This window comes from Lonchura striata, chromosome 9 (assembly GCF_050655825.1).
Source record: "Lonchura striata isolate lonStrDom1 chromosome 9, ASM5065582v1, whole genome shotgun sequence".
Classification (NCBI taxonomy): Eukaryota; Metazoa; Chordata; class Aves; order Passeriformes; family Estrildidae; genus Lonchura; species Lonchura striata.
The window spans coordinates 30,093,420-30,233,330 of NC_140711.1; the positions used below are offsets into that span (position 1 = coordinate 30,093,420).

Here is a 139,911-nt window from a genome sequence, read left to right on the forward strand (position 1 = left end):
AACACCGAGATAGCTTCTCACAAACACTGGGATGGTTCCTCAGGAACACCGGATGGCTCCTCAGGAACACCAGATGGCTCCTCAGGAACACCAGGATAGCTTCTCACAAACACTGGGATGGCTCCTCAGGAACATCGGGTTGGCTCCACACCAACATCAGGGATAGCTCCACAGGAACACCAGAATGTCGGGATGGCTCCACACAAACATTGGGATGGCTCCTCCCAAACCTGAGCAGGGCCAGGAAACTGCTCCTCCCCAAGTTGTGCCTCTGGTGCCCAGCAGCAGGAAAGGGCAAGGAAGCTCAGCTGCAGGTGGGACTCTCCTCCTCCTCCTTCCCACCAAACCAGTCTGGAATTCCATGGCATGAGACTGCCCCCAGTGTCCATGGGATGTGGAGATGCTGCTCATGTTGGAGGCTAGTGGGGCATGGAACTCCAAAGAAGCCTTGGAGCACACACTGAAGTTCATCCCAGTCCTGGATCTCTTTCCCAGCCTGGATTTGTTTTCCCAACCTGGATGTCTTTTCCCAACCTGGATCTCTTTTCCCAACTTGGATCTGTTTTTCCAACCTGGATCTGTTTTCCCAACCTGGATTTGTTTTCCCAACCTGGATCTCTTTTCCCAACTTGGATCTGTTTTCCCAACCCGGATCTCTTTTCCCAACCTGGATCTCTTTTCCCAACCTGGATCTCTTTTCCCAACTTGGATCTGTTTTCCCAACCCAGATCTCTTTTCCCAACCCGGATCTCTTTTCCCAACCCGGATCTGTTTTCCCAACCCTATCTAACACACCTTAACCTGAGCAGGGTTCAAGTGGCAGCTGAAACAGAAGGCTTTGAACTGGGCCTTAAACCCCATCTCATTCCACCACCTGCCAGGAGCAGGGACACTTCCACAGCCTGGGGTGCTCCTGCCAATCTGACCCAGGGGTTGGGGTGCACAGGACCCCTAAAATCAACCCCGAGCTAAAATAACAAACACTTTTCCCTTGGAGTCCCACTCCAAAGCCGAAGCAGAACCAGGACATCATTCCCAAGGTTTCTCCGCTCCTCAGTTTCCCCATTCCCTCTCCCTCAGCCTGGTGCTGTGGGAAGCTCTGGGAATTCAGCACAGAGCAGGTTCTGGATGTTTGGCTGACAGAGTCCCCCAGCATCCAGCAGGGCTTTGGGATAAGGGGCATCCCAGGAAAACCTGAAAGGCAAACAAAGAAGAGCAGCACGGGGAGCCCTGAGATGGAAACTGGTCACATTCAATCTGGGCAAGCAAAGAGCTCCACTGGGTATGAATAATTCACAAACAGCCTCAGACAAATGATCTCAGGTCCTGAAGGAAATGGGAAAACCTCTGGAGGCTGCAGCTCTTTTTATTCCTGCCTGCTTCCTGCTGAATGCTGTTTTCTCTGGGGTTATTTTTTAGTCTTTAAAAAAAAAAATATATATATGGATATCTAAGCAGTTAACCTGCATGTTCAGAGAACACAGCAGACCCCAGAGAAATCCTTTCATTTTATTTTCATCTCTGGCTGCTGAATTATTCATTAACAGGGATCATGCAATGGGGGGAAAATTAAAAATTGGCAAATTAGTTTTCATTTGTTGATGTTAATTATTTAGTGTTCTTCCCTTTTATTAGTGGAAACACAGAGGGGGATTAGTCTTGTTCTGGCACTCTGAATTTGCTCCCCAGACAACTCCCAAATTAGCATTGCTGTGGCTACTTCTGTGGAAAATCCGTGAGAATGTGACTCCAGGGCTGAGATGCTGGGCAGAGCTGGATTTCAGAATTCCAGAGAAACTTCTGGATATTTTTCCACAGCACTTTGTAAAAAAAACAGGCAGGTGAGGCTTTATTTCCAGATATCACCCCAGCCACGGCATTAATGGAGATCCCATTAATTAATCCCCCTGAGCTCAGCCACAAGCACCCAACATTCCCATCAAGCTCATTCTAAGAAAGAAATATCCTGATATTTAATGGGCAGTGGGAATGGAATTGTCTCTGGAGCAATTTGGTTTGGATTTTGCAGCCTCGCTGCCCTGAAGAGCAAGAGGCAGGAGAAGTTAATCACAAATGCTGGAGGCAGACAAAAACTGAGCTTTGCCTCCCAAATCTCCAGCTCTCCCAAATCCTGCTCCTCAGCTCACAGCAGCTGCCAGGAGAACTCGTTCAACACCTCATCCCATTTTGCTTCCTTCTCATTTCTGTGGCTGCTCCATCCTGAAAAGCTGGAAAAGCTTTGATTCCTCCCAGCTTTTCTACCCAGGCAGCCACACCACTCCCAGGCTCAACTCTGATTTTTCTGAAATACTCTCCAAATGAAAGCTGCCACTCTTTTATATAAATAGATACAAAATAATAATAAAATAATGATTAAAACCCCACTTGGCTTTGTGGGAGTCCCCATTACAACCAAGCAACACCTATTTCAAGTTTTTTAACAAGTTCCTGAGAGATAAAACTGCTCCTGGTGCTGCTCAGCTGAGAGCCTGAGAGCAAATAATCCCAGCTGAGCCTTTCCAGGGAAGTTCAATTCTTCAATCACAGAGCCAAAATCCCAGTTTTCTGCAGCAGCTGATCCTGCTCCACTGCTGGAAAATGTGAAGGTGACCCCAGGACCTGCAGCATCCTCAGTTAATTCAGGTGGGGTCAGCTTATAATGAACTGAATTAAGGAATATTGGCTTGATTGTGTTGTTCAGTCTGCCCTCCCTGGCTGAGGTTTGTGGTGCCTCCCTGCAGAGGGAAGGGGCCTTTTCCCAGTCCCACTTTCCTGCACGCACACATCCCTAGGAGGATTTCAGAGGCAGATCCACCAGGACAGGAAATTAAAGGTTTCAGCTCCCAGACATCACAAGATCAGATCAAAACCAAATCGAATCCCAGCATTCACAAACAAAACCTGGGATAATGAAAGGAGGCCCTGGCCGCGGGGAGGGGTGGAATTACATCAGCTTTGTTTCCCTTGCAGGACCTTCCTCCAAACTAAACCAAAATGCTGCATAATTGTTCAGGGTAAAAGAAGCCCAAAAGTGACAAAACCCCCCGTCCCTCACTGCCTGCTCTCCCTGCAGCCTCTGCCAGGAAGGAGCCTCTGCTTTGGGTTTCCAAGACAAAAACTGAATTCAAAAGTCAGAAAGGAAAAGGACAAGAGTCTTCCTTTGAAATGTCTCCATCCAAGGGACAGAAAGGACACAAACTCAATCCACCAGAGCTTTGAACTTCTCTGCCATCCCAAAGCAAGGCAGAGCCCTTGGGCTCGCCCACGGCAGCATCTCACTGATTCAATCTCTTCTTTTCCAGCTGCTCTTGGAACACTTTTCATTCTCAAAGTTCACAGGGACACCAAAGACCTTTCAGAGCCAAGCCCGAGAGTGAAACATCCCATTTTTACCAGGTTTAATGCTACAGGAATGTCAGGAACACCACGGAAACAGCACACAACCACTGCCGAGCTGCACCGGGGTCACAGGAGTGAACTTCATCAACTGAAAAGCAGCAGAAAAGGTCAAACAGGCACCCGGAGTCCATCCCTGTGTGTTCTGTGTGTGTGGAGGGGTGAGGGGGAAGCTGGGAGGAATGTTCTGGAAATGTTGGAGCTGCTGCTTTAATGCTCTGCTTGGACCTCTGGCAGCTGCAGCATTCACAGGAGGGATCTGTCACGATCTGGCTTTAAAAAATACCAATGTTGGTGCTGAGTGTTCTCCTGCTGCCTTTGTCAGGGATTGCTGGAGCTGGTAAAGGTCAGATTGCAGGAAAGGCTTCCAGGGAGAGCAGCTCTGGCTGTAGGAAGGAAAGGGCAGCTGGGTGATGCTTTGTGAGCTGGGTGAGCCAGGCAAAGCTCAGCGCTGGAAATGCTGCAGGGATGCTTTGGCTGCTGGGGTGTTTGGGGTATTCCTGGCATGGGAAGGAATCCCACCCCTTCCATCCCTGTGCCAGGCTCTCCGGTGGGACACGGAGCTGGGATGGGGGAATTTGAGGCACAGGGCACACCATGCCATGTAAAGCATTAAAACCACCATGAAATATCAGCCCTAAATTTAGGGATTAAGCCCAGGAGTATCAATTGGGTCTCTGATTCAGTGACCACTTCCTTGCTGGAAAATACATTTTTATAGGCAGAAAACACCAAAGCACCAGGACTGCAGAGCTGTACCATCCCAATCTGAGGAACTCCCGAGAGCCAAACCCTCCTCCTGGAGAATCTCAGGATGGTTTGGGTTGGAGGGACCTTAAAGCCCATCCAATTCCACCTGGGACACCTCCCACTGTCCCAGGCTGCTCCAAGCCCTGTCTAGCCTGGCCTTGGCACTGCCAGGGATCCAGGAGCAGCCCCAGCTGCTCTGGAAATCCCATCCCAGCCCTCCCCACCCTCCCAGGCAGGAATTCCTTCCCAATCTCCCATCAACCAGCACAGCTCCATGGAAAGAGGAAAAGCACTCCCAGCTTAGTTATGAGGATGATGAGCAAAAATAAACCAGCACTGAAGCGTTCCTTCCTCCATCACACAAATAATTAGGAATGCACAGGGCTGTGCGATGCTTTTTAAATAGGATCTCGTGCTGCTTGTGGGAATACAATTCCACAGCAATAGTTTATCCTGGGAAGGCAGCTCAGTGGGGTTATAGCATGCCAAGTTGAAATGGGAACCATTTGTTTTGTGTCTGCATTGCAGCAGGAGCCGGCAGGGTTTTTATGGAGCATCCCTGACAGCCTCCAACTGTTATTTTTCCAAATGAACGCCGTGCCTATGGAGTTAATGGGAGCGCAGGCAGCGAGGGGTCTCTCCACAGCCTGGATCCTTTGCAGGAGCAGAGAATAAAATCTGACAAAGCTTTCTGTAATTACTGCTCTGCTTCTCGGGCTGTCACCACAGGCACCCCGTGCTGCTCTCTGACAAAGGACACGGCGCCACTGCTGCTCCCCAAACTGAGGGCACAGAAAGGGGACACCCGGAGGGAGCTTGGGAAACCCAGAGGTTTTAGATTCGTGAGGAGGTGGGGAGCCCACCTCTGCCTTTCCAGGGAGTTCCACAAGTCCTTGACCCCACCAACATTAATTTCTGGAGTGGGCTCTGAGAGTTTTACCTGAGGACATCCTGGGGGACAAGGAAAGGCAATTCCTGCTCACAAAGAGGTGGATTGCCCCAAAAATTCACCCCAGAGGTGATGTAACTCCAAGGTGCACATTCCTCCTGCCACAGGAGCTCTGGCTTTGGGACAGAAGGAGTCACACAAGTCTGTCTGATGGAAAAGAAAGAATCCTGGAATATCCTCAGCTGGAAGGGACCTGGAGGATCATCCAGCCCAGCCCTGGCCCTGCACAGACACCCCAAAAATCAATCCCACCCTGGGCATCCCTGGCAGTGCTGTCCCAGCACTCCTGGAGCTCTGGCAGCTTTGGGAGTGTGCCCATTCCCTGGGCAGTGCCCAGCACCCTCTGGGGGAAGAACCCTTCCCTGATTTCCAACTCTAGAGAAGTAGCAAATCCTGCATCCTTCACCTCTCCAATTCCTATTTATTACATAAATATTCCATGTTGGATGTCTCCAGGACTTTATCCTGTGTCCCAGAATTTCCAGGCCACGTCTCCTCTCTCAACCTCACCCTTTCCCTGCTGACCCCTGCCCACCTCCAGCTCTGGATGTGCCACCCTTCCCTTGGGCCCTTCCCTCCTAACCTGCATTTGATCCCTCCTGGATAACAAGGAATTCTTCCAGCTCCAAAGCACCTTTAAACAAGTATTTTGCCCCTACTATATTAATCTGGTTGCCACAGAACAGCAGCTTTGCCACTGGACTGGAGCAGGGGAATCCATTTCCCAGGAGCAGCTTGTTTTTATTCCATCAGCTCTCCCTTCCCAATGATGCCTTGTCCCTCGCCTTGCCCCGACAGATTTTTGCATGCAGAACTTTTTCCAGATGGCAGATTCGGTGCAGACAGAAATTTGCATAATTTAAATCTGCTTCCTGGCATAAATTACAGCACAACACAGCACAGACTTTAATTCCCAGCTCCTCACAGCCAGGGCTGGGCAGTGCCCAGGAATTGCAGGTGACTCTGGAAAACCCATGGCACGGGGGAAGAGCTGAAATCAGAAAGATTTCCTCATGGAAGTGCTAATTCCCAGGGGAATGTGCTCCAAAGTGCAGCATTCCAGGGAACTCCAGGAGCTGCTCTGGGGTGAGAAGGTCAAGGAGAGCTCCTGGTGAGAAAACTGGATTTTCCTACAAGGACAAACACAACTTTGGGGGTGCTCCAGGAAGGCTGAGCCAAATCCATGGTCAGTGAATCTCTTTGCTCACTTTGCAGTCCCCAGCAGCCGGGCTGAGGTGGAGTCACCTCTCTGGGATTCACTGATCCCAAACGTGTGGCCCCAACAGGGGCCTCCTGCCCAAAATGAACGATCCACCTTCCAGAGGCCCCAGCTCACACCAAACACAACTTTCTGTCCCAAAATACACCCGGGAACAACGGAGGCATGGAAGCACTCGGGACAGAAACGTGCTGGCAAACACAGAATGCAAACGGATCCCTCTTGCAGAGAGCCCCACGAGAGAAGCCTGAAACCCAAAATAATCCCACTACAACACACACACTGCCCAGAGCCTTGCTCCATCGCTTTGGTGCCACGTTCCCAGCCTTGGCACCTGCACTGCACTGGGGCTGCCCAGGAGTGAACACCCCTCTGTCCATTTGGCACGGGCACAATGGGCCCAAACCCTACAGTCTGCAGCCATCTGGGATGCTGAAAACAGCAAGAAACTCAAAAAGGGCTTTTGATCTGCCAGCACCCCGAGCAAGCCAATGTCTTCAAACATTCGTGTGTTTATGTCTCAATTAATGCAGTTTCATTTCTGCCCCAAGTGTTTGCAGCCTTCTCTCCCTTTTAGAGGAGCATTAATTCTGCCACCCCCCAAGTCCTGAGTCTGGGCTCCCTGAGCCCCATTTCCACTGTTCAGAAATGTCCCATGCTAAATTCCTTCATTCCTTAATTAATTCCTTCATTCCATTATTTGTGGGGTTGTTTCAGGCTCCACAAGGCTGAGGCCACTTCATCCCCAGGCAGGGAGCACCTCCATCCCCTCATGAAGTCACCATGAAATTCCACTCAATCAAGGCCATGTTTTCAATTAAAATTGGCCTTGGAATATTCACAGGCTGCTCCTGGTGCAATTCCTTGCCCCCAGCTCGGTGTGGATGTGTTTTCTCCGTCCTGATGGTGAATTCCTATCAACTTTCTGTCAGGGAAAAATCCCAGAGGCTCCTCAGTGGGGATCACACCCACCACCCTCAGGCCTCTGCTGCACTTTTAATTACAGCACTCAGGATCCTTCCTTCAAATCTTAAACCCGAGGGGAGAGGAGCTTGCATTTGCACAGCATCCATGAAATTCCCTGCTCCAGTGACACCCATGTGCTGCTGTTTCTCTCCCAAGGCAGAGATTCCCTCTCTTTCCTTTTTCCATGGAAGATGAGTCTGCCCAAAGTCACAATCACTTTAAAATCAGCTGGTTTGTGCCCACACTGAATTGTAAGGATCATTTTCCATCAGCAGCTGTGCTTGTAAATGGAAAATTCAGGTTAGTTTTGCCTGGGATACACTGCAGTTTGAACACTGGTTTAATGTAATTATACCCAATTTGGGTCTTTATTTCTAGGTGTAGTCAGATCCCATTTCCAGCAGAACTTTGGGATGAGGGGTTTGACACAAATCAGCTGCTGAAGTCTGGCCTAAAACAATCCTGAGAGGGGCTTACACAGACACCTCCCCCACTTAGGCTGAGCCTAAACCCCACCAGCATTCCCAGATTCCTTTGGCTTCTCTCCCTGTGCAAGGGGACATTTTCCATCAGGATTCCAAATCAATGCCCACACAACCACGTCACTGTCCATGGAAAATTCCCTTCAGGCACTGCTGGCCCCATGGGATCCCTCAGGGAGAGAAGGAAAGGATGGGATAAAAACTTGGGATGTTTTGTGAGAGGGAAAACAAGACAGGAGACGAGCTAAAATCCCCCTGAATTTCAGGCACCTGGAGAATGTACCACTCCACACTTCTCATCTGTTATCAGCACCTAAAAACCACTTTAAATACCTGATCATTGAAGGAATTGAAAGGATTAACAGGAAATTAATTAATGAATGACCCTCTCTGTGTCTTTCTGAAAGCAGCTGCTCCACATTGTTTTTAAAAGGCACCAAGTTGAACATTCTCCAACTGCTTTTTAATAAATGTAAATAATATTCCAAAGCAGGGACGAAATGCCAGCAGTTGAGGGGTGGCTGAGCCATCCACGGCATGTAAATGAATTCCCTGCCTGGATATCAGGATGTGGATGTGCAGCCTTCAGGAATTAAATGAGCCCAACTTGCACAGCTTGTAAAGAGCTTCCCAGAGCTCCCAAAAATCCCTTTTATTATTTATGTGGGACGAGCAGAGGAGCAGCAAGGGGGGAGAGTTGCAGGTGACACCAGGAGTCAGTGAAACCTGACAGAAAATGCTGCATTTTGGTGAAATCGAGGGCAAATAAATTAATCATGAACAAGGGAAATGCAACAAAAACACTGGAGGATGTAATTGGATTTACACACAAAAAGGAATGGCAGCATTCCTGCAACTGGGAGAGCAGATCCAGCTTCCTTCAGCGGGAATCATGGAATTATTAAAGCTGGGAAAGGCCTCAAGGCTATTCCTAAATCCAACAGAACTGCCTGGAAATCATCTCCCATTCCCAAGGGATGGGAGCTCCTCTCTCCCTTGCTCCCAACAGCTCAGCCTGGATCATCCAGGGATCATCACTCACTGGCCCAGCTCAGGGTCAGAGGGGTTCCCAAATTCCCACTTTTCCCCAGTTTTCCTGTTTCCACTCTGGGACCAGCTCTGCTTCCACTCCCTTGGCATCCCTTTAGATGAGGGATTGTCCCAGTTCAATCTCCAGGTGTCCCAGAGAAAAGGGAGAGCTGAGAATTCCTTTTCCTCATGGAGATTTTCCCAGCTCCTGTTTTTCCCTCAAAGCCCCTCTTCACACCCTTCAAAGGCTCCTACCTTGCTAAATGGGAATTTCCCCATTGTCCTGCTTAAAACCTGGGATGAGCAGAGCTGCCCAAACTCCAGCTGAACCCTGGATTAAGATCCTTGTTTCGGGAGACATTTCCATGTTTCCTCAGGGTGATTTTACTCTCTGTATTTACACCCTGTATTTACACCCTGTAGTTACTCATCCAACCTGTTGTAGAGGATGAGCAGAGCTGCCCAAACTCCAGCTGAACCCTGGATTAAGATCCTTGTTTCGAGAGACATTTCCATGTTTCCTCAGGGTGATTTTACTCTCTGTATTTACACCCTGTATTTACACCCTGTAGTTACTCATCCAACCTGTTGCAGAGGAGTGAGTTGGAAGTGAGGTCCCAGCCCCTGTTCTCAGGGGACAGCACAGAAATCTGGGACAACACCTGGAGGATTCTCCTGCCCACCTGATCCCGGGATGCTGCAATCAGGATTCCCAGCTGTAGAAAATACAGAATATTGGCTTTGCTGTGCTTTCCCAGCTGCAATCAGGGCACAGGAAACAGGAAAATTTCCCCTTCAGAGAGCTCATCCCAGTCAGTCTGTCTTTTATTCCTGCGTTTTCTTTGGCATCCAGGGAAATTGCTGGAAGTACAAACATTCCCTGGCATTTGATCTCTTCCCTGTATTTCAGGTCTGGAGGAGCTTTTGCACACAAAGCCAGGCTTTGGCCCCGGGGCACACAAAGCGTCTCCCTGGTTTTATTTGGACTCCAGGAATCCCCAAATTGCCACAGCAGGAGCCTGCAGGAGCCTCATGACAGAAAATCTGAGTTTTAAGAGATTTAAAGCAGGGAAAGGACTCCAATTGTGTCTGTGCCTTGGAATACTCAGGGAAAGAAGGGAACAAAAATATTAGACAGAATTCCAGAGGTTAGACAGTGCTGCGCTGGGAACATGAAGTAAATCCCAGCACCTACAGCTCAGGGAAATTCTTATGGATTTATTTTATTCATAGACCCCTCTAGAACTTCTCCGGCCTTTTGGGAAGCTGAAAAACTTGAACCAGCAAAGGGAATCCGAATAAATTCAGCTCCAGGTAAGTGAGATATCCCTAATGCAGCCTTTTCATCCCTGTGCAATTTAACAAATGAGTTTCCAGTGTCTGGCAAGTTGTCTGGGAAAACAGAGGAGCTGGGATTAATTCCATCTCGGGAGAAATGAGAATTCAATATTTGCTGATTTCCAGCCACCCACTCTGGAGCTGGGAGCTGTGGAGGATCCATCAATCCCAACGTGTTCAACCTCCTCCTCCCATGAGGAATGGGATGTGCAGGATGGATCCTCACCTGAGGGTCAGCTCCCTGCCCTTGGAATTCCTGAGGAACCAGCCCCAGCTCCCTGCCTTGCCTGCCAGTGTCTCTCCCTGCTTTATTTCCACCCTCTGGTGTTTGTATCACTCCCATCCATCACATCCCGATGGATAGCCTTGGAATGAGGCTTGGAAAAGCCTCGTGGGATGTCTGTGCCCTGGGAATGAGGTTTGGGGAAGCCTTGTGGGAATGAGGTTTGGGAAAGCCTTGTGGGAATGAGGTTTGGGAAAGCCTTGTGGGAATGAGGTTTGGGAAAGCCTCGTGGGATGTCTGTGCCCTGGGAATGAGGTTTGGGAAAGCCTCGTGGGATGTCTGTGCCCAGTGCAGACGGGATGGAGTTTGGGATGGAAGGAACCACCCTGTGGAAGCTGCTCCTGCTGGAATCTCTGCTCCAACGTGCTGGGAAGATCCTGGATGCCCAGCCCAGCCAGCCCTGCTACAGCTACTCCGACAAAACGCCACGATCAATCCGGCACCGGGGATTATCCCAGAGCCCGGACTGGCCCCGCAGCATTCCCGGGATGACTTCGGCGGGAGCTTTCCCGTGTTGACAGCCAGCGGAGCTCTGGGCTCCAGGAGCCCCGCGTGGATCCGCTCGGAGCCGAAATCCCTGCGGAATGCCGAGCGCTGCTCCCCACGGGAAGCACAGCCACGGTTTGCCCCCCATTAATTGCACAGCCAAAAGAAAAAAAAGGCTGCGAAATGCAGGGAAATCCTGCCACAGCAGCCCTGGGAATCCCTGGGAATCCTCAGGCGTCTTTTCCAAGCGCTGTTTGGACTTGTTATCAGCCGGAGATGATTCCCTCCTTCCCGAGCACGGGACCCAGCCTTAAATCCCCGTAATAAACTTACAGCACGTCAGGTCGCTCCAGCCGCTTTCTCCCGAGGCAAAAGTGCCGCCAGATCCCAGATTCCCTACGGAAATATTCCTGCGCATCCCTGGCGATGCCACATCCGCGTCCCGCCGGGCAGCCCTCACCCCCCATCCCTTCCCCGAACATTCCCGGGGGAGCTGCTCCATCCCGGGGCTCCCGCAGCGCGGGGAGCCGGGGCCGCTTTTTTGGGAATTCAGTCCCTTACCAGCCGCATGCTGAAGTTTGCCGGGAAAAGGAGGCAGGAGCGCGGCTCCTCCGCCCGTGGAGCAGCGGGAGACGGGAGCGGCGCGCCGAGCTGAGCTCGCTCTGCAGGCACCAGGAAAACCTCCGAGAGAGGAGGGGAAAAATGGGAAGAGCCGGAGCGGGAGCGGGCAGCGAGAGGAGAAACCTCTGGCGCGGCTGGACCCGCAGCCGTGGGAATGGGAAATGCGGATTTACCGGCGGCGCCGGAGCCGCGCGGCTCCCGACGGGAACGGCGGGGCGGGAGTGCGCCGCGCAAGGAATGACATCCATATAGGGTCTGCTTCTGTGGCTTAAAATGCATTTTATTTCATGTTTTCTATTTATTTTCTATTCTCTATAATATATAGTATATAATATAGTATATATAATACGTTAGATAAAATAAATACGATAGAATATATAGTATATAATATACATAATATATAATATATATAATATAATATATATAATATATAATATATAATATATAATATATAATATATAATATATATAATATAATATATATAATATAATATATATAATATATAATATAATATAATATATATAATATATTATATATTATATATTATACATTATACATTATATATTATATATTATATATAACATAATATATAACATAATATATACTATATTGTATATATAGTATATATATTACACTATAATATATATACTATATATAGTATACATAGTATATTCTATATATAATATATTCTATATTATAAGTATATAGTATATTATATATTATAAGTATATAACATATATACTTATATAGTATATAGTATATATAGTATATTATATATTATAAGTTATATATAATATATTATATATATCATACTTTATATTTCATAGATTCTATTTTATAGCTTTAATTTTATAGATTCTACGTTTTATATTTTGTATGAATAAACCCAGCTGCCAGCACAAACTCCAAACAGCCCGTTCCAGCAGCTCCTCGATGGGAATTTTATCATCCACAATTCCAACCCCAAACCCGCATCCAGGGGTTAATGATCACTGGGGTTAATGATGCTCTTCGGGCACAAATTCCTCAAGGGGTCTTTCCCTAACGTTCCCAAAATCCATTTTTCCAGAGGCAATTCCAAGGATTTCAAGCACGTGGTGCATTGTGCTCGGAGCCCAAAGTCGAGCAAGGCTGAGCTGGCTCCCTCTGCTCCATCCTCCTCCCGGGAGCTCCTTCGTGTGGGAACCTTGTGGAGATCTCCAGCGACCTCTCAGTGCTGCCTCTGCCTGGGATTCCCACTCCTGCATCTCCCCCAGCCTCCCCCAGATCTCAAGGAACAGATTCCCAGATATTAAAGAATGAAATTATTCAATTGCCTCGGTCAAATATTGGACTAAGCTGGAGTTGTCTCATCCTGCCCACACTCGGTCGCTTCCAGATGGATTTATCCAAGAGAAAATGAAATCCTGGATGTGGCTCCTTGCAGGGTGTCTGTAGGAACCTCAAAGTCCTTGTAAAATGAAGCCTAAAAAGCAGTTTTCCAGGAGCCACGAGGATGGGAAAACATCATTCCTGCTTTCAGAAGGGGAAGAAAGGAAAATCCTGGGAACTGCAGACCAGGGAGCCTCACCTGTGTGTGGAGGTGGGATTTACCTGGGAGACTGGGAAGGAATTCCTGGCTGGCAGGGTGGGCAGCCCTGGCACAGGTGCCCAGAGCAGCCGGGGATGCCCCTGGATCCCTGGCAGTGCCCAGGGCCAGGCTGGACAGGGCTGGAGCACCTGGGATGGTGGAAGTTCCTGATAGCAGGGCTGGAATGGGATGGGATTGAAGGTTCCTCCCAACCCAAACCATTCCATGGCTCTGGAATGGGATTGAAGGTTCCTCCCAACCCAAACCATTCCATGGCTCTGGAATGGGATTGAAGGTTCCTCCCAACCCAAACCATCCCATGGCTCTGGAATGGGATTGAAGGTTCCTCCCAACCCAAACCATTCCATGGCTCTGGAATGGGATGGGATTGAAGGTTCCTCCCAACCCAAACCATTCCATGGCTCTGGAATGGGATTGAAGGTTCCTCCCAACCCAAACCATCCCATGGCTCTGGAATGGGATTGAAGGTTGCTCCCAACCCCAACCATCCATGGCTCTGGAATGGGATGGGATTGAAGGTTCCTCCCAACCCCAACCATCCACGGCTCTGTGATAAGATGGGGATCCCATCTCCAATTTTTCCATGGGATTGGGGGTCAGGGGATCCATACCAACCCCACCTTTCCTGACAGGACACGATGGGCCCTGGCAGCAGAGACCCCATCCCAATTTCCCCGGCACTTCCAGGCCTTGGATTCCTGGTCTGGATGAAAATGGAGAATTCCCCATTTCATGCACCAGATACAAGCACTTGTGCATGGCAATAAAATTCTTATTGATTATTATTTTAATAACTTAAAAGCACCGATTTGCTTTCAAATTGTGCCATTTCAAGAATTCTAAATGATTAAATGGTTTTAAAACAAAACCACATGGAAACACTTGGAAAACACAGGATTTATCCCTGGAAACACCTAGAGATGGCTTTGGATGCATCCTGAGAACTCCATTTTGGTGCTGGGAAATTCCCCCTGTAGTCCTACCTGGTTAATGAATAAAACCCAATATCCCAAAAAGAACTTTTTCTGCTCTAAATTCCCTGGAATTCACGGGAAATGCCCCTGGTTTGCTCCATGTGGGAGCTGGACCTGAGGGATGTGCAGGGAAAGATTTCCAATGCAAAGTAAGGAATAACTGAGTCGAGCAGGATCTGCAGCCTTTGGGGCCCTTAATGAGTTGTTGGAGAAAATTAATTTAAATGAGTAATATACATGGAGACTACAAGGAAATCTGGGAATTTGATTAATCCCAGCATAAGAAAAAGGGATTGGATATAATTGTAAGTAAATATTTCTTAATTATTCTTCTAATCCCATGGCTAATTTAGAGGCATTTCCCTGGATACTGCTCCTGGTTCAGGCTGGGAAATATTTGTTGGTCCAGCCATAAATTCCACATTTTTTGTAATAATGATGGATTTTCAATGCTTCTGTTTAAAACCCCAAAAGTTTAAACCCCCCTCCCAATCCTGAGCAGAGCTGTGGGATGCAAAGCCCATCTTTTCAAGGAAAAGCAGCAGGAATTATGCAGATTTCCATTAATTCCTCCTTAAATCGGATGCTGTCATCCCCCCCACCCCCTTAATTATCCCTAATTAATTGCCCTGCCCAACACCTCATGTGTCTGTTCCTCCCCTCCCCAGATTTATTGTGGATTTTGCTCCATTTAAATCTTCCCAGTGGTTTTTTTTTGCCATTCCAGACGCTTCCCAGAGCCAGAACCAGCAGCTCCTGCAGTGACTTACGGATTTTAGGTCCTCGAATCGCTCCCAAATGTTTCTTTGGAGTGTCCTTGTGCTGTGCAAGATGAGTGGAACTCCTGGAAAATCCATTTTTCTTTCCAGGGGGAGCTGCCCTTGCTCCCTTAAATCGAGCCACCGAGCTTCAATCCAATCCAGGCGTCGCATCCGGCAGCCTGAAGGAGGAAGGAATGGGAAGATCCCAAATCCCAGCCTGCTTCCCATGGACGTGGCTCGAGTTGTTTGGAATTCCCTTCCCAGCCTTCCCCCCAGAGCAGAGGCATTACAGGAGCTCAGACTCCAGAGATTCCAGAGGCAATGTGAGGGATTATCTGGAGGCCAATGCTCATGGTTCACTCATAAAATATTCAGGATTTTTGGTACAAAACAGGAGTTAAATAACAAATGAATTCCTGTATCACAGGATATTTGGGTGGTTTCTGCAATACTTCACATCTTAATTGAAATGAGGTGCTGCATTTTTGGTACAAAACAAAAGGTAAATAACAAATGAATTCCTGTCTCAAAGGATATTTGGGTGGCTTCTCCAATATTTTACATCTGAATTGAAATGAGGTGCTGCTCTCCTTTTTTTGGTGCTGCATTTTTGGTACAAAAGTTAAATAACAAATGAATTTCTGTATCACAGGATATTTGAGTGGCTTCTTCAATATTTTACATCTTAATTTAAATGAGGTGCTGCATTTTTGGTACAAAACAAAAGGTAAGTAACAATGAATTCCTGTCTCAAAGGATATTTGGGTGGCTTCTCCAATATTTTACAACTTAATTTAAATGAGGTGCTGCTCTCCTTTTTTTGGTGCTGCATTTTTGGTACAAAAGTTAAATAACAAATGAATTTCTGTATCACAGGATATTTGGGTGGCTTCTTCAATATTTTACAACTTAATTTAAATGAGGTGCTGCATTGTTGGTACAAAACAAAAGTTAAATAACAAATTAATTCCTGTTTCAAAGGATATTTGGGTGGTTTCTGCAATACTTCACATCCTAATTTAAATGAGGTGCTGCTCTCCTTTTGGTGCTGCATTTTTGGTACCAAAGCACTGTTAAATAACAAATTAATTCCTGTATCAAAGGGCATTTGTGTGGTGTATGTAATATTTTACATCTTAATTTAAATGAGGTGCAGCATTTTTGGTACAAAACAAAAGGTAAATAACGAATGAATTCCTGTCTCAAAGGATATTTGGGTGGCTTCTCCAATATTTTACATCTTAATTTAAATGAGGTGCTGCATTTTTGGTACAAAACAAAAGTTAAATAACAAATTAATTCCTGTCTCACAGGATATTTGAGTGACTTCAATATTTTACATCTTAATTTAAAATAGGTGCTGTTTTCCTTTGGTGCTGCATTTTTGGTACAAAAGCACTGTCAAATAACAAATGAATTCCTGTATCAAAGGGCATTTGGGTGATGTCTGCAATACTTTACATCTTCATTTAAATGAGGTGCTGCTCCCCTTTTTTGGGTGCTGCATTTTTGGTACAAAACAAGAGGTAAATAACAAATTAATTCCTGTATCAAAGGGCATTTGGGTGATGTCTGCAATACTTTACATCTTCATTTAAATGAGGTGCTGCTCCCCTTTTTTGGGTGCTGCATTTTTGGTACAAAACAAGAGGTAAATAACAATGAATTCCTGTCTCACAGGACATTTGGGTGGCTTCTCCAGTCCTTGCTCTCCTTTTTTTCGTGCTCATTTTGGTGCTGCCCCTTCCTCCATGCTCAGGGGAACCAGATCCCACCTGTGCAACCCCCCCAGGTGTGGACGGTTCCTTTTCCCCTTTTTTTTGGTGTTTTTTTGTTTTTTCTTTCTTGCTCCCGGGTTTTTGTTCCCTTGTGCTGCTCGGAGCCGGGATGGAGGCGCCCGGGGGCCTCAGCCCTGCTCGGGCCGGGCTGAGGATTCCTTGGGGGTTTTATCCGGGGCTGCGCTGGGCCTGGGGGGCCCCGGGATCTGGGGGGGCTCGGCGGGGCTCAGGGTGTCCCTGCTCCTCTGGGGACAGCGAGGGGCCAGCGAGGGGACAGCGAGGGGACAGGGATGGGACAGGGATGGGGACAGGGATGGGTTTGGGGACAGGGAGGGGACAGGGATGGGTCTGGGGACAGGGATGGGGACAGGGATGGGTTTGGGGACAGCGAGGGGACAGGGATGGGTCTGGGGACAGGGAGGGGACAGGGATGGGTCTGGGGACAGGGATGGGGACAGGGATGGGTTTGGGGACAGGGATGGGACAGGGATGGGTTTGGGGACAGGGATGGGACAGGGGTGGGTTTGGGGACAGCGAGGGGACAGGGATGGGTCTGGGGACAGCGAGGGGACAGCGAGGGGACAGGGATGGGTCTGGGGACAGGGAGGGGACAGGGATGGGTTTGGGGACAGCGAGGGGACAGGGATGGGTTTGTGGACAGGGAGGGGACAGCGAGGGGACAGGGATGGGGACAGGGAGGGGACAGGGATGGGTCTGGGGACAGGGAGGGGACAGGGAGGGGACAGGGATGGTTTTGGGGACAGCGAGGGGACAGGGATGGGTTTGGGGACAGGGAGGGGACAGGGATGGGTTTGGGGACAGCGAGGGGACAGCGAGGGGACAGCGAGGGGATGGGGTGGGTTTGGGGACAGGGAGGGGACAGGGATGGGTTTGGGGACAGGGAGGGGACAGGGATGGGTTTGGGGACAGGGATGGGTTTGGGGCCAGGCTGCTGCTGCTGTGGGGACAATTTGCTGCCACCTGTCCCTCACTGCTCCTCCTGCCACAGGTGAGTCTGTGCTCCAGAACTGGGGTTTTGTCACCCTGACCTCGCTGCCGGGGACCAAAATCCTTGTGCTTGGGGGAATCCCGGGACCCCAATCCCTGACCCCTCTCTCTGGAGGGTCCCTGCCCCTCTGCTCGGTGCTTTAGGACAAATCCAGACCCCAATCCCAGACCCCAATCCCTGCCCCTCTCCCGGCTGCCGCTGCCACCCCAGGACAGTGCATGGGGCAGGTGAGAGCCGAGGAAAACCCCAAAATGTCCCTCTCTCCTCCCGCTGCTCCCTCCTCCAGGTGTTTCCTGCTGCTTTGGGGTTTTTGTTCCCCTTTGACCAAACCCCACATCCAGCCGGACATCCCGCTGTCCCCACAGCTACAGCCAGGGGAATGGTGGGAAAGGCTTTTGGGATTGTTAATGGGATTGTTCTCCTCATTATATGCATTCTAGCAAAGAGCTGTCGTTCCTTTTACCTTTTTGGTTTTTTGGGGTTTTTTGCCCATTATTTTCCCCCCATTGTTTTCCCCCATTTTTTTATCCCCCATTTCCCCCCCTATTATTTTCTCCCCAATTGTTTTCCCTCATTGTTTTCCCCCATTGTTTTCCCTCATTGTTTTCCCTCATTGTTTTTTCCCAATTGTTTTTCTCCCATTGTTTCCCCACATTGTTTTCCCCCATTGTTTTCCCTCCGTGTTTTCCCCCATTTTTTCCCCATTGTTTTTCCCCCCATTGTTTTTTCCCCATTGTTTCCCCCCATTTTTCCCCCTATTATTTTCCCCCCATTATTTCCCCCATTGTTTTCCCCAATTATTTCCCCCATTGTTTTCCCCCATTTTTTCCCCATTGTTTTCCCCCATTTTTCCCCCATTGTTTTCCCCCATTTGTTTTCCTCCATTGTTTCCCCCATTGTTTTTTCCCCATTGTTTCCCCCCATTTTCCCCCTATTATTTTCCCCCATTTTTTTCCCCCATTATTTCCCCCATTGTTTTCCCCCATTTTTTTCCCCATTGTTTTCCCCCATTTTTCCCCATTGTTTTCCCCGTTTGTTTTCCCCCATTGTTTTTTCCCCATTGTTTCCCCCCATTTTCCCCCCTATTATTTTCTCCCCCATTGTTTTCTCCCCAATTTCCCCCCATTTTTTCCCCTATTTTTTTCCCCCATTGTTTCCCCCCATTATTTCCTCACATTATTTTTTCCCATTTCTTTCCCCAGTTATTTTTCCCCCATTATTTCCCCCCATTGTTTTTCCCCCATTCTTTCCTCCCATTTTTTTCCCCAATTATTTTTTCCCCATTATTTCCGCCCATTATTTTTTCCCACTTTTTCCCCCAATTACTTTTTCCCCTATTATTTTTCCCCATTATTTCCTCCCATTATTTTTTCCCGTTTTTTCCCCTATTATTTTTTCCCCAATTATTTTTCCCCATTATTTCTCCCACTATTTTCCCCCATTATTTCCCCAATTTCCCCCATTTTCCCCCCATTCTTTTCCCTGTTATTCTCCCATTTTTCCCCTCCAGGAGCTGCAAGGAGGATCCCCGCGTGCTGCTGCTGCCGGCCCAGGCGGGAACCCAAATCCGGGGGTGCAGGAGCCCTGGAACCCCAAATCCGGGGCTGCAGGAGCCCTGGAACCCCAAATCCGGGGCTGCAGGAGCCCTGGAACCCCAAATCCGGGGCTGCAGGAGCCCTGGAACCCCAAATCCGGGGCTGCAGGAGCCCCAGGATCCCGTTCCCATCCCAAGGGGGACCCCGGTTCCTGCCGGAGCCATCCCGGGCACCCCCCGGATTTCAAAGGTTTTTGGGCAGCCCCACCCCCATTCCTGCAGCAGCATTCCTGAGAGAATTAAAAAATGGAATTTAACACCCAGAGGCAGCTCGGAGCCCTGGGGCAGTGCTCAGGGACTCAAATGACCCAAAGTGACCCCAAAATCACCTTGAGGGACCTTCAAATGACCCCCGTGACCTCGAGTGACCTTGAAATGACCTTGAAATGACCTAAAGTAACCCCAGTCAGAAATGCGAAAATTCTCAAAACCCAAAAATGACCTCAAGTGACCCCAATGACCTCGAGTAACCCCAAAATGACCTTGAGTGACCTTCAAATGACCCCAGTGACCCCAAAATGACCTTGAAATGACCTTCAAATGACCTAAAGTAACCCCAGTCAGGGAATCAAAAATCTCAAACCCCAAATTTGACCTCAAGTAACCCCAAAATGACCTCAATGACCTTGAAATGACCCCAATGACCTCGAGTGACCTTGAAATGACCTTGAAATGACCTAAAGTAACCCCAGTCAGGGAATCAAAAGTCTCAAAACCCAAATTTGACCTCAAGTAACCCCAAAATGACCTCAATGACCTTGAAATGACCCCAGTGACCCCAAAATGACCTTGAAACGACCTTGAACTGACCTAAAGTAACCCCAGTTGGGAATTTAAAAAATCCCAAAAACAACATTGACCTCAAGTAACCCCAATGACCTCGAGTAACCCCAAAATGACCTTGAGTGACCTTCAAATGACCCCAGTGACCCCAAAATGACCTTGAAATGACCTTGAACTGACCTAAAGTAACCCCAGTCAGGAACTGAAAAATCTCAAAACCCAAAAATGACCTCAAGTAACCCCAAAATGACCTCAATGACCTTGAAATGACCCCAATGACCTCGAGTGACATTGAAATGACCTTGAAATGACCTAAAGTAACCCCAGTCAGGGAATCAAAAATCCCAAAACCCAAAATTGACCTCAAGTAACCCCAAAATGACCTCAATGACCTTGAAACGACCCCAGTGACCCCAAAATGACCTTGAAACGCCCTTGAACTGACCTAAAGTAACCCCAGTTGGGAATTTAAAAAATCCCCAAAACTAAAATCGACTTTAAGTAACCCCAAGGACCCCAAGTGACCTTGAAATGACCCTGAAAGGACCTTGAAATGACCTAACCCCAGCCAGGAACTGAGAAATCTCAAAATTCCCTTAGTAATGATAAATCCCTTAGTAATGATAAATCCAATTATAAATGAATAAAAAATGCCAAGAATTGTAGTCTGGAATTGTGAGGGATATAAATGAGGGAATTCTAGAATTGTATGGTTTTAATTATAGATATAAATATATATTTTAAAATATATCTATTAAAATATATATGTGTGTGTGTGTGTATAGATATATGAATATATGTGTGTATACACATATAATTTAAAAATATGTATTTAGATATTTAGATTATATAGATTGTTACATATAATACATATTATATAATATACAGTACATAATATAATTATATATTTCTATTATATATAATATATAATATATAATATATAATATATAATATATAATATATTATATATTATATATTATATATTATATATTATATATTATATATTATATATTATATATTTACTCTAATATAAATATTATATATATTTTTATATAAATATATAATTTTTTTTTTTTTCCTAGAATTGCTATGCAAGAACTCTCCAATCCTTCAGAATATTCCCATGGATTCCCTTGGATTCTCCTCCTCCGTGTTCTTCTCGTTCCTGCTGGATCAGAGCCTTTATTCCATGATTTTCCTGGAATATTTTTCACTGCTTTAAATCTTTCCCTGTCGGTGCCCACGCTATGAACTGGAATTGGACAGAAAATTGCCCAATCCAGCCCCAAAATCAGCCTGAACTCCTGAATTATTTCTCCCAGGCCCCCAGAAGCAGCACAGCACGCACATTGTGTGCTCCAAAAAGGAAATTTTATTTCAACCGTAAAAATTTATTTTGGTTTCTCCCTTAGAGAAGCTCTCAGGGAGCCAGACTGGAAAAAAATAATAAATTATATTAATTGTATTAATATCAGCATTTTCGTAGTATGACATTCCTTCATAAAACGTATACATCCAGACCATGTATTTAATTATTCATTTTATTAATGTGGATAATATTATTAATATTAAAACCTCCGAATGAATGGAGCATCTGCAAACAAAATGAGCATTTGATCCCGACAGAACCTCAAAGCTCAGCTGCTCCCTGGGACAAAATTTCCCTTTCTGCTTTTCCTTCTTCTTAAAAATCCAAAAGGCTCCAACGCTGCTGGAGCAGCTGCCGTTGATGTCACCGCCAAACTTCTGCTAAAAAAGTGAAATTTGGTTAAAATCTCCCCGTTCTCAACAGCAACGTTTGCCAAATCGGGGTTTGAAAGGAGCGGGAGAAGCTGATCTTCAAACCCACCTGCCATGGAAGTAAAATACAATTAAAAATCGTTTAATAAGAATTAAAAATGGTTTCAAAATAATGAATAATATTTTTTTTTTTCCAACTGTGTTGGAAAACACAGTTCAAGCCTTGTTCTTCTAAGTTAACCTGTTCCATTCCCATTTAAAAAAAGAGAAATAAGAATTAGTTCACACGACAAGCTGTTGTGACAAAAAAATGGAAAGTCTCTAAAAAGAGAAAAATGTGATAAACACATGCATTAGTCATTAGCAGCCAATAAGCTGAGTTTCACTAATTAACTAATTAAAGCCATACGCTCTACCCTCTAATACCACATAAAAATGAACCATAAATAAAAATTCTCCTGTTCTACACAAACCCCCCACGTGTGTCTGTCTGTTATGGCACCTAACCATAATTAAGTTAATTAATTAATTTATGGCTAATTAATTAATTAACGACTGAGATAATACAGGGGAGAGCACTGCCAAGGGCAGAACCCCAAATCCAGGGGCAGGACCCCAAATCCAGGGGCAGGAACCCAAATCCAGGGACAGGAACCCAAATCCAGGGCCAGGAACCCAAATCCAGGGGCAGGACCCCAAATCCGGGGGCAGGAACCCAAATCCAGAGGCAGGAACCCCAAATCCAGGGGCAGGAACCCAAATCCAGGGACAGGAACCCAAATCCAGAGGCAGGAACCCCAAATCCGGGGGCAGGAACCCAAATCCAGGGGCAGGAACCCCAAATCCAGGGACAGGAACCCAAATCCAGAGGCAGGAACCCCAAATCCAGGGACAGGAACCCAAATCCAGAGGCAGGAACCCCAAATCCGGGGGCAGGAACCCAAATCCAGAGGCAGGAACCCCAAATCCAGGGGCAGGAACCCAAATCCAGGGACAGGAAAACAACAGAGGGAGCAGCAGGGCTCACCCCAAACCTGGAAGGTGCTGCAGACCTGTCCCAAATCATCCATCCCATCCCAAATTCCTCATCCCTGTCCCAAATCCCCCATCCCATCCCCAAATCCCCCATCCCATCCCCAAATCATCCATCCCATCCCAAATCATCCATCCCATCCCCAAATCCCCCATCCCATCCCCAAATCCCCCATCCCTGTCCCAAATCCCCATCCCTGCCCCAAATCCCCCATCCCATCCCCAAATCCCCCATCCCTGTCCCAAATCCCCATCCCTGCCCCAAATCCCCCATCCCATCCCCAAATCCCCCATCCCATCCCAAATCCCCATCCCTGCCCCAAATCCCCCATCCCTGCCCCAAATCCCCCATCCCATCCCCAAATCCCCCATCCCTGTCCCAAATCCCCATCCCTGTCCCAAATCCCCATCCCATCCCCAAATCCCCCATCCCATCCCCAAATCCCCCATCCCATCCCCAAATCCCCCATCCCTGTCCCAAATCCCCATCCCATCCCCAAATCCCCCATCCCATCCCAAATCCCCCATCCCATCCCAAATCCCCCATCCCATCCCCAAATCCCCCATCCCTGTCCCAAATCCCCATCCCTGTCCCAAATCCCCCATCCCATCCCCAAATCCCCCATCCCATCCCCAAATCCCCCATCCCATCCCCAAATCTCCCATCCCATCCCCAAATCCCCATCCCTGTCCCAAATCCCCATCCCATCCCCAAATCCCCCATCCCATCCCCAAATCCCCCATCCCTGTCCCAAATCCCCATCCCTGTCCCAAATCCCCCATCCCTGTCCCAAATCCCCCATCCCATCCCCAAATCCCCATCCCTGCCCCAAATCCCCCATCCCTGTCCCAAATCCCCATCCCCAAATCCCCCATCCCATCCCATCCCCAAATCCCCATCCCATCCCCAAATCCCCCATCCCATCCCCAAATCCCCATCCCTGTCCCAAATCCCCATCCCTGTCCCAAATCCCCCATCCCATCCCAAATCCCCCATCCCTGTCCCAAATCCCCCATCCCATCCCCAAATCCCCATCCCATCCCCAAATCCCCCATCCCCAAATCCCCATCCCTGTCCCTCCTCCTCCTCCTCCGGCTGATTTTTGCAGCAGTTAATGAGCAGTAATTAATACCCAGGCAGGAGGAAGCAGAGCAGGGTTCCCACTGCTTGGAGATGTTTATTATTAATTCCTCGTTAAGCCTTGTTGGATTAATCCCTTTCCAATTAGCCCATGCTGCCAGGCACGATTCTTGTCATTTCTTGGGATCATCCCGGTGCTTTATTTCCCTGGGATGGGCGGCGGGGGCGGCTCTCCCAGCGCTCCCAGGAAGCTGCTCCCGCCTTCCCCAGAGGGAACAAGCTCCAGGCCACAGCAATTCCTGGTTTTTGCAGCAGAGAGCGATGACAGAATCATGGAATGTTTGGGATCTCATCCCATCCCCTGTGCAGGGACGCCTGGGGCACTCGCAGGGATTTGCTCTGGATGGAATTCCTGTGCCTGAACATCTCCCTGCCCCTGTTCCCCAGGTGGGAATGCTCCTCCTCAGACATTCCCACATGGAAACGCAGGGAAAAATCCTCCAGCTCTGCCCTGTGGCCAAGAGTTCCCCTCATTTCTTTAGGAAAACGCCACATTTCTGTCCAAAGCTGCATGATTGCATTTCATTGATGCCCTCGGGCTGGGCTGCAATGGAATTATTCTGCTCCGGGGCTGTGGGGAAAAGGGGAAATGAAGGAGGAGAAAAGTGGGCAGGAGGGGCTGGAGCAGGGGAAGGAAAGGAGAGGCTGAGGGAGCTCAGGTGGCACCTGGGACAGGGACAGGGATGGGACAGGGATGGGACAGGGATGGGACAGGGACAGGGACAGGGATGGGACAGGGACAGGGACAGGGATGGGACAGGGACAGGGATGGGACAGGGACAGGGATGGGACAGGGATGGGACAGGGACGGGACAGGGATGGGACAGGGATGGGACAGGGGACAGGGACAGGGATGGGACAGGGACAGGGACAGGGATGGGACAGGGACAGGGACAGGGACAGGGATGGGACAGGGACAGGGACAGGGATGGGACAGGGACAGGGATGGGACAGGGACAGGGATGGGACAGGGACAGGGACAGGGATGGGACACGGATGGGACAGGGACAGGGACAGGGATGGGACAGGGACAGGGACAGGGATGGGACACGGATGGGACAGGGACAGGGACAGGGATGGGACAGGGACAGGGATGGGACAGGGACAGGGACAGGGATGGGACACGGATGGGACAGGGATGGGACAGGGACAGGGATGGGACAGGGATGGGACAGGGATGGGACAGGGACAGGGATGGGACAGGGACAGGGACAGGGACAGGGATGGGACAGGGACAGGGATGGGACAGGGACAGGGACAGGGACAGGGATGGAACAGGGATGGGACAGGGATGGGACAGGGATGGGACAGGGACAGGGATGGGACAGGGACAGGGACAGGGATGGGACAGGGACAGGGATGGGACAGGGACAGGGACAGGGATGGGACAGGGATGGGACAGGGACAGGGTGGCCTTGGAGGGTTTCCCACCCTGAACCATTCCATGATCCCATCATCCAGAATTGGGGCTCTGGGCACCTCCTTCCCACCCCAATAAAGTGGGGAGTCCATCACCAGCCACTTTAAACAGCACTTTAAATACTTTAAATGAAAAACCAGCATTTTAAATACTATCACTTTAAATAACAGTACTTTAAATAACACCTCTTTAAATACTTTAAATTAAAGCCCAGCATTTTAAATACTATCACTTTAAATATCAGCACCTTAAATAACAACACTTCAAATAATATCACTTCAAATAACACCGCTTTAAATATTACCACTCCAAGAAATAGCAGGTTAAGTAATATCAGCTAAAAAACCACCACCTTTCCATAATATCCCTTTAAATAATATCACTTCAAAAAAAAATCACGCAAAAAAAAAAATTTTCCCTCAAAAAAATATAGCTCCCCTAAAAAAAAAAAATCACTCCCAAAAAATGCCACTCCAGGAAAAATCTCACTCCAGAAAAACACCAGCTGAAATAATATCACTTCAAATACTATCACTTAAGTACCACCACCTTAAATAATACCAGTTTAAATAATTAATGTTTTTAAACACCACTTCCAGGGCCATTTCCTCCCCTTGGAGGGCAGAGCAGGAGGAGGAGGAGGAGGCAGATCAGCCCCAAATCCCCCTCCCCAAAGGCTGAAGGGTTTCCCTGGGGTCTCCCGGGGGGAAACGCAGCCATGAGGAAAAAAACCCCAAAAAACCCAAAAAAAACCCCAACTTTTGAATGGAGGAAGAAGCAAGGGGCTCCTTGGAGTAAAACAAAAGGCAGGAGATGGAATTGAGTCTCCTGGAAATTCCAGCCTTTCTCTGGGAGTTCTCAGCTCTGGAGCAATCTAACAAAATGATCTCGGTGCTGCTCCCCCCCCGCCTCCATTATGTGAATATTGTGAATTTCGGGCCGTGCCCCACCAGCTGTGAGCAAATAACACCAGAATATTCCATTTTTTCTGCCATTTACAGAACTCCCCATTCCCTCTCCTTTCGTGAGCAGAGGGGGAAACGCTGGAGTCACCAGGGGCGGTCTCCCAGCAGGGAAAAATCAACTTTTCACCTCATCCACGGGGCTCCAGGAGCTCCTGCAAGCTCCGGTGGTGCTGCTGAGCTCCCCCACGAGCCCTGGGAACGGGAAGATTTCATTTCCATGGGTGGGGAGGTCACGCAGCAATCTTTTAGATAACTTGCAATAAACTGCCTTGAGACCCAACAACAAGAGGCTGCAGTTTTTCCTTGGATGCACGGGCTGGAGGAGAGACTTTTCCACCACACGAGACCCCAAACCAAACCTGGGTTCTCACATCCCATCTCATCTCCTGGGGGGCTGCACCTTCTTATTTGTAAATCAGCTTTTAATATACACCCGGTCTCGCCTGCGAGGGTGGGGGGAACCCCAATACAAACGTGTACACTCCAACAAATATCCAATATCTCATCTATCATATTAGAAATGGCACAAATTACATCTACTACACAGAACAAAGGGAGCCCATTAATACCTGATGATGCCAAGCCGCCCTAAATCCATCCCCGGTGCCAGGAGCTGGAATGGGATTTTCCCCTGGATGCCAGCCTGGCTCGGAGCTGGATCTGCAGCCACTGCAGCATCAGTTCCTGCCTGCAGGGCTCTGCTGGGAAAGGGCATTTCCCACTGCAGGGGATCGGGATCCAGGGGTTGTCCCAGGGCAAGGGCAGAACTTGGAGCCTGCTCCAGTTCCCTCCCCACCCGCTGCCAGAGCCAAGGGGAGCAGCATGGGGAATCTGCAGCTTTCACCAGGATTTGCTGAGTTTCTGCTGCACAGAAGGAAACCTAAACCCCCATTTTATTGTCCAGGAATTCACTAAATAGAGAGATGATCCGTAGGGGAGAAAACTCCTTGTGGCACCACCTACCACTTCTGTTTCCCCAAAAAGACAAACGAATCCTGGAATGCCCTGAGCTGGCAGGGACCCACAGGGAGCACCAAAGTCCATCCCAACATTCCCAACCTTTTCCTGAAAGCTTTGTCCAAACATTCCTGGAGCTCTGGAAGCCTTGGGACTGTGAGCATTTCCCTACCAGCAAAGGCTGGAATGACATTTTATCTCATGTTCTTACACCAACACCCACACGACTTCCAGGGAGTTCTGAGCAGGTGGAAGTTCAGTCTGGAATTGCTCATGAACCATGGAAGGACCCTTGAGGATTGGTTTAGAGGGGAACACGGAGCTGCTGAGTTGAGAGTTGGACTTGATGGCTTTAAAGATCTTTTCCAACTTTAATAACGCGGTAATTCCACAATTCTATCAAACTCTTCCAAGCCCTGGGATCCTGGGAGGTGCCAGGGATTGATCCCTGAGCCCAGGGCTTGGCCATCCCTGTCTGTGGCCAGGACAAGGCTCCCTCCATCCCTCCCTCCATGAATTCTATCCATGAATTCCATCCATCCCCCCCTCCATGAATTCCCTCCATTAATTCCATCTATCCATCCATGAAATCCATCTATCCATCCATGAATTCCCTCCATGAATTCCATCCATCCATCCCTCCATGAATTCCCTCCATGAATTCCATCCATCCCTCCATGAATTCCCTCCATGAATTCCATCCATCCATCCCTCCATCCCTCCATGAATTCCCTCCATGAATTCCATCCATCCCTCCATTAATTCCCTCCATTAATTCCATCCATCCATCCCTCCATGAATTCCATCCATCCTTCCCTCCATGAATTCCATCCCTCCCTCCATGAATTCCCTCCATGAATTCCATCCCTCCCTCCATGAATTCCCTCCATGAATCCCATCCATCCATCGTCCATCCCATCCACGGATCCGTGGTTAAGCCGTGCTCAGCCCCGGGGAGCTTTGCTTCCCAAAAACCCAGCTTTGCTCCCAGCCAGGGAATCAGATGGAGGCTCCTGAGTTCCTGTCCTTCAGCCCTGCGAGTGCCTCAGAGCTCCGGCCCCTGCAGCTCCTCACAGGGAACTGCTCCAGGGAATCCCTGGCGTGTCCATAAAAAACCTCGGGCAGGGATCACAGAGCAGTTCTGCAGCTGCTGCGCTGAATCCAAACTGTGTTTGCTACCTGAAAAACACGGATTAATCCCCCAGAAAAGCCAAGGTTTGCTCTGGATTTCATCGTCATGGGGGCCTGGAATGCAGGATGGGCAAGGAGGGACACCCCAAAAACCTCCTCTGGTCCAACAAATCCAAGCTGATTTGTTCCAACTGCTACACCATAAAATAACCTCCAAAATCCATCTCTAAAAATATCCAACAATATTAGAAATCCGTGTGAAACGTTCCTGGCAGTGCCGTGCTCCTGGCTGGAATGAATCCTGAATCCTTCTGGTTCACGGGGGCCAGCTGCTGGCTCTGTCAGGCAATACTGCAGTGATGGATACCCAAAGGATGTGCAGGGCAATCAGGCTCTGCCCCTGAGGGCACTAATTGGGTTAAGCTCATTAACAAACCCTTCAGAGCAGCAGCCTGGGCACAGGGAGAGCAGGAAATGCAGGAGGAAAGGAGAAGGGGGGAAATGATCCCGTGCAAAGGGAAAAATTCCAGGCTGTGGATTGTGCCCTTCATCTGACACCTTCAAACGATTAATGGGAATAGAAATGTCACAGAAACGGAGGGATGTGGCATGATGGAAGTGCCATCATCCTGGAATGGTTTGGAGGGACCTCAAAGCCCACCCAGTGCCAGCCCTGCCCTGGCAGGGACACCTCCCGCTGTCCCAGCCCTGCCCAGCCTGGCCTTGGCACTGCCAGGGATGGGAAATCCTGGGGGAAACCCATCCCAGCCCCTCCCCACCCTGCCAGGGAAGATTCCTGCCCAAAATCCATCTCACCCTGCCCTGGGCCACTCCCCTGGTCCTCTCCTCCCCTGGTCCTCTCCTCTCCCCCTCATTTGCAGCCATTACCAAAGGAGAGGGCTGGATTTGCTGCCCCTGCAGCAGAACAAAGCCCAGAATTCCAAATTCCAGCAGCACCAGCGAGAGATTTTTCCTGGAGCCAGCTCTGAATGAATATTGGCATTAGAGGCAATCCATTATCTATCATTGAATTCATGTCAGGGTCCATGGGCAGGGAAATCAATCCATGCAAATCAATCCATGCAAATGAGGAGCTCCTGGATTTCCATGGAGCCTGGAGTGCCACCTCTCCCCTCCAGTTTTCCCTCAGCTTTTCCTGTGTGTGTCCATCATTCCTGAGCTGGGATGTCCCCTCCAGTCTCACTACAAACTGCTTGCAGGGATTTGATTAATCTAAAATCCTGGGAAATTTGCTGTAGGGAGCTCTTCTAAGCAATGCATTTTCTGATGGATTGGGAAGCCAAGGTTTGCTCTGGATTTCATCGTCATGGGGGCCTGGAATGCAGGATGGGCAACGAGGGACACCCCAAAAACCTCCTCTGGTCCAACAAATCCAAGCTGATTTGTTCCTACTGCTACACCATAAAATAGCCTCCAAAATCCATCTCTAAAAATATCCAATATTAGAAATCCACGTAATGCTCACCTGCAGACGTTCTGGGAATAAAGCCGGATGTTCAACGAAGCCCTGGAGTCTGGAGTTGAAGGAAATTCCATCAGGGTTTAGGGGACACCTGATGCACCCTCAGGGTTTGCCCCAAGCCCTAAAAGAGCATTTCCCCCCAGCTGCTCCTTCCCTGAGCTTTATTTGGCACATTAGCTCAGATCTCCAGGATTATTTCAGATTCCCATTCCAGCTGCCAGCAGGGATGTGGGGTGTGCCAGCTCCACCAGGGCTCAGCTCCTGCCATTCCCAGCTGTGCCCACACACAGAGATTTGTAAACTCATCAACAGCCCCGTTAATTAAAGGCTAACCTCGATTGGAATCACTTGAGGAGCAGCCCCGTGTTCACAGAGCCACAGCTGCAAAATCAAAATCCCAGGACAAGCAGGGGAAACAGAGCAGGGATTTTTTTCCTTCTGTCCCACCTTTGGCCTGAAGAACAGAGGGGTTCCAGCCCCAAATCCCAAAGAAATGAGGAAGTTTTCTTCCAAAGGTCGGGTCCAGCTGGCTCAGACAAAGCTCATCCTCCAAGAGCTCCCCAAGCCCACTCAGGAACACGTGGAATAAGCACAGAACCCCAGGATCCCTCCCAGCCCACGGAGTCCCAGCTGTGCCTCATCCCCACCGGCCCAGCCCTGGGTGCCACCTCCAGGTGCCACCTCCAGGGATGGGGATCCACAGGATGGGCATCCAGACCTCCGTGGGCACTGCCAAGCCCTGAACTCCCTTTCCATGGAGAATTCCTCCTGGTGTCCATCTGCAGCTCCCCTGGTAAAAGCTGACAGGGAACACCGAGACCTCACCCACCTTGGGAATAAATTCAGTCCACGAGAAGTGAGGGATGGAGGTGCTTTTCCCAAAGATTGGACTCTGTTCCATGGAATCCCAGATCAGTTTGGGCTGGAAGGAGCCTAAAAACCACCCAGCCATGGGCAGGGACTCCTCCCAGCCCTCCAGGGAGCTCCAAGCACGGTCCAGCCTGGCCCTGGGCACTGCCAGGGGTGGGCACCCGTGCCAGGACCGAGCCGTGCCAACCAGGCACCAAACCAAACCACAGCCTGGAAGGTTTTTATCCCAATTCCCAACATTCTGGTGATTTATTAAAAAAAATATGAATATTGATCTAGTACCAGTTTCCAACTGTGACGGACAAAAACTCCCTAACAGTGTAAAGTTAGGAAGTGTGTGTTTATTGTGTGTGGGATCATTCCCAAATCCACACTGCAGCTTCCAGGTGATTGCAGAGCCCTTTTATCCATCCAAGTATTGAACACCCAAAATACAAATACAAATTCATCAGTTTGGTACATCCCATTCCCAAATCCATACTGCTCCTTCCAGGTGATGACAGAGCCCTTTTATCCATCCAAGTATTGAATACCCAAAATACAAATACAAATTCAGCATTTTGGTACATCCCATTCCTCACTTTGTGTATTTGTCCCTTGAAAAGGGTCGGTGTCCCTTCCATGGGAGGGGTCCCAAAATGAGGAAGTCAATGAAGTCTTCCTCCTTCTGACCTTTCCACCTTTCCAATGCCAATCTGACAAATGAACTCTTGGTAGAACTCCCATTCCTTGTCTTCAGTTGGTTTCAGAGCAGAGGAGCCCCACAATTGTCTGATGTTCCTAAAAGCAATTTGTCAATTTATATTCTTCATTATCAACCCAGCTAACTCAACATTGTGCTGACAAGCAATCAGTTATTAGTTAACTACAAACTCTTACCTCCATCAAGGCCTACTCATTTATTTTAATTAACTCTAGTAAGGCTCATCTCTAACTGAAATCTTAGCTCCTCTAAAATCTCTAAATTCCTTAAAATTTACGTTTCACCGAGGCAGCAGCGTGGTGGTGCTGACCTCCAGTGAGAGATCCCCGGGCACGGGAGGGTTCCTGGGGTCCCCCCCAGCCACTCAGGCAGATTCTGGGAAACTGCCCCCATAAATCCCCCATTTTGGGATGTTTTCCATAAATGTGTCCATCACTGCCCTTTCCCCACTCAGGCTCACAGGGGATTCTGTCCCCCAGAAGTCCCCCCAGGACTGGAGCAGGGAATTCAGCAAGTGAAACCAAAACAGGAACTGAGGCTTGGAAATGCCAGCCTGGAGGGAAGAGCAGAGGAGCTCCTCCCACCAAAACATGTCAGAGTTCAAGAAAAATTCAATTTAATTCTCTCTCTCCCCGAGGAAAAAAATCATCAACCCAGCAGTGGGGGGAAGCTTTGCCTTTGGATCCTCAAAGAGAAACTTCCCTCAAAGTCTCCAACCCTTCTCAGGGAAAAAAATGCCCCAACAACCCCCAAAGGCAACAACAGAAGCCTCAACAAGCAAAAACCACAGGTGCCAGTGTCTGGTGGAAGGTTTTATTTAAAAACACTCAAAATTCACAAGTCTAAAGGAAAGCACCCGGGCACGCCAAGCCCTCAGGGCTGGATCAGGAACCCAGCAAGGACCAGTAAAACCAGCACAGCTCATGGGGCAGGGAGAGCCCAGCTCCTGCTTTGCTTTCCCACATTGTCCTTCAGAATCCAGAACTTCCACCCAAAAAGTCCCTCAGGAAAAATGAGATTTTTCCAGGGATATCAAAGAAACCTCCACTGCGAAGTTTCTTTTAAAACCAACTTTTAGGACTGTGAGTTCTGCTTGAATTAAAAATATTAAATGAAGGATGTCCTACATCAAATGCAGCATTTTTGTTCTAAGACTCCTTTCTCTGCAGCCAAGCACAGGGCAGAGGCTCCTGAGCTTTTTGTGGCACACGGGGATTCCCTGGAGCCATCCCAGGAACATTCCCCGTTCCTGGGGCTCCACGAACCTCCTGCTCCTGCCCTGTAAGGCAAGATCAGCTCCCTTCATAAATTATGCAATTACCTCGAGGAGTAATTAACCCAAAGCAAACTGCACTCTGCAGGAGCTCTGGGAGCTCCCTGCTCAGCACAGAGCTTCCCACTGAAACCACGGGAAAATGAGGAGTTCCACCATGGAATTCAAGGCTTTTCCCTCTGGAAGCAAAAATCAGTTCTTGCTTTAACTCTTTTTATAGTTTTCAGTCATTAACTCTTAAAAATAAATCAGTTTTCACATTATTCAGGCTTGGAGAGGTCATTGCTGCTCCTGCCCTGGGATAAATTCCAAGGTGAACACTTTTTGTACTTCTGGAACTGGAGATTCCTCTGAAATATTCACCTGGCAGCTTTCTCACCTTTTCCTCTCAGAAAAACCAAAACACAGCAATAAAGGTGTCCAAGAGGAGAGGCTGGAAAAGCCCCACCTCCATGCAGGCTCACGCCAGCAATTTAAGGATTGAATTTTCCCATTTCACACCCAGAGATGAAATCCTGACTCAGCTACTCACGGAGTATTTGAGCCAGGATCTGGAGCAGGTACTCAGAGGTTCCAGCAGAGCCACAATTCCCCGTCAGGATCTCTGCACTGCCCAGGAAGGAGGAGTTTTAGGCAAGATCTGCAATCTAGGATCTAGGCTTGCAGCAAAGCACGGAGCATCTGCTGGTGCTGGGCTCTTGGCCCAGGAAATTCACAGTATTCCTGCTTTTCCACAGGGCCAAGCTGCTATTTCAACACACTTCTGTGGGCCAGGGTGGAGAAACAGGAGGAGTAATGAGCTGGGAGCTGCAAAAAAAATAAAATTAAGAATTCCTCAGCTTCTGAGGTAGGCCAGCCTTTGATTCCTTTCCTTCATTCAAATTTAATTACTGGGAGATTTCTTTCTGAGAAAAATCCCCGGAATTTCCATCAGAGGTGGAGCTGCTGGCTGTTAAAACCAATTCTTTAAATAAACCCCTGATTATTCTGGTTTTTAATTGTCTGTGAAGTTGTTGGTGATACCTGAGCTCCAAGCTTGGACAGGTATTTATTCCTTAAACTAAAGGCATCAGCTTTTGGCAGCAATTTTGCCAAATCATCTTCGTTCTGCCTTCTGAGCCTCTCCTGCTCTTCTGCTCTGCAAAAGAAAAGTGGCAGAAAGGTGTTTGCCCTGAGGGAAAAGCCTGCCCAGCAGGGAATGATTGGAATATTATTCAATCTTCTAATATTGTTATTTTAATAGCTAGGAAATGTTTTGGGGTATCAGGTGAATGACCCTGAGAGGTGCAGGGATCAATAATTCAGTGGAAAGAAAGAGAGAGGCTGATTTCTGCAGGTTCCTTTTATTTCATTCCAAGATTTCAGTAGAAAGAGAAACCTTCTGGTTTTTCCCAGATTACAACGTGCTCAGGGAGCTTCAGTAACAACTTCTGTATCTATTAAACAAACTTTCATCCTTAAAAGAAACATTACAATACAAAGAGAATCGAGAAGGCAATAAAAGACCGCTCAGCAGTCTCAGAGTTCAGAAATCTACCCCAAAAAAAAAAGTCCCTTGAGCATCTGTGGCTCTTTTTGCATTGTGCTGGAAGGACACAAGCCCAGAGGTGTAAATACATTTAAAAAGTGGTTTTTGCATTGAGACAGTGACAGAAGCAGCAGCAGGGAGCTGTTGGGAGCTCTGGGTGAGAACACAAAAATGATTTTGATCAGAAACTCCACCCTGTGAGCACAGGGGGTCTGAGCTCAGCTCCACTCCAGGTCTGTGGGGTGGCACAGCTCAGCCAGGCCCTCAGCCCAGCAGAAAAAATGGGAATTTTGGCATTGTTAGAGCAAAGCAGGAGCTGAGGCACTGCTGGAACCCCCAGGATCTTCCAGAGAGCTACAGAGCAACCTCAACTCTGCTGCTGGCAGCTGGGGAGGTGCTGGAGCTCGACCTGGGATGGGCTTTGCTACTCAACTTTCCTTTCTGAAAGAAACAGGGGACAACAATTACTGCAAACCCTGCCTGGGGCAGCCCAGACCCCACAGAATCCCTGGAATTGTTACACAGGGGTGACAAATATTGAAATGGCACATCCCAGATCCCACAGAATCCCTGGAATTGTTACACAGGGGTGACAAACATGGAAATGGCACATCCCAGACCCTACAGAATCCCTGGAATTGTTACACAGGGGTGACAAATATTGAAATGGCACATCCCAGATCCCACAGAGTCCCTGGAATTGTCACCCATGAGTGACAAACACTGGGCTGGGACATTTTAACTCCCATCAGTGCTGTGATTCAGGCTCAAAGCACATTTTCTACCACACTTCAATTGTGAGACCTCTGAAATAAAGGAAAGCAGAGAGGAAAAGTGCCAGGGAAGGACACCTGGATAACCTCAAATATTGACTCACAGGAGGCAGGATATGAAATCCTAAAACACACTGAAAGTAAGAAAATAATTTCTCCCATCTGATTTCTGTTGGATTTATCTGCTTGATCCCTTCAGGACAAACAGTTCCCAGGGGCACTGACATTTGCTGGCTCTGTACTTACTCAGAAGCAGCTGCTTTTTGCACTTTTGCCCTTTTCTTTGCAGACCAGTTGAGATCACCACCTGTAAGAGCAGCAAGGAGCACTCTGAGACCTTTAAAATTGGGGTTTTGTGGCTTTGGTATGAAAATTCCCCCCAGGAGTCCTCAGAGCACTGAGGAAGCAGAAGGATGATTTTACAGAAGTGGAAAGTGAGGTAAGGAGCAGCTGCAAAGCCTCACCTGTGAGGTGGTTCACAAAGTACAGCATGACCACAGCAATCAGTGACACTGCAAAAGGAAAGGGACATTTTGAGCTGACAATAAATGAACAGGTTGAACCCACAGCCAAGATCTTCATGGCAGCTGTAACTCAGGGCTCTCTGCTTTTGCAAATCTCCCTGTGCTCACAATTCAGAAAGGATTTTAAACTTGTAATTCACACTTTAAAAGCATTATTTGTCTATTTTCACTCCATTTTTTAAACACTGGAACTCTCCACACTTCAGGGAAACCCCAAGCACTTCACTGGCTGTGAGTTCATCCCAACACTGCCCCAGCTGACACCTCTAAAAGAGGACTGGTTTCTGTTTCCCAGGAAATATGAAGCCCAAGAGCCCCATGAAGCCTCCTGAGCCCATTCCCAGCGTGTTCCACACTCACAGCAAACACAGGCACTGAAGAAGACCTCCAGGAACAGGTATCCCCTGGTGTCCAGGATCATGCCAGCTGCTATGGCAATCACTGCCAGGCCCAGGTTCTGGATGGACTGCATGCTGGGGCAGAGCAGAACAGCAATGATTGCTTTTTCCAGGAAAATGGATTTTCATTTCTCAGGAAAAGCTCCTCAGTGGTGCTGAGCCAGAGAGAGGAGGAGTTTCTCCCATTTGCAGGGCCTGGGGAAGGTAGGGCTGGGCTCTGCAGAGGTTCCTGTGCCTGTCCCAAACCCCCTGCCCCAGGGCAGGCAGGAATTCCTGTGCCTGTCCCAAACCCCCAGCCCCAGGGCAGGCAGGAATTCCTGTGCCTGTCCCAAACCCCCTGCCCCAGGGCAGGCAGGAATTCCTGTGCCTGTCCCAAACCCCCTGCCCCAGGGCAGGCAGGAATTCCTGTGCCTGTCCCAAACCCCCAGCCCCAGGGCAGGCAGGAATTCCTGTGCCTGTCCCAAACCCCCTGCCCCAGGGCAGGCAGGAATTCCTGTGCCTGTCCCAAACCCCCTGCCCCAGGGCAGGCAGGAATTCCTGTGCCTGTCCCAAACCCCCTGCCCCAGGGCAGGCAGGAATTCCTGTGCCTGTCCCAAACCCCCTGCCCCAGGGCAGGCAGGAATTCCTGTGCCTGTCCCAAACCCCCTGCCCCAGGGAAGGCAGGAATTCCTGTGCCTGTCCCAAATCCAGGCTGTCCCAGAGCAGGCAGGAATTCCTGTGCCTGTCCCAAACCCCCAGCCCCAGGGCAGGCAGGAATTCCTGTGCCTGTCCCAGCCCCAGAGCAGGCAGGAATTCCTGTGCCTGTCCCAAACCCCCAGCCCCAGAGCAGGCAGGAATTCCTGTGCCTCCCCCAAATCCAGGCTGTCCCAGAGCAGGCAGGAATTCCTGTGCCTGTCCCAAATCCAGGCTGTCCCAGAGCAGGCAGGAATTCCTGTGCCTCCCCCAAATCCAGGCTGTCCCAGAGCAGGCAGGAATTCCTGTGCCTGTCCCAAATCCCCAGCCCCAGGGAAGGCAGGAATTCTGCTGCCAGCCTGCAGGAGCTGCAGCCAGGAGCAGGCTGGCTCTGCCCAGGTTCAGCTCCAGTGTCAGGGATCAGGGGGTGGCCTGGGGCCCCTAAAGCTCCCCCACATCCATGGCAGGGACACCTCCCACTGCCCCAGGGATCCAGGGGCAGCCCCAGCTGCTCTGGGAATTCCCTCCTCAGCCTCCCAGGGAACAATTCCTAATTCCCAAAGTCCCAACTAAATCTCTCCCCCTTTAGTCCCAACCATTCCCCCTTGTCCTGGCACTTCCTGCAGGCTCCCTCCACTGGAATTCCCAATTATCTCCCCCTGGCAGTGGGGCCATTCCCAGTGTCCTGCCCCCTCCAGGCCCTGTCCCCAGCCCCTCCCAGGTGACCCCAAAGCTTCTCCTCCCCTGCCCAGCTCCCATGGGATACTCACAAGCCATAGGCAGTTCCCAGCTGGTGCTCGGGGACAACAAAGGCCACCATGGGCCACAGGGCACAGGCCAGCAGGGAATAGGCCACCCCCAGCAGGCACTGGGGACACAGGACAGCACACAGGGTCACCCACACTCAGTACATCGAGAGACCCCCTGCCCTTCTCCACAAACACCCCGTGCAATGGAATTCCACACAAATACCCACGCTCGGGACTTCTCCCAGGAACAACCCCCAAAGAAAACTCTGTTCATTTAAATTCATTTCAGTCAAAGGGCCTGACTGAACAGCCAGAGCTGCACCTCACTGGAAAAATGCTCGAAAATCCAAGTTTTTCACCCCTGCCCCCACTGGTGAGCACCATAATCCTCAGCTCCAAGCAAACATTTCAGGAAATCTGCCCTCAGTGATGCAGATTTTTACTGAGGTTCAATCCAGCACATCACAGACAGTTTGAGTCATTGTAATAAACTTTAGAAATAAATTAAAAGAATAATTCTTAGGAGAAAAGTGAGTAGTTTGAATAATAGTAATGAACTTCAGGAATAAACTAAAAGAATAGATTTTTTAGGAGAAAAGCGAGCATCTGGCACAGGAATTTAGTAATGGAGTGAGGAACCTTTTCCACCTCACAACACACAGAATAATTCACTGCCAACCCCATTGCTTTCTTTTGTATTTATGAAACGAATATTTGCTATTTTATTTCTGTTTAGCTCTAAATCCCAGAAATAGAGCTTTGCTATTTTATTTATACTTATTTTTATTTGCTATTTTATTTCTACTTAGGTCTAAATCCCAGAAATAGATCTTTGCTATTTTATTTCTATTTATTTTTATTTGTATTTTATTTCTACTTAGATCTAAATCCCAGAAACAGATCTTTGCTATTTTATTTCTATTTAGGTCTAAATCTCAGATACAGATCTTTGCTATTTTATTTCTATTTATTTTTATGTGTATTTTATTTCTACTTAGGTCTAAATCCCAGAAATAGATATTTGCTATTTTATTTCTATTTAGGTCTAAATCTCAGATACAGATCTTTGCTATTTTATTTCTATTTATTTTTATTTGTATTTTATTTCTATTTAGGTCTAAATCCCAGAAATAGATATTTGCTATTTTATTTCTATTTAGGTCTAAATCTCAGATACAGATCTTTGCTATTTTATTTCTATTTATTTTTATTTGTATTTTATTTCTATTTAGGTCTAAATCCCAGAAATAGATATTTGCTATTTTATTTCTATTTAGGTCTAAATCTCAGATACAGATCTTTGCTATTTTATTTCTATTTATTTTTATTTGTATTTTATTTCTATTTAGGTCTAAATCCCAGATATAGATCTTTGCTATTTTACTTCTATTTATTTTTATTTGCTATTTTATTTCTATTTCTTTTTATTTGCTATTTTGTTTCTACTGAGCTCTAAGCCCCAGAAATAATCTTTGCTGCTGTATTTCTGCTGAGGACTGAATTACCATGGCTATCCAGGGGTTCCAGAAGGTGAAGGCCAGCATGATGTGCGAGGCCAGCGTGGTGACCACAGCACACAGCACCCAGATGATGTTCTTGCCAACTTTATCCACCAGCAGGCCAAACACTGGGGACATGGGGGCTGAGATGATGTACACGATGCTGCAGCAGAGGGAAATTCAACATTTAACACCCCCAGAGTTCTTTGTTAACTCTGAGGCTAGAGAAAAAAACACCCCCCCAAAAAAAATCCCAGTAATTTAGAATTTCCAAAAGGTTTGAGGACACGGAAGTGCTCGGCAGCCAAGGAAACAGTGACAGACTCAGGGCCCTGCAGGTGATTTCTTGTGGGGTTTTACTAAATTCATCCTCAAACCACCCAAATGGAGTTCCTTCAGTGTTGTTATTAAACTCCTTCTATCACTCAGAAAAGAATCACTAAATATTAAAACAAAACCCTTCAGAGCTTTTTCTTTCCAGTGTGAACATCTGTTTTTAATAAAAAACCACATCCACATTTCCCAGTTATCCCTTAAGTCGTGTGAAATTATTTCTCCACCTAAATGCAGCTCACAGGAGATCCCAAATCTCTTCCCACCTGCCCAGAGCTCAAAAATACACCCTAAAACCTGGCACTGTTCCTTGTTCAATCAACCACAATGTACCTGTTAATTGCACTGGCTTCTTGAGGGGAAAATTGGAATTTTTCAATAAAGAAAACCCTGAAGGAAGAAAAAGAACTTATTTAGGAAAATGCAGACTTGAAGGGTGTGAAATCAAAATGAAGTTAGACAAAGACATGAGAATCTCATTTACAAAAATATTAAATAGAGCTTTGACAGAAACATCCCAGATTCTCATTTAGAATTTATTTAGGAGCTTGCTACCAGAGTCCATAGATTTTAAATTAAGAATAATTTAAATTACACTTTGGGGAACACATAAAAAGTCCATAACCAAGATTTAACCCAAATAATGAGGTATTGGGCTGTAAATATGGAAGGAATCCTACAGGACCCCAAATTCCAACCCATGTTTTAAACTTGCATCAGGAAATCAAACGTCCCTCGTGCTCCTGAGCTCTGACAACTCAGAGCAGGAATTCCCTCAGAATGTGAAGCTTTTAAGCATTTTGGTGAAAAGCTTGGCCAAATTCCAGGAGAATGGCTGGAAAAGTGAGTGGCACTTACTTCCCAAGGCCAATGAAAGGGAAAACTGCAGCGTAGTAACAGACACAGATGACAAAGATGAGCCACAAGGACAGGGAGAAATCCTTCACATCTGTCAGCTTGATCACTTCTCCTGCACAGGGAGACACAGCCTGGCTTCAGTCAGGGTAAGAAACCTGGAGCCATCCCCACTGCAGAACATCCAGCTGATCCCAAATCCCTCCTAAAGCACAGCCCTGCTTGGAGAGTAAAGGTCCCCTCCACCCCAAACCAGTCTGGGATTCCACTGGATCTGAAATTTAGTTTATTTTCCATTGGCCTGAGCTGTCCCACGTGGAGAACTCAACCCACCACACACTGACAGGGAGGAGCTACATGGTTCTGCACCCCTGCTAAAGGAAATCAACTCCAAAAAAAGCACAGAACCAACAGCACAAACTGGTGCAAACCTTGGTTTTTATAAATAAAGCAGCTGGCAGTACATCTGCCTGTTGAGCTGGTGTTTAAAACTAAAACTCCATGTAAAAATGAGCTAAAAATGATGATTAGCAGTGTGACAAGGTTAAGCAGCAGGCACTGAGTTAGCTGAAATGCAAACCTGCCTGGTGCAGGGCAGCTGGAAGGGTCTGCCCCAGCACTCACCTGTTTTGCCCTGCTCTTTACAAAGCAGCTTCTCTGCTCTCCTGTCCAGGTAAGCCAGGATTAAAGCACAGCTCAGGGAGAAGAGGCAGGTGACCCCACCTGAGGAAGGCAACACCACATGGTCAGCTGACAACTCGAGCAGTAATTTGGTTTTCCAGCCCAGTTAGAGCAGTTTTTGCTGGACATCTCAGGCACGCCAAGTTTACCACCACAACTCAAGGGTTCAGGTGTAAAACAGAACCTGACACGTGGCACACAGCTGCCTTGGAGCACAGAATGTACACGGATTTATTTTATTTAGAACATCACCACCACTCCCCCTCAGCTCCTCATCTGCCCCTTGTAGGAACAGAAACAAACCTGGCCTTATTCCCAACACCAAAATCTCCATGCCCGTGGCTCTGAGGGAAGAGAACACACCCCAAAATTGTTCAAATTTCCCTTTTACAATCAGATAACCACAGGCAAGCTTTGACACTCCTCAGAAAACTTTTCAAGCCTGTCCTTTGCCCAGAGGATGTGAAATATTTCACCTCCACAAGACACAAACTTGAATTTGGCAGCCCCAAAAATGCCACAGCGTTTCAGAAGCTGCAGTAACCTGAGAGAAAATGAGAATGTGATACAAAAAGTGTTGGAATTTTTCTTCCTAAGCTCAAACAGAGTTGTGCTGCTTTTAAGTGGTGAATAAATGATCTTAATTAATAAATGCTTTTCAGTGATTAATAAATCATGAACACCAAGCCAGAACATCACTGACCTATGAGCAGAGCCAGGCCGAGGGTGCTGGGACCAGCGTAGCCCAGGAGGTCCTGAACTCTGGAGTAGATCCAGCCCATAATATTCATGTTCACCGTGCTCCCCTAGGCACAACAGAGCCACGTGAAGCACCCAGCATTTCCCAGCTCCAGGGATACACCAGGAGTGTTTATTATTAAAATGCCACCCAGGGAACAGCAGGGGAAAGGATCCAAGTGATTCCAGGCTGGGCTGGTAACAAATTCATCAACAACAAGGATGTGACACCACAAACTGAAATTTATCCAAGGCTGCAAGAGTTTTCACTTATGAGTCCTGTCCTGATTTTTAAGTGTTAAGTTTTCTTTTACAGTTCTTTTAAAAGTTTTAAAGTTCTCATAAAACTTCTTTAGCCTTCTGATAATGTTTCCATATTTGAAAGTCAGAGCTCCCACACAATTTCATGTATAAATAGAATAGTTTACACATTTCTCTGTGGGTGGAGAGAAATGATTGATTGATCTTTGGAGCAGTGTGGTTGGAGAGGTGGTAAGTCCATCCTCCAATCCACGGTCACCTTTGGAATTCTATCAATACCAGATGTTTGAACAAAACTGGGTCTTTTCTCTTTTGAACTTCCCAAGCTTCTGTGTGCTCATTTTATGTCCAACAGTGACACGTGGGAAGTGCATAAACCCACGTGCAGGAGCTCATAAAAAGAGCTGAATTTAACCAAACAGGATTCCCAGCTGACAGGCACCAGGAAAAAGCCCCTTTTCCCCTTTTTCTGCCCCAGGGTTGCCACCACGATGAACATCCCCCAGCCCCACCACAGCTCCAGCAGGGTTAAAAACCCCCGAAAGGAGCCCTAAAAGGAGGAGCACGGCCTCTCTCTCCGTGCCCTGGTGCAAACTCACAATCCTGGCCATGCTGAGCTGCAGTCCAAACACCAGGTTCAGCTCCTTGCCCTTGAACCAGCTCACTGCATAGGTGTTCTGGGCCACCGCCAAGGACTCGCCACCAATCCTGGAAAACAAACACAGCATCTCCAAAGCAGCAGGAAAAGCAAAAAGGGCCTTGGCAGGAGCACAGTTCCAGAGAAACCTGCAGATTTTAGTGCATATCCACATATACAGGGCAACAGAAATCAAAGATTCAACAATGGAAGTGCAGGGATTGAAGAGTAATTGGTGGCTCCAGAGGTTTTGATTCAGCAACGCCTCAAGTCCTGGTTTTGGTTTTCTAAGTTAGAAAAGAACTGGAGATCTTCTATTCCTCAGCTTCAGAGGTCTCAGAATGCAGCAGTTTTGGCTCCAAGTGGCAGCACTTTTCTAGGAGAGCTTTCTGGGGTTATTTTTGCAGTTGGCCTTACCTCAAAGAGCACAACTCTGCCCTTCCAGACTCACCCAAATACGAATCTGCCCACTTCCATCAGCCAGAACGTATTGAACAGCGCTCCCAGAGCAAAAACCACCTGCACAGCAGCAAAGGAGAATGGTAATTGTGCATTTCAGGCATGCAACAAGGCAGGACTGACTGAAAACAGCAACAAAAATGCTTTTCCCTTCCCCTTCCCCTTTCCAATCCCTGCTCTGTTTGGGTTTTGCTGCCTCTGCTGTTCAGCATCTCCAGCCTGGCCCACCCGGGACTGTGTCAGCCACAAGCAATTTCACATCAAACAGATAAAAACATGGATCTTTCCCACAGTCTTAGCCATTCCAAGGCATATAAAAAACGTGGATCATTCCCACAGTTTCAGCCATTTCAAGGCATATAAAAAACGTGGATCATTCCCAAAGTTTCAGCCATTCCAAGGCATATAAAAAACGTGGATCCTTCCCAGTTCCAGCCATTCCAAGGCTCCCTTGGCCAGGCTCTCCCAGTGCAGCTCTCACTGCCTCAGGTGAAACACAAACTCCAGACCTTCCCTCCCTCCCTGGACTCACCTGCCCCACACACACGAAGCTGCTGAATATGACAGTGCCCAACCTGCAAAGAGAATAAAATCACTTCGTGCACAGCCAGAATCCTTTTTTATTCCCCTGCAAAATGCTATTTGAGATCTGCACAGGGAAACAAGGGGAGAGGTGGGTGGGCAATTAAAAGGTCTGTGTAATGAACTGTGCAGCTCAAGGATTCCCATAGAGAACAGGTAGTACAAGGTGTTGTTTTTGAACCAAATTTATTTAAATTATTTACTTTATTTAAATATTTAAATAATAAATGTATATTATTTAGATCATATTATTTTATTTAAATTATATTTTTATATAATACAAATATATATTTATATACTTATGTTTATTATATAATAAATTTATTTATAATGCAATAAATATAAATAAAAAATATTATATAATATAAAAATTAATATAAATATTATATAAAAGTAAGAAATATACTGGTTAAATACTATTATTTATATTTATTATATTTATATAATGTAATTATAATTACATCTTATAATTCTAATTATAAATTATATTTATTTTAAAAATAATAATTTTTCTTGTTTAAATTTATCCTATTAAAATTATCCATTTAAATAATTTATATTATTTAAATTATATTAAATTACTTAAGTTATTTAATCACAAATTATTTAAATTATAAATTTTCAAACTATACTGTTTGAAAATCCTAGCCTGTGTAGGGGAGGAATCCTGAAGAGGTTTATTACAACCTTGAACATAAAGTCTCTATAATTTAAGTCTCAAGCTGAGCTGCAGCTGCAGCTCACGGCTGCGGGCACTCACCTGACCCCAAACACTCACCAGACCCTGAACCCCAAACACTCACCTGACCCTGAACCCCAAACACTCACCTGACCCCAACACGGAGCCCAAACACTCCCCAGACCCTGAACCCCAAACACTCATGGGACCCTGAACCCCAAACACTCACCAGACCCCGAACCCCAAACACTCCCCAGACCCTGAACCCCAAACACTCACGGGACCCTGAACCCCAAACACTCACGGGACCCTGAACCCCAAACACTCCCCAGACCCTGAACCCCAAACACTCACGGGACCCTGAACCCCAAACACTCACGGGACCCTGAACCCCAAACACTCCCCAGACCCCAACATGGAGCCCAAACACTCCCCAGACCCTGAACCCCAAACACTCACGGGACCCTGAACCCCAAACACTCACCTGACCCTGAACCCCAAACACTCACTGGACCCCAGCATGGACCCCAAACACTCACCGGATCCCAAACACTCTGTCGATGAGGAAGCCCCCGAAGAAGCAGAGCACCACGTTGGGCCAGGAGTACCAGGCATAGAGAGCCATGAACTGGGCCGTGTTCACCTTCATGTCCTGCACACACACACACACAGTGCTGAGAGCCTGAACTGGGCCGTGTTCACCTTCATGTCCTGCACACACACACACACACACACAGTGCTGAGAGCCTGAACTGGGCCGTGTTCACCTTCATGTCCTGCACACACACACACACAGTGCTGAGAGCCTGAACTGGGCCGTGTTCACCTTCGTGTCCTGCACACACACACACACACAGTGCTGAGAGCCTGAACTGGGCCGTGTTCACCTTCGTGTCCTGCACACACACACACACACAGTGCTGAGAGCCTGAACTGGGCCGTGTTCACCTTCATGTCCTGCACACACACACAGACAGTGCTGAGAGCCTGAACTGGGCCGTGTTCACCTTCATGTCCTGCACACACACACACACACACACACACACACACACACACACACAGACAGTGCTGAGAGCCTGCAGGGACACAGCAGCCAGGAGCACCAGAAAATGGCATTTTCTGTAAGGCACTGAATTCCTGATGGGCTGGGAGGGAAGGCATTCTTCTGCTCCAAGCTCAGGAACACCTTCCACTATCCCAGGGTGCTCCAAATGGGCGCTGCCAGGGAGCTGGGGCAGCCACAGCTGCTCTGGGCACTGCCAGGGATCCGGGGGCACCCCGTGCAGAGCCTGCCCACCCTCCCAAGGAACCATTCCTGCCCAAATCCCAAACGCCATCTCCCCTGTGCCGGCGGGCAGCCCTTCCCCGCTGTCCCGTCAGCCCATGCCCACACAGAATCTCACCGTCCGTGTTTTTCAAAGCGCCCTGACAGCGACTCACCCGCTGGACCTGCGTCTGCAGAGCGGCCGGGTTGTCATAGCAGAAGTAGCTGCCTGCAGGGAGAAGGAGACGCCTCAGGGCTGCGTCCCGGCCCTCACACCCCACACCCCCAAGGGGCCCGTCCCGCACCGAATCCCAGGAAGCACATGAGGGCCAGGACGAGCAGGCGGTGCGGGAGGCGGCGGGGGTCGCAGGCGGCGGGCAGGGCGCGGGGAGGGCCCGGGGAGCCGCCGCCGCCCTCGGCGCCATCGGCGCCCAGCAGCGCCCGCTGCTCCTCCGCCATGGCGCCGCCGCACGTGACCGCCGCACGTGACGCGACCGCCGCACGTGACGCGACCGCCGCACGTGACGTGACCGCCGCACGTGACCCGTTGCCATGGCAGCGGCGGGGCCGGGCCCGCCGGGGCCTCCATGGAAACGGGAGCGCCAAATAAACGTTAAAAACGCGGAAACTGGGAAAAACGCCATTTAAAAAGTTTAATAATAATAAAATGGTTATAAAAGTAGTAACATAATTTTAGTAATAAAGTTTAGAGTTAAGACAATTACAAGACAATAAAAAGTAAAGAATTACATACTTCCGGATTCTCTCGGACACTAAGTCAGGAAAAGCATGACTTGTGAACAAGGGAATAAGCTTAAATCAATAAACTTGTTGCATGTTCATAAATCCTTCATGGTTATGCATACATTCTATTCTAAACAAGAAACTCTGTCTGTTGTATGTCAACTGTTTCCTTTAATTCCCGTGGCCTCTTTGAGTCTGAGCAAGGCCTGAAGAAATGAGTTTATTCTGGTAAGAATCCATAAATCCCTCTTCTTTGGAAGATTCAGGTGTTCCTCGAAGCGAGTATCTCATCCTAAATAAAAACAACCCCTCACATCCATAGTCTCTATTTTAACATTATGTTGGAGCCTAAAACTACATTTAACACACTACTTAAAGAGAATTAACATAACTTTCTAGTATTACACATCTAACATTCATCGCAATATTTGTGAAAAGCCAATTATAAAATACACATTTTTCACAGAAACTGTGAAAAATAAGCTTCAGTTTCCTGGGAAAAGGTAAAAAAGTTTAAGGAAAAGTGTGAAAAATGCAGATTTTATATTGGCTTTTCACTAATATTACAATGAATATTATATGTGTAATGTTAGAAAGTTGTGCTGTATGAATTATCTTAAGTAATGTGTTAAATATAGCTTTAGGTTCTAACATAATGTTAAAATAGAGACTATGGATATGGGGAAAGTTTTTTTTTTTAGGGATGAGATACACTTTGAGGAACACCTGAATCTAACAAAGAAAAGGAATTTATGGCTTCTAATCAGAATAAACTCATTTCTTCAGGCCTTGCTCAGACTCAAAGAGGCCGTGGGGATTAAAGGAAGCAGTTGACATACAACAGACAGAGTTTCTTGTTTTAAATAAATGTATGCATAACCATGAAGGATATATGAATATGCAACAAGTTTATTGATTTAAGGTTATTCCTTTGTACACAAGTCATGCTTTTCATGCCTTAGTGTCCCAGAGCATCCAGATGTCCATAATTCTTTTTTTTTTATTGTCTTGTAATTGTCCTAACTCTAAACTTTATTACTCTAATTATATTATTATTTTCATAACCATTTTATTATTAATAAAGTTTTTAAATGTTAAAAACCAAGTGATTGGCGTTTTTGACAGTGGCAGATCCGTACAGGTGCCCTCAGCCTGTGGCCATTGGGTGTTATCCCATGCCAGCAGGCATTTTAACATGAGCACACTGATACCAGCTATTGCACTAACTTAATTAAACAGAAATTAAAACTGTATCTTTGTAGCAAACTTATTTTAACACCCCACACATAAAATCCATTGTAAAAAGCCAACATGGTAATTTGTATCTGTAATAGAAATGGAGGTGGAAATGGAAGGGGGGAATGGGAAGGGGGGAATGGGAAGGGGGGGAATGGGAAAGGGGGAATGGGAAAGGGGGAATGGGAAAGGGGGAAATGGAAGGTGAAAGTGGAAATGGAAAGTGGAAATGGAGTTTGAGGGCCAGGCTGCAAGCATCCAGGGAAATGCAAAGCTTGTGGAATTGCTCCCTTGTCCTATTTTGGGTGTTAAAGTCGTGGGATCACGGAATCACAGCACGGTGTGGGATGGAAGGGACACCAACGGATGGCAGGGACACCTCCCACTGGCCCAGGAGCTCCAGCCCCAGGGTCCAGCCCGGCCTTGGGCACCTCCAGGGATCCAGGGGCAGCCCCAGCTGCTCTGGGAATCCCATCCCAGCCCTCCCCACCCTCTCAGGGAACAATCCCTAACTCCCAGTATCCCATCCAGCCCAATCTCCCTGCTGGCAGTGGGACTTCGTTCCCCCTTCTCCTGGCACTCCCATTCCTCATGAACATTTCCTCTCCAGCTTCCAACACTGGAAGGTTTCTCTTCTCCAAAGTAATTTTTCTTGAGCTCCTTGCTCCAAAAGGTTCTTGCCATATTAGACAAACCCTTCAAACAGCTACTTTTTTACTGTAAAAAGCTCCAGTATGCCATCAAATGTCACCTTCTTGCACCAAAAATGACCTGAATCCTGTGTGCAGGAAATAATCAATTGCTTTCTGATTAAAAGATGCTCTTTTTGAATGAAATATGCCCTTAGTGAGGCACAACCACTTGTGATTTAGGCCAAAGGATTTATTTATTTACCTTTTCAAGGTGTAGAAAGCAAAGGGCTGAGTTTTACCCGAGGTGCTGAACAACACATTCACTTCCCAGCTACTGTGTCATGAATTTGATAAGGAACCATGGAGGAAAGTCAAAACAACCTCTCAAAACATGCAGGTATCATGTGAATCAGCTGCAAACTCCTCTTGGACACAAATCACTTCATTTCACTTGATATGTGTCTGTTCAGAGTCCTGCCAAAAGAGAAATGTGTTATTAAATGAATCATGTTCATCTGCTCTGAACTGGCTCCAATTCCTTGAAATCTGAGCATCTCAGTTTGCAACAGTGAAAAACAGGGTCTTAAATTACAAGGCTTCACTGGAAAAGTAGTTGTGCAACAAATTGGAGAGCTTCAGTGACAAACTTGAGGATTTCAGTGACACACTCCAGTGTTTTTGTAAAAAATGTGAGCGTTTCAGTGACAAGCTCAAGGGTTTTTGAAAAAAAAAAAAAAACAAACCTCAGGGACTTCAGTGAAAAACTCAAGGGTTTCTGTAAAAAATTCAAGAGTTTCAGTGACAAACTCAAGGATTTTGTAACAAACTCCATGGTTTCTGAGACAAACTCGAGGATTTCTGTGACAAACTTGAGGATTTCATTGCCACTTGAGGGAGCTCAAAGGTAATTGTCCTTGCAGAGCCACCTGGAATTTCCTAATTCCAGGGAGACAATTTCTATCCACAGGTCAAACGGATAACTTCGGGAAGCAAAGCTAAATGGAGCCCGGGGTTGTGTTTATCTTGTTCTGTGTAACATCAGGCTCTTTATCAGAGAGCAGGAAATTACAGCCACGCATCCAGAATATATAACAGGAGGAAAAGACGCTCTTCCATTTGCCAATTCCCAATATTTGCCTTTCCCCCAATCACCCCCACCTTCACCTTGCTGTGGCTGAGATGCTCCTGTGAGCTCAGCCCTGATTCCCACATGCACTGCAGTGTTTATGTCCCAGATAAACACAGTGGATTGCTCTGAAACTCAGCCTTTAGAATGTTGATTAGAGATGCAGTTGCTGCCTCCCCATAAATCAGAGCACTTAAAGTGCCATATGATCCCAAATGCTGTGGTTAGCAGCAGCAAATGGAGGAAATGCTGTGTACAGGACTTTATGGGGGCCATAAAACCCTTGTGCCTGTGGCCTCCCCTCCTTGCACAGATCAATCAGGTGCAGGGAGCACTCAGGACAGCAAACACTCCCAGGAAACAAGGAGGAGTTTCAGGGTTCAGCTGCTCAGTTATTGCTGTCTTTGGGGAGACTGCAACGAAGCAGGAGCCGTGTTGCACATGTTAAATTGACTCCACCATCATTACCCCATTATCCATTTTCTGAAGGAAAAATCTCATGCTTCCTCCCTCCAAGGATGAAGGATGTGTCCCACACAGGCATGCAAACAGTTTTTAATCCCTCCATGTGCTGAGGAATGGGTTATTACAAACCTCTGTGTCTCACTCAAACGTTATTGGGCATTTATGCACCATCCCAAGACAAGCCTGACTCCTTCAAGGTGCTGGGAAGAGGCTGAGGAAGCTTTTTCTGCCCCATAAATCTCTCTGAGAGCAAAGATCCCGGCCTGAGGAAGCTCCTGTGGCTGGGAGGGATCCTGTGCCACAGCAAACAGCTCCTGCCTGTGCAGAGTCTCACTGAGCAGGGTGGGTTTATGGCTCCTTGTGCTAAATATTGTTCTGATCCTGCCTAAAATTCACAGCTCTTCTGTGACAGCTGCTGCCAGGCCCCTTCTCCAACAGCCAGCTCAGGTAATGGAGTGAAAACACTCCCTGGAGAGTGCAGGAGCACCATTAATGGTCTGTAGCTTCTCAGAAAATCCTCCATCAGAGGATTTTCTGATGTTCCAGGCACAGGCTGGACAGGGTGTGGAGCAGCCTGGTCCTCTGGAAGGTGTGGGATGAGATGATTTTAAGGTCTCTTCCCACCCAAACCAGTCTGGGAATTCAGAGCCTTGGGCTGTGGGGACTAGAACTGAATTTCTGGGTAACACTTGAACTTGGCTCCATGCACAGCTTTCCCTTTGTGCCTGTTTTCCTCAGGATACACAAATTCCTGGTGGATCTTAACAGTGCTAAGTTCTAAAAATCCCCAGGTTATTTGCTGGAAATACTGAATAACAGCTGCCCGAGAGCCACTGAGCATTTCCTGGATAGTTCATCTTGGAAAAGATGCCTTCTCAAAACATTTACACTTCTTAAAACTCTCCTGTTTCTTCCAGCAGGATGGACATGAAGGATTTCAGGACACGAAGGATGCCACAGGAATTTCAGGAGGCAGCTCTGATCCTGAATCAAATGCTGGAGGGTGGTGCCACCCAGGCTCAGTGTCCTGGGGGTGAAGGAAGCTCCCACCCTGGACAAGGCTCTGCTTCCCTCCCTGGCTGAAGGCCAAGGAGAGCTCATTGTCACCAGGGCTCCTCATCCCCTGGAGAAGGGAGTGCTGGCAATGGATGGGAGAGGGAACTGCTCCCACTGCCCCGGTGGCAGGGCTGCAGTGCCCCCCTGGCACCCCTGTAATCACAGAAACCATCAAACCACCCAGTTCCCAAACCAGGGCTGTGCCCACTGCCCAGCTGTGGGACACCCAAGGGTGCAGCTCCTCTCTCCAGGCCCCTGGCACCCCTGTAATCACAGAAACCATCAAACCACCCAGTTCCCAAACCAGGGCTGTGCCCACTGCCCAGCTGTGGGACACCCAAGGGTGCAGCTCCTCTCTCCAGGCCCCTGGCACCCCTGTAATCACAGAAACCATCAAATAATCCTGTTCCCAAACCAGGGCTGTGCCCACTGCCCAGCTGTGGGACACCCAAGGGTGCAGCTCCTCTCTCCAGGCTCCTGCAGGCCCCTCTCAGCTCTGTTCTCCCCCTCAGTTCATTCCAGAGCAGATCTCCTGCCAGCTCCAGCTTTTTTCCTGCCCACAGCTGAGCATTTTCTGCACATCCAGCAGCTCCTCCTCAGGCATTTCCTCTGCCCTCGAGAGGCTGAACTCTGCTGGAGGCTTTCCAAGACCTGGCTGAGGTGGGGTGGATTTCTTTCCTTCTCTCTGCTGCAGCCTGGAGAAGTTTCCAAGCAAACAACTTGATTCAGTGGTCCCGTTGTTCCCTGAGCTTTAATTCCTTTGCTGATACACCTGATCCCTCACTTCCAAATTCATTCCTCCCCTCAGTGGAATTCCTTCTCACCAGCTCTCCCAGGCCTTGGATCTGAGGAAATTCAAGTAAATCCTATCCCTGTAGTTGACATGGTTATGTTAAATATTCTCATTGGGTTGACATTGTTTAAAATAAAACAAAAAATGAAAAATCACAATTATTTCAATAGTCCTGAGTCATCTCCATGTATCCAGCTTTATCTCTGAATATGGGGCTTTGCTTCATAACCCCATGGGGAAAAAATTACAGAAAGCTCTAATTTTGAGGAAAAGAGATAAAGGGTGGGAAAGGGGGAGCACAATCATTTCCTTATAGGCAAAGAATTGGAAACAAGCTGGAGAGGGGAGGAAAATAACATTTCACAAACAGATAATTCAAATTAGAGGACAAGAAATTCTGCCCAAGTATTTGTTAAAGGGGCTGGAGAGAGAGATGAAATGTAATTTTCTTTTTCATTTCCTTCAAAGAGTGAATGAGAAACTATTCTGTACAGCAAAAAAAAAAAAAATCACTTGTGATCTAATTCTGAAAATATATTGTTTCCTTTAGAAGCATCTTACTCAACATTTGATTTCACAGTTTTACTCACAGATTACAATTCTTTGCATTTTTATATCCCTGACCTCCCCACCTTGTGGTTTCCAAGTGCAAACAATTTCCTCAATGTTATTCATGGCCTGGGAGAAGGAAAGGAGAGGGTTCACGTTGTTCCCCATAAATGACAAGTGAATAAATACAAGTGCTCCAGGTGAGTAACTGGAATATTCCCCTCACCTTTCCTGGCACCACAGCCAGCTCATCCCCACTCAGGACATGTGAAGGGAATTATTCCTAGCTCAGAGTTTCAAGGAAAGGTCATTCCATCTTCCCTGGCTTGGAAATTCTGTCATTTCTTGGGGACCTCCAGGACTCACCTTCTTCCCTCAAGGCAGGAAAATGGTGCTGTGCTTTTACCACCTGAGTCTGAGCTGGTCCTGGGCTCCACATGGTCCTTGAAAGGAGGAAAAGAACAGAACCCCTTGAAAAGAACCTGGTTTGAGCAGAAGGAAATGAGTAAAGCAAGTTCTCAGATGGTTTGAGTGGAAATTGTGCTGTGCTTGGAGAACCTTGCCCTCACAACTTGGTTTGTTTCTATTTTTTCCTCTTCCATTTAGGCAAATCCTGACTTCCATCCACCCCTTACCACCAGCACAAGGAATGATCCCAGAGACATGGGAGGCCACAAGGAGGTAAAATCCTCTCCTTGCTTCCAGTGGGAAATCATTCCCAATGATGTCAATATTTAAGTGACAGAATTGCACATATAAACCAAATTCTCCTTGGATGGGGAGGAGATCCCACCACACTGACCTGGCCATGGACAGCTCCTGTAGAATCTGCTTTGGTTACACTCAGAGGAGCTGAAATCCTTTTGAACCACAAGTTCTTTTTTCTTTTTAAAATCATCCCAGAATCCTTAAAGTTGGAAAAGATCTCCAGGACCATCAGCCCAGCTGTTAACCCAGCACTAAACCACATCCTCAGGATTTTTAAACACCTCCAGGGATGGGGACTCCACCACTACTCCCTGCATGGTAACCAGGAGATTAAACCAGATTAGAAGAAATAAATGAAGTTTTCTTTTTTCTCTTATCTGGAAGGAAAATACAGCTTTTTTTTTTTTTTTCCTGGATATTTGAGATCCACAACCACAAAGCATTCATAGAAAATACAACTCCAACTTCAAATATCTGACATCTGACAACAAGTGCCAAGGGCATGGCTCTGGAAAGCGATAGGGAATGGAAAATGGGGAGGGAAAACTGAACTCAGGAAAGGGAACAGATAAAAATCCTGCTTTAGAGAGCCATGCCAAGTAGGAACAGCCCATCCTGCAGCTGGAGTGTTTGCTTCCTTGTCTGAGTTTGCTGGCAAACCACAAACTCACACGTCTTATGTTCCACTCCAACAATAAGAGCTTTGGGGCAAGCCTTGGCTCCAGCACCCCCAGCTGAATTCCCTGGACCCAGCTGACATCGAGCCTGCTGGGAAAGGAGTCCTCATTCCTTTGGATTGCACCCCTGGGGCTCTGCCCAAGCCTCGTAACCACTGGCGTGTTTTGCTTGGCTCCCCTGAGTTTACACCCCTACCAAAAGAGGAGAAACAGCTGATGAGGGCTTTTAGAACTCCTTAAAATCTGATTATTGCAGGGAATTAGAGCCAGCAGATGCACTGGAGATAAGGGGCAGGACAAGCACATCTGAGCCCTGCTCTGGTGCTGCTGGGGAGGAGGGGTGGCACCACCACCAAAATTCAGATCACAGCTCTGACAGTCAGGGGTTCCAAATCCTCACAAGCCCAAACCTTTCTTTTCCAAAGTCACTTCACCAAAGTCATGCTGCAAGTTGGTCATAATTCATCAGCTTTGTATATATTTTTTTTTTTGTCTAGAATTCACATGTTCAAGTTTTCTCTTCCTTTTAAGGCTGCCTGTTCCTTCCCTGCTGAGCATTCCTGCCTCCAGCCTGAGCTGTCCCAACATCCTTTCAGCTTCTGCTCCACACATTCCCAGCCCATTTTCCTGCACCCACTTTCTGCTCACCAAGCAAAACTGGAGCTTTTTTATAAGCTTCTTACACTGACACCTGAAAGAGCAGTGCTGCTGTCAGCACATTCCCAGCCTTTCTTCCCTGGGAATATTTCCCAGAGCCAGCCTCACACCCTGTGTGCCCCAAAGGAGAAGTGATTTCCCTGCAAAGCTGAAGGGCTGGGATCCTCAGGGATCCCACCCAGCAGAAAGTGCCTGACAGTGGCTGTGGATGGTGTCCAGCAGCTCCTCGTGGCCCAGCAACCTTCCCCAAACACCGAGTGCTTCCAGGAAATGGGAAACAAACACAAATCCCACAGCACTGGGAAGAGGGCCTGGATGAATCACTGCTCCCCACACACACATCTTCAAGGAAATGAGGAAAAATAAACGGGTTCCAAGCAGCATAATTGGCTCCCTGGGGGCCTTGGCTGGGGGTTTATCCTCCAGCCACAGCATCCCAATCCCCATGGATGCAGTGCCTGGCTCAATCCCACTTTGGGGCTGGAAGAAAAGCAGCAGCAAGCAGCTCTGCTGACGCAGCAGCCTGCGGTGGATCTGGAAGAAAACCTTTGTGCTGTTGCAATGTTTTCCTTGTTGCTTTGTGCACTCTGCAAACAGACTTGGCAAGCAGGCATTGTTACCCTGGGATCCTCCCCCAGGGATTATTTGGGGTGTTTAATACCTGCCACAGCCATCCTGCATTTCTCTGAGCTGGCACTGAATGCTGGCCCTGAAGTGACAATTTATTCTCGGTTCTGTTGGCTCAGGATAAGCCTCAAAGCCAATAATGGTTATAAAAGTGTCCCCCTCCCAAAGTGTCCCACCCCCAGGGTTTGGGGATGCTCCTGCTGGTTCTTCCCATCACCTCTCAGCTAAGGGATATGCAAGAGAAAACAGGGATAAAATGTCTGAAATTCCTGTTCTGATCAACAGCTGGGAAGGTGCTTTAGCCCCCAGTCACTGCTGGCTCCATAACCAGGTTCTCTTTGGGGTGGAATCATGGAATGGTTTGGGATGGAAGGACCTTCAAGCTCATCCAGCCCCACCCCTGCCATGGGCAGGGACACCTCCCACTGCCCCAGGCTGCTCCAGCCTGGCCTTGGGCACTGCCAGGGATCCAGGGGCAGCCACAGCTGCTCTGGGAATTCCATCCCAGCCCCTCCCCACCCTCAGAGGGAGGAATTCCTTCCCAAGATCCCACCTAAATCTCTCCTCCTTTAGTTTAAAGCCATTCCCCTTTGTCCTGGCACTCCAGGTCCTTGTCCAAGGGTCCTCTCCAGCTCTTTCAGGTTCCCTTTAGGTCTTGGAAGGCCCCAATTAAATCTCCCCAGATCTTTCCCTTCTCCAGGCTGAACACTCCAACCTTCAGCCAACAGTCTGAGAAAAGTCTCCTGCAGCCAACTGCAGAAAATCCAACAGCTTCTTCAGTTCTGCATTTTTAGTTAATTAAGCAGATTGATCACAGAAACCCAAGTTGCTTTATCAGCAAGACTCACCTGAACAAGACTCTCCTAAACTCCTGCCCCTTCCTTGCTTTGGAAAGGAAACACAGCAACTGGAAAGATGGAAACACAGCAAAAATAAAAGAAGGAAGAATTCATTTGGTTAGATTTTTGGTATTCATCCTCTACCCCCTGATATTTCTTTTAACACACAACCTATTTCTGTTACTTTCTCCAGCTCATTGAAACCTTCTCTTGCTTTGTGTCAGAATTGTTTTCTGTTCCACTCACAATGAGCAATTAGATCATTCCTGCCAAAAATCTGGGTGAGTTCAGCACAGGTGCTGTGACTCTTCCCCTGGGATTGCCAGGCATTTCCTCTCCCAACCATGTGAAATATTAATATCACTCCCCTCCCTTTTAAGAGTCTTGCTATGAAATGGCAAATCAAACCTAAATCAAATTTAGGTATAAATTAGGTATCTGCTGCCACTCAAACGTTACTATCACTACAAATATGGAAAATTGATCAGTAGATTTAAGAAGTCTGGGAAAAAAATATTAAAAATAAATCTTGACCTTTGGAGCTGTTAGAATCAGTGCAATTCCCCCAGCAGCACCTTCTGAATGCAGCAGGAAAGTGGATCCTGGGCTTTGGATGAGGTGTCCTTGTGCCCTTCCAGTGGTGTCCCTGCAATTCAGGAGTTCTCCCCGTGAACAATTCCCCTGGGAAAGAGGCTCTGGAGCACAGCCAGGGGATTCGCCAGGGGAAGGAAAAGGGCTCTGTGGTGATGGGAGCATTTCCCATGATTGTGCTTTAAATACCCTCAGCACTCACTCCCCTCCCATTGTTCTCCTCTGGAATCAAGGGCAGCCAGGATCAGGGAAAAAAGGGAACCAAAATGTCAATACAGGTTGAAGCTTTCTGCAGGGAAACTCTGAATGGTTTACACAAAAAAAAGGGAAAGTTCTCCCTTTTTCCTTTATGTAAGAATTGCCCTTAAATTTTCTCTATTGGTTTGGATAATTAAATACTCAATTAAAAACCCTTTCAGAGGGAAAGGTGGATGATATCAGGGATTCAACCACAATATCACTTCAATCATGGGTTACACGCCTCTCACTAAATACATATACATATATATATATATATATATATATATGTATGTATTTATAATTTATGTAGATGTGGCAGTGTGTTGTTTGTGAACACATCACCAATCTAAAAATGCTAGCACCAGGCTCTTAACTAGCAGCAAATTATTTAATCTGGGATAATTTCATTCATCTCACTCATACAAATATTTCAGCACATTCTGTAACACCAATACCTGGAAGAATAAAATTCCACAACTCTGAAGGAATTTTTTTCTTTGGAAAAAAAAATTAACAAATCCATCCTGGACTTGGCTTTCTATTCTAAACCAAACCCAAACATTATAACCCCAAATCCCTCTCTGGGAGGGTGGGGAGGGGCTGGGATGGAATTCCCAGAGCAGCTGTGGCTGCCCCTGGATCTCTGGAAGTGTCCCAGGCCAGGCTGGAGCAGCCTGGGACAGTGGAAGTTATCCCTGCCCATGGCAAGGGCTGTGAATGAGAGATTTAAGATCCCTTCCAACCCATCCAGTCTGGAATTCCATGATTCTGTGAACACTGGAAGGTACCAAAGGCCCATTTTCCAAGCCAGAACCACCATTTAGACATGAAGCTCTTCCCATTTCCATTTGCTGTCTCTCCTAAAAACTCTCACTCTGTAGGAAAACCACTAAACATCAGTGCCCATTGCAGCTTTTCTGGTCCATTGCTCCAGTGGAGCACAGGGAATGGTGAGCACAGCCCTGGTCACTCCCTCCCTGGGATGGGGCTGGTGATGTGGTGGGGAAGCTGTGCCAGCTCACACCAACTCCCTCCCTCTTCCCAGGGATGAAAGTGGAGGAGCTTTCTCCTTGTAGTGCCTCCAGGGGGATGAAAGCTGCTGGGAATGACTGTGCCCCTCTCCTGCTCTCCACAAACTGTTCCTTGAGCCTGACATGTTTGGAAGTGCTTTGGGCAGCTGCTGACTGGATCAAAGCCACGCTGAGCTCACGGCTCTCGCCTCTCCCTTGGAGTCTGTGCAGGATAAACACTGGTCAGGCATCCAACACGCATGAAAAGCACCACACTGCCCACACTGAACTTTGCAAAAGCTGCCATTTTACCAGAGGTTTTCATCCAAATCTTCAGTTGGACTCCCCCATCCTCCTGCTGGTCAAGGCTGTGGAGAAATAAACACAGTGGTGCTGATACATTTCATGAGGAAACAAGGCCATGTTTGTCCTAACACCGTGACTAATCCAGGGGAAAAAGATCATTTTCTCAGAAGTTCTGGGAACACAGTGATGCAGAAAAGAACAAAGGAGGAGTTATTGCTAATCACAACCAAGAAAACGAGATTATTGTGAGATAGTTCACTGACCAATGAGAGATGAGAGAAACCAAACCATTCATCAGTATGGAAATGAGATTTTATCTACATTAATTGCTTAAAAGAACTGGACATAGCTGCTGTGATGTTTTAATTCCATGTCCATTTAATATCAGGCTAAAATGTAATCCTAGTTGATTTTTAAGTCCCAGGAGTGGTGCCTACAATAACCAGATATGAACTTTGCAATACAAACAAATCACAATGTGGATTTTGATTTGTTCTTTGATATTGTAGGGGTTCCAGAAGAATAACCTTTCTGTCTTTCATGCTGTCAGGGTGCTCAATCTGTTTCGATCACTTGGGTACTGGAAATCCTGCAGAAGAGTAAAATTAATAACCTGTGAATTATCATCACACATTTTATAGGTGAGCTGAAAATTGGGTAATAGAATTCCAGAATCATTAAGGCTGGAAAATATCTTCAACATCATAAAGTCCAATGAACAATTCCATGAGCAATTAATGTATCTACTGACATAAATACAGGCAATAAGTGTTTAACTTTGAGCAGATCTTTAAAAAACCTAAGTACAAAGTTCACATGTGAAGATAAAAGGCCACATTTAAGTTAATTAATCTCCCTGGAACACAAATTCTTCTTAGAACAGAATTGACAATAAATTCTACCTGTTTTCCACTCTAAATGACATGCCCAGCTACTCAAGGAAGGTCTCAATGAGGATTATTTTTGTGTTTTATTTTGTCTAAGAGATGTTAACAATTATTAAATAAATAATGTCAGGATCACCTTTGAGTGTGCCCAGAGCAGTGAGGGTGCAGGGCTGTCCCCACAGGAGTTTCTGTCCCTTTTGGGTTTTGATGAAAGGAACTGCAGAGCTCAGCACCCCCAGCTCCTGGAAAAGGGCACAGAGAGGGGATCCAGTGAGCAGGACATGGAAAATTCTCTCCTCTCTGAGGGGCCACTGTCACCTTGCAGAGAGGGGTGGCTGGTGAGACTGCGCTGAGGAATTTTGGTGAGAATCCCTCTGCTGTCCTCACCTTATATCAAACATCCCTGAGGCATCACCCCCTTGTTGTGCAAATATTTAATCCCTTCTCCAAACATTGTGCAACCAAACACCTGCCAAGTTATTGTGCTGTTGCAGCCCTCGTTTCACAGGGACTGAATCTTTACAGAATCAGTGTCAAAAAGTCAGCATTACAAGGGGATTTCTATTGCTATCAGGTAAGTAAATGTTAGCCTCAAACAAATAAAAGTTTTGTGGGGTGAGGGGTTGTGCCTCCACGTCCATCATCTGCCAGGAATTCCATCTGAACAGAGCTGTAGAGGCTTCATTTCAGATTCACACCTTTTAGGGATCTGCCCAAACATCTCTGCAGAGGCAGAACTGCTGCAAGAGCTGTCCAACAACCAAACATCCCAGCTGAGCTCCCCTGTGACAGCCATCAAGCACTCCAAAAAGCTAATATTCCCCTCAGCAGCTCAGCTCCAAAGGGCTGCTTTAATTACTGTTTGTTTTTAAACAGGCCTGAGCATGATCCCACATGCTTTTGTTACAGTTTCACAAGGCAACACAGTGATTTCAGGTTATTAACAGGGATTATTTACCGCCTGTGTTTATTCCTGGCTCTGGGTGATGGGATCTCACTGGGCATGGAAGGGATTTGTTTCTCTGGAAAGCTTTCTCTGTTCCATAGCAGCTCCAGAATTCAAAGGAAATTACCCCAAAGAGTTTTGCCAAATGTTCTGTGTCTCTCTCCAACATCAGGATCACAGTGATTGTCTGCAATGATTGACTCCCTGTTTATAATCCATGTCCTTTTACTTTCCTGGGATAAGGTCGTGGCAGGTTTATTCCAATTTCCTTGCAAAACAACATTTGGGGAAGTGCAATAAAAGAGGATCCTGTAAATGCTGACGTGCTTGGGAGTTTCTGTGCTTCTTTGTTTCACTGGGGTCACAAGGGGTTTTTTTTCTGTGTGGGAATGTCTAACACTGCAAAAGTATTGGTTTGATACAGTAAAAACACCAAAGTGAATGGCATGGGGCATTTAAGGTGACTTTACACCATCAGCCCTTCAGGCTGGAGGAGCCTCCCAGCACCAGCAGCAGAACTGCTGGTGGACAATTCACTGGGGAAGTGGAAACAGCAGCTAAAAGAGCCCAGAAACGCCATTTCAGTTGCATAGGACCTCGGCACACATTTTAAACCCAACATAAAAATACACAAAATAATGCACACAGCATCAATGAGCTTGTTTTGGCTAGAAGGTGTTACCAGACCTTCCTGGATGATTTAAATATTGTCCCTTAAAAGTCAGGTGCTGGGGTGACCTAATTATGGCCTTCCAGTACCTGAAAGGAGCTTCAAGAAAGATGGAAAAAGACAATTTGCAAGGGGCTGGAGTGACAGAATGGCTGCTGACACAAAATACAAATATTTCATTTAAATAAAAATCCTATCTGTGATTTAAAAATAATCAGAAGCCTTCAAACCTGAATTTTCCTGGAATAAATCAATATAAATTTTCTTCACTAAATCAATACCCATATTTTATTCCTATAGGTAAGGTCAGCCCAGAAATGCATTAAAAAGTGACCAATTCTTGATTAATCCAGCAAAATATTTGGAGAATAATTAAAAATAAATTATTGGGCTTTATTATTGAGAATAAGTCCCAAATAAGTTAAAATTAAGTAATAGAACTTGTTCATAACTACAACAAGATGGTGAAGTTAAAACTGGAAAAGTTGCACAACCAAATGAAGTGAATTTTGTCCAAATTCACTGTATTAAATTGCAGTCAGCTGGTAATGATTGTGAGTCAGTGAGGTCTGGTGTGTACAGGGGATATAGAAATCGCTCCAAATATGAAACTAATTAGGAATAATTGGCCTCTAAACAAGCACTTGATGTATGAAAAAGGAAAATGCAAACCTCAGAATGCTCTTTAGAGCCACTGCCTGAACCAAGCCTCGTTTGCAGTTCCAAAGGGTCCAAGTCAGCTGTGACAGAAGTGTGATGCAAACCACCTCGGGGGCTTCCCAGAATGTTCCTGGTTCCTGCAGGGGACAGAGAAGGGGACAGGGACAGAGCTCTGTGAGATGGAACTGGCACCAGCTCCGTCCTCTTTGCTGCAGCAAATGATGTGGGATGAGAGGGAAAAATACTGTGAAGGACAAAACCTACCTACACCACATTCTAATTAGCCAGAATATAGAGAATGATGGAATTATGGAATGGTTTGAGTTGGAAAGGACCTTAAATTCCATCCAGCCCCACCCCAGCCATGGCAGGGACACCTCCCACTGTCCCAGGTGCTCCAGCCCTGTCCAGCCTGGCCCTGGGCACTGCCAGGGATCCAGGGGCAGCCACAGCTGCTCTGGGCACCTGTGCCAGGACCTGCCCACTCTCCCAGACAGGAATTTTTCCCAATCTTCCATCCATCCCTTCCCTCTGGCAGTGGAGGTCATTCCCTGTGTCCTGTCCCTCTATCCCTTGGAAATAGTCTCCCTCCATCCTTCCTGTAGGCTCTTCAATGAAGCCACAAGTGAAATCACCCCAAAGCTTCTCCAAGGCTGAGCAATCCCAAATCTCCAGCCTTTCCTCCCAGCAGAGCTGCTCCATCCCTCTGATCATCCTCAGGACTCACTCCAGCAGTGGGTGCATCCTTCCAGGTCAGGTAATTCCCTCAGCTCCTTTGGCTCAGCTCTGACACACTGCAGAGCTTCATTTCACCCTCACCGCAGAGCCTGAAGCAACCTTGGCTCTTGAAGGATGCAATTCCAGCTTTTAAGGGTCCAAAACCCTCAGAGCTTAAAATAAATACATTCCCTAAATGTTGTGGAAGCACAAAACCTTGTGGAAGCACAAGACCTTGTGGAAGCACAAGACCTTGTGCTCGTACACAGTTACAAACATGCCCCAGCCTTGACCTGGACCTGTTCAGCATCTGAACTTCTGTTTTTCCCCAAGTCAAATTGTTTTGTAAATCCAGATCAACGGCAGACTACTGCAGCATGATCCCCGCAGCAGTGTAGGAGACTGCCCTGGGGTTGTCCCTGCTTTGTCACAGGGTTCAGTGCCCTTGTCACACTGACTCGGTTACTCCCTGGGGAGGAAGGAAACTGCCCTGTCACTGGGACAGCAGGAAAGGAAATGCATCCCAAGTCAGGGCTGGGGGCAGCGCCCCAGGGCTTGGCTCTGAGCCTGGCAGACTTTTTGTGACAAAGCCGCATTTAGAAGCTTTTACCTCTTTTTAAGAAACTCCCCCACAGCCGAAGCACCGAAGCCGTGAGTGTGAAACCCCTGCGCAGGGTGGGTTTAACCCCTTCCCTGAGCAGCGGGAGAAGCAGCTCCCGCCCCACCCTCACCGACATCCTGCACCAAAGGCTCCTCACCGGCCGGCCCCGCTCGCCTTTCCAAGGAGCGGCGCTTCCTGCGCTCCCACGGCATCCTCGGCGCTCGTCCCACACCCAGGGCGCTGCAGGAAGGGCAGCACAGGACACAGCTGGCACTGCCCCACCCCTCCCGCTGCCAGCCGAGGGCAATCAGCCTGTGGATTTCAGTCCAAAAGGGACATCTGCGCTGCCACCACAGCGAGGAGAACGGGAAGATGTTGGTTTCTTCCAGAAAAAATATTGAAGACAAACATGGCACGTGTCCCAGTAAAGAAAAAAAAATCGTCCTCCAGCTAGCCTTGGCACCAGGCAGGGACACCTTCCACTAGTCCAGGTTGCTCCAAGCCCCCTCCAGCCTGGCATGAAAAGATACAAACTGTTAATTACAGAATCTATTTCAGGAAGGAAAAAAAATCATAATCTACAAATTCAGGAAAAACAGTTGGGTGATATAAAAAACTGTAATAAAGCATGATATTATACCTTTGCTGTAATAATTCTTTCCCTCACTTAGGAAAGCCTCAGAAATACTAAACTTCCAGTTCTGTGAAAAAGTATTCCAGTAATAAAGAGAGACTGAAAGCTCCACAGGAGACAGTTTGAGTCCTTAACCAGAGTTTTGATTTAGTTTTGATTTACTTCTCTGAGGTCCCAGCCCAGAAACCTGCCCCAGTACTCATGCAGAGCACAAAAATAGATTCCCAGCTGCACATACAAACCCCTGTCTGCTGGGATGGTAATCGAGCAGGTCATTAAAAATCAGCTTTTTTAACACAGGAAGTGCTGAGCCTTTAACATTTTACCACATTCAGTCTCTCCAAGGGAGATGCTTCCAGGAGGAGCAAGGCAACAAGCCCACTTCTATCCCAAACATCATTTTAAGGGAATCTGGCTGCCTTCTCTGTTGATTTTCTTCATGTTACCAAGACATGACTATACTGGTTCCAAAAACTTCACTGAGTTTTATCCCAGAGATGAATGCTTCTTGTGCATTATACTTGGAATATTTTTGCTGTGTCCCAGGCAAAGTGCACCATGGTCTGAGCGAGGCTCTGGACTTTTGGGAGGTGTTGAGTTGTGGTAACGCTGAGAAGGAGCTAACTGCGTTTTTCCAACAATTACCTGTGTGTGCTCTGATCTGTGTCAGGACTGCACATCTGGCTCGACCTGCAGGCTCCCTTCAGACAAATCCTGTGACCCTCGGTGTCCCTGGCTCCCCTCAGAACTCCCAGTCCTGCTCAAGTTCCAGCATCTTTCAAGTCCCCTAGGCCCCCTCATCTCCTCTCAGAACCCCCCTGGCTCTCCTTAGGGCCCCTCAAATCCCTCTGACCCCCGCAGAACCCCTGCTCCCCCCCAAGCTCTTCTGGTTCCCCTCAATTCCCCCTGGTTCCCCTTCAATACCCTGATCCCTCTGAAGTCCCCTGGCTGCCCTCCAAGTCCTCAGTGCCCCTCAAATCCTCCTGGTTCCTCTCAGAACCCCTGGTCCCATCAAGTGCCCCAGGCTCCCCTCAGTACCTGGCACCCCTCAAATTTCCCTACGCCCGATTCAGAAACCTCCAACCCCCTTAAATTCTCCAGCCTCCCCTCAGAAACCTCTGACCCCCTTAAATTCTCCAGCCTCCCCTCAGTACCTGACACCCCTCAGATTCTCTGGGCTCCCCTCAGAAGCCTCCAACCCCCTCAAATTCCCCATGACTGCCTCAGAAACTTCTCACCCCCTCAAATTCCCCTGGCTCCCCTTGGAAGTCTCAGACCCCCTGAAATTCTCCCGGCTCCCCTCAGTACCTCACACCCCTCAAATTCCCCATGCACCCCTAGAAGCCTCCAACCCCTCAAATTCTCTGGACTCCCCTCAGTACCTGGCACCCCTCAAATTCTCCAGGCTCCCATCAGAAGCCTCCAACCTCCTTAAATTCCCCATGACCCCCTCAAATTCTCTGGGCTCCCCTCAGAAGCCTCCAACCCCCTCAAATTCCCCCAGCTCCCCTCAGAAACCTGCGAGCCCCTCAAATTCCCTCAGCTCCTCTCAGAAACCTCTGACCCCCTCAGTTTTTCCAGCCTCCCCTCAGTACCTGACACCCCTCAAATTCTCTGGGCTCCCCTCAGAAATCTCTGACCCCCTCAAATTACCCCAGCTCCACTCAGAAGCCTCTGACCCCTTCAAATTCCCCTGGCTCCCCTTGGAAGACTCAGACCCCCTGAGATTCTCTGGGCTCCCCTCAGTACCTGACACCCCTCAAATTCCCCATGCACCCCTAGAAGCCTCTGACCCCCTCAAATTCTCTGGGCTCCCCTCAGAAGCCTCTGACCCCCTCAAATTCCCCCAGCTCCCCTCAGAAACGTGCGAGCCCCTCAAATTCCCTCAGCTCCTCTCAGAAACCTCTGACCCCCTCAGTTTTTCCAGGCTCCCCTCAGTACCTGACACCCCTCAAATTCTCTGGGCTCCCCTCAGAAATCTCTGACCCCCTCAAATTACCCCAGCTCCACTCAGAAGCCTCTGACCCCTTCAAATTCCCTTGGCTCCCCTTGGAAGACTCAGACCCCCTGAGATTCTCTGGGCTCCCCTCAGTACCTGACACCCCTCAAATTCCCCATGCACCCCTAGAAGCCTCTGACCCCCTCAAATTCTCTGGGCTCCTGTGAGAAGCCTCCAACCCCCTCAAATTCCCCATGCACCCCTAGAAGCCTCTGACCCCCTCAAATTCTCTGGGCTGCCCTCAGAAGCCTCTGACCCCCTCAAATTCCCCCAGCTCCCCTCAGAAACGTGTGAGCCCCTCAAATTCCCTCAGCTCCTCTCAGAAACCTCTGACCCCCTCATATTCCCCAGGCTCCCCCCAGTACCTGACACCCCTCAAATTCCCCGGGCTCCCCTCGGAAACCTCCAACCCCCTCAAATTCCCCGGGCTCCCCTCGGAAACCTCCAACCCCCTCAAATTCCCCGGGCTCCCGTCGGAAATCTCTGACCCCCTCATATTCCCCAGGCTCCCCCCAGTACCTGACCCCCTCAAATCCCCCGGGCTCCCCTGGGAAGCCGCAGACGCCTCAAAGCCCCTGCTCCCCTCAGCACCCGGCTCCCCCTCAACCCCCGTGTGCCCCGGTGCCGCCTCCCCTCAGCGCGGCTCCGGGTGGGAGGGCGCAGGGCGGGCAGTGGCGGGCGGAGGGCGGGCGCGGCCGCGCTATTAGCGCGGAGCGGGGCCGAGCCCGCGCAGTGCCGCCGCTGCCGCACCATGCCGGGGCTCCGCGCCCCGCCGCCCGCCCTGCTGCTGCTGCTGCTGCTCGCCCTGCCGCGGGGCAGCGCGGCCGGGCGGGCGCTGCAGCCCGGCAGCCGCTCGGCCGCGGCGGCGGCGCGGGTGGCCCTGCAGTACCGCAACGCCCAGGCGGGATCGCCGGGCGGGCTCCGGGCGCTCGGGCAGGTCCGCAAGGCTACGCTGAAGGTAAGCGGGGAGCCGCGGGGTGCGCGGGGCGGCTGTGAGTAAGAGTACTTATTACGTTAGTATTGTTGGTAGTTTTTACATTAGTGTTGCTAGTAGTTATTACATTAGTGTTGCTATATGTAAGCGAGCTGAGCGCGTTCCCACGCAGGACACCGGGCGCCTTCCCGCGTCCCTCAAGAGCCGCTGCCCCATCCTCGGGGACACCCGGGTCTCCTCAGGGATTCCTATCCCTTATCCCCTTCCTCAGGGACACCCGGGTGTCCTCAGGGACCGCTGTCCCCTCTCTCCATCCTCAGGGACACCCGAGTCCCCACAGGGATCACTATCCCTTATCCCCATCCTCGGGGACACCCGGGTCTCCTCAGGGATCACTGTCCCTTATCCCCATCCTCAGGGACCCCTGGCTCTCCTCAGGGATCACTGTCCCTTATCCCCATCCTCGGGGACACCCGAGTCCCCACAGGGACCGCTGTCCCACAGCCTCGTCCCTCCTGGGACCCCTGGCTCTCCTCAGGAGCTGCTTTGGTGCGATTCCCACCAGAAAATGTACCTTAATCTTCCAAAACTCACCTGGAATTGAGACAGGAGTCCCAGAGAGGAGCAGCTACGGGGACAGAGCCTTCCCGTCATGAGGAGCTTGCTGGGGATGCTCGAGGTGGTGCTCAGGGTAGGGTCCTCCTCCTCCAGGTTTGGTTGTTTTGTTTTTTTTACAGCTTATTCACTTTCTGAAAGTATAGGATCAGGCAAAAACTTCTGGGGAATGTTTGTCCGGGGCTGTAGATCCTGGAAGGAATGCATCACCTTCCCGGGGAGCCGAGGGATGGGATTTAAATCCAACCCTGTGCTCCTGCTGCTGGGCAGCTCCTGAGAGAACGGGCTGCTTGTTCTGGGTTCCCAGAACAAATTCTGGATCCTGGATTCTGCTGGGCAGCTCCTGAGAGCAAGGGCTGCTTGTTCTGGGTTCCCAGTGTGAGATGCCAAAGGACCCACTGGATCCTTTCCAGGATTTGGAGATCTTCCACCACTTGTCCTGTGCAGCTCCTAAAACTGAGTAAGAGGGTGTAGTGTTAAATCTCCCCCTTTGAAAAAGGTATTAAAAACCAACTAGAAATATCTAGGATGCATTAATTAATGCAGCCCTTGTATTACAGAGATCATTGGGTGCTGAGCATGGAAATGCTCTTGGAATATTGAAGTTTTCCTGTGAAATTGCTACAAACACCTATGACAGGAATTCTCTGTTATTTTATACTCTCCAAAAGTACACATGCTCCTACTGTAGCTCCTGGGCACTTTGCATATGTCTACATGTAAATATTTCCGTATATAAACACCTGTGCCTGGCTGAAGAATAAGTGAATATTTAAGTGAGTATTTGTAGGGAGGGAAAGGGGTTTTTCCACCCTCTATCAGCCACCTGCCTCCTCATACAGGAAGGCAAATAATCAAATAATTGGCTCATTATAGAGAAGTTTCCTCAGTGCTGGGTGCTGTAGGAGCTCCCTGGAACCACTCTCTGCAGTTTATTTCCTATTTTTTTTTTTTTTTCTCCGCACACTCTATGAAAACAAGAGGAGAAATGCACTAAAAGTGGGCACTTCCTTCTTTCCTGTCCTCCCCTGAAAAAAAATGAAAATAATTTCCTGCAAGGAATTTGCTGTATTAGGTGAAGGCAAGAGGGAGAAATATTGGGATTTGGGTATTTTCTTAGGTTTGTCTGGTTTTTAATTATTTTTGAAAGTGGGCTAATTTCCTATTGGTTGGTTTATTACTGGATCTTGTAAATAAAATTCAGGATAATTTTTAGTGGAATTTAATAATGAGCACTGTAATTGAATACTGACTTTATTAGCCCATGAGCTGTTGAAACTGGTAATTGGAAACAGGACTGGGAATTCTCTTAGATGGGAAAGATCTTCCAGGTTAGGTAAAATGAGACTTTCTTTCCTGGCAACAAAATGCCAAACCTGGAATAATCCCTACCTTGCTGCTGGATGCAGATGGTTTTTGTTGTCCCTTCTTTTCTCTTGACCAAGGATCTTCCAGGAAACAGCAGCTCCAGGAGTTGTTGTCCTGCACTTTAAAATACACTTTTGAGAATGAAGCATTAGTTTGTGCCAGCTGAAGATCCCAGAATTGAAAGGGAAGCTTTTGGGAGTAGTTTCCCATCCCAAGCTGCCCTGGAAATCCTAATTTAGGAGTAGGGAGGTGAAAGGGAAAAGCCAGGTGACCTAGTGCAACATTTACGTAAATTGGAGTAGGAAATGCAATTTTCAAATACCCAGGTGGACATTTCACAGCCTCGCCTGGACACGAGAGCAACCCCACAGCTCTGCTCCCTGGTATCAGGAATCAGGGGGAAATGTTCTGTTCATGTCCAGCAGTCAGAGCCCCACGCTGGGGGGAAGGCAGAACCCACGGCAGGGGCAGCTCTGACTCCTTTCCCAGCTTCTCCCTGCTCGGTGATCCAGGCAAAAACCGATCCTGGGGGAAAATCCTGCTGGGAAAACAGAGATGGGAACCTCCTCAGGAGGTGGGGAGAGAGGGATCCTCCCTTTCCGTGCCTCTGGGGAGTGAGGGGAGTGCAAACTGATTGGAAACTGATTGGAAACCGATTGGAATCTGATTGGAAACCGATTCCTTGGGGACTCACTGTGAAGCTGCTCTGAAACTGCTGTTTTTGCAGATTTAAAAAATCTGTCAGGAAAGTTGCGGTAATTTGGAGCCCAGAAGTAAAAGAATCCTGTGACCCAGATATTGAGTGGAAAAATGAATTACTCACTTGTTTTCTTCTCTTTTTGGACACTTTTATCTTTGGCTGCTTCCCTGGGGGTTGCCAGACATCCCTGAGCTCTGCTCAGCCCACACTCTGGGATTGGGTAACAGCATTTTGGGAAGAGAGTGGGGAAAAATAGTGGAAATAAAAGTTTTTCTCTGGGACTACAAAGACTTTTGTACAATTTCGTGCCAAATGGAGCTTCTCCCTTCTCCCTGGTGAGCTCAGGAAGCCTCAGGTGTTCACACCAAACTAAATATTTGTTTTAGCTGTGTAGCATCATTTGAAAGCTGTGTAGGCAGCAGTAGTAGGGTGGTAGTAGCTACTAGCAGTACTATGGAGAGTTGTTGTAAGTCAGGAGGGAATCTCTGCTTCAAAACCCCCAGAAACACAGAATTCTGTGCTCTTTTAAAAGTTCTGCTGACTATTGCAGCTCCTCTCTCCTGCAGGACTGATGATACACTGTAAAAATCCCCAAATTCAGTCAGATGAGGGGTGTTGTAACCCATAGCAATAACACCTCTTGGGTGGCTTTACAACAGTTAGAATCTTAGACTTAAATGTGGTGATTGCACATGGTGAGATGCTTCTAAACCTAATTTCACTGCACTCACTCCTCCTTTGGTGACCCTGCATTTCAGAAAGCCAGCTTTCACTGCTCTGCCCATGTCCCACTGTCACTTGGGGGACAATGTTTGAGGCAGTACACAAAAAGGGCACAAGGGGACAAGGAGGATGCAGAGAAGAAAGAAATTATCAAAAAGTCTGAGCTCATCCTCTCTGTTTCCTGCACCTCCTTCATGGTGAGATTTGGCTCCACACTGGACTTGCCTCATCCCAAAGCTCCAGGAGGGGATTTTATAAAAACAGAGTGACTAAAGCAATTGTTTACCTGCATTTTCCAGCTCTGTGTGGGTGCCACAGGCAGGTGCTGAGCTGAGGATCTGCTGTGGGTATGAAACTCCACTCACCTTGTACCATTAAACATCTCCTGGGAAGTGTGCTGGGAACAGGAAGGCTCAGGGTTAGATAAATAACACACAAAGGTATGCTTTGGGTCCTGCAAACAGCCAGAATTGTATTTCTACACCAAGAAAGACTAAAAATCAGCAATGCTGCACTCAAAACCAGGGAATTTCAGAAGGACCTTCCCTCCTCAGAGCTCCTTGCAGTATATAAGGCTTTAATTCCACTGCTGGCTCCATCTTCTCTTCCAGAACATCCCAGAGTCTGGCCACAAGTATTACCTGCAGTTCAGCACTGAGGACTACAGGACTGGGGTGAGTTCCTGCTCTTCCTCCTCACCCGGGGCATTAAATCAACTCCAGCAGCTCCAAAACAGGGACATTTGTGTCCTAAACAGATCATGCCACCATGGAAAGACCTTTCTGCTCCTCCCTGCCTGTCCTTGCTCTGAGGCTCACCAGGTCTCAGTCCCAAAGGGAATTCTTGCTGGAGTCACTGAGGCAGCCAAAGGCCTGCGTGGAACTGTGCAGTGGCCCAAGCTGGGTGGCAGTGTGACAGTGAGGGCCTTGTTCCCCTTCTGTGCTCCCCATTCCCATTCTGTGCTCCCCATTCCCCCTCTGTGCTCCCCATTCCACCTTCTGTGCTCCCCATTCCCCTCTGTGGGCCCTGTTCCCTTCTGTGCTCCCCATTCCCCCTCTGTGGGCTCTGTTCCCCCATCAGATCCCATTCCCCCTCTCAGGTCCCCGTTTTCCTGCTGTCCACAGCCCAAAATGGGAATCAGGAGTTGGCTGCTCCATGTCCTTTCAATTCCACCCCCCTCCATTCACTCTGCCCCAGCTGTCAGCAGCATTTTACTGTCCTCTTCCTTCACACACACTTTGTGGAATTCAAATGATTTTCAGAACTTACTCTGAAGCCTCAGATTATTTTTGTTTCAAGGCTGGCACAATGAAAGTCCCTGTTATCAATTAATGTTGTTTCTTGAGCTCTCACAAACATATTTCCAAGATGACTTAGAGCGTTGTCATGTCCTGAAAGCAGGACAAGCATTAATCAAAACCTTCTGTTAAATCCCTTTAGCCTTGTGGCTTTAACCTCTTTCCTGGAAAAAAGAAAAATAAAATCCTTCTTGACACTTTCCTAACCCCTGAACAGCTTCATACAAAGAGTGAGCTGCTGGTAAATAAAATCTTGATTAAAAATAACAGTTTTAAACTCTCCCTTGACAGGAAGATGCTGGGAACTGCCTGGCTACAGTGCTGTATCCAAAGAAAAAGTCTCGTCCTCTTGTCAGCATTAAGTGCTCCCACACCAAAGACCAGAAGGAAATCCAGGAAGAGGACAACAGATTTTACCAAAGGATCAGGCACCAAAGCAAACCAATAACTGCAAACAACATTCCAGGTATATTCCTCCAAATATTCACCTGCACTTCACTTTATCTCAAAGGCCATGAAGGACAAAGCATTTGAAAAGGAGACACACTACTGACCATAGCACCCAGGGATTTTTGGGAGAACAGAGCCCCTCTGGATTTACCACTGGCACTCAGCACCATCCTGGGAGGTGGTTTGGGTTTAAAAGCAGCTCCACACCACTTTTAAGTCAAATAAATGCAGATTGTCCTCCAGGAATAACGAGTGCCCAAACCCACACACCTCCCCAGCTGTGGTCGGAAATTCACTGAGGATGGCCAACACAATTTTTTCATCCTGGAAAAATTCCATCTTTCCTCCCAGCTAGGTAAGGACTCCCATTATTGTGGATTTTTGAGTTTCTTACCTCATCATGGGGATCCCTCTCTTGGCAGTGTCAACTGTGCCACTTTTACTCCCCTGGGACCGCAGGTTCAGCAGTTCCCCTCCTGGTGACACATCAGAGGGAGGAGCCCCATGCAGGAATGGTGTGCCAGGCAAAACTGCTCTGAGGTTCATCATTCTTCTGCTGCCCAGCCAGAATTAATATTATTTTCTCTTTCTCCTTGCCTTGCAGACAGCTATGGCAACATTGAGCCTGCCCTGGAGCCCGTGTGGGCTCTGGCTGTGGCTGGCAGCAGCTCCATCATGTGGGAAAAGTCCACGGAGACCTTGGGATACTTCCTGGCCCAAGTGAAGTCTGTGAGGCAGTGGGTGAGTGACAGGGGCAGCACAGAGCCTGCTCTCAGGGGGTTCCCCAGATCCCAGGGCCTGCTCCCCACCAGCAGCTCCAGCTCTGCACGAGCACTTTGTCCAGGTTTTGCTGGGGAACTGTCCTGAGCTGGATGTGCAGCAGTGGCTTCTGCAGGGGCTGCAGCCCCTGAGCCCCAGAGCAGAGCCCAGCAGCTCTGCCCCGGGCTGGGCAGCAGCTCCAAGGCCTGCAGCACATCCAGCAGCACTTCCAGAGCCCTCAGCCAGCTGGGATCCACGGGCAGGATCCAGCTGTGGCTCCTCAGCTATCCTGCATCTCTCTGAAGGAGAGGCTCATGTATGCTCAGATGTAACTGAGGGTTAAATCCAATTCATTAGCACCTGGTTTCAGTGCAGACGTGCTGCTGAGCCACACAGCTCTTGGTTTCCTCAAACATTCCATGCAGGAAGGGCTCCTAATTCCATCTTTCCATGATCAAAGCCCATTTCACTGCAGCCACAGCCATGGGGCCCTGCTCACCTCCTTCCCTGAGCTCCAGGAAATCACAGCAGACATTTAAACAATATAAACCTCTGTTCCTGATAATTCTTCCCTTTTTTGCACCTGCCCAGATCAGGAAAGATGATTTTATCGAGTTTGACTACACTGTGCTCCTGCATGAAATGCCAACCCAGGTAAGGCAGTGCAGGTGAACAAGCCCTCCTGCCAGCAGGAGAGGAGCTGCATCAGGGTGATGAGACCTGTGTTTGAACCCCTTCTGCAGGAAATCATCTCCTGCCACATGCGCCTGACGTGGCTCCCGGGGCGGCCTCTGAAAGTGAAACATTCCTGTGCCTCCGAGGGCCACGGGGCAGAGGAGGGCTCCGGGGCAGAGTCTGGATCAGCTGCTGCGCCTTCAGCTGAAAAGGGAGCCAGTTTCTAAGTGAAATCCTCAGTTTTGTGGCTATGATCCAGCCAGCAAGTCCTTGTGTTGACAGACCTGGAGCTGGGATCATCCTTCCATGCAAGTCAGCGATTGGGAGTTTCACTGTTCTGTGCCAAAATCAATTCCTGTCACTTCTTCAACTGCGAGATTCAAGTTCTGCAGCTCTTCCTGAACCCTCTGCTACTCCATATATACACAGATGAACATACAGCAGTTGATTTGATGTCACAATTAACTGTTTCTTAAGAGTTTGTATACAAAATTAATATATTTGGATAAAAATCGTGAGCAAAGTGTTAATCTGTCACTAAGAGAGATTTGCCTACTAATTTTTTGTCATGTTTTGGGCTAGAATCATGCTGATTTTTAACTCACATCTCCAATAAACCAAATGCCATCACTCAGGGTCGAGGCTGGGTTTTCCTTCTGCTGCTGCTGGAGCCCAAATTGCCACCTTTTCTGCCACCTCGACTCAAACCAGACCTGCTGAGCCAGGGAGGCTCCTTCTGGAGGAATCCCCATGTCTGGGAACAGCTCCTGTGTCATTCCTGCCATGGCTTTGTCCTGTGCCACCAAGTTCTCCAGCTGGCTTCCCAGCAGATCCATCACTGCCCCACCTCTGCTCACTGCAATGTTCCAAACCGTCCCAAAGTCACCTTTTTTCCCCATCAGCCAGGTTTGTGGCAGGATAAAAGAAATCCTTGATTTCCTGAGGAACAGAGGCTCTGGGGTGGCTGTTCTGTTTAACTTGGGGTGGTTTTCACAATCCTTGAGCTGTAACTGGGAATAACAATTCAAGGATTTCACACAACAAAAAAAAACATCCCTGGATGTTTTTAGGCTGGGTGATGTCAGCTTCCCAAATTCCAGCATTTTACACAAATAAGTCTGATTTCCTGACTGAAACTTCTCCTCTCAGCACCCAATAAACTCTGGGAAGCAGCATTCCACACCCTCCTGGTGTTTTCTTCCCTGCTGGGAGAACATTTCTCATCATCAGAAGTGTGAAACCAGGGAGCAAAATTCCAACATTCCTTAAAGAAGCTGGTGATTAACATGTTTTCTTGGAATTAGGCAAGAAAATAGGATGGATTTGGCACTTTGGGGTTCTGCTTTTGTCTCCTTACCTTGTTCTGCCTCTGCTCTGCAGGGCTGGGATAGAGGCTCTGGCACTTCCCAAGCACCAGGGTGGTGGAACTGGCTGCTCACAAACTCACAGCAGTTCAGGAACTCCATAGGAACTTCTGGATAAGTAGCAAAGCTGTTGGAATTCTAAGGCAAATTAACCCCCAGCTGCTTTTAGATCAAAGTTTCAGCCTAAAACCCCAAAGCATATACAAAAATTTTTGGGGTTTGTTTCTCTCCTAGGTTTGTGAAGAACCAGCACATCTGGCAGAACTCATCAGCCAGGAATTCACATCACAACTGGTCTAAACATAATATAAACCCCATAAACAGAAATAGATAGAAATAAACCTCAGAAACACAAATATAAACCTCAGAAATACAAATATAAAGCTCAGAAGCACAAACATAAACCTCAGAAACACAAATATAAGCCCCAGAAACACAAATAAAATCATACCCACCCTGTTTCTTGTCCTGTGCTCACACTGCTTTTATCAGACCTCTCCAAATTTTGGGGAAAGTGCTACATTTGCTTGTTTTAGAAAACTTCCAAATGTCTGAGAAGCTGCAGGGCTTTTCTGGGAATGAATTCCAGCTGAGCATTCCCAAAAACAAAGCCATGGATGTACAGGAGTCAGGGATTTGTCCCGAGGCAGCCCCACATGGACACCCCACATCTCGCCTGGGATCCCTCAGCAGCTCCAGGCCCTGGCAAATCCTTTCCCAAGGTTTCCATAAATCATTTCCCAGTCCTTCCAGAGGAGAAGCAGCCTGGCTGCTCCACTTGTTTCTGTCTGGGAAGCAGCAGCCCCAGTGCTGTGCCAGGAATGTCGCTGGGTTTGAACTGGAAGTTCACTCCCTGTTTACTGGAATCTGCAAAAACACTTTTCAGTGGAGCAGGGCAGGAAGGAGGAAAGAAAACCCAACGTGGACATTCTGGGAATAATTACAAATACAGAATTATGGGAATATCTTCTCACCTAAACCTTTTGAGTCAACGAAGTCAAGTGATTCCTGAGCAGAATATCAGCTGCAGCTCAGCTTCTGGATTGGGAGATTCTGGGAAAAGGGATCTTTGGTTTGGATTTCTAACCAAGAGCCAAAAACCAAGCCCATACATGAATCCATACCCCAACCAAATAAATCCACATCTCCAAGCCACACAAGCAATTCCATCGTGTTCCCAGCTTTAGGAAGAGGCAGCTCCTCCCTTGGCAACTCGGCTCCATCCTCGTGCACCAGTGGAAGTGGATTTGGTGACAAGCACTGACTGGTGGCTCTGCCCAGTAGCTTGAGACTTTCGAGGATCCTGTGCCATTTCCAAAGGATCTGGAGGGGAAAATTCCATCTGCTCCCTGGAGGGAAGCTGGAGCACCATGTGCCAAGTGATGTCTCACACCCTGTACCTGGTCCAGCAGCTCTTACCTCAGTTTAACATTTCCAAATAAAGATGTATCAAGTAAAAAATAAAATTATTTTAATAGATCTTGATTAAGACAAATCATCAGCCGTGTTTTAACATCTATTTGTTACAAGAGCATTTACACAGAGCAATCCCGTGGTGATCCCCTGGTGCTGCTGACACCACCCCAGAGGAAAGGTTCTATGTTAAAATTCCAAGTCCAAATCCCACTGGAGCCCACCTTACCCAGCCAGCCTGGGCTGCTTCCATGGCTTGGAAAAGTGAGCTGTTGGAGAAGACTGGGACAAACTGTTCAGTGGGCTCCAGAGGAATCCCATCAGCTCTTGGCTTTGCCCTTTTTGGCAGGAAGTCTCCCCGTTGCTTCCAGGTATTTGTTGATGATTTCCTCCTGAGTGCTGGCTGAACAGGGGTGGTATTTGGAGTATTCCATGGTGTATTCCCCTTTTCCCTGAAGAGTTGGGAAAAGAAAGTGAGGATGGGCCATGTGCAACCCTGCTGGGCACCCAGCTCCTGTCTGTGAAGTGACAGCCAGGGACCCTCTGCAATTCCACCCAAAGAAAACTCCTCAGGCACAGGAGAATTGTTTGGCCAGCAATGCCCCAGCTCTGATCTCATTCCCTGCTGCAGCTGCCATGGACAGGATGACCCACTGAGCCCAAATTTACAGAATCAAACATGTTTTAGCAAAAAGGACCAGGAGGACTCACCTCTGTGCAAGACCTCAGCTCTGTGGCATATCCAAACATATCGTTCAGTGGCACCTAAAATCCAAACATATTTGCTCAACAAGAGGTTTTTTCCATCACTTTTGGGCTATCACAATATTGGGCTAATTAATCCCAACTATGACACGAAGTGTCAGTGCTGTCTGTAAACAGCTCTGATTTAACGGTCTGATGTTGTAAAGTATCTGTTCTTTTAATTAATCCGTATTTGCAGTGTGTTTTCAGCAAGAAAAATCTGAGAGTTCGAGTGCACCAGGAACTGGAATATCCTAAATTCAGTGATGAGTCAACCAGCAAGGTCTGAGGTATCTCCAGACATTCCTCCAAAAATAATTTGGGAAGCAGGAGGGTCACAGGGTGTGGCTGTCCTGAGCCCCTGACCCAGCAGGAAAACACCCAGTGATCCTTTCCAATCATTTTTAGGAGGGAGATAAAAGAAGAAACATTGAAATTGAGTCAACCTACAACAAGTATCCACATAAACTGAGGAAGACAATGGAATCAAATGGGGAAAGGGAGAGGGGAAGCAGCAGAGAGCACAGACCTCAGCATAGAGAGTGAAGTACCCCTCGGAGCCGTCCTGGCCCGTGATGACGCCGTGGCGCCGGTTGATCCCGGCTATCACTGCTCCCTGGAATTCCACGGGAGCCACCACCTCCACGGCCATGATGGGCTCCAGGATGCGCACGGCAGCGTTCTCCATGGCTGGGGGAAGAATGCAGAGAGGAATCCAACATCAAAGGTGAGCCTGGTGCAAGGCAGGCTGCTCCCTCAGTGCCAGGGAAAAACCACGATCAACACACGGAATTCCAGCTCCTGGCCTTTCGTGAGAAAAGACCTCCAGGATCATGAAGACCAACCTTTGGCTGATGGCAGTGTGCTCACTAAACCCTACTGTGAAATGCCACATCCACACGTTGTCTAAGCACCTCCAGGGATTGTCACCCCACCACTCCCAGGCAGCCCCTTCCAGTGTTTAACTCTCCCTCAGAGAAGGAATGTTTCCTAAAAAAGGCCCAGTTGGGCCAAATGTTCTCTTCCTACCCCGTAAGGATGAAACTGGTGGTATTGCTGTACTGAATTCTAGGAAAACAGGATTTCCTTTGTACAGCCACAGGAATTACTGTGCCTCCCTCACAAATTCTATAAACTCATGCACATGTTCTGCTCCACAAAACTGCGAAAGCTTTGGGGGGATGGATGGATGGAGAGAAGGAAACAGGGATGGATGGATGAGGGGATGGGATGGAGAGATGGAGGGAAGGAAATAGGGATGGATGGGGGGATGGATGGGGGGAAGGAAACAGGAATGGATAGGGGGATGGATGGATGGGGGGATGGAGGGAAGGAAACAGGGATGGATGGATGGATGGAGGGAATGAAGCAGGGATGGATGGGGGGATGGATGGATGGGGGGATGGATGGATGGGGGGATGGAGGGAAGGAAACAGGGATGGATGGGGGGATGGATGGATGCATGGGGGGATGGATGGATGCATGGGGGAAGGAAACAGGGATGGATAGGGGGATGGATGGATGTGGGGATGGAGGGAAGGAAACAGGGATGGATGGATGGATGGATGGATGGATGATGGGGGGATGGATGGGGGGATGGAATGAAAGAAGGAGGGAGGGAGGGATTTGGATGGATGGGTACCAGCCAGCAGAACCCATCCAAGGAGGAGCCTGTACCTTGTTTCAGGGCTCCCTCTCCTGCCCTGATGAAGGAGATCTCGTTGGAGTCCACCATGTGGTGGGCCCCGTCCTCCAGCACGAAGCGCACGCCGGAGATGCGGTGCCCCGACAGCAGACCCTTCTCGCAGGCGTCCCGGAACCCCTGGGAACGACAGCTCCCGGTCACCAGCAGGAACCTGCAGCTCTGCACTGCCAGGCACTGCACCTCCCTTTGATTTTACACACAAAAATCACACAACAAGGAAAAATGGCCTTTTTTACAGATTCCATGGCCAAACCCCAAAAGAATGCCCAGTGTGGAAAAAGCTCTTGCCCGGAGAACAAGATGCCTTTAAGACTATGTTTTGTTCAGGATTTGGCAAAAATCTTTAAGTGTTGCAACATGGAAAAATGAAGGAGTAATTGTAGGTTATTACAGGAATTCCAAGATGTTGGTAGGTTAATTAAAGCTGTGTGTGATAAATTATACAGTGAGGCAGTCACAGAAGAGATAAAGAAAGAGAATTTGGGAACTGAAGCAGGAAATGCAGCTTAATTACAGTTTCCTCTAGAACTGGCCTTAGAGAAGTCACAGAAGAAGTTACACATTTTGTGGTTGGGAGGAGAATTGCAAGCCCACAACCAGAAGCAGAAGAGGCCAGGAAAAAGCAGCCTGAGCAGGAGGCTCTCACAAGAGGCAGCACACACCACCAAAGACAACAGCAGCTCCTGAATTAACTGGAAACCCCAGGAATGCAAGACATGAAGTAAAACCACACAGCTGTGATCCTGTTGCCACTGGAGCAATGGGAAAAGCCTCCATTCCTGGGGTGAGGCAACAGGATTTTCTGTATCACAGAGAAAGGTTTGTACCTTTTCCACAGCGGGCACAAACTGCTTGGGAATATTTGTGCCAATGGTTCTGTCCTCGAATTCCAGTTTGGTGAAGTCCTCTGGCTCCAGCGGCTCCAGCACGCCGATCACTTTGCCATACTGGCCTGCTCCTCCCGACTGCTTCTTGTGGGTGAACTCAAACCTAAACCCCAACAACGCCCCAAACACCAGGTCATTTGTGACACAAACCACGGCTTTCTATGGAAAACACGCCCATTCTGCATTTCAGACAACCACAGACTGCTTTGGGCCGGAAGGGAATTTAAATTCAAAATGCCATGTGCAGGAACGCTCTCTGCTATCCGAGGTTACTCCAAGCCCTGTCCAACCTGGGATAAGGCAGCCACAAATCCCCTGGAAAACCTGCGCCACGGCCTCCCCGCCCTGCGGGGGAAGGATTAATTCCCGATTTCCCATCGGAGGCTGTGTGACACGCTCCCCGCGCGGTGCGGGGGTGCCCGCAGCACCCGCCCCGGCCCCGCCCGGGCTTCCTGCGGGAGGAGGAAGCGGCTCCCGGGCCATGGAGCTGCCTCCGGGCCGCTTCCCGGCCGCCCGCGCCGCGGCGCCGGCCCTGGGCTACCTGCGGTACCTGCGGGGCGGCCCCGGCCGGGGGCTGCGCCTGCGGGAGCTGCGCCGCGCCCGGCGCCAGGTGAGCGGGGGGACGGACCGGGACGGACCGGGACGGACCGGGGAACGGCACCGGGAACTGGCACCGGGAAACGGCACCGGGAACTGGGCACCGGGAAACGGCACCGGGGAACGGCACCGGGAACTGGGCACCGGGAACTGGGCACCGGGAACTGGGCACCGGGGAACGGCACCGGGAACCGGCACCGGGGAACGGCACCGGGGAACGGCACCGTGAACTGGGCACGGGGAACCGGCACCATGGAACGGCACCGGGGAACGGCACCGGGGAACGGCACCGGGAACTGGGCACGGGGAACCGGCACCATGGAACGGCACCGGGGAACGGCACCGGGGAACGAGCCCCGCGAGCTGGGCCCCGGGAAATGGCACCGGGGAACCGGCCCCGGGGAACCGGCCCCAGCAAGGGCTTCTCCCGCGGAGCGGGCAGGGCACGGCCGCAGGGAGGGTCCCGCTCGGGGCCACCCGAAGCTCCGGTGTCACGGAGCTCCGGTGTCACGGCTGCCGTGCCCCGCCTGGGCTGGGCGAGGCGCAAAGTTCCTTCCCAGCCGCGGCTCTGGGGCTGTGGCACCGCCGGTGTCCCGGCAGGAGCTCGGTGCCACCGCGGGCGGCTCAGCGCCGTGGGACTCGGCCCGTGTGTCACTGCGGGGACAGCGGCGCCCAGGGAGCCCTGCCCAGGGCACGGCACCGGCACCGGCCCGGAGGAACTCCCGGGGAGGAGCAGGAGGGTGCTGGGTGCTGTGGGTGCCAGGACACAGCTCAGCCCTGCCCTGGGTCTGCAGGGACACCTGGCACTGCGGGGGCACAGCAAAGCCCTTCCCAAAACAAGGGCACAGCAAACCCCTCCCAAACAAGGGCACAGCAAAGCCCCTCCCAAACAAGGGCACAGCAAACCCCTCCCAAACAAGGGCACAGCAAAGCCCCTCCCAAACAAGGGCACAGCAAAGCCCCTCCCAAACAAGGGCACAGCAAACCCCCTCCCAAACAAGGGCACAGCAAAGCCCCTCCAAACAAGGGCACAGCAAAGCCCCTCCCAAACAAGGGCACAGCAAACCCCCTCCCAAACAAGGGCACAGCAAAGCCCCTCCCAAACAAGGGCACAGCAAACCCCTTCCCAAACAAGGGCACAGCAAAGCCCTTCCCAAAACAAGGGCACAGCAAAGCCCCTCCCAAACAAGGGCACAGCAAAGCCCTTCCCAAAACAAGGGCACAGCAAACCCCCTCCCAAACAAGGGCACAGCAAAGCCCCTCCCAAACAAGGGCACAGCAAACCCCCTCCCAAACAAGGGCACAGCAAAGCCCCTCCCAAACAAGGGCACAGCAAACCCCCTCCCAAACAAGGGCACAGCAAAGCCCCTCCCAAACAAGGGCACAGCAAAGCCCTTCCCAAAACAAGGGCACAGCAAACCCCCTCCCAAACAAGGGCACAGCAAACCCCCTCCCAAACAAGGGCACAGCAAAGCCCCTCCCAAACAAGGGCACAGCAAAGCCCTTCCCAAAACAAGGGCACAGCAAACCCCCTCCCAAACAAGGGCACAGCAAAGCCCCTCCCAAACAAGGGCACAGCAAAGCCCCTCCCAAACAAGGGCACAGCAAACCCCCCCCCAAACAAGGGCACAGCAAACCCCCTCCCAAACAAGGGCACAGCAAAGCCCCTCCTGCTTCCTTCTTTATAGCCAGAAAAATACAGAGCACTGTCCAATTCATAATAACCTGCAAAATGGAATTAATAGAAGGAAGCACCGAAGGCTCTTAGGGGAGTATTTAACCAAGCAGTAAAATCTTGGAAAGCATCACAGAGGAGCCCAAAATTGGAATTTCACAGGTATTAAAGGATAGAAATGAGGGTGGAGAGGACCTGGAACAGAGTGCCCATCCCTGGAAATGTCAAATGCCAGGCTGGATGGGACTTGGAGCAACCTGGGATAGTGGAAGGTGTCCCTGCCCACAGCAAGGGATGGCACTGGATGGGATTTAAGGTCCCTTCCAATCCAAACCATCCTGGAATTCTCTGATTTTGTCCAGGACACAGCCATTCAACATTTGCCAAAATAAATGTTAACAATATTTTCCCTTTTTTAGGACATTGATGATGTGGGGCACAAGTACTACCTGGAACTGGAGCTGGAGGATGTCCTGGACAAAGTGAGTCAGACTGGTTTCATCACACACTCTGTGCACACAGTAATTAATACTGTGAATCATGCTCCTGATTTTTCTGTGCTGCCAATCAGGCCCCAAAAAGGCTGAATTTTAACCAAAAAGAACCCACTGCCCATGTGGTACCTTCCACTACACCACCAGGCAATGCTGCAGGGAGGACAAGGACATTTCAGTGTCACCCAGCTCCAACTGAACAGCACAAGGGACACTCTGCACCCCAACCACTTCCCCTTCCATCACTGCAAAAAAGCAAATCCCACCCTTAAACATCCACAGAAATGCCAGGAATTTAACCTTGTCTTAAATAATCACAAACCTCTCCAGACCAGACTCAGAGAAAACAGCAACTACATAAAAATGACATTTTCAGAAGTGCAAATGACCCTGGTAATGCACATATTCAATCAGATAATAGTGCACATCTTTAACTCTGCCACAGGACAGGACTGTGAACTGCACTGCTGAGGTTCTGTATCACCTGGACAGCAAAAACTCTGCTCCAGATGTGCAGGTCACTGTGCAAGGAGAGCTCAGGAGCACAGAGGAAGCAGACAAGGAGTTCTACAATTGGATCAGGAGCCTGGAAAAGGAGCTTGTGGCTGAGAACATCCCAGGTACAAGCCAGGAGAGGGCTCAAGCCTTCACCTTTCTCTTTTTGGGGGGTCTGCAATCACAGCCACTGCATTTTTTCCTGATTCTGAGTGTTCTGGAAAACCAGCTGGCACTGGCACCTGTTCCTGCTCCTTCTGAGGGGTCCTGGCACAGCACATCCAACACCCCAAATGGACAACGAGGGGCTGCTCTCACCTCAGAGCAACCCCTGCCTTTGAGACCTGGAATTTCTGTTAGGAGAAAATGTGGAGGAGAACCTGGCAGTGCCCAAGGCCAGGCTGGATGGAGCCTGGAGCACCTGGCACAGGGGGAGGTGTCCCTGCCATGGCAGGGTGACACTGGGTGGGATTTAAGGTCCCTCCCAAGCCAAACTTGGACTGTGTGAAGTGGGAGGAAAGCTCTGTGCAGCTCTTCCAAACGCTGTGGGAGGCTGAGTGACAGGGATTTGAGCAGCAAGCCCTGTGTGAGGTGACAATGCTTTAACATCCACTGCTTGTTTTTGTTCCAGACAGCCACGGGAACGTTCCCCCAGAGCTGGAGCCCATCCACCTGCTGGCCTGGGTGGCCTCAGGCTACGTGATCTGGCAGAATTCCACCGAAAACACCAAGTTCCACCTTGCCCAAGTCAAACACGTGAAGCAAGTGGTGAGTTACCAGCAGGAGCAGAATCCCAGACTGGTTTGGGCTGGGGGGACCTTCAAGCTCATCCCATTCCCCCCCTGCATGGGCAGGGACACCTCCACAGCCCAGACTGCTCCAAGCCCATCCAGCCTGGCCTTGGCTTTCCCTGGAAAGTATTCATGAGCTAAGCAGCTGTGGCAAGGACAACAGAATTAACAGAATTCCACAGATCCTCCCAGTTTTGCTGTGTTCCATTAGAGAAAATAGATTCTGAGTTAAAAATGACCCTAAAGTGATCATCAGTTGTAAATTCAAGGCAATTTCCCACATGAGCCAAGAAAAAGCAGCATTTAGAAAACTGAAAGCTCCAGAAGTTTTGTCCCTCTGAACAAACAGTGAATTCTCAGGAAGTTCTGGGTCTGAAGCAAAGTCAGGAATTCCTTGTGGGAATAGGATTTGTGAATGTTTTGCTCCCTCTGATGGCATTTTAGAGAATTCACAGCTGCTGCAGGGCTGTGCACCAGCAAGAGTTTAAAGATTTTTCTCTAACAAACTTAAGGATAAAGGAGACAAATAAATGCCAATCCAGCTGCCATCTCTTTAGCTTTGTCCCTTTTTCCCTGAAAACGCAGGAAGAGAATCTATTCCAAAGGCCAGGATTTATTTTGTCACTCAGAATCCCTGGCTGTCACTCACAGAAAGGCCTCTGGAGTGTCCTTATCCTCTTGACAATTTTATTTGGGATTATTTGGGTTAAACTGACACCTGCTAGAATGAGGTGTTCTCATCCCAGAGAATTCCTGACAGATCTGGTCTCTGTAAGGCAGGAATTAGCAGTTTAAAGCTTTACATTCACTGTCTCCAGTGCAGTTTTGGAGTGCACAGAAATTCAAACCAGGAGCTTTAGTTTTGTTACAGTGCTTGAGCTCCATCTCCTTCACTTGTGATCAGTTTTATCTGAAATCCATCAGGGAATTTTTGTGGTAACCACAGAGAACTGAATCACTTTTTCTGAGGTGGAAGAATGCCCAATTCAGCCTTTTTCATCCTGTCTTTCCAGAAAAGAAGTGATGAAGATCTTCAGTTTGACTTTGTGGTTCTACTCCACGAAATGGTGTCCCAGGTAAATGGTTTTATTCCTAAAAAGCCTTTTTTGGGTGTTTGAAGACTGCAGCTGCGTGAGCTCCAGCTCAGACACAGATCTGATCCTGCAGGGTGAGCTCAGGGTCCCCATCCCTGCCTGTCTCAGCATTCCAGGAACAACAGCAGCAGCTTCCAGCTGTTTGGGGGCTTTGGTGGGAATGGCTGAGGTTCAAAACTCACAGCTCTCCCTTGGGAGATCCCAGTACCAGAGTGGGCAGGGATAAAGGGAAGGGGCAGCTGGAGCATCCTGGATGCTCAGCTGAATTCCAGCTGGGCTGTGGATGCTTCCACGGCCCAGGACAGCCCTGGTGGCCCAGTAGAGAGACCTCAGCAATCCCAGTAACCCCCAGCAGAAACTGGCTGCCAGAACAGCATTTACATCCTGTGCGACTCTCCCGTAAAATTCTGGGATCTGAGCAGGTGTTTTCATAGGAAAACCACAGAAAACTGGGAAGAGAAGCTCTTGACTGTAATAATCCAGGGATCTCCCTGCCAGCTCCAGCTCTGCTGCTCCTGCACGCCCATTCCCTTGGGTTTCATTCCCAGGTTTTCCATGAGGAAGCTCCTGGCTGGCTGGAGGGGGCAGCAGGGGTTGCTGACTGTGCTCTCTGTGCCCCACAGGAGGTGCTGCCCTGGCAGGTGACCCTGCTGTGGCACCCCCAGCGCGGGGCCCGAGTGTCCCAGAGCCACCCGGCGGGAGCGGGGGACAGCTGAGCACCCCTGGGAACACCTGAGCACTCCTGAGCACCCCTGGGAACTTCTGGGAACACCTGAGCACCCCTCTGGGAACACCTGGGAACATCTGAGAACTCCTGAGCACCCCTGGGAGTACCTGAGCACCCCTGGGAATACCTGAGCACCCCTGGGAATACCTGAGAACATCTGAGAACACCTGAGCACCCCTCTGGGAACTCCTGGGAACATCTGAGCAACCCTAAGAACACCTGGGAACACCTGAGCACCCCTGGGAACACCTGAGAACTCCTCTGGGAACACCTGGGAATACCTGAGCACCCTTCTGTGAACTCCTGGAAACATCAGAGCATCTGGGAACACCTGAGCACCCCTGGGAGCAGCTGAGAGCTCCCACAGCTGGGAGGAGCAGGTGACAGAGTGGGGACCACGGTACAAGACATTAAATGAAACCTTCCTGGGTGTTTCTGATCCCAGAATTCCAAAGGGATTTCCTCTGCCTCCAAGGGGATGAATGCAACAATTCCCAGCAGGAATACTCACGGCACAGGGGCAGAGATGTTCTCCCTGAAGGCAACTTTGGGCTTCCCCATGGTGCAAGGACAACCATATTCCCTCTCCATTCTCTGCAGGAAAAAACCCACAGTGATTAGGGTTATTCCACTGGGAATTATTTAGTAACTTTATCAGGATTAATCACTTTTTTGGTTGGGGGTTCGATTGATTTTTGGGGCTTTCTGTAATTTTTTTTAATTAACAAATTATTCCCCATCAACTTCTTTAAGACCTGCAGCTTCAGATGAAGGGAAAGGAAACAGCATGAATTATGTTATTAAAATTCTGGTTTTTCAAGGCAAAAATCACTTTTTCTTCATTCTGTCAATATTTAAGACACATCTGTTTGTGTTAAGATTAAAATATAGACATCAGCTGGAAAGAAACAAATTCCGGCAACCACTCCTTTCTCCCTGCACCAGCTATTATTAGGGAATAATACATTTAAAACCACAGAAAGAGAGGATTTTTTCTGTAGAAATTAATTATAATTGGATATTAATTATTATAAACAAAGGCTGCTAGAGCAAAGTGTAGTGTTTAATACATCTTTTATGGATTTGAACCAAATCCTAAAAATATTCTAAGCAAAATCTCCTTTTAGAAGCCTTCAGAATGGAACCACTGGAGAGAAAAAAAACCTTCAAATGTTGACTTAAAAGCTCAACTTTTCCCTAAGCAGCTGGAAGGAGCAAGAGGAGATGGGAAAAGCAGGCAAAAGCAGAGTCCGTGGAATGTGCTTCCCAAATTACCTGGGCATAGATTTCCAGGTGCAGCTCCCCCATGCCAGAGACAATGGTCTCCTTGCTCTCCTCATCAAAGTGGGTCCTGAAGGTGGGATCTTCCCTGGTGAAGCGGCCCAGGCCTTTGGAAAATTTATCCAGGTCATTCTGAAACGCAAGCCAAGATTTACTTAACATCCATGAGTCATTCCAAGAAAAAAGCCACAAGTTTTCCCATCAACTGCTGAGCATTTCTGTGTTAATTATTTATTTCAAGTTCATGTTTCTGGCTGAGTGACAGCATCCAGCTCAGCGCTGGGTTATGCAAGAGATAAAATCCTGGATATTGGGATAAAACACTTTCAAACAGTGCTTAGACTGCTCCATAAAATCACAAAGCAGCAAAGGGAGGGAACTCGGGGAGAAGAGGTTGATCCAAAGGTTCCTACCTTGTTGGAAGGCTTCATAGCCACAGAAATGACAGGATCAGGGACGTGGATGGATTCCTGTGTGGCCAAGGAAAAGGGGATTATAAATTCCAGCAAAATCCTGGTGACTGGCAGTGCCCGAGGCAGCCAGGGCAAGGGGGGCTCACCATGGAGATGTCAGTGCTGGTTTTATCCGTGAACGTGTCCCCGCTGGCACAGTCGATCCCAAACAGGGCACAGATGTCCCCAGCATAAACTTCATTTACATCCTGAGGGAAGGAAAATTCCTCTTCAGACAGCAATGGGCTAAGAGCAGCTGTGGCTGCCCCTGGATGCCTGCAGGTGTCCAAGGCCAGGCTAGACAGGGCTTGGATCACCCTGGGACAGTGGAAGGTGTCCCTGCCCTTGTGGCTGGATGATCCATCCCAAACCATTCCAGGATTGATTCTGTCTTTCCCTCACATCCAAACTCCACCTGGATTACAGAAGATCCATAAACACCGTGTTTTAAAGCTTGACACTGAGCTCCTTAAAAACTTCCAGCTTGGATAAAAAGCCCTGCAAATCTCCTTCCTTATTCAAAGGACAAAAGGGAGGGCTCAGCTTGGATCAATTCAGGATCAAACAAGGAAAACTGTTAGGAAGCAAAGACCATCCTGTGCTTCAGGATCATCACCCAGGCTGACCCGGGGCTGGCAGCCCATCCCAGGGACCCACTCACCTCCATGTTGTCCGAGTGCATCCGGACCAGTCTCTGCACCCTGACCCTCTTCCCCGTGCGGGTGTTGTAGATGTAATCCGACTTCTTCAGCATCCCCTGGTACACCCTGACGTAGGTTAACTGCCCAAACCTGCCAGCCTGCAAGCACAGCCCACCAAAATCTGATCATTCTGGGAGCCAGCAATGCCCCAGGTTTCAGCTGTTTCTCAGATCCTGTGCTGCTTCAGTGTGTGGGTCTGGGTTTCACATTATGGGATGGTGAGCTCTCCTCACAGAGCAGGAGACAATTCCTGCTCCAGCTGGGCACCAAGGACAAATGATCCAAACCTCAGCCCAGGAGCACAAACAGCGTGGGCTGGAGAGAGAAAAACAAGCAGGGTGGGACTGATGGGCTGGAGCTGGAATGGGACAATGAACTCCAAGGTGCCAATGGAGCAGAACTGATCCCAGGGAGAGCCCCGGGAGCGCTCGTGCATTTTGGGACCATTTTGGGTCATTTGGGTGCAGCCCTGGCTGGGCTCTGGTGCTGCCCAAGGTGGATCCATGGAGGAGATTCTTTAATAAATCCCTGCTTTATTCTGGGACTCTGCCCAGCCTCTGCTTAGGGCAGCCTGCACAAGGCATCACCAGCACCAGTTCCAAGCACCAGCTGCACTGACTAAATGTGGTGTGAGTTTCCACACTACTAATGGAAATGAAAGATTTTTAACAGCTTTCACCTGGCTCTACAATGCAATTTGGCAATTTTCTGAACCAATCTTTCACTCCCAAACCTTCCCAAGAGACACACATTACCATGGAATGTGGCCAGCCATTTTCCATATTCCACAGGAATCCTGAAGTGCTGCTCTCTAAGTAGCAAACAACTTATTTTCTTAAATCTCTGCACTTTTTCCTCTCTCTCATGTCTCGTTGTTTCCAAGTGCAGGATTTTCCCCTGAAAATATTTCAGTTCAGCCAACAACCCCCCCAAGATGTTCAAGAAAACCAGGAAATACTTGAGGTCCAGAACCCAACCTAAAGTTCCAAATTGGCAGCGCTTGTGGATTTTATGGTTGAAGCCTTTTTTTAAAAAAGAAGTTACATTTCAATTGAAGTTAAATATAAACTGCTTTTCAGTAAAAAAAAAGTCTGCTGTAGGTGAGTTTTGGTAGCACCACCTGGGCTCTCTCCATGACTGTGGGAAGGAGCAGAGTGAGACTCACCTCCAGCTTGAAGGCAAGGCCGATGAAAGGCTGGGAATCGTCACGAGCAGAGTTCAACAGGAACTTGGTTTGGTCCTGAGAATCCCTGAGAAACAGGGATGAGAAGGAGGAGAGGTTAGGAACCAACACAGGAGTCTCCTCTGAACATTTATGGGCTCTGCTGTTGGGGTTGACTCGTCTGGGTGGGCTCTGCTCCCAGGGAACAGGGACAGGAGGAGAGGGAACAGGCTCAGGCTGGACACCAGGAGGAATTTCTCCATGGAAAGGGTGGTGAGGCCTTGGAAGGGGCTGCCCAGGGAGGTGTGGAGTCCCTATCCCTGGAGGTGTCCCAGGAATTCCTGGATGTGGCCCTCAGTGCTCTGGACTGGGTGACAAAGGGAGGACTAGGCACAGCTTGGACTTGATGATCCTGGAGCTCTTTTCCAACCTCAGGGATTCTGGGTTTCATGTCCATCACAATAAAACACTATTTAACACTTGGGATGTGCTCTCTCCTGTAGGCAGGCCTGGTTTTAAGGGCTGCCAGCAGTTCTAAAGAATTACCTGACAATCTTTGTCCAAATGTAACACTGAATGTGGTAAAATCCAGCACAGAGTAACCCTCGAATGAGAGAGGAGCTTTGGGACTTTGTGCCAAATGCTGGTGGCACAGTTTGATACCAATGGTAAAGGACTGTGGATCTTGTTAGGAATGTTTCCTGCTTTGAAACTATTCCATGGAATCCCAAACTGGTTTGGGTGGGAAGGGTCCTTAAAGCCCAGCCAGTGCCATGGGCAGGGACATTCTCCACAGCCCTGCTGCTGCTGGGTGTACTCACCCCTGGTTGAGGAGAGCGTAGTTCTCCACCTCGGAAGGATTGGGAAGGTATTCCAGGACAGCATCCAGCAGTGGCTGCACCCCTTTGTTCTTCAGAGCACTTCCCACGAGGACAGGGGTGAAGCATTTCTGCAGCGTTGCCCTTCGGATTGCCAGCTGAAAAATATCCCTGTGAATTCCTCCTGCAGCACAGCCCAGTCCTCCACCTTTCCTGGGCTCCTCCATTCCTGGAGCAAAGAGCTGCTCCCACAGTCCCCTGAACACCCCGCAGCACAAAGGCTTCCCATAAAACCTGCTCTCCAGAGTTCTTTCCAATGCAAAGCAACACCAGACTGGGAACAGGCCCTCCCTGGGGGGAGCTGGAGATCAGATGAGGTGACACAACTCCAGCAAACAGAATTCCTGATATTTATTGAGGAATGAGGGACAGGGACACAGGTGAGGGAACAGCCAGCACAAGGAAGGTACCTTCAGCTGTGCAGCTGTGGGAATCTTCTCCTCCAGGAACAGCTCCCCCAGGAGCTCGTCGGCGTTGGCCACGCACTCGATGAGCTCCCGGCGCCGCTCCGCAGCCTCTGCCCGCAGCTCAGCCGGGATCTCCTCCTCCCTCAGGGTCTGCCTGCACACACAGGGAACGCAGTGACTCCCAGGAATTCCACAGGGATCAGCCCCTGCCCGGCCCTGGCATGACCACCCTGACCGAGAACAATCCACCCTTCACATGGATCCTGGGAAAAAATGCCCTGTGAACATCAGCGTGTTATCTGTGGTGTGGGAGAGTCCTTCCCACTCCTGCAGGGATCAGCAAACTCCCAACAGCTCACCCACAGCTGATCTTCATCCCAGGGAGCCACCCACGCTGCAGGATCCCATCACGGAGCAGTCTCCTGCTTCTCCATGTGGGAAGTGTGGCCACCACCCCTTCACAACAACCAAGTCCTGCTGCAGCCACCCCCACCCAGAGCTCCCTGCAGGCCCCGGGCCTGGGAGAGCTGCAGCGGGACCCTCAGCCCCAGCACAAGCCCTTCCCAAATTTACAGAGAGCTGGGTTTCCTCTCTGAAGAGAAACTGCAGGAATTCCTCTTGCAAAGAGCAGCTCCAGCTATAAAAGAAGGAATTTCCAGGACTTACCCAAGTGCCCCATCAAAATAGATTGCTTTTTCTTCAATGAGATCTATAATTCCTCTAAAGTTTCCTTCCAGCCCAATTGGAATCTGAACAAAAGCTGCATTGTGTTTCAACTTGGATCTGAAAAAGGGAAAACATTATAGAATTATATATATTATATACATATTACATACACACACACATATATATATATATATATATATATATATATATATATAATATAGAATTACGGAAGAAAAAAGTCATGTCTATGTGTGTGCTCCAGATGGTCTTTGAGCAACATTCCTCTCCTACAAAATCCCTGTGTCTTGTCCTTTGGACAATAGCAAAATCTGCCAAAATGGATAAAAACCACCCAGTTGTGGTTTAGGGCTTTGTATCCCACCTTTTGTATTCCAGCAAGCCCTGGGAGCAACTCCCATGGGAAAGGCAGCAGGGGAAACCACTTTGACATTGATTGCTTGATTAAGGGAGTTGCTTCTCCCTTAATGAGTATTAATGAGTTCATCTCATGGATCAAATTAAGCAGGGAAAGTTTGGGAGTAAGAAGGATCTCCAGGAATCCAAAGCACCTGTGTCACCTCTCTGTTGGAATTTCAGCAGCACCAGGATCTAGGGTGCTGCTCTCAAAGTGGTCCTGATACAGTTCCATCAACAAAATAAACATCAAACCCCAGCCCTTGGTCACTGCAAGTCTTGGCTGACACCAATATTTGGGGGTTTTGGGACAATGGAGATTTGTCCTGGCTCAGATCAGGATTTAACCTCGAGTCAAGAATTCTCCAAACTGCAGCTCCCAAGAGAAGCCTTTCCAATATTGTTCCTAATGACCTGCCATGGGGATGGAATTTCAGGAATCACTGTAAATGCCAAAACCTGAGCTGCTGCACTGCTCTGGCCGGGTTGGAGCCCATCCTGTCCAGTTTGTTGATGAAGGTGAGGAAGGGGACGTTGTAACGCTTCATCTGCCTGTTGACAGTGATGGTCTGGCACTGGACACCTCCCACAGCACAGAGAACCAGGATGGCTCCATCCAGCACCCTCAGAGACCTCTCCACTTCGATGGTGAAGTCCACGTGGCCTGGATAACAAATACAAATAACAATTACAAATGTACTGGAAAGGAGCAACAGCCAAGGGAATCACACTGAGTCACATCAGCTGAAGTGATGGAGCACAGGGTCATGGAAGGGTTTGGGTGGCAAGGGACCTTAAACTCCATTCCACTCCCTGCCCTGTGCAGGGACACCTTCCACTACCCCAGGTGCTCCAAGCCCCCTCCAACCTGGCCTTGGACACTTCCAGAGATCCAGGGGCAGCCACAGCTGCTCTGGGCACCCTGTGCCAGGGCTGCCCACCCTGCCAGGGAACAATTGCTTCCCAGCATCCCATCTAACCCTGTGTCAGATTGAACCCATCATGTTCTATCACAGCCAGGGACACAAAGACACACCGCACCCCCTGTATCCACGAGGATCAGCAGTGCCCAGGTGCTGCCAGCCGCCCTCACCTGGGGTGTCGATGATGTTGATGTTGGTGTCCTTCCACATGGTGTAAGTGGCTGCAGACTGGATGGTGATGCCCCGCTGTCGCTCCAGCTCCATGGAGTCCATGACAGCTCCAACTCCATCCTTACCTTTCACCTTAGGAGAAATAAAAAAATTAGTTCAAGGCCTTTGAATTTGCTTCAAGAATTCCTGTCTCATTCTTGCTGAGAATTCCTATCTCATCCTTGTAAGTGTCCAAGGCCAGGCTGGACGGGGCTTGGAGCAACCTGATCTATGGAAGGTGTCCCTGCCCATGGCAGGGGGTGGGTGAGCATTCAGTCCTCTTCCCACCCAAACCATTCCATGATACTGTGAATCCACGTGCAGGAGTGACGCTGCACAGACTGAGCGTCCTCCCTCACGCAGAAAAACACAGTGTGGAGGAGGGTAAGTCCCGGGAAGATCCCGGTGGGAGCTCAGCCCACCTCGTGCATCTGTGCGATCCTGCCCGTGTAGAACAGGATCCGCTCCGTCAGCGTCGTCTTGCCGGAGTCGATGTGAGCCGAGATCCCGATGTTCCTGATCCTCTCGTTGGGAAGGACCCCCGAGGAGCAGTGCCTGCAGGAGGTCAGCAGCAGCTGCAAGGCAAGAGGGGGGCACTGGCTCAGCCAGGAGTGGATCCGACAGCTCCCAGGACACCAGGAATGGCACAAGGGAAAATGGCCTCCATGGAAAATGTGGTCAGACTTTGGAATGATGTTATGGTTTGATAGAGAAGTAACATAAAAAAAACCAAAAGTCAAAATAAGAGATTTTCTCCAAACAGTACCATGGATAACACAGAAATACAAGAAGCTACAACTGTGTTTCCTGAAAGTCTATAACACAACAAACTCCTCTCCCTTAACAGACTAAGTATTAATTATCAGAAAAGTAGTAACGTAATCAAGAATCCAAGATTGTGTCTCGCTATAGTTTGTTAAAGTTTAAATAAAGAGAAAAAGAATGTTTTAAAAAGTTTTCATTCTAAATTCAGTGTATCTCTTTTATCATAGCAGTAACTTAATTAAGTTCTTTCATTTTTAAACTTAAACCTACTCTATTACTAATCACATCTCACAACACTCATTTTTTAAAAAAAGTGTATTTTCATAGAAACACTAACATTACACCAGAATCAAACCATAACCAAGGGGCTGCCCAGGGAGGTTTGGAGTCCCCATCCCTGGAGGTGTCCAAGGAATTCCTGGAGGTGGCACTCAGTACTCTGGGCTGGGGACAAGGTGGGCATCGGGCACAGCTGGGACTCGATGATCTTGGAGGGCTTTTCCAACGTAATTTATCCTGGGATTCACTGTGCCCACGGCTAAATAGCCAAACCGTTTCCCCGCGAGTTTCTCTGTCTATGGCGACGCGGTCACCTCCAGCCCAGAGGCCTTTCCAGGGTCACCTCGGAGCTGCCACTGCCCCGCTGCCCGTTCCCGGTGTCCCTGTGCCCACCCGTGTCACCGGTGGCTGCCCGTTCCCGGTCTCCCTGTGCCCACCCGTGTCACCGGTGGCTGCCCGTTCCCGGTGTCCCTGTGCCCACCCGTGTCACCGGTGGCTGCCCGTTCCCGGTGTCCCTGTGCCCACCCGTGTCACCGGTGGCTGCCCGTTCCCGGTGTCCCTGTGCCCACCCGTGTCACCGGTGGCTGCCCGTTCCCGGTGTCCCTGTGCCCCTCCGTGTGGCCGGTTCTCTCCCTGCAGCTGCTGCGGCCCGTCCGGGGCTGTCTTTCCGCCCTCCAGCCCTTCCGCTCGCGGCTCCCCCTTCCCCGGGTCCCCTCATGCGGGCTCGTACCTGGATGTGCCGCGGGCGGCCGGGGGCCAGCCCGGCCCGTAACACCCCGAGCATGGCCCCGGCTGCGGCGGCGGCTGCGGCCCGGCTCCCGGCTCCAACCGCGGCCCCTCTCCCGGCTCCAGGCCCGGCTCCAACCGCGGCTCCAACCGCGTCCCCGCTCCCGGCTCCAGGCCCGGCTCCAGCCGCGGCCCCGCTCCCGGCTCCAACCGCGGCTCCAACCGCGGCTCCAACCGCGGCCCCTCTCCCGGCTCCAGCCGCGGCTCCAGCCCCGGGTCGCTCCCGCCTCTTCCGGGACCCCGCGCAGGCGCCGCGGCCCCGCCCGGCCCCTCACGGAGCCCTCAGGGAGCGGCGGCACCGGGCGGGATCCCTGAGCGGGGAATGGAGAGGGGAGGCTGTCACTGCCCGGCCCCTCAGGGAGCGGCGGGATCCCTGAGCGGGGAATGGAGAGGGGAGGCTCGCACTGCCCGGCCCCTCACGGAGCCCTCAGGGAGCGGAACCAGGAGGGATCCCTGAGGGCGGCATGGAGAGGGGAGGCTCGCACTACCCCCGGCCCCTCAGGGAGCGGAACCAGGAGGGAGCCCTGAGGGCAGAATGGAGCGGGGAGGCTCGCACTACCGCCGGCCCCTCACGGCTCCTCAGCGGCACCGTGCGGGAGCCCTGAGGGCGGAATGGAGAGGGGAGGCTCGCACTGCCGACCCCTCAGGGAGCGTCAGGATCCCTGAGGGCGGCATTGACAGGGAGGGCAGGCTCACACCGCCGGCCCCTCACGGGCCATCAGGGGAGCCATGGAGAGGGGAGGCTCACACCGCCGCCCCGGCCCCTCACGGCTCCTCAGCGGCACCGGGCCGGAGGGCGGCATGGAGAGGGGAGGCTCTCAGTGCCCCTCACGGAGCCGTCACGGAGCGGCGGCACCGGGCGGGAGCCCTGAGGGCGGGATGGGGAGCGGCGGCTGTCACTGCCGGCCCCTCACGGGCCCTCAGGGAGCGGCGGGAGCGCTGAGGGCGGCATGGAGAGGGGAGGCGCACACTGCCCGGCACCCCGGCCCCTCACGGAGCCCTCAGGGAGCGGCACCGTGCGGGAGCCCTGAGGGGGGAATGGAGAGGGGAGGCTCGCACTGCCGACCCCTCAGGGAGCGTCAGGAGCCCCGAGGGCGGCACTGACAGGGAGGGCAGGCTCTCAGTGCCTCACGGGCCCTCAGGGAGCCATGGAGAGGGGAGGCTCGCACCGCGCCCATCCCCGCGGCCGTGCCGGGCAGCCGCGGGGGTTCCCGCTGGGCACACGCGGAATTCTCCGCTGCGGCCCGAAAGGGGCGGATCTCGGCCGAGCCGCGGCCCGGGAGCCGGGAGCCGGGAGGAATCAAACCGGAGAGCGGCGCTCCCTGGCCCTGCGGGCTGAAGCGCCGGCAAAGGGCGAGACAAGGCTGGGATGGCGCACAGGGACTCGTTTGGAACACGCGTTAGCTGTTAAAATATAAAATTATATAATTTTTAAATATACATTGATATAAAATTATTCCCCGGGAACTGCCTTTCATACCTGCAAAGGTGCCAGGAGCTGCTCTGAAACAGAATTTCTGAGGCCCTCTCCGTTCTCTGGTTCCATCAGACTTTATTTTTTGTGGAAAATGCATGCTCGCCTCTGGAATCTGAGGATTTCCAGAGGATCCCGGAGTGGTTCTGCTAAATCTCATCCCATTCCACCCCTCCCTGGGCAGGGACACCTCCCAAAGCCCAGGTTTCCTTCACTGAATCATTTCAAAGCAGCCCAAACTAAATAATGCACAAGTCTCTCTTCAGTGAAGAATAAACCAACAAACCCCATAAATAATAAATAACTTTATTAAAGAATTGCAGTTTCAGATGTTTTTACAGAGCACAACTTGTGCCTTACATTGGAGAACATCTTGGCGTCGCAAAGGGGATCTGGAGGGAATATTCACCTCTTCCCATTGTCATTTCAAACCCAGGATATGCTTGTTTTATTTCACAAAAAAAATCTGAGTTATCAGGATTTAACAGCAGCAACTCTCCAAGATTCCTGCTCAAATTCCAACACAGAAAACATTGCTGCTGTTAATTACTGAGAATATTATCTCATAAATTAGCTACCTGCAGAATCCATATTGTCTCCAGTGGATGGAAAACAAGCCCCTGGGTTGAGCTCTGACTTTAAGGGGTGTCCAAGCCCCCCTGATTCCCACTGCTCATTAAATGGTTTAATTATTGCCATGAATATTGATCACATCAGTTTATTGCCACTGATACCTCTCTAATTCAGGAAGAGACCGTAAATAATTGTCCTTCCCTTTTCAGTGCTTAACAGAAGTGCTGCTGATTAGGTTTGCACATTAATAAACATTAATTAAAATTAAATAATCTGGGGAAACTGCAGGAAGATGAAGTAAGATTTAGAGGCTTTTTGGCCAAACAAATATTACTCTTAACTTACTAAACCCTATTTTATCATACAAACAGTACTTTTAATGGCTACATTATAATGGAGCCTTGAATTTATGTAATGCTTTAGTGTTATAATTTATATTATTTAATGTTACCTTCAATTTACAGGAATTCTTTCTGCTACACCACAGGGATAGTTCTGTGTGGTAGAGCAGTACAGGGACCGAACACCTGGAATCCCAGGATTTTCCTGCTCTCAGACACTGCTGGCTCTTCTGAACTCCTATCAAATGTAATTTAGGGTCATTCTACCCTCGGTAAAACAAAAAGAACACAGAAAGGAGAGGGGTTCCTGTATCCAGGGCTCTTTAGAACATAAGAAATGGTGAAATCATTCCAGTTAAACTCATTTCTCCCACGTATTTTTCCTATGAGTAACTCCTAGTTGCAGCTGATCTCAGGACACTGTTATTACTACAGGGTAATTAAAGGAATTAAATACTACAGATAACAATCCTTAAAATGGAAAATGATGGGCTAACTCCACAGAAAACAAACAAAGGATCAGGAATACAAAGTTGACAGTTCAGGCACAGGAAATGAGGTGCAAGCACAGCTTATTAACATAAAACCTCTGATAAATGTAAAGTCTTGTCATATTTCAGTATTTCCTCTCATTTTATGTTACACCAAAGTGAGTGTGGGGGTTCTGTAACAATTTATAATATGATTTTAAAGGTGTAGATAATAGTGCTTTCCAGTATATTCAAATTCTGTTAATTAACCTAGAAAATCAGTAATTCTTTCAGCAACCCAAACGAAAGGAAATTCTGTAACAATTTATAATATTATTTGAAAGGTATAGATAATAGTGCTTTCCAGTGTATTCAAGTTCTGTTAATTAACCTAGAAAATCAGTAATTCAGCAACCCAAACTAAAGGAAATTTGCTTTCTGTGCAACTCAGAGTGGGAAGGAGGAGCTGCAGCACCAGGCTTCGTAAAGCCCGAGATTGGTGCAGCCAGAGCAGAACAGCTCTGCAAATCCAAGCTGGTTTTACCAGGCTTAGGGATGTTCCATAAAGTGCTTTTAGGCAGAAAGTTGCTGGGTTTGGATTCACTGAGAAGCAGGAGGAGCAAAGGCACAACACAGAGCAGAGATTGGTCACAAATCCAGGTGTATTTTTACGGACACGAGCACTGAGCACCATCATCTGCTCCAGGGAAGCTCCATCCCCAGGGAGGGGGGACGGTTATTTCCTGGAGCCCTTCAGGGGGACGGGCGTTCCTTTCACACTCAGAGCCTCCAAGGAATCCCTGGGCACTCTGGATCCTGGAGCTCCAAGTAGCTTCCCTCTGGAAAAAGAACAACAATGGTCACAACCTCCATGAAGAAAGGAGGAATAAACCTGCAGTTCCCCTTGGAATATTGCTCCAGAACTGGATTTTCCTTCTGCCGCTGGAATTTCCTTATCCTGTAGGATAGCAGGGAACTATTTTTACCTTCTTGCTCCACTTTCCCTGTGGTTGTAATGGCCACTTCTGGATCTTGAAGCTTGCACAGCTTCTCTGCTTCGGCAAGGCCTGAACTTCATGACCTCCTTCTGCCACTCCTCATTAAAGGTGTCAGCCTCAGCTGGAAAACAGATACATTTATTTGAAATGTTAATAAAGAGAGGAAAAAAACATTGAATGAGTATTAGGGGGTTTGGGCAGTGATTTTTAACTTTGTAGTCTACAATTCTCCACATGACCTGCAACTGTTTTTGGGGATCTGTAAAAGAGAATTTGGATTTGGAGACTCTCAGTGTAAAAGTGCCTTTTAAGATATCTCAAGCTGCCACTTCCAAATCAGAGTGTGAAACAGTGTAAAGCCCATTAGCTGCCTAAAAACACCTACATTCATCCAGGTTGATGAATTCTTGATTCAGCTCCTCATCCCCAGTCTTGGAGTTCTTGGATTTTTTGATGACATGAGCCCGATCCTGGATGTGGTGACCAACAGATATTTTCTCCACGCCACTTTCAGAATCCTTCAGTGCTTTTCTTGTTTCCTTAACCTGTTAAAATAAAAGGGAACTGAGCGTCCTTCCCACTACAAATGAGGTAAAAGGGTTCGCAGAATCCCAGCACGGGTTGGGTTGGAAGGACTTAAAGCCTGCCCAGTGCCACCCCTGCCACGGCAGGAACACCTCCCACAGTCCCAGACTGTTCCAAGTCCCAGTGTCCAGCCTGGCCTTGGGCACTTCCAGGGATCCAGGGGCAGCCACAGCTTCCCGGGAAGAATTCCCTTCCAGTGTCCCATCCAACCCTGCTCTCTGCAGTGGGAAGCCATTCCCCCTTGTCCTGTTACTCCAGGCCCATGCAAAGGGTTAATTCCTCCTCCAATAGTTTTACATCTTCCCTTCAAAAAGTCAGGTTTTCCATGCTTTTCCAATTCTCTAATTTCCTGTGTTGGCTGCAAACACAAATCAAGCCTATTTCCCTTTGGCCATCAGAGAAGAAGATGAAACAACACCTCAAGGTTTTTAATTTGGTATTAATTACTGGGGAAAAACCCCTCAGTTTAAAAATGCTACAGAGCCAAGTTTCCAACACTCTCCTTGGCAAGAGAAAGAGCAGCACCCGATGCCAAAATTCCCAGCGTGAGGAACAACCAGTTATTGGGCTGTGGTGTTGACTGGCTTGGAAGGCAGGCTGGCCCTTATCAGTGTCCGGGGCTATTATTAGAAGCCTTGTGATAAGGCTGTGCTGGAGCTGGGACACATTCCCAGCCAATCCTGCCCAGGCCCTCGGGGATCCTGGCTGGGCTTTCATGGCCGGGCCAGGTTCCCATTCCCGCTCCCAGTTCCCGGCAGGATTAGACACAACAGCTGCAAGGGAGCTGCAGCTCAGGGTTATGTAAGTGTCTGGGCAAAGGGGTGCTTTGAAGGCAGGGCTTGCATAAATCAATGCCTCCCCTGCAGTATAAGTGGGCAGGAAAAGGATTCCTTACAGCAAAGGGCATCGGGAAATTGCTGCTCTGTGCTCAGTTTTCCCAGCCTTGTGTGGGACTGTAATTTATTTTGGAGTGTACCTAAAGCACAAAATTACAGGGAGGAAATCAGACCTTTAATACAGAGCAGGGTTTGAGAGCCCTGTGTTTTCCTCAATCCCTAAATTTTCTTTGTGCAGTTGGGGCAGGGGGTGGAGGTCGGGCTCTGCTCCAGGGAACAGGGACAGGAGGAGAGGGAATGGCTCAGGCTGGGCCAGGGGAGGGTCTGGGTGGACATCAGCAGGAATTTCTCCATGGAAAGGGCTCCCAGGGAGGTTTGGGGTGCCCAAGGAAGGGCTGGAGGTGGCACTCGGTGACAAGGACTCAACCCAAGCTCAGTGATGCCAGGATTCTGTGAGTTCCAGGAGTAACTGTCTGCAGGAAAAGAAGCTGCAGACACTGCTTTGGTGTGGCTGCACCTGAATCCTGGGCAGTGGCAGCTCCTGTGTGCTGGATCCCAGCGTCACTCACCCCTCCTGGAGCCGTGCGGGTCTGGGCCGAGGCTTGGAAAACTTTGGGAGGTTCATCCCCCACTTTGGAATAGGTCATCACGGAGGAGGAGCTGAAACTGTGTCCCTCAGGCTGGATGGACAGGTCATCCTACAGAGCAAGGCAGGCCCATGAATGGAGGTTAAAATTTGGGTAAGAGTTACTCATTATTTTATTATGGAAAATATCCCTTCACAAAATTAACCCTCCTGGCCCCACATAAAACTTCAGTCTCATCTTCAAAGAATAAAGAAAAATTATAAACACAATGTAATCTGGGCAAAAACCCCTCAATTCTTACTATCTCCTTAAGGTTAGTCCCATTTTTCTTGGCATGATTTTCTGAGGAATATTTGAAATAACTGGCACTCTCCAGTGCGATAAATTTCAGAATGATTTCCAAAAGAACTCACAAATTTCCTGTGCATTTCAAGCATGCTGTTCCTCATGTTTGACATCATCCTGTCCATTGCAGAAAATGGATCCCCAAAATCTGCATCCCACTAAAAAAAAGGAGGGAAAAAAGACTCCAGTTAAAACAATCTCAACTCTCCCAGTCCTGGAGCTGGTTTTCACATGCATTTTTAACTCAAAAAGCTTTTCAGACTGCACTTCACACACAAACAAGCCAAAATGCATCTTTTCAAAAGGCAATTGAGGGAGCTGGATTAAGATGGAAATACTGGGAAGATGAAAGTGGAAGATTTGTCGCTCAGATGTCAAACTGGCCACCAAATGAGTTTATGTAACAAAAATGTTCCTTGGATATTCAAATATCCAATTATTTCAGAAATGTGTTCATAAACCTCACCAGCTTCTGCTCTGAAAGTCCTGTATGACCCTTCAGGGTTTAAATTTCAATAAATTCATTTATAGAGTTATGGCAGTTCAGTGTTGCAAACTTAAAGCTGCATTTAAGCCCAAAATGAAGTAAAATTAAAGGACAGAAAATCTTCAACTTTTTTTCTGAGTACAAGAAATTTGGAATCCTCTGGGCAAGAGCTATGGAGAGATGATGGATATTTCCCAGGATACTCCAGACCCCAACCCACAGCTGGAAACCATCCCAATCCCATCTCCAGGGGCTGCTCTGCCCGACTGGCAGCAGGGGGTTTGTGCCACCCCCACAGGAGCATTCTCCAGCAGCACTCAAAAGTTTGCAGTTTTCCCAGGGATTATCCCATCCACTTCCAGAGGTTAATGCCCCAGGAAGGATTTTTCCTTGGATTTTCTTATTCCCAAACTGCAAACAGCACCAAAAGCAGGATGCAAGCACAGAGCTCAGCCTCTGCCATGCTTTGGTTACACACAGCTTACACAGGAGCTACTCCAGGGATACTAACCCCTCTCCCAAAACCAGCAAAGGGCATGAGGGAGAAGCTGGTGGCCTGGAAAAAAAACGAGCAACATCTGGAATAATTATCAGGAACAGCAGAAATTACTTTTATATGCAGCAGATTACATGAAACATTTCCCATTTAATCAAAGTCACTCAGGAGAGCCTTGGTAATTAATTAATCCCTGGGTATGTGGAAATAATATATTTATACTAATGATATTAGAAAGTGCTAACTGCCACATCTAATAAACACTGATAGGAGTGTGTGAAAAGCACTTAGAGGTTGGCAAACATCTGAACCTTCAAGAACCCTTTGTGCTGATTTCACACTTCAGGCCCCACCCTGCAATGCTCTATTCCAGTCAGGCAGCACTGAAAGCTGATTAAAATCAACAAATCATCCCACAAATCATCCCATGTTGAGGATTCCTGCAAGGCAGGGCAGCGAGATCCTGGGAAACTCTGGGGTGTTTCCAGGAAACCCAGACTGCAGAGTCAGATAAGGCCTGCAGACACAGGGAGTGCCAGAGGATCAAGCCCCTGGCAGGAACCTTAATGGAAAAAGAAGGAATTCTCCAATTCTGGACTAGCTTTAGGAACTCTTCAGATTTCTGTCAGGACAGATTAGGCAGAGATGTAAATAACAATATGTATTTTTTCTCTCGATATCAAGTCCTCACCAGTAAGAGTTATTAGGCATACAAAGATTACAAACTGTGTTTTGTAACACTAAAAAGCCACTAAAATCTGTTAAACATTTGTCTGGTATACAGGATCATCAGATATCCCAAAAAATCCAATTAACAGCATCTCTTAATATGTTTCAGCTCTTTTCTCCTTCCCTAAAAACTGAACTACTAGCCTGCTGGAGAAAGGAAAAGCAGTTTTAAATTTGAATCCTACAGTGGCACTCATTGAGTTGTCCCAACTATTTTGGTTCCTTTTAAAGCAGTTTTAGGCCTGCTGCAATTTAATTAAACACAGAATTGCAACACTACTAATCAGCATCAGTAATCTGAATGTATTTTGACATGGTAGCAAAGCTCCACCTTTTCCTACATAAAAATGTAATTTTAAAGGTTTCAGTCCTTGGTGGAGCAGCAGTTGGAGATGACAAGGCAAAGCAATCAGCGCTGAGCCTGGTGTGACATCTGACAGCTCTTCAGTGCAACAGGAGGAACACCAGAAGATCCTGGGAAGGGGTTGGCAGCTGTGGAATTCTTTTGCCACGGAGCTCCTGTACCTGTAACTTTTGCTGCAGATCAAGGGTTTGGGCCTCACATTTGTCCCTCTGCAGAACTGGGACACAACCCCTGAGCTTTACAGGTTCCTTCTCTAAAGGAAAAGCTCTGATCTGGCTTTAGGCACCACTGATGCAAGGCCCAGGGATCAGCAGAGGGAAGCTGATGCCCTAATGAGATGCAGTTTCTATATTTGCCAGGAACTGAGTGAGCAGGGGCAGGAATGTGCCAGTTCCCCTCTGGAGCTGCAGGTGACAGGCTCTGCTCCAGGCCTGGCCACCAGCCCCTGTCACCTGCCTTTTCTCAACCATCTCTGCAAATCCAGTGGGAAACATGAAAGCAAAAGGGAGGCAGCTGCTGAGTATCTGCAGGGAAAGGAACCAGCTCCCAACGTTTATTCTCTATAAATACAGCTCTAGATAAGGGTTAGATATGATGGCCCTGCCTGCCCAGAGCTGAAAAACCACTTCAATTAAACACAGACCATCGGTTTCACTTGGTAACACACAGAAATACTGAATTTCACACCAATTTCCCTGAGCTTTAATTCTTACAGGTTTGTATCTGAGAGAATATTAACAATCAGCCCAAATTCAGAGCACGAAGTGTTTATTTTATTCCCAGCTGCAAAGCTGAAACAGGGTTTAAAATCCATGGATGGATATTCCTGAGGTGGTGAAATCCAGGCTTGTGGAAATCAAACTGAAATAGCTGCACACAAGGGACTGAAGTGCACAGGGAAGGCACAAATATATCATGGAATTATGGAATGGGTTGGGCTGGAAGGGACCTGGAAAAATCTGGCCTTGAACACTTCCAGGGATAGTGCAACCACATCCAGGCACCTTTTTAAGTCAAGGTAACATAAAAAGGAAATACATGTGGGACACTTACTAAGAGAGTAAAGTGCTTTTCTCTACCAGAAACATTTAATGTATTATATTTATGAAAGCCAGCACTGGATAAGTGATCAGTTTGTTCATTAAATAGTCTGTTCAATGATCAGTAAAACCCTGACAGATGTTTAGCAGAGATAAGGAATGTGCCATGAGAGCATAATCTGAAGAGATTTTCAACAAGGATTTTGTCTTTTTCTCACATGTACAAAAAAACCCCACCAAGTCTATTTAAATTAACTATACTCCTTCCCCTGAACTGAATTTACTGGTTTCAATATAATCACAAATTTGGCACCATTATTTAATATCAGGACTTAATGAATGTGGTCAGATCTCCTTAAGGGATACATGAGGCTTCTGCTTCACTTATGCCATGTAGTCTTAAATTAAATTTAACCAAAAATAGGTTTAACCCTCTTTCTTCCCTTGACCTGTATGACACATCTCTGAACACCTGTGTGTTACACCTGTAGGAAAATGTTCCCCTTGCAGCCCTTCAAGCAATGTGTGAAGGCCCCTTACACTTCAGGCTCATAGCTTAAAGCTTCTGTTCACCTTCCCAGAAGCAGAAGAGCACAAGGAACCGGGAGAGGAAGCGCCGGGGGAGCAGCTGGGGAGGCTCCGGAGCAGAGCCAGGCTGTTCCCCGGCACTGCCCGCTCCCGAGCAGCCCCAGGCCACTTACCCTGCGGCTGTCCCTCGTGGCCACCCGCGCGTCCCGCGGGGCTCGGCCGCCCGCTCTCCTCTCCTCGGGTCTCTCCCCTCCCTCCGGGAGGCTCGGGAACGGATCCCGCCCAAAAGGCTCGGAGAAGCTCCTCATCACCTGCCTCATGTGCTCATGGTGGGCGGCATAGGGATCCCTGCGTGCCAGAGAGGGATGCGTTACTCCAGCTGCTGGACAACGCCCCCAGGACAGGTCAAACTCTGTTCTTTTAATATTCCATAGGGGGTTTTAATCCAAAATTTTTACTTGAATTACCCAACTGGGTAATCTCCCATTCCCAATAACTTTGATTTTCTCTTCCCTTCCCATCTCAGGTTGGGTTTTTGAGATCTGTTTTTCTCAGCTGCACTCCTGAGTGTGCCTTTTCCTTATCTTTTCCCAAGTATCCATCCTTGGCTCCACCTTTCACTCCAGCCTGTGTTTAATACCTGCCAGAACCATAAGCTGACCCATATTTTATTTCTCACTATTTCCACCTCCAACACCTGACACTAAAGGAATTTATTTTAAATTTTCCCCCTTCATCTTCCAAAGCTTAGCACAGCCCTATTCACTGAACTCCTCGTGTCCTACTGGATCCCCCCCCATCCCTCAAATTTATCCTGCTGGCAGTTCCCATCCTCCTTTTCCTTCTCCCTGTCCCACATACCTAAAAATACCCATTATCTTCTAAATTCAGGCCAGCTCTGTCTCCTATAGTCACCCACTGCTGCACCTGTGCCTTCTCTCTCCACAAATCCTGTTTCCACACCCCTTTCCTGTGCTTAGGAAGGAGATTATCACTGGCTTTTTGTTTCCCTCCTATTTCACCCCTCTTCCACTAGTACAGAACTCCACTGGTATTTATTCCCAAAGAAGCTTGGCTTGCAAGGAAAACACTGCTCAACTTCCCTAACTCTCCAAGTTGGACAAGCCCTGATATTCCTAATTAAGGCCAAAAGAGGAGCAAAGCAGGAATTTTTCAGAAGTGCAGGGTATGAGCAGTGCTGCCTGAGGGCCAGGCTGCAAAGGAACTTCCCACACAAAATGAACACTTCCCACACAAATTACCCTGCTTCATTTCCTCCTTCCATCTCATCTTCCTCTTTGCTACCCCACTGAAAACCACTTTATGACTGTGAACAGTCACTTCCCAGGTATGTTTATTTAGGTTTAATACACCTCATCCTCCTTCCCCTCAACTCCTCCTGGCACTCCCCACACCCTCCAGGACAGCACAGCCTCTCCTGGGACATCTCAGGAGGAAAAGCTCCAGGCTGCTCCTGACTTTTCCCTGCCCAGTTATCTCCTGCCCAGCTTTGCTGCTCCCCACCCCTTATCTCCAGCCCCACAAAAAACTGTTCCCACATCACGTGGCTGCTTTGATCTTGTGCCAAAGTCACACTTAATGTTTCTTTTTTTTCACTTTCAAGTGAAAAATACAAACACGAGGTTGGCTTCATTTTGAAATAAGACTTTTTAACACAAAAATATCCCTTTAAGCTATACCTAAATTCGTCCCAGAAGAGACTTCCCTGGGGTGATAAGGAGCTCAGCCAGGCCAGGATGAAGAACAGATGGAAAAAGCTCTGCCATGAGCCAAGGGCAGGGAATCACAGGGGCACCACCCCAAAATGTGCACAGTTCCAGCAGATCCCAAACCTCAGACAGGTTTGGTTATCACACACAGAGAGCTCCTTAGTACCAGGGACAGGGAAATCAGACACAAACTGGGGAATGGCAGCCTTAGGAACAGAAGGAAAGGCTCCCAATTCCCGATTTTAGGGAGTCATTAATAGAAAGAATTGATGCTGTCAAGCTCAAAAGAAACACCCCAATTTTGGTATGATCTGGAATAGGGTAAAACCAATGGAAAGGGAACAGAAAATCCATGTGGAAGGCAAAGTTTCCAAGGAATTAAACCTTGATGGTTCCAATGACTGAAACTCAAGCCAGAATGCCAAGAGGAGGAGCTCACCCTGACAAACAGGGATGTACTGGACAAGGCACAGTCTCTGCAGGGGACCTGCAGGATCTCCAGATCCTTGCTCCAAACACGGATTTCATGTGATGGCAGCAGGTGTAGGACACTCTAATTTAACCATTACTGACTTCAAACATGACCTTTATTTGGGGGGAAAGATAGTTTTGATGACAAGGATGTGATTTTTGTTATAGCATAGAAATGATGAGGTGAAAGTGAGGGCTTTGCACACCAAATCTGTGCCCTCCACGTGTTGAACACTAAATTATTTTTTAAATTAATTCTGGATGGAGACAAACAATTTATACATTTATTCTTCAGCACTCTGCAGTAACAGAATTTTGTCTAATATGTATTAACCTGACATTAAACATTCAAGTATAATGTTACTGCTTACTTCAGTGCATGAAAATCGGTCCTAGAACAATAAATCCCATTTATTACTTTTCTAAACTGTACTTGGTATTAGATGGGTTTCTTTTTATCAGCTATTAGATGGAAATACTAGATCTGTTTTCCCTACTCAGGAAGTTATGTAAGGCTGCAGATTCCCTCGGGAGAGAACACCTGGCACAACAAACTCCAGGGAATTAACTGCAGAGTGTGCAGTTGGCAGGGCAAACACAACTCTGCACCTGGGCAGGGCTTCAGGCATGGAGCCCAGCACCTTTGGGTGAGTGAGTGACTGCTGCTTCCCTGGGACAGCTGCTCCAACCCAGCACTATTTCCAGTTCAGCACCAAACTCTCTCCTTATGAGGCAGCTGGAGCCCATTATGACTCTATTTTGGAAGCTAATCTTCTCTGAGGTAATCAGCTCATTTCCTTCACTGTATGCAAAGCAGCCTGACAGGACAGTGCTGAGAAAATGAGTCTCAGTTTCCAGCTCATCTTTCACACACTCCCTGCCTCCACCTCCTGCAATCCCTTTTTCCCTACACCAGTGGCTACAATAACAAGGAATACATTAAAAAAATAAGCAAATGTTATTTCAAACAAGACCTAATTTCTATTATTAATTGAATTTCATGCAGTGGATCAGCACAGTGAAGTATCCTGCACAGAACTCATAAGTTGCTATAACAGCAGGAATATTCCTGGAAACCAAGAGTGCTAATCTATGTGGCACAGCTTTGGGAATTCTCCTGGAATGTGCTGTAGCTCAGCAGGAGATTCTCCTTTAAGCAGCCTCAGCCAGAGCTCCCAGTAACCAGGAGATGCAGACAACAAACCACCTCACAGGGCCTGCTGCTCCCTTCCTCACCCACCCCTTATCTTGGCTGCTAATTAAACTCCTGAGAGATTTTTCAAATATTTAAAATAATCATCGAGGCTCCTCAGCATGCTCTGATCCCATTTTCATCCACTACAAATCACAGTTTCTGACCAAAGACATGAAATGGGGCCAGAGCAGGTAATTCAGCAGCTCTGGCTGAGGAGAGAAGCATTTGCATCAGTCACTCCTTACATTTAAATTCCAGGGGCAAAAGAAGATTCCTACAGGGAATAAACTGGGCTCAGACTTGAATACAGAGACAGGAACCAGCACTATGCTCATGGTAGGGAAAATCACAGAATGGTTTGGGTTGGAAAGGACCTTAAAGATGGTCCCGTTCCACCCCCTGCCATGGGCAGGGACCTTCCACAACCCCAGGCTGCTCCAAGCCCTGTCCAACCTCAAACAATTCCAGAGATGTGGCAGCCACAGCTTCTCTGGACAACCTGTGCCTCACAGGAGTAAGAACAAAAACCAATCTGCTGGGATTCTGTCTCTGTGGCTCCACAAATTGCTCTGTTCAATCAGCACAAGGAGACAATTTGCCATCAGTGCTCTCACACACGAAGTTTTAACTGAAGGACACCTGGTGTTCCAAGCAGTGCTGGCATTGAGAGGGCTCAGAGACAGCCTGAGGCTAAGCGATGAATTAAACACGCACATAAATCCGGATGAGCTGCACTGCTCAGAACCCGCACTCAGGAAACTGAAGAGCAAACAAACTGCAGAATCTCCAGCCCAGGAGGTGACGATCTCCTCCGTACGAAACGTGGATTAAACCCTTCCCTGCTGAGAGGGGAGGCAAACTCAAGTCTCCGCTGCTGAACCTCGCCGAGGACGTTTAACCCCTGCAACGGCTTGAGGGGGGCTCGGGTGGGGCACACGGGCGGGGAAACGGCCCCGAGCCCCGGAACCCGCCCGGGTCCCGACACCGAGCCCCGGAACCCGCCCGGGTCCCGACGCCGAGCCCCGGAACCCGCAGCGACCCCGCTCCTTCCTCCCGCACCGATCCCTTTAACCACCCGGGTCATTCCATCAGCACCGACCCCTTTAACCACACTGGTCCCGGTCCTTCCACCTACCCCGATCCCTGTAAACCGCCCCGGTCCCGACACCTGCCCCGCTCCCTTCAATCGCCACCGACCCCCGGCGCTGCCTCAGCCAACGGCCTGTCCCACACGCCCACCCCAGCCGCCGCTTTACAGCCGCGGACTGGCCCGTGGGAACCCGCCGCCACCTCAGCCCCCTCCCGGCCGGTCCCCCTCCGCCTCAGCGCCGCGCCCCGCAGCCGCCCGCCCCTCACCTGAAGAAGGGATCGTCCTCGAAGCACCGCCCGAGCCCCCCGAACATGGCGGCGGCCGCTGCGCTCTGCGCGGCCCCGGCCCCGCGCGGCCCCTCCTCACCGCGCCGCGCGCCGCCCCGGCCGCTCCCATTGGCCGGCGCGCCGCCTCGGCCGCTCCCATTGGCCGGCGCGCCGCCTCGGCCGCTCCCATTGGCCGGCGCGCCGCGGGGGGCGGGGCTAACCGCGCGCCGCCGTTGCCGTGGCGACCGCGGGGCCGCCGCACCGGGAGGGACCCGGGAGAGCTCCGGGAATTCGGGAATAAATCGGGAATAAATCGGGAATAATTCGGGAATTCATGCGGGAATTAATGCGGGAATCGCGGCCTCGCCGCCCCTCCCGCAGCCCCGCTCTGCGCCCCGGTGCTGGGCAGTGCGAGGCGGGGACAGGCCCGGCCTCCGAGGGGCTGCGGCGCGTCCCGCTCCTCGGCGATTTGAGGAAAAAATTCATTTTTTATCCCGGTAGATGGCAGTAAAATAAAGCTGCGGCCTCCTCCCGGCGGATGGGAGCTGGCGGGACGTGGGAAAGCACCGAGAGGCTGGGATGCAGCTGTTGCAGGGATGCAGCTGTTGCAGGGATGCAGCTGGTGCAGGGATGCTCCGGTGCCTCCAGGGCGCTTCCCCTTCCCAAGGCTCTGTGGCAGCTCCTTGGCCCTGCCCTCCCCCGATTTTGGGCTTAAAAGGAGTCTCGGTTTTAGCAGAAGCAGCAGAAAAAGGGAAAACCCCCCAGCAAACCTTTGGAATTGTCAAAGGGAGGTTTCAGTAAAAGCACGGATTTGGGAGCTCTTTCCCAGCATTAATGATTAATCACGAGAAGATGAAAGTTCCAGGAGCAGAACTTGCAGAATTTTATATTTGATGCAGGAATGGATGCACCTGGCTGCTTTGTGACAAGTGAACATTCCAAGCTGGAATGGCTGCCCTGAAACCAACCACAGCATCTCCGTTCATCACAATATTGACAAGTAATTAATAAATGACCACTGTAAATGATTTAATCACTGTGCCCAAGACACTGCTTGGGGTGTTTTTAGTGTGAACAGATTTTACTGCTGCCCCTGGATCCCTGCAAGTGCCCAAGGCCAGGATGGACACTGGGGTTGGAGCAGCTGGGACAGTGGGAGGCTGCAGGATGAGGCTGCAGGGGCTGTTCATTCCCATTTTTCCTGGATCCTGTAAGGATTCCAGGGATGAGGCTGCAGGGGCTGTTAATTCCCATTTTTTCCTGTGCAGGATCTGGGGGATGAGGGGTTGTTAATTCCCATTTTTCCAGTGCAGGATCTGGGGGATGAGGGGTTGTTAATTCCCATTTTTCCTGTGCAGGATCTGGGGGATGAGGGGTTGTTAATTCCCATTTTTCCTGTGCAGGATCTGGGGGATGAGGGGCTGTTCATCCCCATTTTTCCTGTGCAGGATCTGGGGGATGAGGGGTTGTTCATCCCCATTTTCCCTGGATCCAGTGCAGGATCTGGGGGATGAGGGGCTGTTCATCCCCATTTTTCCTGTGCAGGATCTGGGGGATGAGGGGCTGTTCATCCCCATTTTCCCTGGATCCAGTGCAGGATCTGGGGGATGAGGGGCTGTTCATCCCCATTTTCCCTGGATCCAGTGCAGGATCTGGGGGATGAGGGGCTGTTCATCCCCATTTTCCCTGGATCCTGTGCAGGATTCCAGGGACGAGGCTGCAGCTGTCGGCAGGAGCTCATTATGGGATGCTGCTCCCAGGGCTGTGTTGGCACTGGGATCTCTTGAATTGCTCAGGCCCTGCCCAGCTCTGGGGCAGCTGCAGCTCCTTTGTGCAGGTGAGTTCCGTGAGGAGCTGCAGCTCTGCCAGCCTGCAGGGCATCTCCAACGAGATTAACCGAAGAAAACTTGGCATAAACGAGCTGATGGTTTCTGCTGAAACCTGCCAACTCTTATTCATTTGCGGTAAATATTATCTTTAATTAAAAGTTTTAAGGTATTTTGTTCCTGAGCTAATGAGATCTACAGTGATTTCCCTTAGGAATTAATTTACCTTTTTAATTCTTATTCGTTTGGGTGAGAGGACTATTTAAATCTGCTCCAGACTTCAGAGCTTTCTTGAGCACATTCAGCCAGAACAAAAGGTCATTTTGCCATATTGATGTTTTGTTGGTATTTGTAATTCCCTTGTTCTCTCTCCATTCCAAAGATCTCTGTTTGGGTTCCTGCCCCAAACATTTCCTTCCAATCCCTGAGTTCTTCTTAACTCCTCATGCTGAAACGTTTTTTTCCCCACCAACCTGGGTTTGTGTTTTCTGTTCCCTCCAAAGTAAAAATAAATTCTGGTGATGCTGAAGAAGATTCTGATTGCGATCAACTTTTTATATAAAATACACTAAAATCTGTGGGAAACACCTGCTGAAAACCAGGAATATTTCTGCCTTCTGGGAAATCATCTAATTCCTGTAATAATCCAAAGGATTATTTTGAAGCAGCAGGGATGATGCTTTAACACTTGGAGGTGAAAATTGCATTCCTGCACTTGTGTTTGAATGGGAAAAGTGCCAAACTGGGCTGGGAGAGCTGGAGCCAGAGCCCTTCCTGAGGCTGGACACTGACTGAAATGAATTCATTATTAGAACTAAATTATAAGTTTCCCTTCTTTAAAACATAAATACAGATAGAAATGAAACAGCAAATTCCAAAGGAAATACCTGGTTTGTACACAAGAATCCAAGAGAAAAGGAAGAATTAATGCTCCTTAGCTCATTATCAGCAAACTTTTCTGTTGAAATCCAGTCTGAATCCTTTGAGTCTCCTCTGAGCATGCTCAGATGGGTCTGACAAGGTTAAAAGTTGGGAAATTAATTATGCTAACAAGGGCAATGGAGCAATCCGAGCCAGGTGTTGAGCAGAGGTGGTTTTGTTCTGATGAAATGTAAAATACCTGTTCAGGACTATGCTGTCAGCCTTACCTGGATAAGTTGAACCCTATTTTATAGAAGATGCAAGCCAGGGAAAGACAACTCCTCCTTTCTATAGAAAAAAAATAAATTCAATGTCTTTTACTATTGTTCCAATTTTTTTTCCATTTCCCACCCAACAACTTGTGACAGAAAACCTCCCCATGTCCTCTCTTTGTGCATAATTAGGAAATATCCCTAAAAAAACCTGCCCTTGTGTGTCTGCAGCTGATAAAAGGAGTCACTGAGAGGCTGCAGGAGGAACTCCTAACCCTGAACTTGCAGCACCAAAAAAGGGGAAGAAACACATTTTGGGGCCTGGGCTGGGCTATAAATAGAGCTGTCAGCAGCTCGTGCAGGCTGCTGATGACCTTCCTTTTATAGCTCCCTGCAGCCCAGCCCCTCCACCCACCCAAATGGAGATTGTCAATTAGGGATGAGCTAATGAACAGGGCTGGCAGGGCAGCAGATGCCCCCTGAGAGCAGGAGGGACCCTTGGCTGTGCCAGGGGCACTCTGAGATTTCCCTGTCCACAAGATTTCAGCAAAGTGGGAAAACTGGATTTGGGGAAAATTGGATTTTTTTTTTTTTTGGTGTGTTTCTTCGAGGAGGCTGAGAATTGGTACAAATACCAATGACAAACACCAGTCTGGGTAACAATACCTGCAGGGATTGCCAGGCTGGATTAGCTGGGTGGCCTCTCCAGGATCTCCCCAGGCTGGGGGTTTGCTAAGGAGCTGCCAGAGTGTCCCCAAGAGCTGGGTGTGACACAGCCAGCCAGGGCCTGCCGTGTCACTGGCATCCCAACTCATGCCCAAGAGAGCCAGGAGAAGCTTTGGATTTTTTGAGTTCTGGAATGTTGCTTTTCAAATCATCTCCACAGCAATGATCCAGTGGAGAGTTCCTGAGGTTTGGGCTTTACTGAATCCCTGACCTTCACTTTCCACCCTGTGAACCAGCATTTCTTTTAATCAACCCGAATTTTTGTGACTTTTATCTTCTCCTCTTGGTTTTGTTCAGCAGAGTAAAAGCTGAGGCACAGAAATATTCTTTCCCCACACCATGGGCAGGAGCTGGCTGCACTGGGAGCTCCATCCCTGGCTCCAGGATGTGATCCCAACCAAAATTTGCTCCAATGGGCTCTGTTGCCATCGTGGGCACTCCCTGGTGATGGACAAAGCCTTTGGAAGCACAGGGAATTCTGATGCAGAGCTCTCAGTTTGCCATCCCCAAGTCACCAAAAATACCCATTGAAGGTGCTTGAACACCTTCTATGAAATGTCAGAATTATTCCTGAAATCCTGGCAACTCCTCTGTGCCACTGCAAAGGAGGGAAAAACTCCTGCTCCAGCCTCAGCTCCAGCAGTGGGGGAGGAGATGGAAAAACCACCTGGATTTTGGCAACACAACAGGGGAGGAGAGGGAAAAGCCACCTGGATTTTGGTGCTTCCTTCTGCAGCACCTCAGGGGAGGCACAAATTCCTCTGCAAAGCTGGGGAGGCACCAGGAGCAGAGATCCTGGGATTTGGGGTGGCATTCTGGAGGTTTTTCCCAGGGGAAATCTGTCTCAGGTTTATGGTGAAGGTCACCAAAACCGAGCCCAGGTTTGGCCACGGCCTCAAGCTGGAAAATCAGGCAAAAATCCAGAACAGATAAAAAATCTCACCTGGGCAGCAGGAGCTGCTTGATTTATTTGAGGCTTCCAGGAGCCCTTTTCCAGAGGGATCCAAATCCAAGTTTTCCTGGGACTGGCACCAGGTGAAGGTCCCTGTTTCAAGCCTGTGCCCAGCTGAGGCCACGCTGTGTTTGTTCCAAAGGGTTCTCCTGCCTCAGGCTGCTTGTGGCTGCAGCTAAAAATTCCTCCTGCTGCCTCAGCAGATCTCATTAATTCCATCTTCCAATTAGTCCTGGACAAACTGAGTGTACAAGTTATCACAACATCGAGTTACCAGCTCAGGTTCTGGCTGATTTCACAGGGAGGGCAAGGATAAATTGTCAGTTCTAATCAGCCAGGAGAGGTTTCACTGCTCACTTGAGAAAAAATAAAACCAGCTTTTATTACACAATTACTTCATAATTGTATTTTGTGCAGTCTCAAACTTCCAAACATTTAGCTCTGCTTACCCAGCTAGTGAGAAACAGCAGAGTTAGTAAAAATAGGGATTTTCCAACGATTCTGGGAGAACAGGGAGCACTGGGGACCCTGCTCCAGTCTCTGCTCAGACCCCCAGGGCTCCATCCCCAGCAGCTCCTGGACCATTTCCCAGGGATTGGCAGAACTGAGGAGTCCTCACTCCTCCAGCTGCTCCTTCCCAGGTGGGCTCAGAGCTGCTCTGCACTTTCCAGAGGTTTCAGTGCATTTTTAGAGGGAGAGGCCTGTGCTGCTCCAGAGCTGATCTCAGTCCATCAGCTTCTGCCAAGGCAGCTGGTGATAAATTGTTGGGAAATGTCAGATAAAAGCAAGGACTGGAGGGAGATGTGTAAGAACATGGATATTAACATTTGAGTTAAATATCTCTTCAGCTCCCAGCTGTCCAGTTCAGGAATTTGTACAAGGCCTGAAATAACATAACAATTTATAACAAAATACTGTTCAATTCACTGGTACAGAATCAGAGAATGCTTTGGGTGGGAAGGAACTTTAAAGTTAATTTAATTCCCACCCCTGCCACGGCAGGGACACCTCCCACTGTCCCAGCTGCTCCAAGCCCAATGTCCAACCTGGCCTTGGGCACTGCCAGGGATCCAGGGGCAGCCACAGCTGCTCTGGAATTCCAGCCCAGCCAGGAATTCCCAATTCCCAATCAATGGCACTGGGAGCCATTCCCTGTTCCTGTCCCTCCATCCTTGTCCCCATCCCTCTCCAGCTCTCCTGGAGCCCCTCCAGGCCCTGGCAGGGCTCTGAGCTCTGCCTGGAGCTTCTCCTCTCCAGGGGAACATTCCCAGGGCTCTGAGCTCTCCCTGGAGCTGCTCCTCTCCAGGGGAACATTCCCAGGGCTCTGAGCTCTCCCTGGAGCTGCTCCTCTCCAGGGGAACATTCCCAGGGCTCTGAGCTCTCCCTGGAGCTTCTCCTCTCCAGGGGAACATTCCCAGGGCTCTGAGCTCTCCCTGGAGCTGCTCCTCTCCAGAGGAACATTCCCAGGGCTCTGAGCTCTCCCTGGAGCTTCTCCTCTCCAGGGGAACATTCCCAGGGCTCTGAGCTCTCCCTGGATCCTTCTCCTCTCCAGGGGAACATTCCTAGGGGCTCTGAGCTCTCCCTGGATCCTTCTCCTCTCCAGGGGAACATTCCCAGGGCTCTGAGCTCTCCCTGGAGCTGCTCCTCTCCAGGTGAGCCCCCCCAGCTCTCCCAGCCTGGCTCCAGCTCCGTTCTGGCCTCTCTCCAGCAGCTCCAGAACTTTTTTGGGAGCAGAGCAGCTGGAAGGTGGGAGCTGGGCTGGAAGCTCTGAGCATCCTCCTCCCCCCAGGCTCCAGCTCCTGCTCCCTTCCAGCCAGAGGAGCCACCTGGAGTCCCCTGGGTGGCACTTCCAGAGGGACTCAGGGGCACTGAGCCATTCCCAGCCCAGCCACTGCTGCTCTGCATCCAAACTGGGAACAACAAAGCAGCCCAGACGAACAGAGGGGAGTGTTTGCAATCCTGGTTCATTGTGGGGTTAGGTTTTCTATCACTTTCAAGCTGAGGAGCCTCCCCAGCTCCGGGTTCCAGCTGATCCCTCCTCACTGAGGCTTCTGGAGTTCAAGGATCCCCAGTAAAAATAACTCCCTCCTTGTGAGCTGACAAATGGCCAAGTGTCACCATCCCCAGGGCTGGTTTTGGGTTACAGAGCCTGGGAGAGCCGTGCTGCCCTCCTGGAGTGACTGCAGCAGCAGGAGCTCAGCTGATCTCCTGGCCAGGACAGGAGGCTCCTCTGTTGTGAGAACCCTGGGGTCTCATCTGGTGCTAAAATTTCTCCTCCAACCCGAGCTTCCAAAGAAAAACTCCACAGGCTCTTGTTGTTGGGTCTCCAGGCAGTCCATTGCAAGTTATCTAAAAGATTTTCTCCTGGAGCTGCTGTGGTTTGCTCAGAGCTCAGGCAGAGGCACACACACACCCTGACATCCTCTCTGACTCCTTCTCCTCTTCCTCTTCCTCTTCTTCTCTCCCCCTGCCCAGGGCTGCTGCTCTCTTTTATATGGTATTTGGGAAGATGTTGCTGCTCAGATGATGCTGTCACAGAATATTGGAACTCAAAATGTCCCTCAGACATTTCTGGAGGTTCCAAGCCTTGGTCAGAAGCATTTGAGACCCTGGCAGGCAGCTGCAAACAGCTGTGATTTTGGGTTTGAGCCATGGGATGAGTTACCAGCTTTGGAGGTGGAACAAGCAGTCACAAAGGATAGATAGGATAGTAAAAGTAGTTACAAAACAGAGGGGAAATTTTTTAGTATTGTACAGGGGGGTTTTAGCACCTGTCCAGGGGGGTTTTACTTTGTACATGGGGGTCAGAAGTTCTAAGATGGAGGAAAGTGGGCTGACCCTGTTCTTCCTCCTTCTTCTTCCTCACCTCCATGTTCTTGGTGATGTTGGCACTCACAGATTGGTTTAGAGTAGAAAATCACCATTTAATATAGGTAATAGGTATTGGGGAAAACTGTAAACATGTAACACGTAATGTACCATATAAAAGATAGAAAATCACCATTTAATATAGGTAATAGGCATTGGGAAAAACTGTGAACATGTAACACGTAATGTACCATATAAAAGATAGAAAAACACCATTTAATATAGGTAATAGGCATTGGGGAAAAACTGTAACCATGTAACACGTAATGTACCATATAAAAGATAGAAAATCACCATTTAATATAGGTAATAGGCATTGGGAAAAACTGTGAACATGTAACACGTAATGTACCATATAAAAGATAGAAAAACACCATTTAATATAGGTAATAGGCATTGGGGAAAAACTGTAACCATGTAACACGTAATGTACCATATAAAAGATAGAAAATCACCATTTAATATAGGTAATAGGCATTGGGGAAAACTGTAAACATGTAACACGTAATGTACCATATAAAAGCCCTGGGTGAGGAGACAAGAAGAAGAAGCAGAAGAAGGAGAAGAAGGAGGAGAAGGAGGAGTCAGAGAGGATGTCAGGGTGTGTGTGTGCCTCTGCCTGAGCTGTGAGCAAACCACAGCAGCTCCAGGAGAAAATCTTTTAGAAAACTTGCAATAAACTGCCTTGAGACCAAACAAGAGACTGCTGAGCCTTTCTTTGGAAGCTCGGGTTGGAGGAGAGATTTTTCCACCACACGGAGCCACCCCTGACCCAGGGTGAGCTCTGGCAGAAAGAGAAAACAATTTCTATTTCTGCCCCTTGTTTTTCCCACGTGGAATGTGTGTGGAGAATTGTTTCCCTGGGCTGGTTGCGTGGTTGGGTTCTGGTGAGGATGGCTGGAGCCAATCCAGCCCTGGGCTGGCACAACTCCAGCCTGGCAGCTCCTTCCTCCCCCAGCACCAGCACTGCCAATCTTCCACCCCCATGGATGTTCCAGGGAAAGAAACCAGAAAAATCCCTCTGCAGGCAATGCCCAAGTTGTTATTCCATGAAAAGTGCACAGTCCTGAGGAATTCATGGACATCCTGATCAGCGAGCTGCTGCTGGAACTATAAAAATCAACTTTATCTGGATTTGCTCCATGTTGCCAGTGGTGTTTGGAATATTTCTGTACATTTTCCATTCAGCCAAATTTTCTGGTATTTAAATTATCTAAATGTTATCTAAATGTTTTAAAATGTATTAATTTAATTTAAATTAATTTAATTTATTAATTTAATTTATTGATTTTAGTTTCTCTATTTTTAGATATACTGATTCTAGTTTTATCTATTTTTAGATATCTTTTAGTCTATTGATTTTAGTTTTGTCTAAATTATCTAAATATTATTTCCATTTCCTTTCCAGTTCTTGCTCCCAACTCTCCTCCAGCAAATTTAGATGTTGATTAATAAACAATAAATAAACAAACTGTACTTTAAATCTATCTACAACATATTGTAAAGTTTTCTAATATTCTACAGGGCTGCAAATAAAGAGAATAATTTCACATCCAATAAAAGCACCAAAATTATCCAAGACAATGCATGAAAAGAGGAATTTACACCTGGACCTTCCATGGACATCAAACAGTTTTTATTTTCTATGAAAGAAACATAAAAGGTGATGAGAAAATGCAGCAATGACAAATTTTACCATTTGAAAATGCTGAAATGAAACAAGGGAAACAAATTTTTTCCCACTTTTTCCTGCAGACAAGCTCTTGGGATATTTTGATGCAGGATAAAATGAAACTAACACTTCATAAAGGAAGTAAAAACGTGTCAGAATGCAAATTCAATAAATTTTCCTTTTATATCCAGGATCTAAAATAAAAAAAACAAACCAAGCAAAGTCCATTTGCAGGGTGAGCCTCCATTCTGCATCACCACAGGTCTGAGAACCAGGAGAAATAATCCCAAAAAGCAGCTTCCCATGGGAATGCTGATGCAGGGCAGCTCCAGGAGCACACCCACAGCTGGGGCTCACTTCTCTCCTCTCCTGATGTGACAATTTCCTCCCAGCCTCGCTGAAGAAATACTTTCATTTATTTGATTTGGTTGATTTCCTGCACTTAGATGGATGACGGGCAGATTTTTGTGGAAGTTTATCCAGGCTAAATTCAGATGTTCACACTAAACTTTGATTATTTGAAAGTCCCACCTGGCCCAAGGGAGCTCCACGGGCTGGGAACAGCCACTGCCCAGAAGCAGCTGTGTGCTAATTCCATGATTTGGTAATTACAGCAGTGATGAGGTTGATGAAATTGCCCATTTGGAGGTGCAGCAGTGGCAGATGCTCAAGGAAAGGTGGAGCATTTCCCTCCCAGAGTGAGGCAGATGGATGAACACATCCAGGAGAGGATTCCCCCAGCCAGGAGCTGCCCAGGATTCCACAGGAAGGGAGGAAGGGAGAACAGGGATGCTTCCACCCATCCCTCACTGTCCCAGCCCTGAGCCTCAGCTCCCACTCATCTTCCAACTCCTACCTGCCTCTGTACAATTTTCTGCACTGGGAGGGATCAAATGCTATTTCCTGGGCTGCCAGGTGTTCTTCACCTGAGGAATTCCCTCCAAAAAATGGAAATGGCCCTGGCTATGCTGCCCTGCCCATCTCCAGCACTGAGCTTGGAGGGAACCAGGAGAGAACATTCCTGGTTCTTCAGGAGAACCAGGAGAGAACACTCCTGGTTATTCAGGGGAACCAGGAGAGAACATTCCTGCTTATTCAGGACAGAACATTCCTGGTTATTCAGGGGAATCAGGAGAGAACATTCCTGGTTATTCAGGAGAACCAGGACAGAACATCCTGGTTATTCAGGAGAGAACATTCCTGGTTATTCAGAGGAACCAGAATAGAACACTCCTGATTATCCATGTGGAGCAGAAGAGAATATTCCTGGTGATTCAGGTGAAGCAGAACAGAACATCCTGGTTATTCAGGGGAACCAGGAGAGAACATTCCTGGTTATTCAGGGGAACCAGGAGAGAACACTCCCAGTTATCCAGCTGGAGTAGGACAGAACATCCTGGTTATTCAGGGGAACCAGGAGAGAACACTCCTGGTTATTCAGGAGAGAACATTCCTGGTTATTCAGGAGAACCAGGAGAGAACATTCCTGGTTATTCAGGGGAACCAGGAGAGAACATTCCTGGTTATTCAGGAGAACCAGGAGAGAACATTCCTGGTTATTCAGGAGAGAACATTCCTGGTTATTCAGGGGAACCAGGAGAGAACACTCCTGGCCACCCAGGTGGAGCAGGGCAGGCCATTCCTGGTTATCCACTGAAACCCTCCCTGCCTGCCCAGCTCATCCAAATCTCCTCTGAGGGACAAAAAGCACAGCTGAGTGTAGGAGCTCCGTGTGGAAGTGGCCTGGGATGTCCTGGGAGCTGTCAGGCCACGGGGCTCCCCATCAGCCGCTCCTGGCGCAGAGCCACCAGCCTCTGGAACCACTTCTCCTCAGCCTCTGCCTTCTCCATGAACAGCTGGCACGGGAGAAAAGTTGGCACAATCAGCAGCTCCAGGTTTGTGATCATCCCCTGGAGCAGCCACGACTGCCTCAGTGCCCACAGGAAAAGCTCAGGGGGGTTAAAGACAGAGGTGAGCCAAAAACATCAATAAAAGCAGAGACTTTTCAGGGAATCCTCAAATAGTTTGGCTTGGGAGAGGTCTTAATCATTGGAAAAGCAAAGCTCCAATGCAATTCATCATTGACATGTCCTGGTCTCTGCTCTGTGCCCACTCTACAGAACTCACACTGATTTCTTCTACCTTGCTAGTTCTTAAAAAAAACCAACAAAACAAACCTTTTCTTTCCCTCTAAAGCTCTCCCAAAGAGATTTGCTCAAGTTTAGGCTCAATGATTTAAAATTATCTGAAGTGTGTCTCAACTTTGCAAGTTGGCAAAATGGGCAAGTTCTGAGTTTCCCTCCAGGTTTCCAACTATAGAAACCAATTTGTCCTGAATTTTTATCCCTCTTAAATTCCCCAGTGATACATGAATTATATTTTATTATATAATTCATTGACAACTCCCAAACTCCTGCTGAACCTCCTGTGGGACTGCTCTGCTGGGTGGTGGGAGCAGTGGGATCTCTTTTTGCCAGGGCAGGGATTGTGTGAGGAGCTGCACAGCCAAGGCTGTGAGGTCACACAGCCCTGCTCTCATTCCAGGGGCTGCTCTAAAGCTGAAGGTGGGATAAATTCTGGCTAAAATGATGGGATAAGCACTCACATTTGGATGAGCTAAGGAATTGTCATCCTGGTACTTGATGGCAGTGGGAATGTTGGCAGCTGGAGGCTCTTTCTCAGCAGCAGCTGCCTCAGTGGCTCCCACACTGACAGGCTCCTGTTGGAGTTCAGCAGGTTCTGCTGACTGAAAAAGGAACAAACACACAAAATTTGAGTGTTTTATCTCAAAAATCCCAGCTGTGCCAGTATTTTAACTCAATACATGTCTGTCTTCCCTGAAAGGATCCTCTCAGGGATGTCCTCTCAGGTGTCCTCTCACTGGACAAGGACATGAAGTGACCAAAAAAAGGTGTAGGGAGAGAGCTGGAAAACCTGCACCACTGGGATTTTGGATCACTTCCTGAAGAAGCTGCATCAGATTCTTGGAGATTTCTACAAAAGCAAATTGCACATTCCTGGGGAAACAGCCAGGGATAATTCCAAACACTCACTGGCCAGGTGGGAAAATGAACATTTCCCAAACCAGTTCCCTACAACACCTGGGGGCCAAAATTAAAGTAAATTCTGGGATCTGGATGTCTCCTGTTGGGTTTCTGGATTGAAACCAGGCTGATTGAAAACCAAGCTGCTTCTTTTCAGGGAGTAAACACAGACTTAAAGTCTGGCTTTAGATAAGCAGCATTAAAATCATCTCCACTTTAATTACAAAGTAAATGTGATTACTTTGGGATTTCAATTCTTCTGCTTTTCCTAAACAAAAACTCTTCAAACCAGGTGATTTCCTTAAATTCTGCCACATTTAAATCCCCTGAGACTATCAAGGAGTCCTTGGTGGGATTTCAGGTGGACTTAAGGTTCTCAACATTGATGCTCCTTCATAGGTGAAAAATCCTTAAATAGTGCAGCTTCCTCCTGGCTCTGAGAGGATAATGCAGCAAGAAAGGGACTGAAAATGTCCCTTTTGGAAGGAAAAATGTTCCTTTTGGAAGGAAAAATGTCCCTTTTTGGGATAATGCAGCAAGAAAGAGACTGAGAATGTCCCTTTTGAAAGGAAAATGCCCCTTTTGGAAGGAAAAATGTCCTTTTTTGGGAGGAAAATGTCCCTTTTTGGGAAGAAAATGTACATTTTTGGAAGGAAAATGTACCTTTTTGGAAGGAAAATATCCCTTTTGGAAGGAAAAATGTACCTTTTTGACTTCTTTGCTGGACCTGAAGGTCTGTGGGACGAAGGCGTCGCTTTCGATGGCTTCGATTTCCTTCACTCGCTTCACTTGGTCCAGGAGGGTGGCTTGGTCTGCACAGGGAAGGTGAGATTTATGGGATTTGTGGGATTTATGGGATTGGTGAAATCCCGGGATCCAGGCCCCTGTCCCAGCCATGCCTGAAGGAGATTTTGGGACACGCCAGGAAAAGCTGCTCGTGCAGTGCAGCCCAAAATCTTCTGTTCCAAGGGAAAGCTCTGAGTAAAAATAAACCAGTGAGGCTGGGAACATTCCAAATGCTGACCTAAGGATTTGTGGGATAACTGGGGAAGAGAAAACTCCAGGGAGAGCTCAGAGCCTGGTGGGGCTTCAGGAGAGCTGGAGAGGGGCTGGGGACAAGGATGGAGGGACAGGAACAGGGAATGGATGTGTGGGAGATTGGGAATTGGGAATTCCAGGCTGGAACAGGACACAGGGAATGGCTCCCAGTGCCAAAGGGCAGGGATGGGTGGGAGATTGGGAATTGGGAATTCCTGACTGGAATGGGATTCCCAGAGCAGCTGTGGCTGCCCCTGGATCCCTGGCAGTGCCCAAGGCCAGGTTGGACATTGGGCTTGGAGCAGCTGGGACAGTGGGAGGTGTCCCTGCCCTGTCCCTGGATGGGATTTAAGGTCCTTCCAAGCCAAACCATCCCATAATTCTAAGTTGTCAGGAGCTGCACTACAAGCAAAGTCCATAAATACAACTTTAAACCTAATTTTTTTAGGGATTTAGAAGGAAAAAAAGGGTTTCCTACATTTAAACTTGTGTTTGCAAGTCCTGCTGCCTTGGTGCTGAAAGCTTCTCCTTTAGAACAGATTCCCAAGGATTTTTGGGACAAATCAAAGGAGAGGGAATCAGAATTCACTGAGGCTTTGGATACACCTGGTCTGAGGGTAAATAAAGGGTCCTGATTAAAGCCAGGCATGGAAAGGCAGGAAAAGGAGATTTCAAATCCACAGCTCAGCTCGTTTCACAAAATCCCAGGCAGCTCCAGGATCCCACCCGGATCCTGCACAAAGTGATGGGAATGACAAATCAGGGAAGGGGCAAAAATCACTAAAAGCTGCCAATGACATCAGTGACATTAACGGGGGAAAATGGACTGGAGGAAGCAGAGCCCATTAGTGCAGGGCACTTCTGACAAACACATTATGGGGAGATAAAACGACTTCCAGCTGTTGTTTGTCAGCTGTCAGGGCCAGGGATATGTATTTCATAGGAAAATCAAAAATAATGGAGTCAGAAAGCGCCGAGGCTTCAGACAAAAAAAAAAAAAAAATCAATACTAACTCAGTGCACGGTGAGTCTTTTCACCCTGTTAGGGTGGAAAAACAAGGAAGTAAATCTTGGATTAGGGCTGGTTTATAATAAAAAGGTGATTCCAGCAGCAGGCACAATTTCCAGCCCTGTCAGCTTGGCAAGGGAGGATTTTCCCAGTTTAACTGGGAACATCATCAGCATCATCCTTCAGGGATAATTTTGCATTTTACAATTCCCTATTTACACCTATTGCTCTCCTCCAGTGTGTAAATATACACACTCAGCTTTATAGCTGCAAATTCCTATGGAATTAGGCTGGAGCAGCAATAACCTGGAATGTCACTTGAGAATTAAAATGTGCATTCTCTCGATGCCACCCCAAAACATTGCACACACAAGAATTAGAAACAGCAGAAAATCAGACAAAAGTAAAAGAAACAGAGAATTCTATGATTCTACAAATCAGGTGAAAGGAGAACTTTCCTGCCTAAAATATTCCCATTTTTTTCCTTAAAGACAAAATTTATTCCACTAAGAGTTTTAAAATCATGGAAATAGAAACATTAAATGACCAATAATATCTTGTGAAAGATCCATTAAACAAAAACATGTTTTAAATATTTCTTGGATAATCTCCGAGTGTAAATTTTTATGGATTCATTGCTTATCCATAATCCTGACCATGAACATGAACTTAAAGAGATTTTTTCAAGCAGGTCTAACTCCAGAATCAAAGCAATGGCAAAAAACATCCAATATTCCTCTGAATCTGTTTCTTCCTATTTTACTAATTAGATTTAAGGGGTTAATTTAATTTAAAAATGTAACACGTTTTACATGAAAAGCTTTGAAATACAGAAAAAAGCTGTTAATTTTTCTTGCTCTTTTGAGCTGAGGATTAAAAGAGGGAAACACCCCCAGATCCCAAACTAAACAAACTACAGCAGAAAATATTTCCCCTTTGATCCCATTTTATTTGGGGTTATTGGAAGTGATATTTTTATGCTCTGTGTTTCCCACCACAGCTGGGTTTTCACGCATCCCAAAGTTTTAACTGATTCCAGTTTTACTCAAACTGACAAATTAAAGAAAAAATGAAGTTTGCCCCGGGTAATTTGCAGTGGATGACACAAAAGCCTCCCTGGCTGTGGGAGATCCTGGATCCTTCACTCAGCACTGGGAGAAGGAGGAAAATCCAGCAGGAAAATCCAGCAGGAAAATCCAGCAGGAAAATCCAGCAGGAAAATCCAGCAGGAAAATCCAGCCGGAAAATCCAGCCGGAAAATCCAGCAGGAAAATCCAGCAGGAAAATCCAGCAGGAAAATCCAGCAGGAAAATCCAGCAGGACAGGTGGGACTCGCGGTGGCTGTGTCACCCCTGGGCTTCACCAGCCCTGGGGCTCTGCTTCTCAGGGAATTCTCCTCAAATCCTTTGTTTGGATCAGGAGAGGAGCAGCTGTCCCACCCTGATCCCGCAGTGTCCCGGAGTCCTGAGTGCTGGAACTCCAGCTCCAGTGGGAGCTGCTGCAGACCCTCCCTGGAGATCCTCCTTGGGGATCATCCTTGGAGATCATCCCTGGAGATCCTCCTTGGGAATCATCCCTGAAGATCCCTGGAGACCCTCCTTGGAGACCCTCCCTGGAGATCATCCCTGGAGATCATCCCTGGGAATCATCCTTGGAGATCATCCTTGGAGATCATCCCTGGAGACCCTCCCTGGAGATCCTCTTTGGGAATCATCCCTGAAGATCCTCCTTGGGAATCATCCCTGGAGATCATCCCTGGAGACCCTCCTTGGGAATCATCCCTGGAGATCATCCCTGGAGATCCTCCTTGGGAATCATCCCTGGAGATCATCCTTGGAGATCATTCCTGGAGATCTGCCTTGGAGATCCCCATTGAAGAACCTCCTTGGAGATCTTCCCTAGAGATCCTCCCCAGAGATCTTCCCTGGACAACTTCCCTGGCAATTCTCTCTGGAAACGCCTGCTGGAGAGCTTCCCTGGAGAGCTTCCCTGGAGATCCCCCCGGAGATATCCCTTGGAGATCTTCCCTGGTGATCCTTTCTGGAGATCCCCCCGGAGCCTCAGTGACCACTCCAGAGGTGAGACCTCCCACCAGCTGGAGCAGAATCCAGAGGGGATCAGCCCAGGAATGTCCCATTGCTGCGAGCCCTGGGAGCAGCATTCCCGGCACGCCGGAGCGGGGCTGTGCCCGGAGATTTCCCGGGAGATTTCCCGGGATACTTCCCGGGATCTCCGGCGGCTGATCCCGTTTCCCGGCCAGGCTCGGCTGCCGTTAGAGGGAGGCACCGCCTCACTCAGCAGCGCCGCAGCCGCGGATGCCGAGCCCGGGGATGCTCCGAGCGGAGCGGCCCTGCGGGATCCATCCATCCATCCATCCCTGCGGGATCCATCCATCCATCCCCGCGGGATCCATCCATCCCTGCGGGATCCATCCGTCCATTCCTGCGGGATCCATCCATCCATCCCTGTGGGATCCATCCATCCCTGCGGGATCCATCCATCCATTCCTGCGGGATCCATCCATCCCTGTGGGATCTGTCCAACCCTGCGGGATCCATCCATCCATCCATCCCTGCGGGATCCATCCATCCATCCATCCCTGCGGGACCCGTCCATCCCTGCGGGATCCATCCATCCATCCCTGCGGGATCCATCCATCCATCCCTGCGGGATCCATCCATCCATCCATCCCCGTGGGATCCATCCATCCATCCCTGCGGGATCCATCCATCCATCCATCCCTGCGGGATCCATCCATCCCCGTGGGATCCATCCATCCCCGCGGGATCCATCCATCCCTGCGGGATCCGTCCATCCATCCCTGCGGGATCCATCCATCCATCCATCCCTGCGGGATCCATCCATCCCTGCGGGATCCATCCATCCATCCATCCCTGCGGGATCCATCCATCCCTGCGGGATCCATCCATCCATCCATCCCTGCGGGATCCATCCATCCCTGTGGGACCCATCCATCCCTGCGGGATCCATCCATCCATCCCCGCGGGATCCATCCATCCATCCCTGTGGGACCCATCCACCCCTGCGGGATCCATCCATCCATCCCCGCGGGATCCATCCATCCATCCATCCCTGTGGGACCCATCCATCCCTGCGGGATCCATCCATCCATCCCTGTGGGACCCATCCATCCCTGCGGGATCCATCCATCCATCCACCCCTGCAGGATTCAACCCTGCGGGATCCATCAATCCCTATGGGATCCATCCTTACAGGATCCATCCATCCCTGCGGGATCCATCCCTATGGGATCCATCCTTACAGGACCCACCCCAGATTCCAGGATCAGCTTCCATCCCCCTCATCCCTCCCATAACTCACCCTGGCTCATTCCCATCCCCACTTCCCGATCCCTGAGCTCTGCTCCCACACTTTCCCAGCTGTTGGGATTCCCAGGGAAGGATTTCCCAGCCAGTCACAGGAGCAATAAATGCACCCCAAAACCAGAAACTGCAGAGAAACCTTTGCCCGCTCATTTCCCTGCTCCCAACTTCACCATAAGCACTTAAAAATACAATTAAATGTATTAAAGTAGCAAGTTGGGAGTACTCCAGAATCTATTTACTACAGGGAGCACACGGGATTTACAAATTCAGCTGGAGAAATGCAAATTAACAAGAAAAACTTTGTCCAGGCTTGTTTTAACATCCTGTGAAAATGAGGTTGCCATTAAAATATATTAAAAATAGCATTTTATGAGCACTGTGGTACTTCCTACAGATAATAGCACAGAGAGTTCTACAGAGAGTACCAGACTACTCTGAGTTTGCTGTTTTGATACATTTTCATGGTAATAACCTCATTTTTATAGGATTTTAAGCCAAGTCTGGACACTAACAGCTTTTCTTTTAAAGACCTGGGAGCACTAAGTATAAAAAGCAGTGTAAAACAGGAGGGGAAAGTTCAGCAAGTGAGCTCTGAATTTAAGAACCCTACATTTAAGAAAATATCATTTAAGAACACTGACTTTAAGAACTTTGAATTTAAGAAGGTTTCATGTAAGAATTTTTAATTTAATGTTGAATTTAAGAAATTGCTGCTGGAGGCCTGCACCTCCTGTGTGCTGTCCCCACAGCCCTGGTCTCTCCTGCACCCCCATTCTGGGACTTTTTGGGGTGTTTTGGAGACCATGGCAGGCTCTCAGTGGAGGGGTGGGCACAGCCCTGGCACGGGAATTCTGGATTTGGGGGCACAGCCCTGGCACGGGGAATTCTGGATTTGGGGGCACAGCCCTGGCACAGGGAATTCTGGCATGGGGAATTCCGGATTTGGGGGCACAGCCCTGGACAGGGAATTCTGGCACGGGGAATTCCGGATTTGGGGGCACAGCCCTGGCACAGGGAATTCTGGATTTGGGGGCACAGCCCTGGCACAGGAAATTCTGGCACAGGGAATTCTGGCACGGGGAATTCTGGATTTGGGGGCACAGCCCTGGCACAGGAAATTCTGGCACGGGGAATTCTGGATTTGGGGACACAGCCCCAGCACAGGGAATTCTGGCATGGGGAATTCCGGATTTGTGGGCACAGCCCTGGCACAGGGAATTCTGGCACGGGGAATTCCGGATTTGGGGGCACAGCCCTGGCACAGGGAATTCTGGATTTGGGCACCCCGTGTTTGCCAGCCGAGCCCGCCGCGCTCCTTCCTGGGCACACAAAGCCAGGCCTGTAATTCAATGCTCATTTTACCCTTGTCTCAGTGGAGATTTCTCCCCGCTAATTGATAGAAATTAAGCCATTAATCAAGGCACCAGCCATCATTCAACCCGGGGAAGATGAATCCAAACTTTCATCATAACCACCTTCCCCATTTTAGTGTTCATTAGCATTAATTTTTAATGCAATTATGCTCTTCTTTTACGCTGAGCTCATAAATTACTGCTCTTTTGTTGCTCGCTGGCCTTGTAAAATCCAAGGTAATGCTTTGTGCTCTGATCTTAAAGGCAATTACTGCCTGCTCCTACCTTTCCCAGCCCTCCATCCCAAATAACCTCTGTGCTGGAGGTCCGGGCTCAGCAGTGGGGATCCCACACGGATCCTTCCCACAGACCATTTGTCCACGTTAAAACCACACAAGGCAGAGCCAGAACCCTACATTGAAGAAAACAGCATTTAAGAACACTGACTTTAAGAACTTTGAATTTAAGAAGGTTTCATTTAAGAATTTTTACTTTAATTTAATGTTGAATTTAAGGAATTGCTGCTGGAGGCCTGCACCTCCTGTGTGCTGTCCCCACAGCCCTGGTCTCTCCTGCACCCCATTCTGGGGCTTTTTGGGGTGTTTTGGAGACCATGGCAGGCTCTCAGTGGAGGGGTGGGCACAGCCCTGGCACGGGAATTCTGGCACAGGGAATTCTGGATTTGTGGGCACAGCCCTGGCACAGGGAATTCTGGATTTGGGGGCACAGCCCTGGCACGGGGAATTCTGGATTTGTGCTGCTGGATCCCAGCATTACGTTTCTGTTTCTTCATGGAATAAAGTCACTCACTCCAGCTCAAGGCCTGCCCAGCACCAATAAAACATCACCCACCTCTGAGCTCCCAATTTATCTAGGCCCTAGACAGCCTAAACAGGACAATTCCCAGTGAAGTCTCATGCTCATCCCACAGATTCCCAGAAAAACACCCTCTGGAAGTACCTGTGTGATGGGCCCAGATCCACAAAACCCTAATTTCTATCAAAATAAAATTCCCCACACCAGGGACTGTGATCTGAGCAAATGGATCTGGAATTTTGTTCCATACACCCCTATTTATTTTCCACATACACCCCTATTGATTTCCCCCACACACCCTATTTATTTCCCCCATAACCCCCTGTTTATTTCCCATACACCCCTATTTATTTTCCACATACACCCCTATTGATTTCCCCATACATCCCTGTCTATTTTCCCCACACACCCCTATTTATTTCCCCCCACACCCTTTTATTTCTCCCCATACACCCCTATTGATTTCCCCCCACACCCCTATTTATTTCCCCACACACCCCTATTTATTTCCCCCATACACCCCTATTTATTTCCCCCATACACCCCTATTGATTTCCCCCCACACCCCTATTTATTTCCCCCATAACCCCCTGTTTATTTCCCATACACCCCTGTTTATTTGCCTTTAGGAACAGCTTTTCAATACGTAGCCATAAATTTGTGTTTCAACTGACTGGAGTCCAATAAGCAATTCCATGATGGTTTTTACAACCCCATTCCCTTAAGTGACTTTTCCTTTAGCACAAATAAATGCCATGGAGATGACAGGGAAACACACAACATTAATGAGGTACAGAAATCTGATTTGTTTCTCATCTTGAAATTTGAAGACCATTTCAAGACTTTTAATTTGTAAAAATAAATCATAAATTTCCCTGTTAGGGAGATCATAAATTTCTGTTTCACTTGTAGAACAGTAAAACTTTAATGACATCCCTGCTGCAATTGCTAAAATAAAATCACTCAAATGTCAGCTTCAAATCTACTTTGATATTTTTAAAGATTCATGGAATGGTTTGGGTGGGAAGGAACTTAAAGATCATTTAATTCCCACCCCAGCCATGGCAGGGACACCTCCCACTGTCCCAGCTGCTCCAGCCCAATGTCCAGCCTGGCCTTGGGCACTGCCAGGGATCCAGGGGCAGCCACAGCTGCTCTGGGAATTCCAGCCCAGCCAGGAATTGGGAATTCCCTATTCCCAATCTCCCAATCAATGGCACTGGGAGCCATTCCCTGTTCCTGTCCCTCCATCCTTGTCCCCATCCCTCTCCAGCTCTCCTGGAGCCCCTCCAGGCCCTGGCAGGGCTCTGAGCTCTGCCTGGACTTTTCCCTTCTCCAGAGGAACATTCCCAGGGCTCTGAGCTCTCCCTGGAGTTTTCCCTTCTCCAGGGGAACATTCCCAGGGCTCTGAGCTCTGACTGCAGTTTTCCCTTCTCCAGGGGAACATTCCCAGGGCTCTGAGCTCTCCCTGGAGTTTTCCCTTCTCCAGAGGAACATTCCCAGGGCTCTGAGCTCTCCCTGCAGTTTTCCCTTCTCCAGGGGAACATACCCAGCTCTCCCAGCCTGGCTCCAGCCCTGCAGCAGCTCCAGGATACTGGGATCAGGGCTCTCCAGGGAAAGCAGGGAAGCAAAAGAGGGAACTCTGGAATACAAAGGGGCAGGAGAGGATGGGCAGGCACCAAGCAGGGCAAAATTTAAGGAAGACATTCAGAAGTGATCATTAATTACAGCAGCTTTAATAAAAAGCCAGGAATTGATTCCTCCAGCAGCCATTATCCATTGGGGGCCATCGATTCCCTTTCCAATTCCCTTTCCAATTCTCTCTCCCTCAGCTCTGGACACACAGAGTGGCCAAGACCCCAAATTCCCCTTGCCCTTCCCATCTCTCATCATTATCCTCACGTGGCTGCTCTTCCTAACAAGCCCCACTCTGCCGCTGCACCAAAACCTGGCATTTTTTATTTTCCCCTTGATTTGCTCCTGCCCCCTTTCAATCCCAACCCTGCACCGTGAAGATTAAACAGAGATAAAAGAAGATCAGAGTGTGTGCCAGATGCTGGAGCTGCCTCCTGGGAGCAGCAGCACAGCACCAGGTGTTGGTGGCAGCCTAATGAAGTGACACTGGCACACCAGGGACACCCAGGGCGGGGCTCCAAACCTGCCATTAGCCAGGCAAAACCCAGGAATATTGGAAATTCCAGGGAAAAACAATCCATCCCTTCATTGAAATGCATTACCCGTATTCAATAATTTGGGGGTTAAACAGACTGAGTTTGGTCTTTGCCACCACAATGAAGTTCAGGATAATTTACTGAAGATCAACGAGGAGCTCAGGCAGTAAGTGATGAACTTCAGGGCATCCCAATGGAGGCTTGAGTGAAGCACTTTAACTTATTACAGACTGACCTCACCCTAGCAAATCTTCTCCTGGCGTGGTTTAATATCCATCACACCCAGGGAAAGGCTTTTAACTCCCTCCTAAGGAAGTGGGAAGGGAAATCAGTGGGTTGGGGTGTCCTGGGCAGGGTTGGACACACCATCCCTGTGGGTCTCTTCCAGCTCAGGATATTCTGGATGAGATTCTTCATGTGAGAGCTCCTGGCCAGCAGGTGAAAGATGAATATTAAAAAATAAAACTTTTCATTTGGGTTTACAGAGTTTATACTTAAGGGATTTTCTAAAAGCTGAGTCCTCCAGGTTTTTTGCTTTTGTGACCCCCCCCATCAGTCAAAATCACGGAATCACGGCACCACGGGGTGGCTTGGGTCGGAGGGACCTGAAGACTTGAAGGATTTAACTTTTGGTGAAGAAAAATCACCCCAGCAGCACAGAGAGCTCAGTAGAAGCCAGGAAGGACCCTCAGGGATGGGTTTATTCCCCGTTTATTCTCCAGCTGTCTCCCAGCCACATTCCCGCTCTCGTTTGCATCCCTCCCTCCCCCTGCCCACGTGGGCCTCATTTCCAAGCCCATTCAAAATGATATTTTCCAAGCATGTGCCACACGACTTGTTCATATAAATGGAACAAATTAAACTGTCTCCACAGATATCCCCTCACATTTGTAGCCCTGATTCCTCTCCCTCACACGTGGCCGAGACACCGAATTATCTCCCTGCAGAGGTTGACCTCAGGATATTGGATTCTGCCACGGAGCTCTCCGGGACTAAACCGACGGGAAACACTTAATCACCCCTGCCTTTGCAGGGAGAAAAAATCAACTTTAAATTTGCCCTGATGAAAAATCAATAAAGCAGTAATTGCTTGGCTTATCACGGCACGGAGGGACAAATTGGGAAGCGGAGCTCGGCGCGGATTCCGGGGAAAGGCGCGGAGCTTCGGGATCGCTAAGCCAGAAAAGGGAAAGGTCTCAGAGCGATAATTAAATCTACTCCCGCTGATTTTCTGCCAAATTTATTTCCCCCGAGTTCATCAAATTGCTGCAGTGCTCACCGGGGGTGGGGAGAAAGAACGAAACAGTTCAGAAGTGGGCTGGCACGCGCCGGGCACGGGAACACAAATCCTGGGATAAAGGCACCAGGAAATGCAAATCCTGGGGTAAAGGCACCAGGAAATGCAAATCCTGGGATAAAGGCACCAGGAAATGCAAATCCCAGGATAAAGGCACTGGGAAATACAAATTTCAGGATAAAGGCACAAGGAAATGCAAATCCTGGGATAAAGGCACCAGGAAATGCAAATCCTGGGGTAAAGGCACCAGGAAATGCAAATCCTGGAATAAGGGCAGCAGTAAATTCAAATTCTGCTAAAAAGGCACCAGGAAATGCAAATCCTGGGATAAAGGCACCAGGAAATGCAAATCCCAGGATAAAGGCACTGGGAAATACAAATTTCAGGATAAAGGCACCAGGAAATGCAAATTCTGGGATAAAGGCACCAGGAAATGCAAATCCCAGGATAAAGGCAAAGAGAAATGCAAATCCCGGGATAAAGGCACCAGGAAATTCAAATCCTGGGATAAAGGCAAAGGAAAATGCAAATTCTGGGATAAAGACACCAGGATAACGCTCGCCCCATCCAGCACCACCCTCCCTCCATCCACCTATGGAATGATTGATTGCCAAAAATCCACATTTTCTATCCTACTGTGCTCCAGAACAACTTCTGTTCCTGGTTTCCTGATGCATCCCCAGCTCCTCCTCCCCACACGTGGCCCTGCCGTGGTGTTATTTCAAACTCAAGATTTAAAAATCTTATTATTCGTGGGAGATTAAGAGAAACGAGCCCAGAACCTCTCCCTAACATCATCCAAGATGTCCCAGTTTTTCCTTTGCATTTTTTTTTCCAATTTTCCTCTTGTCCACTTCATCTATTCGGAATTTGTCTGGAGTAAAACCCAGTTGGGTGGCAAAATCCCCTCTGGATTTTTTCACTTTTCAGGCAGCCCCAAAGCAAGTAAACAAAAACCAAACTAGGAAAACCCAACCACTGAAAACACTCCTGGAAAAATAGTAGGTTTTGCTAATAGACCTAATTTCATGCAGCAAATTAGCATAGCTCCAATGGAAGTGCAAATGTAACAAAACTGGAAAATTCAAATGAGGTGGGGGGAGCCTTTTTCTTTCTTTCTTTGCTTTTTAGTCACTTAAAAAAAAAAAAAATAAAAAAATCAGCATTTTGCTGTGTGTCCTTCACCGGGCTGGAGGGACTATGGTAATTAAAACATTTAAACCAGCACGAGCCCCCAGTCTCTAATCTGGAGCTGGGGTCAGCTGTCTGCAGATTCTAATTTATCCTCAATTTTTTATTCATGCTGGGGAAATGCTGCATATTTAACAGGAAACCAGCAGGAAGGGGCAGTGCTGGCCTTGGAGGTCAAATAATTTGATTTCCGAGCAGATTACATGGAACATCCAACGTCTAATCTCACACCTGATTTGGCAATAAAATGACAATAAAAGGAATGTTAAGACACCCCTCGCTATGGGGTGGGCAATAACCAGTTTTTATGAGTTGGGAAAGGATTGGTTTATTTGTAGAATTATTTTTATTGCAGCTCCTGAGTAAAGGAGTCACAGGATGCCTACAGGGGCTGGAATTTCCTTTTGGAGGGTTCTAGTTAGGGAAATAAAATAAGGGATATTAGAGAAATAAAAATTCTTTTAAAATAGTAATTTAGAACTTTTTAAAAAAGATTTAATTCAATATAATTTTGCTTTATCTTATTTTATTTCAATGATTTTGTGTAGCACTCGGTGCTCTGGTGGGATCAGTCACAGTTTGGAATTAATGGTCTGGAAAGTTTTTTCCAACCTCAGGGATCCCCATGAGGGATCAAAGAGGGTTAAAAACCACCCAGAGGGGTTGTGTGAGGAAGGAAGAACTAAGGAAAAATGCAAAATGCTCTTTTTCCAAGCAAAAGATGTCACTGCAGCCTGGGACAGGGAAGGGAACACATTCTAAGCACTGGATAAATGTCCTGTTTGCAAATCCATATGGGACATAAACCCACCTAAAACTGGAATTTTGAATCCATTTGGACATAAACTTAACAAAAAAATGGAGTTTCCCCAGTGTGCAATTCCCCTGGATGTCTTGGAATGCTCCAATGCCTCATACACAATTTAATAAGATTTTGTATTTTCCAGGGAGAATGAACTTTCATTCCTAACTGGGAGCCAACTCCTCAGCAAATGGATGAATTTGAGTTGCTCAGAAAAAAAATCTTCATTTTCCAACACTGTGACATCCTCACAACCCTTCAAAGCCACCCCAGGACAGTTTTCATGGCTTATTAATAAATTGTAGAGGTTTTCCTCCCCATTCCCTGGAAATCCCATTGTTCCCAAGTCATGAATTGCCCCTTTTTTCTTCCCTCTGCCTCTCCACACTCACCCTTCCCAATCCCTGCTGGCACAGCAATTGCCAGCACATCTGCCACTCACAATGAGATCTGAGCACAAAAAATCAATGTATTTTTCCACACAAAAATGTTCCCAAACTCTATTTTCCCTGCGGATTGGTGCTGGTGGGACCCAACCAGCTCATCCCAAAATCCCTGTGCCCATGGGAGCCTGGCTGGGTGACAACTCCAGGTGGAAAGGCTCCCCCTGGGCCATGGGTTCCAAAATCCAGGAATCACAAAGGGGAGGGGGCACAGCTCCTTGGTTTGGTCCTTTTCCAGTCAGATTTGGATTTTTTCCCTCCTGCCTTGTCAGGGTCACTTTTCCACTTGAATTTCCTCCTTGGGTACCACAACAACCTTCTCCAAGCAGGATTAACTGGGAACATCAGTTAATTCCTCTCAGCATCCCAGGTAAAACTAAAGATTAGAACATTTTGATTTTGAGTGAAATTCTCAGCAGCCGCGGTTTCAAAAATGGGGAATTTTCCTGAGTTCCCTCTTGGAATTAAATCATGGAATCCCGGAATGGTTTGGGTTGAAGGGACCTCAAAGCCCACAGAGCTCCAGTGAGGATTTGAGGCTCCTGGATTGTTTGGATTGGCTCCCTCAGATATTGGAAATGTCTCTTCCATCACTCCCTGACATTTCAATCCATGTGGTTTCATTATTCCACCTGCTGGACTGCAGAGAAGCAGCTCAGGGCACCAGATTCCATCATCAGCCCAGGGAGGAAAATCTCACAGCCCCACTAGAGCTTAAAAATAATAATTTCTGTCTTCCTGGGCTTTAGTTTGTTATGAAATAGAAGAAAATTCCTCACCTTCTTCCTTTCTTCTCTTGGCTTCTTCTTCACTTCTCTCCTTGGCCTTCAACGCTTCATCTGCTTTGGCTAAAAAGAAGAAAACCAGTTGGAATTAGTTAAATTTATCCAATCAAATAAAGGAATTATGGAATGGCTTGGGTTGGAAGGACCTTAAATCCCATCCATGGCAGGGACACCTCCCACTGCCCCAGGCTGCTCCAGCCCCAGTGTCCAACCCGGCCTTGGGCACTGCCAGGGATGGGCTGTCGACAACCTCTGGCCAAACAATGTTTTCAGGGCTTTAATCCCAATTTCATGTTCCTCCCTGCAGGCCCCACAATGAAATCCACGTGCCTGACAGACCAGAACTTGGTTCTTCATTAAATTCATTTAAAGCCATTCCCACAGTTAAGGAATGGCATAAATGGGATTATGGAGGGTAATATCAGGTCAGTATTAGAGGCAATATTAATTCAGTACAAATCCCCACATTGATTTTGGGGTCAGTAAAGCCCTTAAGAGACTTTTAAGAGGTTTTTTTTTCTTTCTTTAAACCCCAATCTCCCCTGCCCAGCTGCCCCCAGACCAAACTGCACCGACCCAAAGGTGGTGCACCCATGCGGTGGCAGATTTTCTGAATAATCCATCAGGCCTATTTTGGGGGTAAAACAGAAACAAAACAATATTTCCAGGCCTACAGACTGTTCAGAGTGGGAGTCAGCTCTTCCTCAGGACTTTATTAGGCAGTACACAATTTTCTCTTCACTCCAAATCACAGCAGCAGTACTTAATCCATGTTCCAACAATCTTCTTTAAAAAGAATCTTTTTCCCTCTAGAAACCTCTTCCCTTATTACTTAATTATCTACCAGTTGCTCAACTGCAGGGGTTTTCAAACACTTTCCTACAGATGTTAAAGAAGATTAAAAATATACAGCACAGTAACAAGGGACTATCAATATACTCTGTAAATTAATTAAATTTCTGTTCTAGCACATCATTTATTCCAAAGCATTAATGTCTCAAAGGAGCCATTCTCTTTTATTGCCATCTCACTGCCTGATGAGTGAACTAAGTGAGAATAAGTCTCTAATAACATTATACTTGATGAAATATTAAGTTTTCAAAAGTATCACCAGGCCAGAAAGGAAAGAACCAAAAAGGACCAGAAATCCAGCATTTACACCAGGCCTTCCCAGGGAGGGAAATCACTACAAACTGTGCTCTGAATGGCAAGAGCTCAGTCAGATTTGCAAATATTTAATCCCAGCACCTCCTGAATGAAGCAATAATTGATGAAAACCAAACTCAGCTCAGGAGGGAGGTGAAGGGGTCGCTGCTTTTTGGAGCCACCGGCTCCAGTTTAAAATGCACAACCTGACCAGGGTGTTACCAAATTATCCAATCACTGCACTGACAGCTGCTTCCACCTCCACAATTTTATACATATTTAGACAACACTTAAAGCCGTGAAATATTAAAACTTTTTCTGCCACTCAAGATCATTACAAGAATCTATTAAATCCCATAATAAAACCAAACCACGCGTAACTCTGAAGACTTTTACTTCATTTACACTTTATTCTCCTTGGTAAAAGGACAGGGATAATAGAAATTCCATTTAAATTCAATTTTGGTGATATGTGTAATTGTAGATATACCCCTTGAGTCATGTAAAATGCTCAGCTTATGTTTCTTTCAAATTATCCCGCTCCCATTCCCATTCTGCTCCTTACAACTGTCTTCAATATGTATTAGCAGAGCTCATTAGGCTGGAATTTAATAATGCAAACATCAGGTGGATTTCAAGACCCTCCATTATCAGCACAAGATGGATTGCTCATATAGCTCGTGGGCCAACTGGGCACAATTTAGATTCAATAAACTACCAGGCCTAAATTTGATTTATCTATTCCACTGAGCTACTTTGTTCTTCCTGCCCGATTTGTTGCTGCACAGGAACAATTCATTGGGTATCTCAGTGGCAAAAAGATATTAAAACACACAGGAAAGATGCTGCTGGTCAATGAATAAATTTTTAGCTTGTCTTTGTTAACTTTAAATCGCTGATTTTCAGCCCTTGTAAGTCAAGTTAAAACTGCTGCCGAGGCAGAGCTTGGCCTTTCAAGTCCTGGTTAATTAGAGGGACAATGGGGCAATTTAGGAAGTATCACGAGGACAATTCTCCACACAAAATTGCTCATTAACAACAATTTAACTTAGTTCATAAATCTTCAGAGCAGTCCTGAGCTCACAGGGCTGTGTCCACCACAACCAACAACAGGCACTGAAACTCTGAGTTACTCTCGGGATTGAACACCAAAGATTCTCTTCAAACATTTCACATTTTCTGTCGTTTTTGCACAGAATCCCAGAAAGGGCCAGGCTGGGAGGTACCACAGTGGCTCAAGTGGTTCAGCCTCCAGCAGGGTCATCCTGGAGAGCATGGCACAGGATTGTGTCCACTCTTCTTCTTCCCATCCTTCTCCTTTTCTTCTTCTTCTCCTTCCTTTTTTCTTCTCCTGCTTCTCCTTCCTCTCCTCCTCCTTTCTGTTCTTCTTTTCCTCCTCATCAATGTTGTTGTTATTATTATTATTATTATTGTTGTTATTATAGAGTGAATATATTGTTGTTCATTGCCCAAGCGCCATCAAAAGCTCTAAAAGAGATTCACTTTTCTCAAACCAAGCTGCAGTTAAACAACATTAAAAGATCTTTACAACTTGGATTTGATGGTCTGGGAGGGCTTTCCCAACCGAAACAATTCCACGATTCCATGGAACCCCTGGGAGTGCTCAAGGTTTGGGAAGCAGTCACTCCCTGATGGGTGGCTGATGCCTTAATCCTGACCAGTCTCACGCTGAGCCAAGGTGAAATTATTCCAAGCAAAGCTGCTAATTAAGAGAAGCCAGGCAAACTGTGAATTATTCCACGGTAGAAACAGAGCAGGGCATGTTTTGGGGCTGGAAAGGGCATTTTGGAAAGTGTGGCCCAGGCTGATGGAGGAGCTCCTGCAGCAGAGTCCTCCCCCAGAGCATGGGAGAAGCAGGGAAGGTACATGGAAAAAACTCAGCCCTGCACTAAGGAGATTTCATTTTCCTGTCAAAATTAAAAAGAGAGGAGTGTCAGAACACCCACAACTGCAAACCACAAGAGGTCTGGAAAAATAAATTAATTCAACTTAATTGTGGACTTTCCAACCGCTCAAAGTTGAAAATACAAGATGTGTCTGAGGAAAAGAAAGCCAAGAAACTGTAAAAACACACGGACATCTCATTTAAAATGCAGCCAACCATCCACAGTGCTCATCAGAAAGACTTCACCTTTTTTTTCTTTTAAACACAAACATTTTTGCACTTATAAAATATTCAGTCAGCTCACATATAAAAATACAAGTGGAATCCATTATTAATTTACAAGGCCCTGTTTAATTTACATGTTATTTTTCTCTGGTATATTAAATTTATCAAGGCTTGTGGAAATCCTCTCTGCTGAATATTCATAGGCTGACGTGTAAAATTATCTGTTATCCACCCGACAAATTCCAGCACAAACTCCAAACAACCACTTGCTCAGAGAATTCCTCTGACAGGAACACCAGGAGCAGCACCCAGGAATTAATTCTGAGTTCCAGAGGAAAAGTGACACCAGCACACACATTCTTATCACTCCAGATTTAAGCTGGTTTTCGGTATTTTTCCCTTCAGTAACATTTCACCCCAAATTTAAACATCACCAACATTCTTGGAGGTCTCAGAGGGCTTTTCCAGCCTGAATGAGTGTATGATTCTGTTAATCCATGATCCCATAAATCCACGGGGTGCTGTGATTCCATAAATCCATGGTTCACCTGCCCAGTCCATCATGGCCATGGATCTCTCAGTGCCACAGGAGCTCCCTGTCCTTCCTAATTACCCCTGAAACACCCAATTCCCACACATGGGAACTTCTGCCCTTGCTGCCCTGTAATTTAATTACACCAGGCTCTAATTATGGATATTGGATCCCGGAGCAGGAGGGTGAGGGAGGAGCTCGCTGCCCCTCCCCTGCTCTGCCAGTCACACTTAAAAACTTCCCCAAAAGCCCAAATCTGGGTATTTTAAGCTTCTCCAAATTCCCTGGGGAACACGCCCAGTGTTTGGAAGGAAGATGCTATCCCACTGATTCCTCCTGGTGTGGGAATGCAGCATTCCTGCTCAGTTCCCTCCCCTCAGGCATTTTGGAAAACATTCCTTACCCTAGGATAAACGTCCTGTTATGGCACAGCTAACCAGCAGCTGGCTCACAGCCACGAGGGTTTTCCCAAACATTCAATGGATTTTTGGTAGAAAACAAATCCAGCCATATGCAACCCAACTGAAAAAACACAGGCAAAACCCAAACGTTGTCCTGCTCCAAAGGATAACTGAGATATTTGGTGTCACCAAGATATTAGTTTATATCGGGTACAACCAAGAATCATCAAGATCAACCCTTTCCCACCAACCAGGCAATTTTCTCCTGGTTGTTACCATTTTCAGGAAGCAGTTTGTGGCTCACCTGCACAGGGCAGGGAGAGAGCCCAGCAGGGAAGGAGAGAACATCCAAAACCCGCGAAGCAGCCCCGAGTCCAAAGGGGTTAAAACCAAACCAACTCCTCTGGAGAGAGGGAGGCATGCTGTTCCTGGCTGGAATATCAACAGATCCAGGAGAGGAAGAGGCTGGGGAGGGACACGGGCTGTGGGGCAGGGAAAGGGAAGAACTGCCAGCTAAAATCCCGTCCCGGCCGAGCTCCCCGAAGACTTCCCGGCTCCCGGTGACTGCCTACTGTATTAAGACTGCCTTTCTCATCACTTAATGCTTATTTTCATCACTTTGCTTAAAATATTGATAATCAATTAGGGCTACGTCTGTTTTGCCACAGAATCTGTGTCACAGTCTATCAGCCTGTCAGGGCCAATTCAATCCTCATTCAAAGTTAATTTTTTCTCCATAAATCCGCCTTTGGAGGAGTCATTAGGCGCAGAACATAGCCCGAGGTGCAATCACCTATTCTCTTTCATTAGAGGCAGGCAGGGAAGGTGAGGGAGATTATTAGAACTTTGGAATGATCACAAAGCAGCGTGCTGCCTGTCAGATCCCCCCAACATTTCATTCATCTCGCCAGCTCGCTGCCAACGCTTCTAAATGGACATTATTCATGAACATCTGTGACACGCTGAATATTCCGAGGCTGCCAGGGATGAAAAAGCCGTGCCCCCCCTTTGGCTGGGAAATTAATTCTATGGTCAGAACAATTAGGAATATAACAAACTTGCTCCGTGATGTTATTTTTAGGCTTTCTGAGATATCCCCCTTAAAAAGGTGGGGTTTTTTTTTTGGTTTTTAAGCATAAATGTGGCCGCTCCGAATGGTCAAACACTGGATTTGATGGTACTGGAGAATGATGAAAAAGCCGTGCCCTCCTCTGACTGAGAAATTAATTCTATGGTCAGAACAATTAGGAATATAAAAGAACTTGTTTCATGTTGTTATTTTTAATCCTTACAAGATATTCCACTTTTTAAAGTGTTATTTCAAAACTGGATTTTGTTTGAGTCCACTCCAGAGGGTCAAACACTGTATTTGAAGGTATTGTTGAACAAGGTGCATTTCCTTTGCTACGGAACTAGATTGTTGGTTGGGTATTTTTCAGCATTTACCAAAGCAGCAGCTTTGCAGT

At 48.3% G+C, this 139,911-nt stretch overlaps 7 protein-coding genes and 1 long non-coding RNA gene across 75 annotated transcripts in view; 3 read left to right on the forward strand and 5 right to left on the reverse strand.

The window, feature by feature from the left end:
* LOC146766700 (uncharacterized) overlaps positions 1–11,193 on the forward strand; it is an 11,520-nt gene extending 327 nt beyond the window's left edge. Inside the window, exons 1-2 of the long non-coding RNA XR_014957263.1 lie at positions 1–10,105; positions 10,702–11,193. The exon at positions 1–10,105 is cut by the window's left edge and continues 327 nt beyond it. This is a non-coding gene — a long non-coding RNA (uncharacterized LOC146766700). The remainder of the gene's footprint in view (positions 10,106–10,701) is intronic.
* IQCJ (IQ motif containing J) overlaps positions 1–11,938 on the reverse strand; it is a 19,717-nt gene extending 7,779 nt beyond the window's left edge. Inside the window, exon 1 of the mRNA XM_085587470.1 lies at positions 11,460–11,938. Within this exon, the coding sequence (XP_085443596.1) occupies positions 11,460–11,798 (339 nt within the window). The 5' untranslated portion in view covers positions 11,799–11,938. The remainder of the gene's footprint in view (positions 1–11,459) is intronic.
* A 9,594-nt stretch (positions 11,939–21,532) lies between these two features.
* MFSD1 (major facilitator superfamily domain containing 1) lies at positions 21,533–45,830 on the reverse strand. 15 transcript variants are annotated; one of them, XR_014957261.1, is made up of 19 exons: positions 45,662–45,830; positions 45,533–45,585; positions 44,632–44,744; positions 43,364–43,406; positions 42,824–42,891; positions 42,335–42,443; positions 41,440–41,542; positions 40,680–40,778; positions 40,059–40,170; positions 39,534–39,590; positions 38,874–39,030; positions 37,390–37,487; positions 35,910–36,022; positions 35,490–35,537; positions 35,272–35,332; positions 33,748–33,862; positions 33,257–33,531; positions 23,915–24,161; positions 21,533–21,758 (listed from the first exon to the last, which is right to left on the reverse strand). XR_014957261.1 is itself a non-coding variant. In XM_085587441.1 (17 exons), exons 1-17 carry the CDS (start codon positions 45,813–45,815, stop codon positions 33,472–33,474), a joined length of 1,563 nt encoding a protein of 520 aa, XP_085443567.1. In that variant the 5' UTR covers positions 45,816–45,830; the 3' UTR covers positions 32,251–33,471. The 15 variants fall into 15 exon arrangements, 8 of the variants coding, with proteins under 8 accessions (XP_085443569.1, XP_085443568.1, XP_085443573.1 ...); XR_014957259.1 differs by having other exon boundaries at positions 21,533–21,755; positions 23,915–24,493; XR_014957256.1 differs by having other exon boundaries at positions 23,915–24,493.
* Positions 45,831–48,203: 2,373 nt separating this feature from the next.
* On the reverse strand, positions 48,204–93,235 carry GFM1 (G elongation factor mitochondrial 1). 41 transcript variants are annotated; one of them, XM_085587422.1, is made up of 27 exons: positions 93,103–93,235; positions 91,751–91,903; positions 91,289–91,421; positions 90,655–90,859; positions 89,782–89,898; positions 89,119–89,269; positions 88,652–88,806; positions 87,834–87,918; positions 86,629–86,766; positions 86,075–86,176; positions 85,929–85,985; positions 85,510–85,647; positions 84,746–84,828; positions 78,302–78,464; positions 77,447–77,591; positions 76,299–76,459; positions 75,737–75,790; positions 66,255–75,477; positions 62,251–62,606; positions 60,788–60,912; positions 58,636–58,741; positions 58,140–58,201; positions 57,516–57,674; positions 56,000–56,111; positions 55,475–55,533; positions 52,324–52,400; positions 48,204–48,442 (listed from the first exon to the last, which is right to left on the reverse strand). In XM_085587422.1, the coding sequence occupies exons 1-18, from the start codon at positions 93,154–93,156 to the stop codon at positions 75,346–75,348; spliced, it is 2,226 nt and encodes a 741-aa protein (XP_085443548.1). In that variant the 5' UTR covers positions 93,157–93,235; the 3' UTR covers positions 48,204–48,442; positions 52,324–52,400; positions 55,475–55,533; positions 56,000–56,111; positions 57,516–57,674; positions 58,140–58,201; positions 58,636–58,741; positions 60,788–60,912; positions 62,251–62,606; positions 66,255–75,345. The 41 variants fall into 41 exon arrangements, with proteins under 41 accessions (XP_085443548.1, XP_085443559.1, XP_085443549.1 ...); XM_085587433.1 differs by lacking the exon at positions 58,636–58,741 and having other exon boundaries at positions 57,619–57,674; XM_085587423.1 differs by having other exon boundaries at positions 57,619–57,674; positions 58,636–60,912.
* On the forward strand, positions 65,463–72,878 carry LOC110476610 (ovocalyxin-32). The gene is made up of 6 exons (XM_077785760.2): positions 65,463–65,684; positions 69,678–69,740; positions 70,656–70,830; positions 71,419–71,555; positions 72,165–72,227; positions 72,317–72,878. Exons 1-6 carry the CDS (start codon positions 65,478–65,480, stop codon positions 72,473–72,475), a joined length of 804 nt encoding a protein of 267 aa, XP_077641886.2. The 5' UTR covers positions 65,463–65,477; the 3' UTR covers positions 72,476–72,878.
* On the forward strand, positions 78,816–85,062 carry LXN (latexin). Of its 2 annotated transcripts, XM_085587454.1 has the most exons (7): positions 78,816–78,971; positions 81,053–81,115; positions 81,573–81,747; positions 82,254–82,390; positions 83,427–83,489; positions 84,131–84,239; positions 84,280–85,062. In XM_085587454.1, exons 1-6 carry the CDS (start codon positions 78,843–78,845, stop codon positions 84,221–84,223), a joined length of 660 nt encoding a protein of 219 aa, XP_085443580.1. In that variant the 5' UTR covers positions 78,816–78,842; the 3' UTR covers positions 84,224–84,239; positions 84,280–85,062. The 2 variants fall into 2 exon arrangements, with proteins under 2 accessions (XP_085443580.1, XP_085443579.1); XM_085587453.1 differs by having other exon boundaries at positions 84,131–85,062.
* Positions 93,236–94,922: 1,687 nt separating the features above from the next.
* Positions 94,923–112,634, reverse strand: MLF1 (myeloid leukemia factor 1). 13 transcript variants are annotated; one of them, XM_085587465.1, is made up of 9 exons: positions 107,764–107,830; positions 107,122–107,246; positions 103,185–103,359; positions 100,366–100,410; positions 99,436–99,525; positions 99,005–99,133; positions 97,400–97,559; positions 97,003–97,135; positions 94,923–96,855 (listed from the first exon to the last, which is right to left on the reverse strand). In XM_085587465.1, coding segments are annotated over exons 2-9 (837 nt in total). In that variant the 5' UTR covers positions 107,124–107,246; positions 107,764–107,830; the 3' UTR covers positions 94,923–96,752. The 13 variants fall into 13 exon arrangements, with proteins under 13 accessions (XP_085443591.1, XP_085443584.1, XP_085443583.1 ...); XM_085587458.1 differs by having other exon boundaries at positions 107,047–107,246; XM_085587457.1 differs by having other exon boundaries at positions 107,047–107,249.
* A 4,253-nt stretch (positions 112,635–116,887) lies between these two features.
* The window catches only part of RSRC1 (arginine and serine rich coiled-coil 1), a 102,980-nt gene continuing 79,956 nt past the window's right edge, over positions 116,888–139,911 (reverse strand). The window contains exons 8-11 of the mRNA XM_085587455.1: positions 134,230–134,298; positions 120,690–120,796; positions 119,546–119,686; positions 116,888–118,796 (exon numbers count right to left, since the gene is read on the reverse strand). Of these exons, the coding sequence (XP_085443581.1) occupies positions 118,704–118,796; positions 119,546–119,686; positions 120,690–120,796; positions 134,230–134,298 (410 nt within the window). The 3' untranslated portion in view covers positions 116,888–118,703. The remainder of the gene's footprint in view (positions 118,797–119,545; positions 119,687–120,689; positions 120,797–134,229; positions 134,299–139,911) is intronic.

What these genes read in the sequence shown, in the direction of transcription:
- GFM1 (XM_085587405.1), bottom strand. Translation starts at nt 93,156, where the DNA reads ATGCTCGGGGTGTTACGGGCCGGGCTGGCCCCCGGCCGCCCGCGGCAC. An exon ending in GCCGCCCGCGGCACATCCAG is followed by an intron (nt 91,904 to 93,102) that starts GTACGAGCCCGC and finishes CTTGCCTTGCAG; the next exon opens with CTGCTGCTGACCTCCTGCAG. An exon ending in AGAGCAGTGCAGCAGCTCAG is followed by an intron (nt 89,899 to 90,654) that starts GTTTTGGCATTT and finishes TCCCTTTTTCAG; the next exon opens with ATCCAAGTTGAAACACAATG.
- MLF1 (XM_085587458.1), bottom strand. Translation starts at nt 107,123, where the DNA reads ATGTGCGTGTTTAATTCATCGCTTAGCCTCAGGCTGTCTCTGAGCCCT. An exon ending in TTGCTGGTTTTGGGAGAGGG is followed by an intron (nt 99,526 to 100,365) that starts GTTAGTATCCCT and finishes CCTTTTTTTTAG; the next exon opens with TGGGATGCAGATTTTGGGGA. An exon ending in CCCGCACGGCTCCAGGAGGG is followed by an intron (nt 97,560 to 99,004) that starts GTGAGTGACGCT and finishes TTATTTTAACAG; the next exon opens with GTTAAGGAAACAAGAAAAGC.
- LXN (XM_085587453.1), top strand. Translation starts at nt 78,843, where the DNA reads ATGGAGCTGCCTCCGGGCCGCTTCCCGGCCGCCCGCGCCGCGGCGCCG. An exon ending in TGGAGGATGTCCTGGACAAA is followed by an intron (nt 81,116 to 81,572) that starts GTGAGTCAGACT and finishes ACTCTGCCACAG; the next exon opens with GACAGGACTGTGAACTGCAC. An exon ending in TCCACGAAATGGTGTCCCAG is followed by an intron (nt 83,490 to 84,130) that starts GTAAATGGTTTT and finishes TGTGCCCCACAG; the next exon opens with GAGGTGCTGCCCTGGCAGGT.
- MFSD1 (XM_085587441.1), bottom strand. Translation starts at nt 45,815, where the DNA reads ATGGCGGAGGAGCAGCGGGCGCTGCTGGGCGCCGATGGCGCCGAGGGC. An exon ending in CGGCCTGGCTCTGCTCATAG is followed by an intron (nt 40,779 to 41,439) that starts GTCAGTGATGTT and finishes TGCCTTCCTCAG; the next exon opens with GTGGGGTCACCTGCCTCTTC. An exon ending in TAAAGAGCAGGGCAAAACAG is followed by an intron (nt 40,171 to 40,679) that starts GTGAGTGCTGGG and finishes CTCCCTGTGCAG; the next exon opens with GAGAAGTGATCAAGCTGACA.
- LOC110476610 (XM_077785760.2), top strand. Translation starts at nt 65,478, where the DNA reads ATGCCGGGGCTCCGCGCCCCGCCGCCCGCCCTGCTGCTGCTGCTGCTG. An exon ending in AACTGCAAACAACATTCCAG is followed by an intron (nt 70,831 to 71,418) that starts GTATATTCCTCC and finishes CTTGCCTTGCAG; the next exon opens with ACAGCTATGGCAACATTGAG. An exon ending in TGAAGTCTGTGAGGCAGTGG is followed by an intron (nt 71,556 to 72,164) that starts GTGAGTGACAGG and finishes GCACCTGCCCAG; the next exon opens with ATCAGGAAAGATGATTTTAT.